The sequence below is a fragment of the Thermobia domestica genome, chromosome 10, assembly GCF_964235325.1.
Source record: "Thermobia domestica chromosome 10, izTheDome1.hap1.1, whole genome shotgun sequence".
NCBI classification, from domain to species: domain Eukaryota; kingdom Metazoa; phylum Arthropoda; class Insecta; order Zygentoma; family Lepismatidae; genus Thermobia; species Thermobia domestica.
In genome coordinates, this window is record NC_137463.1 from 105,407,097 (window position 1) to 105,551,275 (window position 144,179).

Here is a 144,179-nt window from a genome sequence, read left to right on the forward strand (position 1 = left end):
AATGGAATATCAACTTGGACACCTTTACTATCTCTACACTAGAGATAGCGTGGTTTGGAATTAGCGTTTGCCATTGGTTTTCAGTAAAGATTTCATGATCGAGAAAAGCATTTGCTTCCTGGGCTAATAAGACTGAAATTTTCATAAGATATCGACGTATTTTTGAAATGTTATGATGTCAGGTATGTCTGCAAGATATAAACAACGACTAATCGCCATTGGATGAGTAGGCCCTGTCTCTTTGATTTTAAGGAAAACAAAATAAGGGGATTTGTGACTATCATTATGTTTATTCACTATTGGTGGTTCATTGTTAATGTGTACCGTGGTTGATTTCTCAGCAATTATCTTGTATTGTTACTTGTGAAAGTTTTAATTTTCCGTTGTTTCTGGAATATTTTTACTCTGACTATTACCTTTATGTTCTTCTAAGAGTTCCATTGAATCATTGTCATTTTCCGATTCATTTACAGTTTGATTACTGCTAACCATCATGTCGTCCTCTGTAATTTTGAGAATATGCGGTTGTATTTCCATATTAACCGACATTCTGTAACCCTGCACTTTCTTGACAAGAACAGAAATCTAATCTTACATTATAAAAAGGGGGGCAATTTATGCACCAAATATCCTGATAATCGAGCAGTATCACTTTTAGCTGCTCTAACTTAGTACGTGAAATACAAGGTATATAAAATAACCTATCACTAAATTGATAGTGTTTTGTTTTGTTTCAAAGGTGATAACGTTTCTTAGTGTTTTCCTCTTCATTCTAGTTTATTTAAATATTTACAAATAATTCAGTTATGTCTTTAAGAAATGCTAAAATTTTCAAGAATTTTATAAAAGGAGGAACTGTCATAACTGGAAAGAGAAACTTATAAATATTTGAAATGTTAATTAGCATTTGTCTAAACATTTACTACGAATAATCCCTCACGTACTATGTAGAACATGAACACAAACGATGAACGTAAACTATTAGTTGTCGATTAAGAGTATAGTAGGGGTAGTGTAGTACTTTAATCCAGTTATACGAACTTAGTCAAAATATTGTTGTAACACTATTTTATGCGCCTCCAGACAAATTTCACGAGCTTTCAATATTCTCAACTCCGACTTTATAAAAACAGCCAAATAACAATTCAAAAAGCGATAAATTTTTGTATTATTTTATATTAAACTTTATACTTGTCACCAAAGAGTGTTTTAGAAAGTCGGTAAATTCAATTTTTCAAAATATCTTATTTCATTTAATTTAATCTCTAGAATAGTTATAATTATTTTTTCGCTCTCGGGAATTTCAAACTTCAAAAACTCACACTTAAATAAAAAGAATTGAATGTTTTCACAGGTTCCCCAACACTTGTCAGGGTTGTCCTGCCTTACGGGCTACTCTAATGGGAGATTTATGTTATCTTGTATTGTGGAAAGCCAAATAACTCTTCCTTTTTCTTTTGGTCAGATTCAGCTTAATAAGGCTTCATTATACGGAATTATAAATAAAAATCCACGGGAACCTAAAATTTTAACAGTAAGTATGGTTCGTACTATGGGCAAGCTCTGTTATATTTCGCTGTAATAAACATCAACACGCAGTGGCGTATTTAGGATTTTGTTTTTCGGGGGGGGGCTATGCACATTCTCATGAGTTGGTATATATGTACTGTGTCTATGTAGGTATAGTTATTATATATACTATATATAAATTTATCTATTTCGGGGGGCTTGAGGTCGATATCCACCCCCTAAATACGCCACTGTCTATATGTATTGGAAAGTATAATACTGTGTTCTCATTTCTAGGTCCCTTCCAAGGTAAACACGAATTCAACGCAGTTGAATAAAGCATTAAAAATATTTCTGTTAAAAACAATCAGCTTTTAATGTCGAAATATACACTTATATTGTTAAAACAAATTAATGCTCGTTACACAATAGTCAACAATTATTGTAAATAAGTTTCTATGGATAGGAGCAATGCTAACAAGGTTGAAAGAATAGGCGGTAAGGATCAATATTTTTTCTAGTTATGATACTTCTTTATTAATAGTATGTGATAGATTTTCATGCATAAGAAAATATTTTTTAGAATTTCCTATATTCGTATAACCTATAATATGTTAATAGAATTGTGCATAAACCACTCTTTCAAGAACTGTGTAGTTCAAGGTTACTCTAACTTAAGCACAAACTGTCGGATTGTTCAATAAAAATAAAATCAATTTACGTGTATTTGTTAGCTATCATAACATAATACTGAAGAGAATTACATTAACTTGGCAATAATCATTATGTAAAAAGTAAAAGCAGTTCCTATATTACAGTTGAGTTATGCACAACAGCGTCCAATAACGGATCCATAAGGCTCATTTTTAACGGGAGTTCCCCTGATTATATATATCGCTCCCCTTTGCATTACAAGCTGCCTGGGCTACGCAGGCACAATAATACCATACGCTTCAAGTTGCTATTGAAGAAGAAAACTTGACCAACTGAGAGCAATGGGCAGAATCTGTCTAAATGGAGAGTCGTGGTGATGGAAATATATTTAACAGTTTTCTAATTGGTGGCAATAACAGTTTGTTCAGTTTCAACTCAGTTATAATGTAGTTGTTCCCAAAGCGAAGGGCACCTACTTAAGGGACATGAGAAGGTAGCAAGGGAGGCTCAAACTACTGAAAGATTGTACCGTATAGGCTAAGAAAGATGAAAAATAATGATCATGCATCCTGATCTGGAATCGAACCTCAAATTCCATTCACCAGAAGTACACAGTGCTAGAGTAACTAGGAGGATGAGTAGAGCTTGCACTTTTAACACGGGCGCAACATAAAAAAATATAAAAAGAATAGAGTTTAGGTGATAAAACGTGAGGAACTTTGGTTTAATATCAATAATGTGATAATGTATACCTAGTTCTTGAGAATACCTAATTACAGTTACAATAGTATGTGCAGCGACACCGAACATTCATTTTCCGAAAATTATATAGGAACTCGTCACGAGGCAAACCTCAAAGAGTACATATGGCAGTGTGAGCTATCTCAAGTTTGTGTGAAAACCAAGAAATAGGAAATTCAGGTGTTGTAGTTTATGTGAAGAAATCCAAAATGTATAAGTACACTGACATAAGTAAATAAGACATTCGAAGAAACATCATTCGAATGCGAACGGCCAATGTGTGTGACGTAGGTGATAGTGTGAGCATGCAGCAAAACAAGTGGCATCATGTGAGCGGAGTGGGTGTAAAAAGCTGAAGAGAAGAAACAGATAGTTGAGTCTACTCTACTCTCTACACATCTAATGAAATGAACCAATAGTTGTTTCCAAGACTCCGTATAGTGTTAAAATTGGGTGTCCAACAATTATGATGTCATTCATAAACTACGCACCCAAATTTCTGGTCTGCAAGAAAAGGTTTCGAAACAGTTGTCAAGTTGCATCTTGTACTCCCGCAATTTCTTAAACATTTTAGATAACTTGTCAGAAGAAATATTCAATTTTTCTTAGACCTCAAGTACTACCTGGTTACCATATAACATTTTCTTAACCGATTCCTTGAGCCAGTTCGATTCTATGAACACTACAACTAGATTGAACATTTATGGGGGAAATGAGATTTGATGTCCTCTAAGTTTTGAAAAAAATGTAGTCTTATCCGTTCATGTGTAGGAAGAGACTCTTCTGGTGGCTTCGCTACTGGAACGCACAATAGAAACACACACTGGAACATACAGTTGAAAGGTACAATTCTCTTCCAACTCGCAACTGAAGTCCCTCAGGGATCTACCAACTTCAATGTTCAGGGATTGCAATTCAGGGATAGGTATGTGTACAGTCGTTTCAATCTTAGGACACACTTGTTACGATGGACGGTTATCTTGGAAATATAAGCTAACTGTTTGGAGAGGTTCCAAAGCATGCTGAATCATGACCATTTCATAAATAAATATTCATCTTGAAAGTTTTTCAAGTCAAAATATTCCAGAATTCTGACCACTTCTGTAGAAACTTGTAAGGTAATTGTTAAAGTGTGAAACCAAAGCAGAATAGCACTTTCATAAAGATGCAATCGAACTGTATGAAGACTATATCCACCTCATATCAGATATTTTGCTTATATTATAAAATCTAACTCCTAGATCCTCTGAGACAGTTTCAATTTTCTGTTTAATATTTGATGACATTGAGTACATGCCATATAAGTTTTCTATACATTTCTAAACAATGAACCATGTCTAGTGTAACTGCTGACTGCATTATGTACTACCAACTCAAGTTTGTAAATTTAATGGACTCAATAGAAAACACACAGATAAACGCTTAATTCCTTTTGACAGCACCATTTATGTTTCCTTGCATGTTACCTGTCCCATCTGTCTAAATAACAACAAGTCGTTTCTGTAATACTGTTTCAGAAAGTCCGTTGGACTTTCCTATTGTTTCTTGCAGTTCATTAAACCCTAAAAGTATGTTGCGGCATTCCTAATTAAAAACTGTACTTGGGTTTATGTATAGCAGAATAAAGACAGACAGAAGCAGACAGCCAAAAACAATTGCTTAAATAAAATTCACCTACAAGACATACCTCCATGTATCACCAACAAAGTGATAAATTCTGCCCTGCACAATATGCGTTGGATGTCCTAACAGGAAACATATCAACACAAAGAAAATGGCAGAAAGATTAGGCCTAATATGGTTTAATCAACTTTCAACACTGACAGTCGTTACTCTTTGGAAATTAAACTACAGTCGTAAGACGCATGAACGTAACCTACATTTTCAATACACTAGAGAATGAAAACTCGTTTGCCGTATCTGGTGGTGCAAGTGAAAGCTGTGATAAATTCAGTTGTGATACAGCATAACACCCCCCCCCCCCGAATTTTACTGTTGGCATTACACACACTGACAGATGACGTTCAACTGGCATTCGCCATACGCACACCCTGCCATCGGATCGCCGCCACATTGTGTACCGTGATTCCTCACTCCACACAATGTTTTTCCACTGTTCAATCGTCCAATGTTTACTTTCCTTACACCAAGCGAGGCGTCGTTTGGTATTTATCTGCGTGATGTGTGGCTTATGAGCAGCCGCTCGACCATGAAATCCAAGTTTTCTCACCTGACGCCTAACTGTCATAGTACTTGGAGTGGATAATGATGCAGTTCGGAATTCCTGTGTGATGGTCTGGATAGATGTCTGCCTATTACACTTTACGAACCTCTTCAACTGTAGGCGCTCTCTGTCAGTCAACAGACGAGGTCGGCTTGTACGCTTTTGTGCTGTACGTGTTCCTCCACGTTTCCACTTCACTATCACATCAGACACAGTGGACCTAGGGATCTTTAGGAGTGTGGAAATCTCGCGTACAGACTTCTGACGCAAGTGACACCCAATCACCTGACCACGTTCGAAGTCCGTGAGTTCCGCATAGCGCCCAATTCTGCTTTCTCACGACGTCTAATGACTACTAAGGTCACTGATAATGAGTACCTGGCAGTAGGTGGCAGCACAATGTACCAAATATGAAAAACGTATGTTTGGCGGGGTGTCCGGATACTTTTAAACACATAGTGTGCATTTGTATCAGCTCCAGAACTACCAATATCAACATGAACACTTACTATTTCCTGGAACTGCCTCGAACATGTGTAAAATCTCTCCTCTACAAAGAATTTATTTAACCTTAAGAACAAACTCCAAGTTATCCATTCCGAACACAGTTATCCGTTCATTAGATACAGAAATATCATCTGCCTTTAAAAAAAATATCTTTCCTTAAGGTAATTGATCGAACGCCTAACCACGGAATTTAAAGGGAACTACAATACCCTATTCCCTTCTATAGGACATTTTCTTTGTTTTCTTAACAATTTTCCAACAAATTGCCAATTGTTGCATAGATTTAAAACATAATATCTTCCTTCTTTGTTAATAACACATTGAGGTATTTGTAATGAAGGATTCTGGAATTAATCAAAGAAAAACTTGACAGCGGAGTGATATGACAAAAAATCACTAATTTCAACTACTCATTTTGTTTTCGATTCAGATATATCCACGGAGTCGGATATACAGGGTGTTTGATAAAGAACTCCCTAGTTTTAAGTATAAATTTAATTGGGAAATGAATGAAAACTTACATCAATGAGTACATATCATGAAAGAGAATTCCTTCAAGTTTTGTTTAATGTTGGTAGACTTCAACGTGACTTCAACTTGTTGCCCTGCACACGTCGAGACGATATTCCACTTCTCGTCACGTATTCACCAACATTTCAGGTGTAACTGTCCCAACCGCCGCGACGATTCTTTCCCGTAAATGATTGATGTCTCTGATCTTTTTACTGTACACAACATTTATTATGTAGCCCCAAAAGAAAAAGTCCAGTGGTGATAAGTTTGGGCTTCGTTGTGGCCAACGTATTGGGCCAGCTCTGCCTATCCACCTTCCTGGAAAGCGAGTGTCAAGAGCCGCACGCACATGGTAACTGTAATGAGGTGGGGCGCCATCTTGTTGGAAAAACACAAGCCCCTTTTTCGCCTCAATATCGTCCATTTGGGGAAGGACGTACTCTGTCAGCATGTCATAGTAAACGTCCCCGTTTATTGTTTCTTCTACTAAAATGAAAGGACCAATTACACGATCTTCCATCAACCCGCACCAGACATTAAGTTTGGGAGAGTCACGTTGATGGTGAATAACTTCATGTGGATGCTCTGCCCCCCAAATTCTGCGGTTATGACGATTAACTGTTTCACTGACATGAAATGTAGCCTCATCAGAAAAGAGAACCTTTTCTAAAAAAAAAAAAAAAAAAAAAAAAAAAAAAAAAAAAAAAAAACCATCATCATCAATTCTGTGTAGAAAGTCAGCAGCAAACTCATACCTTTCGATTTTATCGGTAGGTTTAATTTCATGTAACAGTTGCGATTTGTAGGCACGCAACTTAAGTCTTTTACGCACAACATCATACATAGTACCTTTAGGCACTCCTAATTGCAGACTACGTCTGGCCAATGACTTCGGGCTTCGAACACAAGAAACACGGAACTGTTCAACATCTTCAGAAGTTCTCGGTCTACCTGGTGATTTTGGTTTTAAAACATTAAGGGTTTCCTTGAAAGACTTTAGCCCATGACGGATAGTTTTTGCTGTAGGTGGTTCACCACCATACTGACGTCTAAAAATACGTTGCACTGTTATAACTGACTCAGTTTTCAAAAGCCAAATAACACACTGCGCTTTCTGTTGAGGAGTACACATTGTTGCTGAGATGCTCTGCACTGCACGCCTGTCTGGACTGAAGTGAGGAAACAGAGAAAAAACAGCACTGGTGCCGTCTCAAGGTCAAGCAGACCGGGCAACTGCAGGGGACCCAAACTTGGAGAGTTGATGAATCAACACCACAAACTAGAATAGTGTATGTCACTTTGTACAGATTCTAGGACACATTAAAATTAAGGAGTTCTTTTTCAAACACACTGTATAACTTTAGACTCGGAGTCATGACTAGTGTTGTAAAATTTCCGGAAATTTTGAACCTGTTGGTAAAAAAAACTTTTTTCCGGAAAATCGGAAAAATTGGGAAAATAACAAAAATCTTTGTGTTAGGTTAATTTTATGGAACCGGTTTTCTTCGAACATGTAAAAAAATGTAAGTTAAGAAATTTCCATACTGCGAATATTTAAAAAAGAAGCATTCAAAAATAAAACTGTTGTAATTATTCTTGGAAATTAATAGTCTGCACTCATTTCCTTTTTGGTCGTTTATTCGTGGTTGTGCATTAATTACAGAACTTTTGCAGTTGCATACACATCTACCACAATGAAGCGTTATGTTGCAACAAATAGAACTCTCAAATGAAACTGAGTTCTTAATGTGCTCTTTGATCTGGTGAAATTTTGACAATTTTAAGCAAATTATTTCTTAAAAGAGAGAGCAGTAGGCAAATTTCACTAATACTCTTGCACTAAACATATATTTACTATTATTTAATAATTTAATATAGACTTTTATATAAACGGTATGTACAAAATGTTGTATGTAAGAAAATATCTGTTTTCTAGCGCGACGAATTATCTATATACATAATAATGAAAGTCTCTTTATTTGTAACTTAACAACTCTTGAACTATCAGATCGATTTCGATAAAATGTTCAACATAGATGAGGTTTGGGACTGGGATGATTTCTATCATTTCACTTCGAAGATGCAACTTGGAGGAACGAAGGGGGAACATACATTGAAAATGACCAATATTTCTATTAGTGTCGAATCCATAGTTTTCGTGATCGCTGAGATGAACAGTGACATTTCCGATACTGTTTAAATTCAAATTCATCCACGCAACTTGGGGCCGGGGAGATATATAAAAATAATCTAAAATGACTGATATTAGTGTGGAATCCATAATGTTTGGGTCGCTAAGATGAAGAGTAACACTTCCGATGACATTTGAGTCCAAATTCAGTGCTGTAACTTGGGGGAGGGTAAGGTATACAACAATGTTCGAAAATAACCAATATTAGTGTCGAATCCATAGTTTTCGCGGTCGCTGGGATAAACAGTGGCACTTTCGATGCTGTTTAAATCCAAATTTATCGCCGCAACTTGGGGGAAGAAAAAGAGGTAGATATATAAAAATGATCGAAAATGGCCGATACTAGCGTCGAATCGGGACCATAGTTTTCGGGGTTGCTGAGATCAACAGTGACACTTCGGTGCCGTTTAAACCCCAATTCAAGCCCACAACTTGGGTAGGAAGAGTATAAAAATGACTGAAAATGGCCGATATCAGTGTTGAATCCATAGTTTTTGGTTGCTGAAATGAACAGTGACATTTCCGATGCTGTTTAAATCCAAATTCATTCTCGCAACTTGGGGGTGGGGAGATATATAAAGGTGATCGAAAATGACCGATATATGACCGCAACTTGGGGAGGGGGAGAGGGAAGATATGTTAAAATGATCGAAAATGACCTATATAAGTTTCTTATCCATAGTTTTCGGGATCACTGGGATGAACAGTGACACTTCCGATGCAGTTTAAATCCCAATTCAGGCCCACAACTTGGGTAGGAAGAGCTATATAAAAATGACTGAAAATGGCCGACATTACGTAGTGTCGAATCCATAGTTTGCAGGGTCACTGAGATGAACAGTGACACTTCCGAAGCCGTTTAAATCCAAATTCAGCCCCCATTAGTACTCCTATAGGAGAAAGGTGGCATATAAAAGTAATTGAAAATTACCGATACTTGTGTCGAATTCATAGTTTTTGGGATCCCTAAGTTCATTGGTGACAGTTTTGGTGCCCTTTATGTCCAAAATGAAACGTATGCTTCTCCTGCGAAGAACGAGTATTTTACTAGTCTTTATTAATATCGAACGGAAGTTTCACATGTTAAATTCTTTGATATATTTTTCGCTGTTCAAATTTACGCACTTGTGCGGTGCATGTGTATATATGTAAATAAGATCATCTCTCTTTTTGGATTGTTTGAAAAGTAATAAAAAGGGAGTTTTACCTGAAATCAGAAAACTAAAAAATAAAAATAAAACCTGTTGCTTTAAGTACTTTTCTGCTAGCGAAATACATTGTGTATATACTGCAGTCACCTTACAACAAATCAGATTAGCATCAGGCGAAGAAATAGTTTTTAAATTATATTTTTCGGTTTTTGCCAATATTTCCGAACAAAAGATTTTTCTAATGGGTTAAAAATTTCCGGAAATTTTACAGAGCACAAGGAAGATAGCTATCTCAAAAAAATATATATTTGATTTTAACATAGCGGTATTAACTAAAATCATTCTGGCCCCGTTATTGTAATACTTCCCTGGCATAAAGCAGGAACTTCATAAGATTACTTAAGATAACTTAAATGCGTCTATCTGAATTAATTTTATTTGAGTATCTTTTGTAGCCATAACTTTATTCTATCACGATGCTAACTTTAAAAGAGTATTGCACATATATTTATTGTTACAAATTTTCCCTATTCTAATACAAGAAACATAAATACATAATAATCTTAACTGTATGCTAGTAAAGATATTTTTTTTTCATTTTAAAAGCATACTGTAGTAAAATATTCGAAAATTTTAATTTTTCTCAAAATTTCCGTTTTTTGAGACTCGGAAAAAACGGTAGAAAACTAGTTTTTTAAATCCAAAATTTCCTTTTTTTTTTTCAGGCCTTCACAACTAGTCGTGACTTTTGAGAAATAACCACGAATAGAAAATCATTTTGAGCAAAACCCACGTAACCGAAAATAATAATAGAGTTCTTGAAAGGAGAAAATAATTTATTACTATTATATTTTTTAATTTTTAAATATTGTTTTGAAACACACAAACACTGCTTAAGCATACTCAGTGACATGATATTAGTACCAAAATAGCGTTACTTTATGTACCATTAGCACCAGACGACGCAAGAGAGACTGGTTATTCCCTTTGAATAATAATATCCGTAGATTTTCACTTGCAAGGAGAAAGTTGATTTTGTTTGCCTACAAACCTATACTAGTATTGTGTATATGTACTATTGAAGAGCATGACATCTTAAAGTCCCAGACAGTACCCCTGAAGTTAAAGAGAGAATAGTAAAAGTGACAGGGTAGTGTTGGTTTAGATACAGTAGAAGCACTAGGTTTTTTCGTAAGATCTTGGACTCTCATATAAGAACTAAGAGGAAACCACATTCAAAGTAAGAATAAATTTTATTTATATAAAGTTGTTCTGTTCATACCCAATTGTTTGGAAACTATATCGTCAAAAGAGTAGCTGCGCCAGGAATATGAAACTGTGTCGTTATCAGAGTGTTGTCATCTTAAAGATGATGGAGGTCGTATTGGTGCTAGTTATATGCTGCAAAAAAATGAGCAGATACTGGGAAGAGAACATCTTTTTTTTTCACGTACGGTTTCTGTACTGTACAACCTAATAACAAAACAGTGTCAGGAAAGAATTTAGCCATCAGAATAAGCACAGCGAAAAGTACAGTAGCCAAACAATCAGAAATGTCATGCAGAAACATTCAACAAAAAAATAAAGTGAAGTGTTTATACAAAGTTTCAGCGAAAGTATCACCTGGATTGCTTCGTAGAATTTTTTGAGTGCCTGGTAAAGAGAATACATCCCAACCTGAAAAGTACATAAACTAACTTTAGCGCTATTCACTGCCAAACACAACTTATTTAGGTTCATGAGCTAATCAGGTGCCACATTATTCAACATAAGATAAACAGTTACAAACTGTAGGAAAGAAACATTAGAAGTGTCAAAGTAAAAGATAGATGTCCCATTCAATATCTCTCGTAACGTACTGTGTGTTACCTCCAGAGAAAAAAAAAAGAAGAAGAAGAAAAGAAATCTAGCTTAAAATCGTGATTGACGTCGACAACGGATACGAGGAGACGTTGGCGGAATGTAAGGTGCTCATGTTACCTACTTCCAGCAGTAAATCATGACACCAATCTATCGAAAATATATCCCTCAGTTGTGCAGGGTCAAGAAACAGGCGTAGATATACATCGACAAAGCATCCATTTATTCTAGGTGCTTTATCATGATATAAAGCACTATGGGTAATCGCTGTTATTCCGTTGCACGACGTTCCTCTTAAAAGCACTGACGTTAGTTAAATTTGTTTTCGCGCATTTGGACTGTTAACACAACGTCTACAACACCGCTGTCACCGCATATGAAAATCTCGAGGGAAGAATAGGATGAAATTCCTATGTCTGCTTACTTTCTTTCAGTGTAAATTACAATGGCGTTCGATAGTCCATAAGGCCGGTCACCCGATAAACACACCGGGGACTAGAGTTAGGCTTTCCAATCAATAAGTATACTTAAAAATCTGTCTGGTATAAACCGAACAATCTTCTGTAAAAGATATATTTCATCACTCAAAATCAATATTAATCATACTTTCAGATTTCCAATCAAATATGCATTCAACAGGAGGAGGACGCCCCCGGGCAACCAACACTAGCCATTAACTAACTTTACACTTGTGGAATTTACATCAATAATATCTAAGAAGTGTAGAACAGAGACCAAACTACATCCAACCACTGGAACACATGGAATTTCGCTCAAGGAGAGGTGTGGACCCGGGGAAGGGGAGGAGGACGCCCCGGGCCACCAACACCAACCATTAACTAACGTTACAGTTGTGGAATTTACATCCATAATATCTAAGAAGTGCAGAACAGAGACCAAACTACATCCAACCAGTAGAACACATGGAATTTCGCTCAAGGAGAGGTGTGGACCCGGGGAAGGGGAGGAGGACGCCCCGGGCCACCAACACCAACCATTAACTAACTTTACAGTTGTGGAATTTATATCCATAATATCTAAGAAGTGCAGAACAGAGACCAAACTACATCCAACCAGTAGAACACATGGAATTTCGCTCAAGGAGAGGTGTGGATCCGTGGAAGGGGAGGAGGACGCCCCGGGCCACCAATACCAACCATTAACTAACTTTATATTTGTGGAATTTACATCAATAATATCTAAGAAGTGTAGAACAGAGACCAAACTACATCCAACCAGTAGAACACATGGAATTTCGCTCAAGGAGAGGTGTGGACCCGGGGAAGGGGAGGAGGACGCCCCGAGCCACCAACACCAGCCATTAACTAACTTTACAATTGTGGAATTTACATCAATAATATCTAAGAAGTGCAGAACAGAGACCAAACTACATCCAACCAGTAGAACACATGGAATTTCGCTCAAGGAGAGGTGTGGACCCGGGGAAGGGGAGGAGGACGCCCCGGGCCACCAACACCAACCATTAACTAACTTTGCATTTGTGGAATTTACATCCATAATATCTAAGAAGTGCAGAACAGAGACCAAACTACAACCAACCAGTAGAACACATGGAATTTCGCTCAAGGAGAGGTGTGGACCCGGGGAAGGGGAGGAGGATGCCCCGGGCCACCAACACCAACCATTAACTAACTTTACATTTGTGGAATTTACATCCATAATATCTAAGAAGTGTAGAACAGAGACCAAACTACATCCAACCAGTAGAACACATGGAATTTCGCTCAAGGAGAGGTGTGGACCCGGGGAAGGGGAGGAGGACGCCCCGGGCCACCAACACCAGCCATTAACTAACTTTATATTTGTGGAATTTACATCAATAATATCTAAGAAGTGTAGAACAGAGACCAAACTACATCCAACCAGTAGAACACATGGAATTTCGCTCAAGGAGAGGTGTGGACCCGGGGAAGGGGAGGAGGACGCCCCGGGCCACCAACACCAACCATTAACTAACTTTGCATTTGTGGAATTTACATCCATAATATCTAAGAAGTGCAGAACAGAGACCAAACTACATCCAACCACTGGAACACATGGAATTTCGAACAAGGAGAGGTGTGGACCCGGGGAAGGGGAGGAGGACGCCCCGGGCCACCAATACCAACCATTAACTAACTTTATATTTGTGGAATTTACATCAATAATATCTAAGAAGTGTAGAACAGAGACCAAACTGCATCCAACCAGTAGAACACATGGAATTTCGCTCAAGGAGAGGTGTGGACCCGGGGAAGGGGAGGAGGACGCCCCGAGCCACCAACACCAGCCATTAACTAACTTTACAATTGTGGAATTTACATCAATAATATCTAAGAAGTGCAGAACAGAGACCAAACTACATCCAACCAGTAGAACACATGGAATTTCGCTCAAGGAGAGGTGTGGACCCGGGGAAGGGGAGGAGGACGCCCCGGGCCACCAACACCAACCATTAACTAACTTTGCATTTGTGGAATTTACATCCATAATATCTAAGAAGTGCAGAACAGAGACCAAACTACAACCAACCAGTAGAACACGGAATTTCGCTCAAGGAGAGGTGTGGACCCGGGGAAGGGGAGGAGGATGCCCCGGGCCACCAACACCAACCATTAACTAACTTTACATTTGTGGAATTTACATCCATAATATCTAAGAAGTGTAGAACAGAGACCAAACTACATCCAACCAGTAGAACACATGGAATTTCGCTCAAGGAGAGGTGTGGACCCGGGGAAGGGGAGGAGGACGCCCCGGGCCACCAACACCAGCCATTAACTAACTTTATATTTGTGGAATTTACATCAATAATATCTAAGAAGTGTAGAACAGAGACCAAACTACATCCAACCAGTAGAACACATGGAATTTCGCTCAAGGAGAGGTGTGGACCCGGGGAAGGGGAGGAGGACGCCCCGGGCCACCAACACCAACCATTAACTAACTTTGCATTTGTGGAATTTACATCCATAATATCTAAGAAGTGCAGAACAGGGACCAAACTACATCCAACCACTGGAACACATGGAATTTCGAACAAGGAGAGGTGTGGACCCGGGGAAGGGGAGGAGGACGCCCCGGGCCACCAATACCAAGCATTAACTAACTTTACATTTGTGGAATTTACATCTTAATATCTAAGAGGTGCAGAACTCAGAGCAATGTACATCCAACTGTTAGAACACGTGGAATTTACCAAAAGAAGTGGTGAGGTTCTTAGAAAGGGAAAGTAAGCTCCCCGAACCACTGATGGTGAAATATGTTTACACAAAGGGGATCAAAATATATGTGGATGCAAGGAAGGAAGAATATATTTTTGTCGACACTACTTTAAAAGTTAAAAGTAGAGAGAAATAAAATTAATACTATTTATTTACTTTTATTATTTTACTTGGTAGAAACTAAGGTTTACAAATTATCTATAGTAAACCTAGTTATTGTAAACAAATGTAAAATATACATGTTGCGAATTGATTGTTTTCATTTGATACTTTGTATTTTTATAAAACGAGAATTGAAAATGATTGGGAAACTGCTAAATAAAACTGCTGCTGTGCTAAATAAAAACTGCTAAATAAAAGAATTCGGATTTTTTTTCTTAAATTTGTTTTTTGATTCCATGTGATTTGACTGATTAAATAAGTGTGAAAAGTAAAATTTTGGAAATGTAGGACAGAATATATATATATATATATATATATATATATATGTAGACACACTTACCTTTTAAAACTAGGTACGCTTCTGAATTACAAAGCTGTGTCCTAAGTTTTGCAATATTTCCAAAGCCCTAACGGCAGGTACGTAAATATGGTATGATCGACTGTAAGTGCAAAGTCAAACTGAACCAAAATATAGTGTGGCAAACGGAATATTTAACGCAGAGGTCACCATTCCATTGAGAGTATCTTGAGTCGTTTTCAATGGCAGCGACCATAAGTGGTATGCAATAGTACAACAGTGGTTCCTATAGGTGAACTGTTAATGTATGAGTTCGAACTCGGGCATAACGCTGCAGCTTCAGTCCAAAACATTTGTCATGCGAAAGGGGAAGGTTCAGTGAATCACAGCACAGCAACTCATTGGTTTCAGAAATTTCGTGCAGGTTGTAAAAACGTCGAAGATTAACAGAAGTCTGGCCGCAACGAGGTAACAGGTTTAGAGGTTATACAAATACGACACACTATTAAGGAAAATCCATCCACCAGCAACCACAATTGTGAAACTAATTCGATATATTCCAGTTCACTGTAGTGCATCATCTACGCAAATGCAGGAAAATCTTCAGAAGCTGAAACATTGTGCCATATGAGTCGATCTCAGCTCAGGCCCAGAGCTAACTAGATGTGTGCCAATAACTGATGCAATATACGCGTGATTTGTATTTCCTGAAACGGATTGTCACTTGTGACGAAAAATGGGTGTTTTCCGAAATCCGATTGTGCAGAAACAGTGGATGGGCAAGGTCCAACTTCTAGAACCTGTCGCTAAACATGACGGCTTCGAGTATAAAATCATGCCCTGTGTGTGTGTGTGGTGAAACTAAGAAGGGTAACTCACTTCGAATTCGTTTCTGACGTCATACCATCATTTCGGACCTTTATTCAGAACATTTGGAGCATATGTATGCTACATTACACTAAAAATATCCCACATTGGCTATTCCCTTCTGCAACAGAAAAACTCAAAACCAGACTCGGTTCGAATGAGACAACAAAAAATTAAGGAAATTGTTGGTATTGAACTGATGCCATTTGACTTTGATCCTTCGAATTACTACCCTTTGCGGTCCATAGCACACTTCCTGAAATCATGTTGCTTCATCAACCAACACGACCTGGAAACAGTAATGACAGTCTCTTTGCCTCTAAGATCAAGACGTGGTATCGACGTGAAATCGAGAAACTGGCAGGAAGGTGGCTGCAGACAGTCCTCAGAAGGGATTATACTTGGAATGTCAATCTGCTTTTGTTGTACTATAATATATATATAGGTACCGAAATATTGCAAAACTTATGGCTCATCCTTGTAGTTCTTTCCCTTTCCTAGTTATAATGTTGGGCTTAGGCAGGCCTTAAGGAAAATTATCATGTGTTAACAATTTCATTTGTATCACTCCTTTTATTTGCTATACAGTTGCAGTAACTATAGCCAGTGGTCGAAGTGAGACGGTATGCGGTGGTATGCCATACCGCCTCTAGTTTTTCAGTGATAAAGGCATACCTTACCGCCTCTGGTTTTAGTGATGAAGACATACCGTCACGGGAGAGTAGATCCTAAATATCTTGTAACAAATTCATTTTTATAGACAGTAATTGACGAATAGCTTTGCACGTAAAAGGATTTTATCTCTTACGTAGAAATAATTTCTAAGTTGACAACACCGATATTTTTGTTATTTTTTCCTACCTTTTGTTTTTAAAATGAGATAGTCTTCAAAGAATTCCATCTAGTTTATATTTTGATGTGCCATATTGAATTGTTTCTTTCGTATGTATGTGTGTGTGTGGTCTTCTTGTCTTAATTCATATAAATGTCTTGTTTTGAGCGTGAGCGGATTTAGGGGTTATCTGCTGTGGGGGCGATCCTTCCAGGAGATTGGAATACCTCTCAGTAGAGTAAGGGTACGGGAACTTTCCCCGCAAGAAATTGTTAATATAAAAACTCGGTTTTAGAGAATTTTTGTGTATAATTCTCTATAATACAACATAAGGATATATATATATATATATATATATATATATATATATATATATATATATATATATATATATATATATATATATATATATATATATATATATATTAGAAAGTTGTTGGCGAGGGATCAATGTCTCTTTATGCCCCTCCCCCGCCGCAACTAAAGACCCTCTCCAGTGGTTTTCAGCCATTATGTAAATAGAAATGCAATATTTTGGGCAACATACCCTCACTGTATTTCAGCATTTAGATAGACGGTATGCCGAGTCAAAATCGTAATAAAACATACCGTCTGTGCTTTTTTTCCCACTTCGAAAATATATTTTAGAGTCTTGGAAACCACAAGGTCAGATGAACAGTCTATTACGCATATGATTCATGAACAGAAAAATCGGTACTTTCCTGATTCTAAACCAGCTTAAGGAACAGTCAGTGCACTATAGAATTCGGGACTTCCCGGACTACCGATTTAGCAGGTCCAAAGCACATGATAGTTTGTAACAGATTATTACACATTAATAATTCATTTTAAATATCAAATAATGATTTCAAGAATGGATATCGATATCGATATATAAGGCCAAATTCGAAGTCCATTTCAACTGGATGATAACCAATTTAAAAATGCGTTGGGGTGTTGTCGTTCTCATCTTTGAAAGTCGCTTAAATAATAAGACAGTGTTTGCAAGAAATAGTCATGCAGGGAGGATTGGATATTGAGAAAGAAATCAGAGGCTACATTCTGGATGATGATATGTTTTGGGTAAGAATTCGAACCATTTTCGATATTCTTCGTCCTATTACAACAAGTATCACTAAATTCGAATTGTCTCCTTTCGGATATACCAAAAGTATTTCATGATATTGAAGAAAAGCTACTGTTATATCTTGCAGCTTCCTCTTTGTCAAGACAAGAGGAGAAAGAAGTAAAAAAAAGGATAATAAAAGAAAGGACCCGTCCGTCTTGTAGCGAATCTTTTAGATCCCCATTTTCAGGGCAATTGCCTTAATGATAATGTCATTGTGCTGGCATTTGACTACGTAAGTAAACAGTCTAAACATCTTGGTCTTGAAGAAGGCACAATTCTGTCTAATCTTGCTGAATACTGAACACTCGGGACTCTGGACAAGTAATGCCATCTATTCTTCAGCTGGGAAGTCTGAACCAGCAATATGGTGACAGGGATTATGTACAAATCAACCAATCTCGAAAATTGAATCTGATCTGCTAAGCGTACCTAACAGCTCTGCCTCTTGCGAACGTGTTTGGTCAATCTTTGGGAACATCCACACTAAGATGCTAAATCGTCTACACAGCGAAAGAGTGACAGCAATAAGATGCAACTTGAAACTTCTGGGAAAGTCGTCAAGCAATGCAAGCCATACTCGTCCTTTCGCATTGACTACTACAACAATTACTACAGAAGAAACAGACGAAGAAAGTAATAGTTGTGTTTCACTTAGTGATGAAAACTAGATCTTTAAATTGCATATTTTTCGTGTAAGAGCTATACCGTGGAAAAGAGAAGGTTATTTATTCAATAATATTTTGCATTATAATTATTTTACTTAGAGTTAGAACTCAAATTTAAGAAACTAGTTGTTGCTAATTGTATTACCTAATTTCTGAAGGTTCTTCTACTGGTGTCGACACTTACCTTTGTCGAACGTTTTCGGGGATACGTTTTTCTACTGCTTCGAAACAAACAGGTTGAAAGGATTGATTTTGTTTCGTAGAAAGAAGAATCCCCGAAAACGCTTGGCAGAGTAGCATCTTTGAACTGTGACAACAACCAGCAAAACAACGTACGATGACGTTACTTTTTCCTCCCCGTATCAAGCAATTTTCGCAATTGTTAATTACAGTATTTACAGACGCTGTGCAAATTAACTATGTTACTATACATGGGCTTCAGAACCACTGTGTAACAAAATAAATTTTTAGTTAAGGTCTTGAAAACATATCTAAATTTTATTTTTATCTATATTATAAAATTGAAAGTACTCTATAGTTGGGACTCTTAATCTCATGAACCACCCGACCGATCTCGATAAAATTTTCAACATAGATAAGTTTCGGCCTGGGAGTGTTTTTATAATTTCATTTTAAGATAGAACTTAGGGGAGGGGGAGATATATAAAAATAAATAATAATTTTTGAACCAAGCGACCAATCTTGATCACATTTTTAACATAAATGAAGTTTGGATCTGAGAATTTTTTTTTATCATTTCAGTTTGACGGAGCAACGTAGGGGAGGAGGAGAAGATATACAAAAGTAACATAAATAAAAATAAAAGTTACTAGGTTTGTGACAATAATTGATGGACTGTATCACACCAACGCTGGTTCGTTCTTTAATAATTCGGTTTAATAATATTGTTAATATTTCTTACAATTCCCGAGTTATAATAAAATGCACATTGAACACTACGATGTTGCAGCTATAGGCTACGCGCTCACTCACACACTGCTGCTATACACAGTTTCAACAAGCACCTACACCTTGCTTCTTTTTCTTCTATAGCTAACAAGTAACATTGAACAAACATCTTTAAACAAAACTAAACAATTTAAATAAACAAGTTAGAACTAAACATAGCCCCCACTCTTGAACGATCTAGTTCAAGATACACACAAAAGATGAATTAGTAATATATTGGAAGAACTGCAAAAATTGAAACAATATGTAAATGGAAAAGTTCTGTTACTCTAAGTGGACCTGTGTGCTTGTTTCCTTGCGACACACGACAATTATTACTAAAGCGCTTACAATATGCAACAATTCGCTCAAGTTTCACCAACGATGAACAATTGTCAATAATGGAGGTATCAACATGAACATGCATAGAAATTATGAGTTTTCTTTCCTCTTGGTTGACTAACTTTGAATCCACTGTATATTCATTACACTCTGGGAGAATGTGGTTTTTGAGCCTCTCTGGGCCTGAGAACCATAAGTGGTGTACAAGTAACGCAGAAGGTAATAAACCTCGAGAACCACAGTCTGCTGGATTATTCTTTGAATCCACTTTGAGCCACTTCACTGATGGCAAAAGAGTTTGAATCTTTGCTACACGATTCGCGACAAACACTTTCCATTTGCTTGAATCCGAATTCAGCCACGATAACACAACAGTAGAGTCAGAATAGGCAATTACATCATGCACTTCCAAACGTAATGAATTTAATATGAGATTCATCATTTTAGCTAATAGCAAGGCACCACAGAGCTCTAATCGGGGCAAGGACACTTGTTTGATTGGAGCAACCTTCGTTTTTCCCATAACAATGTTCACACTCACTTGGCCGTCTTGAGATACAGACCTCATATACACCACTTCACAATAGGCCTTTTCGGAAGAATCACAGAATCCTATTAACTCTCTTCTCGTAGCTTGAGTGATAGTGATATACCTGTTGATTTTGATGTTTTTCAATAAAGAAAGCTCTGAGTAGTAATTCCTCCATTTCCTCAAAATCCATTCAGGAACTGGACTGTCCCATTCTAAATTTAATTTCCAAATTTCTTGCAATAATATTTTTGCAATAATAGTAGTTGGAGAAATCAAACCTAATGGATCGAACATCTTTGCACTTTCTGATAAAATATTACGCTTAGTTACAACTGACTTAACTGACACAAGATTGACATTATATGAAAATACATCATTTGATGGATACCACAGAATTCCTAACGTTTTCACTGAATTACTACTATCAAAGTCTAAACTACTCGTCGCTTGTTTCAAATGAGAGGGTACGGAGTCCAACACGTTGGGACTGTTGGATGCCCATTTTCTCAGTTCAAAACCTCCTTTCTGCAATAATGCACTGAGTTGTTCTTGTAACTGATTTGCTTCACTAACTGAGTTGGCACCACTGATTAAGTCATCAACAAAAAAGTCTTGCATTACTACAGCTGCTGCAAGAGGAAATGATTCTTCTTCATATTTCGCTAATTGTTGCAAACTTTTCACCGCTAAATATGGTGCTGAAGCTGTACCATAAGTTACCGTTACAAGCCTGTAGTCTTTGATCGGAAGATTAGGTTTTTCACGCCACACAATTCGCTGGAAGTCTGTATGTTCTGGTTGGATTCTCCCCTGTCTATACATTTTCTCAATATCAGCAGTTAATGCCACATTATGTTGTCTAAAACGCACAAGTAATGGAATTAAGTCACACTGCAACCTAGGTCCGACAAGTAACTTATCATTCAATGACACATTAGATGAAGTTTTACAACTACCATCAAAACCTACTCTCAGCTTTGTTGTAGAACTGGAATCTTTCAACACTGCGTGATGAGGTAAATAACACACTTCACTGTTTGGTTTCAGTATTTCACTCTCTGGAATAATCTCCATATGCCCAAGTACCTCATACTCATGCATAAAATCTACATATAATTGACGCGTTTTAGGCCTCTTCTTCAACCGACTTTCTACTTGCTTAAGGCGTTTAATTGCCACTTCACGTGACTCACCAAGTCTTGCACTGTTGTCACGAAACGGTAATTGCACATGAAACCTACCTGTCTCATCTCTTTGATGGGTCTTCTCGAAATAAATTTCACACTGTTTTTCTTCTGACGACATTATATTTTGTGTAGGAATATCTTCCAATTCCCAAAACTGTTGCAAAATTCTTTCACTGTTGCACTGGATATGATATGTTGACGCTGTGAATTCTTTACGTCGCACTTCATCGTCGCCAATAGAACCAAACAACACCCATCCTAATTTGGTATTCACTGCTACGGGAGAACCATTAACACCACTACACACACCCGCCAATAGCAATTGAGGGTAAATATCTGCACCCAATAACAGATCGATTCTGCCAGGAACATTAAAATTTGGATCTGCTAATGTTAACTTGTTAACATGCGACCACTGCTTGCTTTTATGAATATACCGTTTTGGTAGCATACCTGTTACCTTTGGCAACACTAACGCTTCTACAGAAAATTCTGATTTAACATCATAACTTGATGTAAACACAATATTAACAACACCTTTTGCCCGAGCAACATTACTGGAACTCAGTCCCGAAACATGTACATAAACCGGCTGTTTTTGTAAACCGAGTCGTTGTATGCAGTTTTCTGACACAAAGCTTTTTTCACTGGCTGAATCTAACAAGGCTCTCACAGGTTGTAAATTACCATATGAATCCTTCACCATCACTACTGCAGTTTGTAATAACACTGCATGTTGCACATTAGTTTCACTTGAAACATGAGTCCCCACTGAAACACCTGAGTTCTGTTTATTTGGAAAATGAAGTAAAGTATGATGACGTTTGCCACACTCACGACACGATGCTGATTTGCAACTGGATAGTTTATGATTAGATTGTAAACAATTAAAGCACAATGCTTTGTTTTTCACTAAAGAATGACGTTCGTCAACTGACAGCGAAAGAAAGTCATCACATTTATGCAAAGGATGTTTTTTGCTTTTGCGCTGGCAACACGACAATTGAGCTGAAGCATGATGCGCTATTGTTGATTTTTTATTACTCTTGTTTGGCTCACTAGGTGGGGTTGATTTTTCATTTGAAGTGCTACTTGCTAATGCGCGACACCTATGATCTATGAATTTCACCAATCGGTCAAATGTTGGTAGTTCACTGTCTGACAATGAAAGTTCCCACTGCCTTTTTGTTTCACTGTCTAGCTTCTCTGTTACATGAAATATAAGCAAAGGATCCCATTCGTTTACTTTTATGTCCAACACTGATAACGATCGCACACACTCAACACTTGTATCCAACAACCGACGTAACGAGCCAGCTGATTCTTGCTGCACTTGACCTTGACTCACAAAGCGCCGCAAGATGGACGTGACTAATTCTCGTTTATTTTGATATCTTAAATTTAACAGGTCCCAAGCTTCTTTATAGTTATCGTCAGTTATTTGTATAGATTGAATAAGTGTTGCTGCTTCACCTTGCAGACTAGTTTTTAAGTACTGAAGTTTTTGTGCACCCGTCAATTTTTCATTATTATGCACTGCTGCGATGAACAAATCACGAAACGAAAGCCAATCATTTAAGTTCCCGCTAAAGCATGGCAACTGCAATTTTGGAAGTCGAATTTCTGTTGTGTTTTTTTGATTATTCACATCACTAGAAGAAGCGTGAGATATTTTACACTGCACATCCACTAATTTCACGTTAAGCTTTGTAAGTCTATCTTCAATAGCAGCAAGCTCTTCTTCTTGCACCAAATAAATTTCTTCTTCGGCACACAAGTTACTGACTAGAAACAAAAGCTCATTTGTTTCACGTGACAATTCACTCACTTTGTTTTTGTAGACCTGAACTACACTAATATCTTCCTGTTCTGTGATATTGTTTATGCAGTTTTCAGCACGAGTGACCTTTCCTTTTAAAACACGCTTTCGGGAATTGTAAGCTTCCATTGTCGCCCACACAGTTTTGTCTTTCTTGTTAACACACAAGCCTTAGCCCGTAGGTCACATAAAACACATAAACACGTATTAACATCTGGGTCGGAGGACCAAATCTTTATGATGGACTGTATCACACAAACGCTGGTTCGTTCTTTAATAATTCGGTTTAATAATATTGTTAATATTTCTTACAATTCCCGAGTTAAATAAAATGCACATTGAACACTACGATGTTGCAGCTATAGGCTACGCGCTCACTCACACACACACTGCTGCTATGCACAGTTTCAACAAGCAACTATACCTTGCTTCTTCTTCTTCTTCTACAGGTAACAAGTTACATTAAACAAACATCTTTAAACAAAACTAAACAATTGAAATATACAAGTTAGGACTAAACAATAATTCTTGAACCACCTAACAGATCTCAATCAAATTTTCAACACAGGTGAGGTTCGGGCCTGGGACGAATTTTATTATTTTACTTTGACGGTATAGCATAGGGGAAGGGGAGAAGGAGATATATGTAAAAATAATAAAAATGAAAGTGACTGTCTTTGAGACTTCATCATTCTTGAACCACCCGACCGATCTCAATCACATTTTCAACATAAATGAGGTTTGGACACCTGGGCTTGGTTTTATCATAGCACTTTCACGGCAGAACTCGAGGGGAGAGGATATATTATTAATATTATTATTATTATTATTATTATTATTATTATTATTATTATTATTATTATTATTATTATTATTATTATTATTATTATTATTATTATTAGGTATTCTGCTTTTCGACAGGTCCTGGGACTAATGAGAATTTTTCTTTTTATTTTAGATTTGGGCCTGGAAATGTTTCTTCCACTTTTGTCGATCTTCAGCTTCCTCTTTTAACTCTCAATATTTTCTCCTATCTTTCAAATCATCGATCAGCTGTGTTCTTCTTCCTATTCTTCGCTTCCCTTCCATCTCTCCTTCTATGGCTGTGTGAAGAAGACAATTTATTCTCAAGATGTGTCCAATCCAATTGGCCGAAGGTGGCTAGAAGTGTCCTCTTCTCTCCTATCCGTTTTGAAACATCTTCGTTTGTTGCTCTCTCTGCCCATTTTATCTTCTCCATCTTCCTCCAACACCACATTTCGAAGCTCTCCAAATATTTCTTCTCTAATTTCCGTAATGTCGAAGTCTTTGAACCATACAGTCCAATGTTCCATATATAGCACTTGACCAACTTTTTCTTAAGTCCAATATTGAGCCTGCTGGTTAAGAGTGGTCTTTTCTTGTTGAATACTTATTTAGCTATGTCAATTCCTGATCTGATCTCTTTGGTGCAGTAAGCGTCCCTCGCCAAAATACTTCCCAGATACTTGAAATTATCGACTTCTTCAAGTTGTCTTTGTTCTACTCTAATTCGTAAAAACGTGTTTCCACGGGATATTCTCATGACTTTCGACTTTTCGATGTTAATTTCCATTCCATACGTTTTCCAGTGTTAACTATTTTGTCAATCATCTCCTGTAGTCCTCCTTCGGTGTTAGATATTATTATAACCGTATCATCTGCATACCTGATCTTGTTAATAATCTGTCCTCCAATCTTGAAGTCTCCAGTTCCCATTAATGCTTCCTTCATTAAACATTCACTGTAAATGTTGAATAATTGGGGTGACAAACTACATCCTTGTCTGACTCCTCGTCCAATCTCCACACTATTGGTTTCTCCTTCATTCAAGCGCATCTTCACTCGTTATCCTACGAACAGGTTTTGAATGAGTCGTGGATATCTCCAGTTGACTCCGATTTCTTTAAGTATTTTCAGAAGTTTCGTCCACTTGACTTGGTCGAAAGCTTTTCGCCAGTCGATGAAGCACAAACACAACTCTTCCTTTACATCAAGAATTCTTTCTGATATAATTCTCATCAATCCAATAGCATCTCTGGTGCTTTTTTCCTTTCCGGAATCCAAATTGATCTCCTTCTAACCTCTCATCTATCTTGATTTCCATCCTCCTGTTCAGTATGAGTGCAATGATGTTTCCAGTGTGGGGAATCAGGCTAATGATTCTGTGATCGCTACACTTCTTTGCTTGATTTTTCTTGGGCAATGCAATCACTGTAACATGAAGAAAATCCTTTGGCCATTCTCCACTCAGGTAGATCTTGTTAATAAATGAGGTCAGCACTTTCATTGCATTGTCTCCTAATTCCTTGAACAAATCTACTGGTATGTCGTCGTCTCCAGTGGCTTTTCTCCTTCGCATGTCTTTGATTGCTTGTACTACTTCACTTTTCAACATACTGAGTCCTTTTTCATCATCATCCACCTCTTCCTCTGCTTCGATCGCAATATTTGTGGGGCGGTTCTTCTGATCATACAGATCGTTTATGTATTCCTCCCAAATTCTAAGGATTCTTTGATGGTCAGTAGTTACATTACCTTGTTGATCTTCGATGCCGAACGTTCGTATACTTTTGTTAGCTCTCCCTCCTAATTTTTGTGCTTTCTGGTACATCGGATCATATCTGCCGCGCCGTTGAAGTTCCATTAATTCTTTACATATCTGCTCCATGTACATTTCTTTGGCTTTGTCCGTTTCTCTTCTCAATTCATTATTCAGCTTTCTGTATTCATTGATGTCCATGTAAAATAAAACTTAATAACTCTTCAACCACTCAATCGATCTCGATTAATTTTTCAAATATATGAGGTTTGGGCCTCGGATGGTTTTTATACTTTTATTTTGACGTTGCAATGTAGGGGAAGGGGACGGGGAAGATATATATGTAAAAAATAAAAAGAAAGTTTCTTTCTTTGTGACTTCTTTACTCTTGAACCACTTGACCGATCTCGATCAAATTTTCAACATAGATGAGGTTCGGACCTGAGATGGTTTCTTCATATCACTTTGACGATGAAACTTAGGGGAGGGGGAGGTGAGAATCATTTATAAATAATAGAAAATGACCGATATTAGTGTCGACTCTATAGTTTTCGGGATCGCTGAGATGAACAGTGACACTTTCGATGTTATTTAAATCCAAATTCAGCTCTGCAACTTGGGGGAGGGGGAGTTGTATAAAAATGATCGAAATTACCAATATCAGTGTCGAATCCATAGTTTTAGGGATCTCAGAGATGAACAATGACACCGGATGCCGTGCCCCGCAACATGGGGGAAGGGAGGAAGGTGCTATATAAAAATAATCGAAAATTACGAATGTGACGAATATTAGTGCCGAATCCATAGTTTTCGGGGTCGCTGTGAAGAACGGTGACACTTTCCATGCCGTTTAAATCTAAATTCAGCCACGCTACATGAGGGAGAAGGAGAGAGAGAAATACAAAAATAATCGAAAATGACCGATATCAGAGAGCGCTTTAATAATAGTAAAAAGTAACTGACTAACGGAATATATTACTATTTTTTCTTAATTTAACCCAGCGAAGCGGATAATTGATGCTAGTTATAAATATATTACAAAATAAAGACAGATCACAAAGATTAACCATCTCAAATGTTAGTAGTACAAAATACATATTCAACATTGCTGTTCCATTTCAAAGAAGTTTCTGTAGAAGTAGCAATTGCGGAAAGAGGAGATGAATTAACAAAATTAGGTATTTTTGAGCGTCCCATACAAAGATTGCACTCTTTTCAGTCTTTTAAAGTAATACGTTGTATTGTAATAAAACAATGATTATTCTTCATTCTTACTCTAGTACGAATGTTCATTGAAGTTTCAGAAGTCAGACATAATAATACACTATTGTCTATAACACACTATTGTCTATGACTGAATGATATCTATATATATAAAAGAGAACGTACAATTCTTTGTCCGCTCATCACGCTAATACGGCTGAACCAATTTCTTTCATTTTTGGGGGGTTATTAGGATTTGGACCCTAGATGGTTTTTATCATATCACTTTAATTTTTAATTACCAGTGTCTTGAGATAATTGACCATTCAAGTGTCCATAACGTACAAATCCTTTGTTATTAGTTCATCATAGGTAAAAATAAACGTATTTATATGCAACCCGCATGACCGTGTCACTCGGCGGGTTAACATAAATGACAGGCGATATACAGCGGAAAATAGCTTGAATCTTCTGTTTAAAATTTTTTAATTGATTTGCTTATTTTTACAGACACTTTTACAATATGCCAGCACCGGGATGACCGCAGCGAAGCGGGGCGGGTTAACATAAATGACAGGCGATATAATGTTAAGATTTACTGCAATCTTCTATGGTTTTTATCATATCACTTGAAAGCGAAAAAGTAAAAATTATCTAAGTAACAAAGTTTATTGCGTTCCGGGGTGACCGCAGCGAAGCGGGGTGAACGCTGCTAGTACGTAATAAACAAAAAGACACAATGTTATTTTTAAGAAGGCTACAATGTCGAAACTTACATTGGTGGTGTGTGTTTGTTCAATAAATACATTATTGCCTTGCCAGTGTGTTGTTTGTTTGAACTTACACACATAACTTACTACAATAAATTATGTATATCATGTAACAGTTTTTTCCTTCTGTTTTTGTATTTTGTAATTCAGAATAAAAATATTGCCTACAATGTATATGAAAGTTGAAACGTAACTGTAAAATTTAAAGAACGTGCAGAACCACTCAAGACGAAGCTCTTGATGTGGAACCTTAAAGCGTATCATATAAATGTAAGTATTTTTCTCATGTTTCATTTTAATTTTATTTTGTTTCAAAAAGAGAGTGTGGGATATTTTGAAGTAAGAATACTACATACAATTCTGTAGTTATTTGTGTATTTTTTAATTTTTTGTGTCGAAAATTTTGATTTCAAATTGTTTTGTTTCAAAAATGTTGTAAAATTTTTAGCTTTAAAATTGCTAATTGTTTTAGTTCTTCAAAAAATTATTGTAAATTTTTAGTTTGAACTATCTTTGATCATTTCTTGAAAAATTTTTACTTTAAAATTTTATGATACTGTTTAGTTAAAAAAAATTGTTTAATTTCCTCTGTGGAATCTAATTGGCTATTTGCTCTTAAAACTTTGTTTAAAATTTTTCAAAAGTTTCAGAAAATATTTATTTAAAATTTTGATTGAGAAAGTTTTCGATTTCTGATAATTTTGTTTATTTTTAGCACATCAAATACACGATGGCTAGAGTTCAAGGACCGTCCTTAAATTTAGGAACAAAATTTGATATGCGTGAATTTAGCATTCAAAACTTTAACTTGAATCCTGATATGTGATTATTAAAAAAAAACTATTGATATAAACCAGTAATGTTACTTTTGTAGTCACAATTTATAGTCTAAGGTTATTGTTGAAAAAGTGTTTCTCGTGCTATCGAACTGGTTAATCATGGGATTTGTAGTCATTATTTATAGTAGAAACTTATTTGTGAAATTTTTGTTTAATGTGATTGGTTGATCAATTAAAACTTTGAACCTTAGAACTGTAGTCACGACTCATAGTCTAAGGTGATTGGAGAAAGACATAGAACTCAACTCAAAATCTGATTTCATGGCTCATAAACTAAGTTCTTTGATTAATTATAGTCATTGAACTGTACCATTGATTCTGAAAAGTAAGATTCACACAAAGATACAAAAAAATTCAGTAAGTAAAAACATTTTCAAACTAAAATGTTGAAGTTCGAGAGATTTAAACCAAAATTTCAAAACAAAACTTTCAATACTTAAGAAATCAATGAATGTGAAACTTTTTAAACAACCGAAAATTTCAGTGAGTACAATAATTTTCAAACAAAAATTTCGTACTATAAATTTCAAACTACTATAAATTTTAAAATTAAAAAAATCAAACAATTTTTGAAATTAAAATTTTCAAGCTATAATAATCAATAAGTGCAAAAAATTTTTTTAAAGTCTTAACCGAAATTTTTCAAACGAGAAGTTCGAAAAAATATTCAAAGAAAAATTTGTGAGGACAAAATTTTCTAATAAATTGCCAGACAAGATTTTTCTGCAACTTCAAAAGTTCAGTTTAAAATGTCAACTACTTTTGTTTAGCAAAACGAACATTTTCAATGAAAAATATTGTAAGAAGGAAACGTTTCATTCGATTTTTAACTATTCGACTTACAAAACAAACAGTTTTAAACTGATCGAATACACCGACAATCTTAAGCTATGATTCGAAATTACAAATTCTAAAGTTTAGAGTGTGAAATTGATGTTGTAAATCAAGTAATTTTAGTAATTACTTATCAGATTTCAAGCCAAAGAACTGGAAGAAGTGGTTCATATTACAATAGGTATCAGAGTTCAAACATACCAAGGTTCTGTATGTTTCAGTTAAATACCTGTTAAACACTCCTATGGACCACATAGGCTTTATTTGGTATGCATGAAATTAATAAAACTCCTTCCTAAATTCATATCTACAAAAATTGGTTCCAAAAATTTGCGAAGAATACCTTGAATAAAGTGCATATTAAACAGTTAACTTTTCGAAAACACAAGGGCCTCTAACAAGACCTCATCTAACACATCATTAGAACCAAGAAAAGTACCTTGAGAACTTATATTTATCAAACATGATTCCTAAATTGCTGTCATTTAGAATGTGCTAAGTGGTAGAATATTGTGTTGAATATCTAAAAACCAATGAAGAACCTTGGCGGTGTAATAAATGTGCTAAATCTCTTAGAAGTAGCATGTTGTTGAAGTCTTCAATCGGAATTTCCAACACTCGTGGATGTAAGAAATTTAACTAAGTAATTGTAAGAAGAAACTGTTAAACAAATCGCAAACTGAAATTGAACGTGAATTGGGAAATTTTCTGTCATTCATCTCTTGACCTGGTTTACTCAAAATTAGATGAACGTTTCGAACATATAAATAAACAGGATGAAAAGATCAGTGAATGTTTAATTGAAATTGAAGTCTTAAAGCAGGAAAATACTGTATAAACCTAAAAAGAGAACTCTGTGACGTAAAAATGGATCTAGACACATTTGAATAAATATAGAGGGCGTAATGTACTTTAAATTTTCGGTATTCTCGAAAGTTCATACCAAAATATCCTTGAAGTTATCAAAAGTGTTGATCGTGCCAAAGGATATTAATGTCAGTGAAGATACGCTAGACATGTGTCACAGAATGAGAAAAGTGTCTCGCCAGAAATCGAAAGGCACTATTTTAAAATTGTGAGTCGTCAGACAAGGAGAAGTTTTTACAAAAGAGGAAAGTGAAAAGAAATCTAAAGGCTGTTCATTCTGCTTATATTTTAAGCGAAACTATATGCTTAAATCACTCTATTACTTCCTACAGAAAGAATATTTTTGGACAAAAAGAAAATAAACCTATAGAAGCATTACGCGTACTTATGAGTTGGTCAAAAACAGGAAATATCAAGTTGAAAGAAGTCACGATGATCGAAATGTTTTAATTCTTCAAATGTTAGATCAATATTACCTCAAACATCGAATAAGGGCGTTGGTCTTTGTACATTTTTAATGTATAATGAGTTCAAAAAACGTTCATGAAATATATATTATTATGATTACAGTAAGGAGCTGGAGTGAAGGAATATATAATTTTATGGTTACATTTCATATTAGATATGAGTAACTATTGATATAGATCAGTTTAGAATTTGTAACGATTTGTGTCCTCTAACACATTTATGGGCCCCTAACTTCTGTGCCTAGCTGCGGGTCTGGATTGTAAAGTGGTTAAATTTGAGCAAAAATTGGAAAATAATCTAAAAGCTACTACATAAAAAATATCAAATTACCCATTCATTTTACAAGCTATTTCCGTTAGAAGTTAATCTTCTATCTTGCAGATCAAAACCATCGATGTGGCAAGTAATGACGTTGTACGAGATTACCCAAGAGAAATGCAAAGTGCTGAAGTATTTTGATTTACCTCAACTTCTCAGCTTTTACACATTATTATCATACTTTGATACATTAAATACAATATACACCAATGATGTTCATGCTTTCACAAATAATTAATGGATGTGGTAAAAATAAAGAAGCAAATTAAATTTCAATTTATTTTATAAAATAATAATACGTATTGTAAATATGTCAAAATACAAAACATAAATTCTATCATTCAGTTTAACAAAATGTTTAGAAAATACTATTACATAAATACTTATAGTTTTGTCTTTTCCACAACCTTTTGCATGTTGCCCTCGAGTTTGTTGTCCACTGGTGTATCTTCCAAAGGATTTTTCCGGAAGGAAAACATCATTGACCTGAAATTAATTTTACAAATAATAATAATAATAATAATAAGATTAATAATAATAATAATAATAATAATAATAATAATAATAATAATAATAATAATAATAATAATAATAATAATAATAATAATAATAATAATAATAATAATAATACTCATGTGCAAAACTTAGGAATTATTGCTAAATTGCTTAAAAGCTCTTGTTGGGAAATGTCTTAAGTATAAGTTAAGTCCAGTACTTCCTGAAATAATATGAATAGATGGGAACAGAAGGTGATAAAAGAAGGTGGAAAAAATCTAATAATGTATTGCAGATACGTGAATGACTGTTTAGGAAAACGGAAAGGAACAAGGACACAACAAGAAAAGTTTGTAAAGAGCATTGAAGATGAAGAGATAAGGATAAGCTTAGAAACAGAAGTAGAAAAGAACAATATGGTAAATTATCTGGACATGAAAATAGACAGAAAAAAAGGAAGACTGGCTACAAGATGGTGTAACAAAGAATGTGCGGCAGGGATATACTGTATAAAAGAAGTGATGTAGGTAAAAGAACAAAAAGGAACATCATAAGAAATATGTAGAGGAGAATAGAAGAAACAGTGAAAAAGAGACAAAGAGAGAAGACGTAGTTTCATATTCTAGTAAAGAAGAATGTGTACAACAAAAAGAAGATAGCAGAATAGAACAGGAAAGAAGGAAAGGAAAGAAGAAAGAGAAAAAGGAAGATGAGGAAAGCAAATGGCACGGGATAGAGAACATTGGAGAGAAGACAGGGATATTGAAGACCTTACTAAGAAAAGGTGGTGTGAACACATACAATAAAGGACAACGTAAAATTCTGGAAGTGAATAAGAAAATGAGAAATAAGAAGAAAGACGTAAATAAAGAAGATGAAGGAGAGTGTATGAAATGAAGTTTAAAAATTTAATATGATATACATCGGAGAAATAAGGAAAACGCTTAAAGAAAGAGTAAAAGAACATAGGGACGATGTGAGATGTAAAAGAAAGAATAACTTTATATACAAACATGTCAAGGAAACAGGACTAAGAAAAATATAATATGTTTCCTGTGTCATATTTGCACCCTATGTAGTAAAATCATGACCAAAAGCTACAAAGAAGCTTGAGATTGTTATATTGTGACTAACGAGAATAAGTGAAGATTGTTGGACTGGCTAATAATAAAGTACAAGAAAGAAAACTTCATAATAAACCACAGGAAAGGAAAACATAATAAACTGCAGAAATGGAAAACTAATAATGAAGTAGGCCTACAGGAAAAGTAACTATAGATGGAAGCAATAATTAATCACGGAATATCAATATGAATGATAATAGTGTAGGTCGAACCAGTAGCGTACCCAGGAATTTATTTCGGGGGGGGTTCAAACTAAATATGAAGCTATTTTATATTAAAATTGCTAAAATTGCCCCTAAAATTAGGCTAAATTTTTAAAAAGTCGAAATTTCGGGGGGGGTCCGGACCCCCGTGTCCCCCCCCTTCCGTACGTCCCTGGGTCGAACTGAAATAGTGAATGGTCAGTTCCTCAATTCCAAATGACTGACACGCTTTATTACATATTAAGGCAGTGCTACCACTTCATTTACCACTGAAAACCTCTGACTACAAATATCTTAATAATCCAATTCATGAATATTTTTAGCCGCATAATATCTCTTCTAATGCCATAGTGCTAATACTTATTTCACAATTCATGGACAGAAGCCATTAGCAGACAAATTACTCAAAGCCATATCCCGGAATCTTCCCACAGACAGAATGAAATACTAACTTACTCCACAGCACGTGCTATTTCTCGTCATGTTTCTAATCCAACAAAGAATAATAAAAAATAGTGTATTAGTTAGACATTTCTCGAGTAGAAACTGTAGTCAGTGCAGAAGACGAGAATATATGGTGTATAGTATGAGTAATTACTGCTTCGAAACAAAGAGGGCATTGGTGACAATGAGGATTCTGAGCAAGGATGTTATAAATAGAGGATCTGCCCATGTGTATTTTCATCCTATTAAATCGGTGAAGCCAAAAACCAACCGAGCATCGGCACGTCTGATTGGCTACTTTCGTTTCCGCCATGATTGTTGGCTCAAAACATTGCGATCCTATTGGGCGGAGTGGGCAGAGTAGGGGTGGCGAAACTGTGACGTATGGCTTCAAGAGTTTGTCGTAAGGGCAGATCCTCTATTTTATAAGATCCTTGATTCTGAGTGACTTACTCTTTCGGTTTATATGGTTACTTCCTGTTTCGCAGAACGCCTTATCAGTGTACAACGTTGCCCAGTTTTCATATTTCTGTTTCGCATAATCGCGTGAAAAGTTTTGGTAGCACCTCAATATTAGAAGTATTTGGCGAAAGAAACAAACCCCAACGTAAATCTAAAGAGGCGTAGCTCGCAAAAGTATAATCGTGATTTACTGCAACAAGAATAAATTACAAACACACAGATATTTTTTTAATTATTTGCATTGAACAATAATAATATGAACCTTAATACATTTAGTATAAAGGTGCGGCTCTTAACATCACCTTGTCTTCATTGGATTGTAATTTCAACTATCCAAGTGAATGCAATGAGATACTGCACTAAAGTACGGAATAAGACCAACCTCGTCACACCTAAACCTACTCGTAAGAACCCGAGTACGAATGTCTGAACGTCTCCACAATCTTTTCCGCAAAGTTAAATTGCCTGCTTCCAGCAGCCGCATTCTCGGACTGTTCTTTCTTCAAAAGTAGAATGAATCTGTGTATATAGGGATGATTTATGTCTACTTCCTATTAAACTTGAAATGTCGGCATTAAACCTCGGCATTGTTAGTGCCTTTTTTTTTTTTTTTTTTTTTTTTTTACTGTTATCAAATTTGCTTGTTATTGTCCTGAAACATTAGTAAAATTGTAACGTAAGGAGACAAATAACAATCCAATAAAAAAAGTAAAATTTCATTTTTTTTTTTTTTTTTTTTTTTTGTGTGTGTGTGTTTACGGATGGAATGTTGTATTTAGCTTGTCAACGGGTATCCGCCAAATATTCTAGGAAACCCGTGTCTCCGAGATGTCGGGTGCATCTTCGTGGAGACTTTCGGATGAAGAAAGTCTTCAAGAGGAACAAGTTAAGTTGCATCTGCTCTCCTAACATATTTCCTTTACCATTATCAGCCTTGTAAAGTGGAGCCAACCCATTATCTTGTAATTTTCCCCATATAGATTGGGTACAATGAAACAAACAGATGCGTAATGTCTCTTGCTGGAATGTTTCTCTTGTATCACTCATGGTGCGAATTACCGGAGGGACAAAAGGGATTTTCCCCCTCAATCCCATTTTGTTTCCCCCCAAAGAAGTCAGCTGAAGTATCCCCACCGGGGATGCTCGCTTTACTCCCCAAACTATGCTTAGTATAAAGGCCAAATTTCACTGATTTTTGTCGTTTTTTGTAATTTTAATCTTCTAGCTGTATTTCGAAATGAGGGATGCGAACTATTCACTTGGTCATTTCTAATTTCCCCACTATTTTCATCGTTGTTTAGTAGAACTATATTATTATGACTACGATTGTTATTTGCAACCATATTCTCAAACCGTTGTCGCCGTTCGTGAATTTGAATTATACTAATTGCGCATAACAAAGTCACATATGGATTTATAAATACTCTCAGCGTTTGACTAAGAAGAAGTATTAAACAAACAACTTCTTCCACCAAACTTGGCGAAGGTCGGACATGTCATTCCAGTATATTCTTTATTAGTATCATAGTATCGCAAATTACCCATTCCCTAGTAATTTGCGTGCATGCAACTCAAAAGTTGCGTTTAATTTGCGGTAATTAGCATAGTAGTCACTGCCTTTTACAGTTTACAGGAATGCACTTTTGAAACTGCACTCAAAACCTTAGATATATTCTCTCGTGGCTATATGTTAACGTACACGCTGGGGATGCGATTCTACTGAGCAGACATGTTAGTGAAGGTGAGTAAGCACATAATTGAAGATTACTTCAGCGTTTACTAATACGACTGGTTCTTACTTCAGCGTTTACTAATACGACTGGTTCTCCATGTCATTGTCTGTATCTGTATAAGCACTTCAACTGGAGCGGGATTTTAAAGTTAACCTTTCATTTTTCCATCTTTCTTTTCGCTGTACAGTTTGCTACCCAATGATGTTGTCTGGAAAACTTCAATGTAATGTTTATACTTTACTTGAATAATGTAGCACATAGTGAATCAACTCATCTGTAACCTAACAGTAAAGTACAGTAATTGTAAGTGTTGACTTATTAAGCTCCGTCACGGAATCCATATTTGAGAGAAAAGCGCAGCTTTGGCAGCGCTATGAAGGGTGCAGCTTTAGCGGGGAGTAGAAGCTAACTCTAACTAACTAACTAACTCTATGGTCTATGGAACCCGGAGGTTCAATGCCGCGTTCACAAAAGCTCTCCACTGACTTCTATCCTTAGCTAACTGCATCCAGTTTCTACTTTGTATTCCACTCTCTGCGAGATCCATCTCAATATTGTCCTCCCATCTGCGCCTAGGTCTTCCTAATGGTCGTTTTCCGATTGGTCTTCCAGTCAAGACTTTGAAAGCGTTTCTACTTTCTTCCATTTTAGCTACATGACCTGCCCACCTAAGCCTCCTAGACTTAACGACCCTAACAATGTTGGGTAAACCATATAAATTATGTAGTTCCTCGTTATGAAGTTTCCGCCATTCTCCATTCCCGTTCCTCTTGGGTCCGAATATTCTTCTCAGGATCTTTTCTCAAATACTTTCAGTCTCTGTTCTTCCCTCAGATTAAGTGACCATGTTTCGCAGCCATACAAAACTACAGGCATGATTATCGTATGTTTTTGGGGTAAGAGGTTTTGAACCGAATAATAACACGAATTCCCTGCTTTTAGTCGACATTTAATTTCTCCGTGAATATGATTTTCCTCTGTTAATATTGATCCTAGATATTTGAAACTATCCACTTTATCAAAAGTATTATTTAATATTTTAACGCATTAACAATTTGCTGTAGTCCGGTCCCGACGCACTTCCATGTATTTAGTTTTCTCTGCATTTACTTCTAAACCCATGTCCCTACAAGCGTTTAATAAGATCTCTGCATTTCTTTCTATTGTTCTTCTATCATCCAATATTAAATTTATATCATCAGCATATGCCTGGTGAATACCGTTCAACTCTAGGCCCTGGTTGCTATTTTTGATTTTCCTTATAGCGTATTCCAGAACGAAGTTAAATAATAATGGCTACAACGCATCTCCTTGTTTCAAGCCATTTTCGACGTGGAAGCTCGTGGACCAAAATTTTCCTACCCGGACTTTACTTTGGGATTCATTTAAACATATCTTAATTAATCTAATTAGCTTTCTCGGTATTCCAAGTTCTGTAAGAACGTTGAATAATGTTTCTCTCCTAACCGAGTCGTACGCCTTTCTAAAATCAATAAATAGTCGATGTACCGGGGTATTATATTCCCGCTTTTTTTCGAGTATTTGGCGAATGGTAAATATTTGGTCGATAGTTGATCGATTTCGTCTAAATCCGCACTGATAATCTCCAATAATTTCATCTGCGTCTGGGATCAGTCTTGCTAATAGAATATTTGAAAGGATTTTATAGGATGTTGACAGAAGAGAAATGCCTCGATAATTATTACAGTCAGTTTTGTCGCCTTTCTTATGAATTGGAACAATGATAGATTCTTTCCACTCTTGTAACAATTATTCCTTGTTTCAAATAAGGAGAATGAGTTTGTGTATCTTGTTCCACAATTTTTCGCCTCCAGCTAAAATTAACTCAGCCGGAATTTCATCTACACCCGGAGATTTGTTTTTCTTTAATTTCTTTATAGCGGTTTCTACTTCTATTCTGTTGGGTTCTGGAATATACGGTTGTGCGGTGTGTATCTCCTTTTCTCCACGCACACTAGTTTTTGGTTGCGTGTTAAGCAAATCGTCAAAGAAATCTTTCCATTTATTTAAGATGCTACCGTGTCAGTGAGAACTGTACCGTCAGATTTCTTTAATATATAAGCACGAGGTTCATAGTCTTTCTTAAATTCGTTGATTCCCTTATACATGTCCCGGATGTTTTTATTTTTACTATTATCTTCAAGTTCCTTAATTTTAGCTTTCAGAAAATCGCGTGTTTTGTTCTAAAAGTTTTGGAAGTTTCTCGCCTGATATCTGCGAAATTTTGTGTAGTTATTTCATTCCGATTTTGTAGCCAGCGTAATTTTGCCTGTTTTCTCTTCTCTGCTAGTTTTATGCATTCCTGGTCGAACCATGGTTTGTTCCTACGTATTTGCGCGTGTCCCAATTTTTTTTTTTTTTTTTTTTTTTTTTTTTTTTTTTTTTTTTTGCTGAAATTTTAATGCTATCTCTAATTTCAATCCAGGTATGCTCAACACTAGTGCACTGCGAATCTTCTAAAGCCGAGAATCTATTCGAAACTTCAATCTGGTATTTCTCTCTTACCTGGCTCTCTTCTAATTTCTTTAAATTGAATCTCTCGTTTTCGGACAATGAATATTACCTTTATTCAATGATAACCTCTCTCGTATTATCGCTGCTACCAGGTAGTGGTCAGTGTCACAATCAGCCCCTCTAAACGACCGGACATCAATTATGCTAGATTGCCTTCTTCTATCTACTAAAACGTGATGAATTTGATTATGTGTTTTCCCGTCTGGTGATGTCCAAGTGTATTTATAAATATTGCGATGTGGGAATTTTGTACTCTTCACGATTAGGTTTTTGGATGTTGCAAAGTTCACGAGTCTAACACCGTTGTCATTACTTTCCTTATGCATACTTTCGTTCCCTATTGGTTTGTAAATATCCTCTCGTTCTACCTTCGCATTGAAATCCCCTAATAGAATTTTCATATGGTATCGCAGGAATTGGTCAAATATCCGTTCCACTTCTTCGTAAAAACTGTCTTTTATATCGTCATCCTTATCTTCAGTCATCCTTATCCTCATGTACATTTAAAACAATAATATCACACCACCGTCCCATAAGAGTAATAAAAGAAAGTCTGTCAGTAACAAATTCAACCCGTTTAATTGGTGGTAATATACGTTTATGAACGAAAAACCCTGTTCCTAACTGGTGATTTTTATTTCCTTCCCCGTAAAAGAACGTAAAATTTCCGAAATTCACATATCAATTTCCATCCCACCTAACTTCCTGAACTCCTACTACGTCCATCCTGTATTTCTCTAACTCACTCGTTACGGATTTTAACGCGCCTGCGCTATAAAGACTCCTAATATTCCATGTTCCGAATCTTATGTCCATTTTCTTTTGCTGATGTCGTGCCAAGTTATCAGTCCTTGTCCGAGGCTTTTGTGAATATTTCTGAACAAGTGCTTTCTTTTACAGGATGAGGTTGTTAGCCCAACCCAAACCCCCAAGCTGGAGGACCACTCCTAGTCGGCTGTCCGCGACTGCTTATTCAGTATATTCGCAGCTATCCTCTATATCTAGAGGCCTTCTCCTTGATCCGCAACCTGAGGACGCGCCATGCCGTGGTGACAGGAACCCACGTTACATGGGGGAGTAGAAGCGCAAGCTCGAAATTTGAATTGAGAGCTTTTAAATATTTGGCCTTCGATTTGACCTTGATGCCAGCAACAATCCATTTGTCGTATGATAGGCTAATACCTAGATTTTTTAAAGCAAAAAAGTAAGTCCGGTTTAATTGTACTAAAAATTTTAGTGGTTTTTCAAAATACTGAAGTAGGTTTTCCTTTGTAAGCTTGTGTAATAACGCGAAGTGGAAGATTTCAATATGAGTGGAAAAATTAACATATGCTTGTGATCATGGCTATCGTTCGGGCCAAATTATTAAGTAAGTAAACCTTAGAGAGCTACGGACACAATAGTGAGTACAACATTTAAACACGTTCAGGAAGGTTAGGCGTGGTGTGTGCATGTCAGACAATATACACGTACATAGTTATTGTCTAGATTGATTGAATTAATAAATCTCTTATTTATTATAGATGTCATATTTGTGTGGGGGGTAAGGCATTATTGTATCATTTTGAACTATTGCATCTTCAGACTTTACGTCCCGTTGGTTTATTTTTTATCCCACTCAATACATCTAGGTAGATTATCTAATTCGCACACTGGTATCGTTTATTACTCCTTGAAAGTTGTCATAAATTCTTGCGCACGAAACTGGAAGCAATAATCTTCAGTTTTTTCTTGATTTGCTGAAGTATTGCTGTATCCAATTACTGACTTTTGCTTTGCAATATGCAGAAGAGGAGCGGAAAAATGTCCGAAATACTTTCCGTGCAATATATGTAATTATGAAAATAGACGTGGACAAATTTTAAACGCTCTATCCATTACTTTATAGACATTTCCTTTCAATTTACGGTGTGCTGATATACCAACCATCTTGACTTTCTCAATCATTTATGAAATAATTCGTTTGGTACTTGTAATTTGTATATTTGATTACAATATTAAGATCGAAACAATTTCTCAACATATAATACAAATATCAGCGCACTTCTGTTGCAGAACAGGCTTTCCACAAACTTACGTACAAAATAAAATCTGTCATTCTGCGAAACAGGAATATATATATATATATATATATATATATATATATATATATATATATATATATATATATATATATATATATATATATATTTCATATACACAATTGTTATCCATTACTACTCACCTTTGCCGAAACTAAATCTGCACCAAAATTATGTAAAATTACTTACAAAATAAGGAAAAATACTGTGCATTGGATTCCAGAAGTAACAAAAAATATAGTTGCAGGGAAACTTTTGATGGTAGCGTTGTATATTTGGCTGTACATAGGAACGGACGCCAATGAAATTCCAGATTCTGCAGATTGTATCAAGGCAAAGACTTTTCCTGTAACAGAAGAATATGAATCTATACATATACTCAATCTGATTTTTTTTTAATATGACCAAAATAGATAGATACGGTAGTGGTGTTTTCAACGTAGGAATATACATACGAGACCATATGATATTTGTATGGAAATTATGTTAATATCGATACCTATTATCCTTTCATGTTACTTCAAAACAACCTAAGCAAACCCCTGGCTAAAGTACACTGATTTGCTGCTAAGTTACTGATGAAAGTATTCCTACACAAAGTAATTCATCACTAGAAGTAAAACTTTCCTATAAAATAACCATATAAAATTAAGAATCAATAATGAGGAACAAAGAAGAAATTGAGTAATTAAAACGAACTTAATGCAATAGCAGAAGTTTTGCCTGTAAGCATGAGAAGTAATGTACTTCTTTGTTGTATAACTGAATGTATAGGTATTTCTTTCTTTTCTGTTTTCACGTGTGCTTGGTAAAATAAAAACAAGGAAAATCTTAACGTGCTTATGAAAAACAGTTGTGTTTTTAAAAAATAATCTCTATAACTATTGATTACCCAGGAAGTGTTAAGAAAGAAAAGTTGGGAGTGATGTGTCATTAGCCAATCACGTTTTTTAATAGCGGAAGGATACAAATAGTTTTGTTTACAGCAGTTTAGAAGGAAGAGAGAACTGAGAGTAGTAGGCTACTTATCAATTGCTTGAATTATCTTATAAGAAAACAGTGTTTTATATCAAAAGAAAATTGTGTAATGTACCCTTACTGGTAATTCAATTTTTTGTTTGGAAAAGTCCAACATTTTTTGCATGTACTGTACTATGTGATTTATCAAAATATAGCTTAGGTCCATGTAATATATTCATTAGTTCCTTATTCAACTCAAAATTAATGTGGAAGCTTTGAATAATTGAATAGAAATTATATTTTGGGTAATAATATATTTATTTATATATTATTTTAATTTAAACCCTGTATATGGGCATTTCAAATGGATCAGTATTGAAATTATCATCTTAATGCCATACGAAAACATAGGCCCGCAATTGGACAGAAATTCTGGAAGTTATCCACCAATCTGATTTTTGGCAGAATAATTTAGACCCCCTTTGTCCCTCTGAGATGCCCATATCCTCCCAAGATCCGGTTTATCCAGTTCTTGCTATTTTTCATTCGTTTTATAATTTTCCGCCACTAAAACCCTTTGTTCTAATTGGGACTGTCTCCGACCCTATCATATTAAGGCGCGTTTTTTGTCATTCCCTACTTGGAACCAGTGAGATGCTCGACCTCGTTAACTTGGCCCTTGACAAATTTGGAATTTTTACGGGAGAAACTGCAAAACTAAGGTAAAACCAGTTTTAATAAAAAAAATAATCCATAGGGAGCAGAAAGAGTCCCAAGAAAATAGGATTTTTATATTAAACAAGTTAGAAACTCAGTGAGATAATAGACTTCAACTAAATCGACGCCATGTTCATGAACGTAAACAGTAATGGACAGCATTCATCTAGTGTGTGATTTTCAAAACAGTTTTGAAGATTAGTGTTTTTCTTTGATAACCCCACCTTCTAAATTTTCTGTTAGGGTCGATACGCCTGTCCTTATATAGCTTTGTTCGTGCATCTTGTAAATGTGATTTTTTTGTGTTAACACGGCGGTAGTTGTAGGTTTGTCTATAGTCAAATTAAATTTCATAATGTCAGAGTAAGTCAGAACAGGGACTCTTACTTCCAAAATTGATCACTGCTTCCAACAAAATGGGACGAACGAATTTTCGTAAGGGTCCTTTCCCCTCAGAAAAGGGACCTATCTCTCTTTTCGTTACTAGTGATTGAAAACATGATTTAGTTTGTAGAAGGGCTACTTGACTCTGATTATTTCGTTTCCCCTTCTCAGTTCATAGAGCCGACTGTAGATATGGTGAAATTCAATAATCCTGTTCGATTCATATATAGTTGAGTGGTGTGATAATATGCATTAGTATGTGTAGTTATGTGTATTAGTATTTGCTTTCTTGGGTATGTGGAATGTAATGTGCATGTAGATTTTAGGAGTAAGGTGTGAGTGAAAGTATAATATATTTGTCGATGGACAGTGTATTGTTGTTTGTATATTTAACTCTTTGGTCCGTCATAATAAGTGCTTTACTCCATAATGAAAATTTTATAGTAATTCCGTACCGTAATTACATAGTACATGACCAATAGTTAAAACGATAACAGTAGTGCAAAGAATATTTAATTGTGCACAGGTTATTTTCATTTACTAGCGCCACCGCGTCCGAGTTAAGTATTATCCGCTGCTAGTTTTCTATTAACCAAATACCTAGTGATCTGGTCAATACGAAAATAAATCCTTTTTTCTGTGAATAATAGGCCCATAAGAATGGATTTCTGGATGAATCACATCGTAAACTACCTTTCTGGAAAAGCATGATCATTTACATAATCTAGTAGTAAAAATATTAATAATAATAAACTTCGCGTTTCCACTTAACTCGAAGTTTTAACTATATGGTATTATTTTTGTTGTCAGGCTACATTTACGAAACCTCTGTATCCGTTGCTTCTGTGAGCAATTGCATTGTTGACTCTTTCTGATATATAGTTGCATCCTATTCAGAACATTGAATTATCATTACGTACAAAATAAACTCGCAGCCGTGAAGTGAAATATCCTGCAGTTTGTTATGAAAGAAATTCAGTCAGTTCATATAAAATGACACGTGTTAGTCAATGTAGTATGATAATTTGCTGATTTTTAAATATAGTTATTCAGACTGCTTTGAACAGTGTCGGGCTAATTGAGAAAATATAGTGTCTGAAAATAAATCGATGTCGTAGAGAAAAGTAAATATATAAACGAATAAGGGAGTAATGATAATATTTTTAATATATAAATGTGTATAGTAGAGAGTATGAATAAATAGTAGGACGCCCAGGTGTATATGTGCTCTGTGCTAAAGTTTGCTACGAGGTATTGATTACATACGAGGCCTGTCTAAAAAGTATCCGACCTTAATTTTTTCCACGCAAAGTAGTGATTCTCAGGCAGCGCCACCGTGCACGGTGGAAGGAGGAACCTTAATGCGCATGCTTGAATTTTTTCACCGCGTTCGCGTATGCCAGTCGTGAGCTGGTGGTCGCGAAGTGAGGTGCTGTTGGTAGTGTTCGTCGGATTTTGTGCTTCTCGCAAGATGACTGAACGAATTGAGCAAAGATACTGCATCAAATTCTGTCAAAGGCTGGGTGATTCTCAAAGCCAAACAATTCGTAAGATTCAGCAGGTGTTTGAAGAAGATGCGATGGGTGTAACACAAAATAAACAATGGTTCAACCGATTCAAAGATGGCCGCACATCAGTCGAGAGTGAGCAGCGTAGCGGCAGACCCCAAACTGATCGGAATGCAGCTGTTGTTGAGCGGGTGCGAAATGTGGTGATGGCAGATCGCCGTTTGACAGTGCGGGAGATTGCAGATGTTGGAGTGAGTAAAGATTTTGCACATGCAATTTTGCGTGACGATTTGAACATGAACAAAATGACAACAAAAAGGCACAAAACAGGAACAAACAGGAACAAAAAGACACCCCCGTTTTGACGTTGCACAGGACCTTCTGGACACCACCAACACTGATCCTGGGTATCTGAATTCCGTGATAACTGGAGATGAGTCATGGGTGTACTGGTACGACCCAGAAACAAAACAACAATTGTCTCAATGGAAGCATCCCGATTCTCCAAGGCCGAAGAAAGCGCGGCAGGTGCGAAGCAAAATCAAGGTGTTGCTGACTGTTTTCTTCGATGCCTGTGGAATTGTGCATCACGAGTACGCACCGGAAGGACAAACAATGACAAAGGAGTACTATCAAGATGTTCTTAGGCGACTCCGTGACGCAGTCCGGCGCAAAAGACCAGACATGTGGACAGCGAAGAACTGGCACGTCCATCATGACAACGCCCCAGCACATTCATCCCAATTGATCCACACGTTCTTAGCCAAACATGGAATTACAACCGTTCGCCAACCTCCCTACTCTCCCGACCTGGCTCCTTGTGACTTCTGGTTGTTTACAAAATTGAAGACGCCTCTGAAGGGATCCCGTTTTGAGAGTAGAGAAGACATAATGCGGAACACGACGACGGAGCTGAACAACATTCCAAAAGAAGACTTCCAGCGGTGTTTCCAGCAGTGGAAGGATTGGTGGGCTAAGTGTGTGGAAGCACAAGGGGCCTACTTTGAAGGGGATTAGGGTCCCAAATCTGTCAGGTATTCGCAACTATTTTTCTGGCCAAAGGTCGGATACTTTTTAGACAGCCCTCGTATATATAATGACAATTTTAATGCATTGATTATCACGTTAGAATTTTATGTGAGGGTAGTGTGATACGTAAAAATGATGGATGGTATTTTCACTTGGTGGTTCGACATTCCATAGTAAATATACCAATCAATTGATCAACGGGTCTGGCAATATAAACAACAGCCATATAGCAAATGATCCCGGATATTTCGCAGTTAATTACGTAACAGAATAGCTGTTTGCCGAATTGGTACAGTTTAAATATATGCGTTTGGCTTGCATTTATGACAATACTCTGCAACTTTGAAATTTTTTCCACGTCACCTGACCAAACCAAGTTCATTATTGTTCGTAGAGGTGACAAAGTGGATAGGATCAAATAATCTAGCAAACCTATCACAGTACAATCTCGTAATACTGTACCAAGGCGTCTAAACCCCAATACTCATGAATTTTCACTTCTTTTATTTCTAGTATATAGTGTTTGAAATTAGTTGACGCCTCAAGGTTGGCACCCTTGCGGATTGGTAGCTACTAGTAAGATTTGGCAGACAACTTACTAGTACGAAATCTATTTTCTATCACTTTTTTATTTGGCAAGTCACTGATAGGATTTCTACTGTCTCGTCGACTTTAGTCTAGTTTTCCATACTTTCCCCAGAACTCTTAGTTTCTGTAGGTTTCGGATATTTTTTTTAATTTAGAAATCCTAAATTAAGAAATCACACTGACTTCCCGGTAGTGCCGGAGTCTCCAAGGTCTCAGCCGGATACAGCGCGAAGTGAAATTTTCATAAAGTCATTGTCTTTGTGGAAATCTCGCTCTGGACACAGACTAGCTGTGGGTTTGGAGATATTTATTTTAGGCTACGCATTTTAGTAGTCCACTTTTTTCGGCATAAAAAGTATATTTGGCTGTAGATTGTCGTATGTCTAAATTCGGTTACTTATCTTTGTAGTTTTAGTGTCCTGGCTTATTCCTTTGGCGCGCCGCTCTTTCTTTCTCTTCCTTATCTATTCCTCTACACTCTTCTTCGAGATATTTGTAAATTTTTCTTCAACTCTCCCCCCTCGAGTTTTGAACTTTACAAACATCGACCACTTAACATATAGCACTTGAATCTGAATTACCAACTGAGATGTCGCGAGACACAATTCGTGGAGGTATTGGTTGATGTTAAATCTCAAGGGACCGTTTTCCATCACATTTTGACCCACTGTAGTTGTGAGCGATGGTTCGGTATACTATTACGTTTTACTTCGTTCCTTTCATTATTGTACGTTTAGCGTTTCTCGGTTATTTCTAGTTTCTTTTCCATTAGGTATTATAAATGTGAATGTTGTTGTAGTTGTCTGGGCCCAAAAGTAGTATTAACATTTCAGAGTCATATATTTTTACAGATTATGTGTTTTACGCGCCTGCCTCGCACATTAAATGTCTACTGTTTCAAAAAGAATACTTGACAATATGAAATTTATCGTTATGCGCGGGTAATTATTTAGATTTGTGATATGTCGGACTTTTCTTATTATGTAAAGTGTTGCAACCCAAGAAGAAAATTATTTGTCGGGGTCGTTTATTCGAAAGTTTAAATATTTATTGAGTATATGTATTGAAATATGAATGTGTGAAATTTAAATATGATATTAAAGTGAAATGTATAATATTGAATTTAGTAAATAAATATACGTGAAGGATCTCAGTACTTACCCCGTACGGTCGTTGGTTGCCATAATTCGAAACATCCGACAAGTATAATATGTAGATTTTAAGTTACCGCCGCATGTTAATTTCCTTGAAGGTCTGAAACATTATTAAATAATACCTGTAATTGTTAACCTTTTCTGTCATTATCCAAATTACATGTAGCACGGAATTAAGGCAGGTCCTACTCGTAACCCTAATTTATCAACAAATTTACTTCGAAGCTTCTAAACCAGAATTCCTTCTGCAAAATTACATCTCAATTCCCTCCCTCATATACGAATCCTCAAAACTGTGCTTTGCTACCTCAGTAATTGTGATCTCGATTTAAAAAAAAGGAAAAAATCTCTTCTTGACCTGAAAAATTCTCATGTCCTCACAAGTGGCATAACTAAAACTACCAAAGTATGTGTGTTTAAAAGTATAAGGCGATAGTGATTTAAACCTGGTCAAGGAATTAGTTAATAATTGGAATAACCAGAGAAGTAAAGTAGTCGCAGTGATAGTAGAAATAAAACTTTGCTCTTGTAATATTCTTAAAGTGAGAAAGGTATTCATAAGTACATCTACGGACAGAATAAGTGTCGGTTACTTCTAGTAACCTAATCTGATGCGTATAAACAAAAATAAAGTAAAAGTGAAATATATGGACATCGTAAAAGGGTGATTTGATATTTTATGTGATATTAACCTCATTTTGAACTACGAGATAGGACTCGTAAATTTACTCAAAATTTTCATATATGAGATAAACACTCATTCAAATCCTCATATAAAGTTTTTTCTTTTCTTTTTATTTATTCATGATTTTGTAAACTACAAATTTATTTAATTCGTATCATATTTTCCAAAAGTTAATAGAATATATATATATAATTTTCTTTTATCTTTCTGTTCATATACATATATATAAATATATATATCATCAAAATGTTATTGTTCAATTTCATATGTGGATTGATACATTCACATGTATTTTGAGTGCATGTTCATAACAATTTCTGTCTAATTCTAAAATAGATGTAATAAAGTTCACCAAATTGTAGTTAGATAGTTTCCTTTTTAAAAAATTATTATTACCCATGCCAATACGCTGTCCTGTATGTATGTGAGTGTGCGCGAATGAGTGACAAATTTATTTTTAAGTGGTAGCATTAATATTCATTTACTATGATAGTATTTGTAATGTATGTGTAATAATATACAGCGTATTATATGCATTAGTGCATGGTGGAGGTTATGAAAGATAAACAACCCTAAATTACTCTAAATTGTTTCTGAGAGAAAAGCCAAAATAACAGGATGAGCCAGAATAACAGGATGAGTCAGAATAACAGGATGAGCTAAAGTGTGAAAGTAGAGAAATGCCATTACAGCGACCCGGGTTCGAATCCTGTCGTGGCATTTATTTTTTCTTTATTGGAAGGTATTGTTTACGTGATTGATATTGTAATCTGTTATTCCTTCATTATTATTATTATTATTATTATTATTATTATTATTATTATTATTATTATTATTATTATTATTATTATTAATGCAAAGTCTAGATGTTGATACATATTTTCTATTTTATGAATTTTCTGATTGGATTTCAAGTCTTTTTGTTGTACGATCAACACACTCCACTGTAGAGGGTTTCGGGGAGGGAAATATCATCCTGTTGCTTTTTATTTGTTTACTTGCACGCTACTCCAAGCTTGGATACTATATTTCACCCTTCTATATGTATGGAAAGTACCCTGAAATTTTGATAATCATAAGAGAGTAAGTGAATAAGTGATCAAATCAATGAGCTTTGCGTACTAACAACATTTAAAGTATCAGGTTGTCGGAAAAGTCATTTTGTATTTCGGTAAGATATGACAAATGATGATTTGTGGATATACTGGAGTTATTTGGATCATGCAATAGTTATGTCATAAATAGCTAAGATGTTGAGCCTTTTGTGTATTAATATTGCTCTTTGTTTGGTTTCACAGATTTGACCAGAGATGGCGTGGGTCAATGAAAACTTGACACACGACCCACTGACACACCACCCATAGGTCCGGCTCGCCCATATAGACAACCTAGGCGGCTACCTAGGGTGGAAACATTTAGGGGCTGAATGGCAAGCATTTTTACGTGGGATTCATCAACATTAGCCAAAACGTACGAGCGCCAGCGCCCTACATTTTTAGGAAGAGGAGGTTAATGAAAAGTAGTATCATTCAAGATCGATTATGGCTCACCTAATGGGTCTGTGGAACATCTATCTGACCCTAGTACGTTTCCGTGTTCCACTGTCCATTCTGACTAACGAAGATCTGCATTATCTGAATATCTAGACTCCGGATGCTCGCAGAAACGTCACTGACCTAAAGTTTCTACAAAGGAAGTCAATGGAAACTTAAGGTCAGGAACCCTACTTCAAGCATTATCCCTTCACATTCCTACCCGTGTAGCACCAAATATACCTCTTCCACCTTTCCCGCTGTCGTGGCCGGTGGCAGGAGGCGATCAAAACTTTTGCGGCCACTTATGAGTGAGTCCCACTACAGGTCATGAACATAAAAAGAGATTATCAGCGACGCTATCTTTACCATAGATTGCCTGAATCAAACTGAAAGTGTAGTTAATAAATGACCATGCGAAGATCTCTAGAATATCATTTACTTCAAGAGTCGCCTGACGTTTAAAATGCAATGGATATGAACAGTCCCTTGGCTCAACAATTAAATCTTTAATATAAAGAGGAGGTCCGTCCTGTTCGAACAACGGCCGACCAATTATGCTGTCGGCTGAGTGGTCTGATCAAGAGAGGGAACAGGATACTTTGAGGGCTTACTTATGACAATGACAAAAACAACTAATCACAAAGGTCATAGCACGGGCTTAACGAGATTATAATGGAGCCTTGATTTAATAGTGTCCCGCAGGTAAATGTCAGCACATTGGGGCAGTGGCGGCTCCGAAAGGTTCACTAGTTACCATGAAGCCCACAATAACAAGGAGATCAATTAGAGCACCAAAGCAATTAACAACTAGGACTCGTGCAAAGAGATAAATGTTTGTAGCGGGGCGACAATTCAACAATTAGGCACTTGTTACACAACAAGGGATTAAGTCAAAGCTAATACAATGTAAAACAATATTATTAGCGCAATTAATGGACCTCAAATATGTAAGTTCGCAAGACAGGGTCAGGTTTGGCTATACTTAATCAATCAAAAGAAATATTCGTTTCATTAGAGACTTAGATAATTTAGTCTAGTAACAATTTAATCAATAAAACAATAAAATGGAAGAGATAGTTATCGGTAACAACCTTAGTTGTACAGTCACTTTATAAAAACACAAACATTAAAATCAGCTATTGGGTGCACAGAAGTATACGGGATTCTGAGTCGATGCGAGGAATCAAGACGCACAAGGAGGGTCACAAAAATAATTTAAATCACTCACTTCGCAATTAAACATCTGCGGAGATTCAAGAGTTCCAAGTGGCCTCTTGAGGTATCGTCGAGCCGGATAGCAGTCCAAGTTGAAAATGGCGTGGCAAAAGAGATGTTCACTGTGACCAAGAATTCCCAGGATGCGTCTGGATTGGTTCAAGCGGTAAAACCAAGATGCTATCACTTCCTTCGGAGATAGTAGTCCTTTCTCCTGTCGGAATTCCCACGGGCGAATGCCGAGATGGAACTGGAGTCGCAGGGCACACAGGATGGTAATGATCCACTCAACTTCTCGAATAACAAATGGTGAAACACACAATCCTTGGTAGGCGTGACTGGAGTAGTTATTCACGTAGAAACAAAATAACAAGATAGATGTTCGTAATAATTGACTTCGACAAACGGCTTCTTCGGAGGTATTTTATGAGAGAATATTAGAGTAGGTGAGGTAGTAATTTTAGAACTTTAGCCAGGTAATTAGAAGTAGTATGAGTTGTATTGAATGTTGCTTGTGTACAGCACAGAGGAGTTGATAAGTAATAAGATGTTTTATACAAGAGAGGTAACGTTAGACGACTCCTAAGTCCAGTCGCGTATGCATCAAATTGGAAGGATCAGAATGTGACCAATCTTAAAAAGAGAAATAAGGGCTGTTTAATGAAAGATAGAAATGTAACTACCTGCTTGTTGTATTAGCAAACTTGCTAGAATCAAAGTTCAGCGCAGTATCAGAATTCTTGCTGTATGGCACACACACATTGAATATCGAGATGGTCTTTTATAGGAGAACGGAGATGACGAAGTTCTCCACAAACACAGTGTAATAACACAGTCCAATAATTCACTAAGTTCTTCTCTCTGTGACTCTGACAAAGTTGGAGAAGAAACGCAAAGTCCAGCGGCCGAAGAGCAGAAGCCTGAGCCTGAGCCTGAGCCTGAGAAGGAGCGGGCCGGAGCCCCCTCGGAGGGGCGACAAGCAGCAAGTTGTCTCTCCTGAAGTTACGTAGTATTTTCCCCTGAGGCCAACGAGCGCAGGGCTTGTCCCTCGGTGTCATGGCAGTAATTCCTCCGAAAGGCAACGAGCGCGGTGCTTGTTCCTCGGTGTCAACGCAGTAATTCTCCCAGAAAACAGACTGGTAGAGCTGTTATGTATTCAGGGCATTTTCCCACACGCCACTCACGTGGGCGTGTACTAAGGAGGTTTCTCTCCAAAGGGAGGACACTCGTGTGCAATAAAATTAGTCATTGCATTTAGATTGGATGCCAAATATTTAAACGACTATTTGGAGTGTTATCAAAACTGTTCAAGCATGCGCGTTATTGTGAACAGTATAAGGTTTTAGCGTCATCTAGTATATAATATCCAAATTAAATGTTAAAGGTTAATTTGATAACACAGGGAAAATCAGGCGTTATCATGATATTATAGGTTTTACAATAGTTTCACAATGATTTAAGGGATACAAGTGTTCACTAAAAGCGTATTTTATACGGTGTCAAAATAGACATCTGTAGCATCTTGAGATGTCAAATTTGGCGCCTAAAATTTAGTTATACGGTATGTCTAGAACGTTTTAAAAACATCTGGTCTTAAACAGAGAACAATAAAAGTATTGAGAATGTAAGACTCTCAGATAAGACACAAGAGTTGGATATTCCCTTGCACATGCAGCGACTCAAAGGTTATAGGTTACCAATTCAGATCTCTTTCGACAAGATCTAAAGAGGGAAGAAAAAGATATGAGAAGACATTGTTTTCCTCTTGCGAGACAAACAGCTAACATCAGATTTTCGCTCTGACTGTTACTCCACAGAAAGAACAAAAATATAAAGAAACAAATTTAAACACTGAATAAAACCTGCATTAATTAGATGACAATAAAGTAATTGAATGATTTTTAACTACTGATTATGATTTTATAGCAATGAGAAAAGCAAAAAGTAGATACGGTAGAGGGGGTTACGGGTCGGCACGCTACACCGCCCTAGTTATGTCGATTGTTCAAAGGTCCTTCTTTCACAGAGTACCAAGTTTATATAATCAGATAACAAGTGACGTGGACACATTTTTAAGCTACTTATTGTCAGCTTTGACAGAATAATTACACAAATTCAAAATAACTAAAAAATGAATTAAGAAACTTTATCTTTGCTTTGTCTTAACCATCTTTTGCTTTATATTTAAAATCGACAACGACATGGTTTACATTACAATAATATTTTAATTTCCTGTTGCCCTGTGATTATATTTAAAAATTTTCATTCCAAATGCCACAGCAATAAAAATGTTTTTAAAACATAATTGGCTTATAGATTGTTTATTAGTACCATAGAGAGAGGCATTCAGAGTTTTAGATTACTAAATACTTAAACAAATGATAACAATGTGATGATATGGTAAAAATATCAGGGGTGACAAGGCTTCACTTTGGTTTGGATTTGAGGAAGAAGGAGATTATGGGGGCGCTGACATGCTTTTCGTTTAGAGACGCTCCTGACCACGCACCGTGCCCCCTCTGACCCACAATGACCCACCACCTACCGTGACCCACTGTGACCCACCATCCACCATGAACCACTCACCCACCAAATCACATCGTTATCAACTCTGACACATGATCCACAGCCTCTTCTCTACCGACTAAAGGGTAATAAAATCAGGTTGGTAAATTCTAACTAATCGGAGTTAGAATTTCTATGGTCAATCGCTCAAACACCGCCCTGTTACAATAACGGTGGATCTTACCTCTGCGATATAAAATGGTAAAGTGTTTGTCATGGGTAAAATTACGATGAATTTCAATTAAATTGTCATGGTCTAATTATTTCCTTGTTGAATTATCGATACTTTTCAGTGGAAAAACGGATGAAATTTGAAAGTCCCAAATCAAGGTAAGTACACCAACCTACAAAAGTTATTATTACAAATTTTATGTCTATTTTTCTCACAACTTTATAGATTGATTACCCTGTGCTCTAAGCGCTCCATATAATAAACAAGCCTCAGCAATTGTTATAGTAGGAAATGTATGGTAAACATATATGGATATGTGATGCGAAGCACTGTGCTTTTTGTTTCTCAACTAATATCGATCGTTTTCGATTATTTCTACAAACTAGCTCACTATCAACTTACCATATATAGAAAGTGCTGCTCCTCTACATAAAGGAGAATTTTTAAAAATGCTAGGATCCGTTTTGTTCATTTTCAGTAAAGAGTTAATATACTGAATTTTAGCTCCGTAAGTTTAACGACTTGTGAGATATTCAATTTTTTCGTAAAAATTCGGATCCCCACTATCCCTTAGGATATTATTATAATTAACGCAATATGATATTATCGTAGTTTGGATTAAGGCCTAACTATATAGCAAAAGTCATTTCATTTAACTGCAATTTGGGGGTGATGATTAGGCACATATACAGTAGTTACGTTCAATTTTTTCATATAATAATTTATATATTACAGTGATTCAAAAATGTATTTTTCCTGTAGTTAGCTCCTCTAAAACTCACAGGCTGTGTGTCTCGAAAACCAAACGTCCTATTGCTATTATTACAATTACAAATATCAGTATCCAAAAATGTCTCAAATTCTTTTTTCACTTACAGGTACTCATCTCAGGTAAGTAAACAGAAACAAATAAAAAAGGGAATTGGTAAAACGTAAACAAATTGACCAGTATTCAGAAGCATTTTTTTAAATCACGCTCGACGCTACTCATAGGAGCCAAATACGAGGTTCTGGTTAGTTGGAGTTATCCGTTTCTCGCCACGTAGCACAAATATAGCAAAAATGAAGTGTCTGTTACTAGCGGTCTTCGTGGCCGAAAGTACTAGCGCAATTGGCTAGTAATTATGGTTGCTTTTTGTGTGGGTTCAAACCCGAGCCAAGGATAGTTTTTAATTTTTATATTTTATTTTTTGAATTTTCAAAACACTTTTTTCATTAAAATAAGATGAAAAATACTCAAAAAAGTGATTACGTTACGTGTGCAGCTTTGCTATACGAACCCACAGTATAAGTAGTAGTAGTATGAGTAGTAGTAGGAGGAGGAGGAGCGGGTTAGAAGGCCCGCAGGGCTTGTTTTGTTCCAGCTTGACTGCAATGATACAAATTTAACCTCAACGGCTTTATCAATTTTGTTCTTCAATTCCAGCAAAGTGACATTTTTCATCTATTACTACTATAACACACAATCCATATACAAGAAGGTTTGGACAATAGCAAGCTACAACCAATCAGAAACGTGTTTTTAGTTCCTATGGCGAGGGTGGAGAGTGAAAAAATATGCTGTCTACAATGCAATGAGTAGAGAGTAGGTCTGTGGATCAGAGTGGGTCGCAGTGCGTCAACTGCTGTTGACCCACGACCCACTGACCCACTTAGGAAACTCGATCCATTTGACTCACTCATCCACTTCAACTCTGGATTTGACAACACATAAAAGAAGGAAAACTAAAAATTACATGTTCACCATATTTTATTGTATTACTTCAGGCAAGAGAAGAACGCGCGAATAGTGATTTTGATTTTTACTGTCTTCAATGTTTCTGTGTTTTGTACCTGTTCTTAAAGATTTACTGAAAAGAACTGTAAAAATGAGTAAAATGCGTAAAAATGGGAAAGAAAGTACCGAGGAAGATTCGTTAAATTAGTTAACTTTAAAAAAATAATCCAGTGCCCTGAAACACCAGATTCCAATCAATATGAGTATCTGTCCAATGCCGTGTCGTAAAAACTCAGAGCCCGAGGTGAGAGCATACGGCAGCGCCTCCGTACATATAAATTGTCAACTTAAAGTTAAATTCTCTGGACTATTCTTTCTGCATAATACTTTACTATTTTATCATGACTGAAATCAGAAAGTTTCAGCATTATTACACGCAAATCGTAAAAGCGTGTAATTACTGAATTCGCTGCACATTCTGTTTTTACCTTCGCCCAGAACAGTGATGTCTTAGAGTAGTGGCTTATGCGTTAGTTTCATAATGTTGGAGTCACCGGTTCGATTCCAGCTGTAGCAATTAAGGAATTTTTTATAATTTGCAATATTGATACTTCTGATGTATACAAACATGAAAAATATTCAATTTCTCTGGGTCTAAGAGTTGAGACGACTTCCTTCACAGTCGAAATGCCAACAATACAAAATTACGTCATCCGTATCAACCTTCATTCGTAACTGTATGGGAACGTAACGTATTTGGACAAAAATTGATTAATACATAAGGGCTAAACACGTCCTTACTGCTGTAGCATGGGCCAAAAATGAGTTCCAAGGAATTGTTCCTAGCTGTGCACAAATTGCAAATAGTGATCGAACTTACAGCTTTAGTCACGGAAATTATCCTATTTAAGATGTCAACTCATCTTTCTACCTAGAAGAATGGCAAAACAAAATGCCCAGGCCCATTGGAGATATTAGACAGTGAAACATGCTAAATTGGCATAATTCCCCAACTTTACGATTTTTTAGGCCTTTAGGAGCAACTATAGGTCTGTAAATTTTTGTGTATTAACTTATCTCCCCGGACTACATATACACACAAAGTCAGACCTCTAGGTCAGTTGTTTCCTCTTCCTAAAAATGTCTTCAATGTCCAAAAATGTTGCTACTGTAGAACCTGATTCCACCCCTTCAAGTGGTTTTAGGCAAAAATGTTAAGAGATGAAAGTTCTAGCTCTGCACGAGTTGGATATGACCAGGTATTTTCAATTTGGTAGGACAAACACATCATGAGATATTCAAAACAATGTAAACGCCTAAGATGGAAAAAAATGCAAAATGACGGCAGCCGCTGTGTTGCCATGGAATGTTGTAAAAAATAATTAATTGTGGTTTTGAAGTACCCTGATATAGGATAAACGTGCATGAAAAAACTTTTTAGATGGTCGAGCGGCACATGCTTAATCACTTAGAATGATTGTGTTGAGTTGAGTTTAACGTCCCTTTCAGCAGCGAGGCTATATGAGACGGGACCTACTGATTAACGTGGAATCCGAATCACATGAGCTCCTGCCGGGAATTGAACCCTGGTCTCCCACACCAAAGGGTATACCTTCAGAATCATTATGTCATTTCATATTCACATTACTTATTTCGACTAGTTGAAATACTCGTTCTTCGTACGGGAAGAATATGTAATGGAAAATACTTGAAAGATATATTTGAAACCGTTTACTCCTTAGGGAGCTCCCACATGGTTATATGGTTACTCTATGCATCTTTGGAGCAGTTCAGGTTCGGTTCGCGGCAAGAGTTCACGTAATTCGGATCCCATAATAAGTTGAAGGTCCACGTCTAACATACCTTGCTGCTGAAACGGACTCCAAACTCAAATCCAATTCAATGCAATTTATTTTGGCACATATATCAAATCGCTTTCTTCCACCTTAGGATACGTGTTTTAATGTTCAAATAAAAATATGAAAATGTCCTCTCTTTCCTTAAAATTATGCGCCATCGGATGCATCAGATTTTCGGTTTACACTCTTCTATTCGGTTTTCTCATGTTACCACTCAGTTTTTGGAGCCTCGAATTTATGGCAATCGAATTTTTAAAGAGTTCCTTTTTAATCAACTTCAAAGAAAAGGAGATTGTCAGCTGCATGTATGTATGTAGATATGTTGGAGATTATATTGAGAATTGTTGGTCTTATTCCGATGCGGTTTTCATTAACCGAATATGTTATTCCCAAAAATGGTTCTTACATATAAAATATTTGAAAGTAATAATAATTAATTAATTATAAAAAATAGCTAGGATGGAAGAAAGTAGAAACGCTTTCAAAGTCTTGACTGGAAGACCAATCACAAAACGATTATTAGGAAGACCTATTAGCAGATGGGAGGATAATATTAACATGAATCTTACAGAGATAGAAATACAAAGTAGAAAGAAACTGGATCCAGTTGGCTAAGGATAGAAGTCAATGGAGAGCTTTTGTGAATGCGGCATTGAACCTCCAAGTTCCATAAGCCATAGAGTTAGTTAGTTTTTCCAACAATTGGTAAGAAAAAAAAGTTATCCTAAAATATGTATCAACCAGATAACCAACAATGCAAAGAGAGTTGCGTATAATCAAGGGGCTTTTGATAATTATATTATTGCCTATAAACTGCAGAAATTTATTCACAGGTCTGTGCAGTATCTGCGCCTTTATCGAAACCAAAATGTAATATCTAGCGCAGTTTTGCGGAAATCTCAATCATCTTCATGGCGCAATATTATACATCTAGTTATAAGAATTCAACACTTTTTGCACAACCACTAGCTTAAACTTTCAGCTGTTAAATGACATTAGGTCATACACACTGGAACTGCGACTTCGGACACTAGTGACATCTCGTGCGCAAACGATTCGTTAATTTTAAGACTACTTGATATTTTGACACGGTTTTCATTAATGCAATGAGGTATATGCAAGGGAGATTGTTACCTATAATAAAAAAGTATTTCAATAATTTTGATAATTTATTATTACGCGTTTCTTCATGCATGTTTTGCAGGGAGCCCCTTTCTGTAGGAAGTTAGTATGTTACCCTTAGTTTTTACGTTTAACTAAACTATTAGGATAACGAAAAAGTGGAAAGATTAAGAAAAACTTAAAAGAGAAATAACTGACTTACTAAAAAGTAGAAAATAAAAACCTTTAAGAGAAAAATATCAAATGTCAAAGAAACACTAAAACACAGAAAATAATAAAAGCGATAAAAAGCAAAAACCAATGATAATAAAGCCTTTAAAAACAGAAAATAATTGATTAGTATTATCTATACAAGAATTTTGAAGTCATATCAAGCTAAACATATTAATGCCTCATAAAATCACCATCAGATTAATTTTGTATTAGATATTAATTTAATTGTATCGTTAAGTGTACAATAGAGAAAAGTAAAGAGTCCGAAGTGCCATTCTAGCCTTCCTGGTGGTCACATGCTAATCAATACAAATATTTTCTATTAACAGAACAGGCATAACATATTCTCTACTCTTACTGGTTCTTCTAATACAATTTTCTCCGAATTTTTTAGCTTAGTGCTTCACCGCCAATTACAAGTGTATTTGTTTTAATGTAAACTGCAAAAGTATGAAATCTAAAGAACAACTTTAATGACGTAGCTTCTTAGCTATATATGTTTTGCAATCTATGTTCAGTAGAAAGTATTTGTTGGACTTATTTAGAGAATCGTCTACTGGACATTTCCTCACGTTCTGTTAGCACACTGCATAGGGAAGTTCTGCGACATTTTACTACAAATATCTTACCTCGATCTTCCACAGTCGTAACTTTCGAAGTCATTGACTTAAGAGAAACTCTAGTGAAACAGAGGAAACCTGCCATAGCTGCTCCTATTCAAGAATAAATAAATGAAAATAAATAATAAAAACAGTACCAAGATATGATATTAAATAATTTTAAATTATTTATTTATCATTAAAATAAATTTTATATAAAGAAAACTAAATTTGCTATAGCAATCACAATTATTATACACTAACATAACAGTTATACACGACTCCATATAAGTTTTAAAAAATGGAAAATTTCAACTTAATGAATTTATATTTAGCCTATTTAATTAAAAATAATAAATTCGGAAATTTTAATTTTTATAAAATATTAAAAAACATTCTTAGACAAAAGTCAAACTAAACTTCGGAAATAAAAAATGACTTGAAAATTCTTGTATAGATAATACTAATAAATTATTTCATGTTTTTAAGCGCTTTATTATCATTAGTTTATGTTTTTTTAGCGCTTTTATTATTTTCTGTGTTTTAGTGTTATTTTGACATTTGATATTTTTCTTTTAAAAGTTTTTATTTTCTACTTTTTAGTAGGTTAGTTATTTCTCTTTTAAGTTTTCCTTAATCTTTCTACTTTTTCGTTACCCCACTAGTTTAATTAGACGCCAAAACTAAAGGCAGGATACTAACTTCCTATAAAAAGGGACTCCCAACAAAACAAGCATCAAAAAATGCGTTATAATTAATTATCAAAATTATTGAGATCTTTTTTTTAAATTATAGGCAAGAACCTGCAAAGTTTTCTTAAAATAAATATTAATATTTAATTCTAATTAGGAGTGGGCACGAGTGAGTTGAGCGAGTTTTCACTGAAACTCGACTCAACTCGAAACAGACATATTTGAGCTGGACTCGAGTTTGGGTCGAGTTTCGAGTCGAGTCGAGCCAAATCGAGCTAAATCCTGTGTGTAGTTTCAAGTACTCCCTTCAAGTGTCCTACATAGACTATATAATTAATAATGATATTACTACTACTACCATATCTTATTTAAATTATTATTATTATTATTATTATTATTATTATTATTATTATTATTATTATTATTATTATTATTATTATTATTATTATTATTATTATTATTATTTCAACACTGTGTACAACCATGAAAGATAGGTGGTTTGTATCTCAATACTAAAACTAGTTGGTTGCCGATCTCGATCGTGGAGAGGTCTTCGGAAATAAAGTACATCGTTCACCTGGTTCTGGGTTTGAGTTCCGGAGAAGCAAGTATTCAGGCTTGAGTCAAATATTGTTAAAAGTTATAGGGCGCCTGCCAAACATGTTCAAAACTGCTCAGCCCGGCTTTAGAGTTGTCAACGCCTCGAACGCCTCGAACAATTGTCAGCCATCAATTGAGCCGAGTGGATGGCTGATCCCAATCGAGCCGGCTCAAGCCATCGGCTCAAATGAGCCGAACAATTGGCTCATTCTGACCGAGCCGGCTCGAACTGTTTAACCGTGCAGGTCTCAGGCTTGATGATAAGAATTACAGTATATAGTTATATTGGTACTCACAACATTTGAGACTGTTTTGTTATAAAACTGCATTGTCGTCTCGTTATAGAGACAAGACGAGATGTGAGTAGTGTCCCCTATCGTGAGCAACACTAAAAGTATTCCACATTACTGCTTACATTTCTCATGGCTTTCGCTTTCCACCATAATCAGGCCTAATTTCAAAGCGAGTTGAAACGAGCTGAACGAGTGAGCCATTTATCAAACTCGACTCTACTCGAAATTCGAGTTCAAAAACAATGACTCGGCTCGGAACTCGACTCGAGAAAATTACCTTTGACTTGACTCGAAACTCGAGTCGAATTCGAGTCGAGTTTTAGCTCGATTCGTGACCATCTCTAGTTCTAATTTTATTTAACATCAAAACTAACTTATGATTATATTTTTTTAAAATTAACTTTAAATGTCGATTTCAATATTTTAAAATTTATTATTTTAAGTTCTTTTCTTTAAAATCTAAAATTCATAAAATGTATTGATTATTTTATTTTTCCGTTCTCAAAGTTCTGAAAAAAATTACGGCCCCAAATTGAAAATAACATATAGCATGGCAGAGGTTTGGATGGACATAATTATTATTTATTCCATGTGACGCTAAAGGCAAAGAAACCAAATAACCTATTCCTCCGCTGTTTACCAATACAAGAAGGAATAGCAATTTGTTAATCATTTCAGGAAGGGAAACAAATTCAAAATACAGTCATGTCAAATCTACATTTCTAGCCGTTATTGCTCTTCTTATTAACCAGTATAAATAGTAGTTACTACTAGTAAAACTATTTAACTTCTCATTTTTATAAGAAGTGACTTTTGGATTGCATATTATGGTGAAGTTATCGAATAAATAGACAGTATACTCTATCAATTTCCAACTGTGTCATCGTTTGTCACTCTAACATTATTCCACAATCCCCACTACCAATTAAGTTACAAATGTTTACTTAAATTCACAATTATACTTAAAGATGGTTACTTGTTCACTGACGAACAGAATTAAGTTGAGGTTAGAGTTATAAGAAATGATAGTTCTTTCCTACAGGAGAATTGTATCAGATTTTTTTTCACTGTACGCCTGATAGCTGAACAATCAACATGACAGTACAGATATGTCCCAAAACATTACATGCCAAGTTATTCCTCCATTTTAAGCAAGAAAGAATTTAGTAGTTTAGCATCACTTAGAGAAACACGAGATAGATAGGCAGAACTTTCATTTACGTTAAGTTCTAACAGATAGGAATTAATGTAAAGAAAAAGGTCGGAGTGGGAGAGGATGACTTTTTAAAAATAATCAGAGAAGCTAATTAAATAGTAACTACTGTAATTAGAGCGAATTAAACATATTAACATATTTTCTCGCACTTGCCGCGGGACTCTGTGGGTTTTTAGTTTTAAATACTACTTTATTGTGAATCTTAAAAGAATTCCAAAATTTTGCCGCCCCTAAATTCTGCCGCCCTGTGCTCGAGCACAGAATAGCACTACGGGCCTGAAGTAGTCAAGTCGCGTGTTCAGATACTCATAGTGTGTCAGCAGCTGTGTACTTTTTTTCTTTTGTTTTGTATTGACTTTGAAGAACCAATAAATGCCTTTGCATGGAGTCAGAAATTTCCGTAACTCCCTGACGTCGATATAGAAATGACCCCTGCATTATTATTCCAATGTATAATGTTAAGATTTATATTGTTTTTTTCCTGAACAGCCACAACTCCGTTACACCACAGCGGCCAGCCCACAACTGGTTCCGAATCTGGCATAATATCACGGCTAACGTTTGAAATATACACAAAAATATCTTTGGCATGTTATTGATAATAACGTTTATGGAAGCAAAGATAGGTTTCATGAGTTCCTGACTACGCTGTGTATAAGTGTTGAGAGCCTTATAGAACGGTTTTGTCCGTCTACCTGTCGATAGGTATCAGAACGAAGACAGTAGTAAGTGATATCGATATGCGGTTTTCTACAGTTGATTCAGCATCCTAAGAATAGGTTCCATCTTCTCTGTTAACTCCATATTCAAGTCATATGGGGTTTAAATTAGCCATTTCCGGTTTCAACGTTTAACGCTTTAGATGAAAATGGCCACATATAGGGAAAAGCGGTTCTCTACAAATTATTCAGCTTGTAAATGCAACATACTGTATCATGGCCATGCTCAACACTCTACCAAAATTGAAAGCGGTTCAAAGTTACTATTATTTCCGGTTTGAACTTTTATTGTCATAAAACGAAAACAGTGACAGCAGGAAGCGGTTTCTGGAAACGATTCAGAGACAAAAGAGAACATACCATGACTATCTACAATACTCTACCGCAACCGACTGTACTAAAAATTTACTATTACTTCTGATTTCAATAGTCTACTGGTTCCTACGTTCATCGCTATAGACCGGAAATGGTAACAGATAGCAAGAAACGGTTTTTGGCAAACTATTGTTCCTTTCAACACAACACCGCTATACACATAATTCTATCGGAACCGGAAAAGTTCAAATTTACTAGTACTTATGGTTTCAATACTGATTTACTTAAAGCAAACACCGTCTGATGATGTTGATGCTTGTGTATAAAGGGGTGATATGTTTATGTACTTTATTTACAAATCACGCATATCACATCCACAGCTAATGAACTGTATGATTAAACCCATATTACTGATTCACCCAGATATCATGAAGGAACGAGAAATAAGACTTGACGGAATATTTTAGATGTTATTTGCTTCAATTCTTATTCAAAAGTACATGCGTTAATATGATAAATATAACATGCTTTGTTCATATGTTAATATAATGATTGATATAATACTTAAAGGTTAGTACAATGAATTACTTATCTTAACTTCTTTCCACAGTAATTGTTGCTTCCTTGCTGCTAAACCACATGGTTGCTTGTTACACCATCATACTTTGTCTTCGATCACACATAAACTGAGTAGCACTCTAAAACACCGTTAAGAACATGTAAATCTTGTATATTAATGAATATGAGTATTTCTCTAAAACCTATGAATAAATACGCTTTTCTAAACTATGAATGAATATCCTTGACTAGATGCACTTCGCAGCACATTGTCGAATGCACAGACACAACTTGAATAGCACACTGAAGGCACTGTTGCCAGCCAATACAAACACAACTCACTAAAACTCACCAGAAAAATCACTAAAAGAATCACAAAGAATTCACTAAACCACTAAACTATATACAAAAAAATCAAACTAATATGAATAAAAATAATGCACATATGCAAGCTTATCTATCCTCCCCCTCCTTGATTGGACACAATCAATTAATATTCTAGGGACAAAGGAATTAATTTAGCAACACTGCGCCGGAAAATGCCACTTTTACACTTCACAGTTGCCACTCGCACTAAATTATCACTGCCCGGATGAACTTCTTCAATCACATCTAACTTCCACACTTGAGGAGGAACATTGTCTTCTTTTAACAATACGACCATGCCCGGTTGTAGATTAGGCTGAGCTGATTTCCATTTTCTTCTTTGTTGTAACTGGTTGAGGTAATCCCTTGACCAACGTTTCCAAATATGCTGCTTCATTTGTTGAATCCGTTGCCATCTGCCTAGTCTGCTGATAGGTACGTCCAGTAGATCTGGTTCCGGAAGGCTGAGAAGTGTAGCTCCCATCAAAAAATGTCCTGGACTGAGATACATTGGATCTGTGGGATCGTTGGAAATGGCTGTCAGTGGTCTTGAATTTAGAATGGCTTCAATTTGAATAAGTAACGTGTTCAACTCTTCGTATGTCAGACTTGCTGTTCCTGCTACACACCGTAGGTGGTACTTCATGGATTTTATTGAACTTTCCCATGACCCCATGTGAGGAGATCTGGCAGGAATGGATTTCAATTCTAAACTTTCTCGAGCTGAGTATTCCAGGATGTCCTTTCGGTTAGTCTTGGATTCAAAAAATTGTTGCAATTCTCGATTGGCGCCAACAAAGTTTGAACCATTGTCGCTACAGATAGATAAGCATTTTCCTCGCCTAGCAACAAATCTCTTCAATGCTGCGATGAAGGCTTGAGAACTTAAGTCTGAAACTATTTCTATGTGAACTGCTCTAGTGGCTAAACAGATGAACAACGCTGCATAGACTTTCATTTGAATTTTGCTGCGAATCGTGGGCTTGACATAAAAGAATCCTGCATAGTCAACTCCCACGTGTACAAATGGTCTTGCTTCATTTACTCTCTCCTTGGGTAAGTGTCCCATTAACTGTGATGAACTTGTTGATCTCCACTTGAAACAAACCAAACAATTGTGTACTATTGCCTTGACCATCTTCTTAGCTCTTGGAATCCAATATCTGGTACGCAAAGATGCAATAAGAAGCTGTGGTCCTGCATGAAGCAACCTTTTATGTTCTTCTTTGACTATCAGATGGGTGAAATGATGACCTGCAGGTAGGATGAATTGGTGCTTGTTGTCGTACTCCAAGTTTGAATGTTCCAATCTTCGTCCTACTCTTAGCATTCCTTCCGTGTCCAGAAATGGAAAAAGATCCTTGATTGGGCTCTTTGTTGAAACTTCCATTTGTTGCTGCAAGTTCAATATTTCTTCATGATAGGTAGTATGCTGTACTATCTTGATACATCTGTGTAACGCTAAACGAAGTTCCGAAGCGTCAAGACTATCAGTTTTTCTTTCTGATTTCTTGGAAAGACAATTATGTTTGAATCGCAAACAATATGCTACTACTCTCAACATTTTGTTTAACGATGAATACCTTTTCATAAAGCTTGTTTCATGAATTGCCACTAAACTTATCATGGCCTTCTCTTCTGGAATACTAGCTGGCTCATTTTGTTCTTGACATGGCCATTCTGCTGTGTGAAGAAACTCTAGACCATGCCACCATTCTCGAGACTGAATAAGAGTGTTGGGATCCGCTCCTCGACTAACTATGTCTGCCGCATTTTCTTTACTAGGCACGTGGTGCCATTGATTGATTGGTGTGATTCTCTGAATTTGAGCCACCCTGTTGGATACAAATGTCTTCCAACGATTGGGAGGTGATTTGATCCATGACAAAACTATAGTCGAGTCTGTCCACAGGTGTATACCACTGACCTCTATATTCAATATGGATAGTGTTTTGTCTATTAGCTTCGAAAGTAACAGTGCTCCACATAATTCCAATCTAGGCAAAGTTTGCTTCTTCAGTGGTGCACCTTCGACTTTGAACAAAGTAAATTGACTTCAATGTTTCCTTGATCGTCTGTAGTCCTGATATACACTACTGCTCCAAAATTTTCTTCACTTGCATCACAAAAACCATGTAACTGAATTTCCTTAACGTTCTCCGAAGACATTACGTTTCTTGTAATTTGTATCTTCGCCATCGCAGGTAACCAAGGCATTAATTGATTCCACTCAACTTGTAGGACTGTGTCTAATGGATCATTCCAATCCATTCCTGTCTTCCAAAACTTCTGTAAGAAATTCTTGTATTTGATTAGGGATGCGCACGAGTCGAGACATGTCTCGAATCTCGACTCGACTCGACTCGAATTCGAGTCGAGATTCGAGTCGAGACACACTTTGTAAAATTCGAGACGAGTCGAGACACGAGTCGAGTCGAGACAGCTCATAAAAATTTCGACTCGACTCGAATGTCTCGAAAATTTTTCTAAAATTTTTAATATTATTATGAAGAAATTATTCACTCAGGAACAGCCTTGAAACCAATTCCAGCATTTATTACTTTAGAAAGGTACAGAACGTATAAATTTAATAGTTAATCTTCCGAGATCAAGATCTAATTTTCAGCTCAATTCAGTTAATTAGAACTAGTAATTAATGTCGTGATATTTGATTGTACTTCAAATATAATAATAATAATAATAATAATAATAATAATAATAATAATAATAATAATAATAATAATAATAATAATAATTGATTATCTAGTTTGTATAAAACTATTATCCGTAGCCTATATCTAGTCTGTATAAGAACATTGCAATAAAGTGAACATCATAAATTCTCTGAATGAGCAATTGGCAGTCTATAGTAATTTAGCATAGTTATAACTATTGTGTTTTTATTTCCATGAACGATATAGGGCTACATAACTTCTGGACAGGGCCAGATTTAAGGGGGTGCAAAGGTGCACGCTACCCCCCTTTATTGTAAATATACCTGTCTAAAATGAGAAGCTAGCAGCGAAAATACCGCGACATTGGTGTGTCGTGAATAGGCCACTGATGTACCGCGAGGATATCAAAACAAAATTATTAATTCTATAGCAATCAAATTGCAAAACGTAGGGGAAAATGTATATTTGTATTGCACATTACTATGAACATCTACTATGAATCTACAATTTTAAGTTTCATGCCGTGTTACTTTTCTGTACATTTCTAATGTTGAAAAAAGTATTTGTTATTGTTATGACCATTATTGCTTCTTTATCGTTACAGACTATTTCGTAACTTGAAAATTTAAAATATCATTCAATCCTTTCGATAAATTATTCACATTTGTGTTTTAAAAGTAAAATAGATTTATTTGTTCGTTCGTTATTTAATGATCTTAATTCTTAATAAAAGGTTGGATACAGTTTTCGAAAGAGTAAGCGTATTTTTAATAACCTGAGTCCAACATTTCATTGCAGTTGTTTTCTCCTTTTAAATTAGAATGAAAAATAAGCATAGTGATTTACCACGAGGAAAATCCAGTGATCGAGCTTTCTTCTCTGTGCGAAGGAGATCAGTAATCAAAGAAAAAAATACCAGTGTGTTTTATATTTACAAATAATAATATCTATAAGTGTGCCGCGAGAATCCATGTTACACCCATAGTGTGCTGCAAGTTGAAAAAGGTTGGGAAACGCTGGTTTAGAGGAAAGAATAATTGGTACACTCCCTCCTCCCTGCTCTCTCTCTGCCTAGTATATTTTCTTTATTTTATTGTCTCCGAAACACCATTCCAGACAAATGCTTTTCGGTAGAAAAGTTAGAAACAAACCATCCCGCTCTTGGACAAAGTGGGCAACATGCGGTAGTCAGGTCAATGAACCTGCTTTGGAAATTGTCGTGCAATTTAGGTTACTGAGAGGGTGTAGTTTCTTCAACTAAGCCGCCTTCTACTATGGCTCGTGCCATAAATAAGTCATCGTCTGATCATATGGGAAACACCGCTAGTTGTCCTTGCCTGACATCTGTTTCATATTCATATAGCAAATGTTTTTTTTTATATATATATATATAGACGGTGTTGTATCTATCCAGAGAAATATCATCCGCCCCTGTTCCCATTTGAACTCACTTGTCAGCATTGTATTTTGCCGTGACTTTTTTTTTTTTTTTTTGAATTTGCCCTTTTCCCCCTTGTCCAGCCTTGCTGTTTCCCGAACTTCCACCCCTTATATTTCCTGAGCCTATTGCTATGAGCAGCTAATTTTTTGGGAATGCTCATCTCTGTTACAGCTCTTTCAATTGGCATAGGCCACACCTTTCACTGCAGCTATCATTTTCGGAAGGTTCCCTTGTGAGATCTGAACGAGACAATAGTGTTCGCATTGGATATGTTATAACTAGACGAATCCCGAAGTTATACGTGTTACCGGGCGGGATATCGTGAGTTACAACATATTCAACGAACTTAAAAAGTTCGTTACTGAATTCTCTATGTCTGTGTGTCTATCTGTCCGTCTGTCTGTTATTTGCATTTTTTTTCAATTTTGTACACTGCATTAGATAGAGCATCAAAAACTATTAGACAAAATGATTAAATTTTTCGCGTCAATCTAACCGTTCGCAAGATAGTAGCCAAAAAATGACCGATTTACAGAAATTTAAGCAGCCATATCTCGGGAACCGTAAGTCATAGAGAGATCATATTGGTGTTGATCAATATCTAAAAGGATGGTAAACATTTTGGTACCAAATAGTAACCGGTAGTCACTGTCCAACTGGCCAGTGGTTTGGCCAATGGCCAGTTGGCCAGTGGCCACCAATTAATATCAGGACAAAAATGTTTAACATTCTATTAAGGATTGATTACCACCAATATCATATCTCTATGGCTTACCGTTCCCGTGATATTGGCCAAAAACATGGCCAATTTCTAGATATTTAAAAAGCCATAGCTAGGAAATTACCTGCTAGAATAGTTTGAACCGAGTCATTTGTTCGGAAACGATTGGGTAAATGTAAAACTCGGTGAACATGTATCCCATCATTTTCAAGGCCACACTTTTTTGGGGTAAAAAGTTTGCCTCAGGGTTCCCCGCAGGGCCCCAGACGGGATCCAACTAAAAAGTTTCAAATGGCAAGGGGGGTTAAGTAGCACATCGTTTGAAATCTGTTGTAAAATGAAGGAAAATGGAGCAAGTCTCGACTCTCTACGACAACCCTGTGCAAAATGGCGGCGGGTCAAAATGAAAACAAAAACTTAATTGAAAAGTCCACGGCCACCCGTATAAATCGAAAATGGTGAGACAAATGTAAAAACAAGAAAGGACGTGTGGCATTACGAGATCGAGCTGAAGAGAATTTCACAGTAAATATCAAGCTCAAGCTCGAATTAGTGAGAAACTTGACTAGTGTGATCCTCATTGAGATTAGCGAACGCGAGCTCCATTGAGGATAGAGTGCATGAGCCCGAGTGAGTCACGGTTGCAAAATTACAAATTTTACTTCTTTCTTTCTTTCTTTCTTTTCTTTTCTTTTCTTTTTTTTTCCTACTCCAATGCGTAAGGTTTATGAACAGCAGAAGTGCTTGCTAGAAAGACCTTAATTAGCATTGCTTGAATTATCCATAGACTAGGAACTGCTTAGATATCTAATGCAACTTACGTTCGCATTTTAACAATTCAGGTTGTAATTAAAACCTTGAATACTGAGCAGATGAGCACGCAGAATGTTTTGTTGGGGTGTATTTCTAATACGCAATTAATTCTTCGTAAACAAATACAACTCTATAGTATCTGAAGCGGCTTGAGTTGGATTCGATGAAAACGTGAACATGTATTCGAACTGCGCAATGTATTGTTAATTATCATGAACTGGAACAATTAGAAAAAAAAATGGAAGCGCGACTGATAAGCACCAAACATCAAAATTTCACAAAGCATGGTCAAAGCTCACACCTCAAAGACCAGGAAAAAAGATTGCCCCATTAACTAACCGTTGTCTTGTCCAAGTCAGTTGCTTCTTTTCATTGTGAAATTTCCTGCAAGTTAATCAGAATGTTGAAAATTTCCTACATTTTAAATTTATTTAGTATGTACTGATCAGTCAGAACATTATGACTACCAACCTACTATCGATATAATTTCCGTCCAGGCGATATCTGTGTCACCTGCCGACGAATGCCTGCTAGTCAGTCACGCGTACGGTGCATGTAGTATCAGTGAGAGTGCTGGCCGTGTGTACCGCATACTCGGCAGGAGAATTTCGGAAACTGCAGGACTTGTCGGATGTTCGAGGAGTGCTGTGGTGAGTGTCTTCAACAAGTCGCGAAACCAAGGGAAAACGACGTCCAAACGTCGAGGGGTTGGGCGCCCCCACCTCATTACAGATGTTGGACGTCATAGGCTGGGCAGACTGGTAAAACAAGACAGGCAGCGAACTGTGGCAGAACTAACATCATACTTTATTACAGGGCAAAGTACAAGTGCGTTTGAACACACAGTGCACCGAACACCCCTAACGATGGGCCTCCGAAGCCCATGTCCCATCTATGTGCGAATGTTAACACCACGACATCGGCAACTACGACTGAAATGAACACATGACCATCGTCATTAAACCTTGGCACAGTGGCAGAGCGTTGCATTGTCTGATGAATCCCGATACCTTCTTCATCATGACGATGGGAGGGTGCGAATTCGTCGTGTTTCAAGAGAACAGTTCTTTGACACCTGTACTGCGGGACGGAGACAAGCTGGCGGTGGCTTAATTATGCTCCGGAAAACATTCACGTGAGCATCTATGTGTCTAGTGAAGCTCGAGCAAGGCACCATGACGGCCAAGGCGTATCACACACTGCTTGCAGACGACGACCATGTTCCCCAACGGTAGTGGCATTTTTCGAAAAGATAATGCACCATATCACAAGGCCAGGATTGTGATGGAGTGGTTCGAGGAACACAAGGACAAGTTCCAAGTGATGTGCTGGCCGCCCAACTCGCCTGATCTGAACCTAATCGAACACAAATGGGATGTGATTGAACATGACTTCAGAGCGCATCGCCCCTCTTCCCGGAATTTACGGGAATTAAATGACCTGTGTGCAAGGGCACCGATCCTGGGGGGCCGAGGGGCCCGGGCACCCCCAAAGCTCATCTGAACCCCCGCATTGTATTTATGAATATACAATATTTGGCAAAATTTGAATACAATTTGTCTTAAAATCCTCATATATATGCCTTCTGCATCTGAATGCCCTCCCACATTTACAGAAAAATAGGCGCCCTTGCCTATGTGTACCAATCAACTCTCTCCAGTGACCTTTCAAGGATCATTGCGTCCATGCCAAGACGCGTCGCCATTGTTATCCGTGCCATAGTTGGACACACTGACAATAAGGTAGGTAGTCATAATATTCTGGCTGATGTGTGCGTATATTTTAACTCGTATATTTTGTCTCGACTCGAATTTCGAGACGTCTCGACTCGAATTCGAGCCGAGTCGAGACAGAGACTGTCGAGTCGAGACACGAGTCGAGACAGAAACATATTTTCGAGTCGAGACACGAGTCGAGACAAACATATTTTCGAGTCGAGACACGAGTCGAGACAACATTTTCTCGAGACGAGTCGAGACAGGCTTAAATCTCGACTCGACTCGACTCGAATGCATCCCTATATTTGATGACGATTGGAGCAATTAGACCTAATGGATCGAAGATAGATGACAATATACTGACGACTTGTCTTTTTGTCATTGCAACATTACTTTCTACTGCAGTTCCATGTTTACAAATTTTGTTCGAAATTACAAGTTTGTCTGTTAATGGAATCCATGCTATTCCTAAAGTCTTAACACCATCTTGCTGACCAAGTATGATTGGTTGTTGTTTTTCCCTGAAGTCTTCGGGAACTCCTTGAAGTACTTCTTTGTTAGAACTCCATTTACAAAGCTTGAAACCTGCTCTGTTTAAAATATTAATAAGATCCTTCTGTAGTTCTATGGCTTTGACACGTTTGGTACTGATTTTAACACATCATCAATGTAGAAATTGTGCTTTATTACTTCTGCTGCTTGTGGAAATTCCTTGGAATTTTCCTCCGCTATTTGCTTCAGACATCTTGTTGCCAAGAAGGACGCTGACGAAGTCCCGTATGTCACTATTTGTAACTCATACGTCTGGATCGGTTCTTCTACTGATTTTCTCCAAAGGATGCGTTGTAAACACTTGTCCTCATAATGAATTAATATTTGGCGATACATTTTCTCTAAGTCTGCTGTAAATGCAACTGGATACAACCGAAACCTTAAAATAATGGAGTACAAGTCATCTTGAACAATTGGCCCAACTTGAAAAATGTCATTCAATGATTTGCCATTAGACGTTTTTGCACTTGCATCAAAAACAACTCTTAATTTAGTTGTTGTACTGTCCATCTTGAATACAGGATGATGTGGAAGATAACAACTGCTGCTGCTGTTCACGTCTTCTTCTGTAACTTTTTGCATGTGACCCAAACTTAAATACTCATCCACGAAGGCGGCATATTGTTTATGAAACTGAGGATTTTGTAGCAATTTTTTCAAGCTGCTTAAATCTTTGTAGTGCCATGTTGTAAGACTCTCCTAAAGCTGCATTTTCTTCCTTCTTTGGTAATTTGACAATAAATCTTCCGTCTCCATTTCTGGTTGTATTTTGTAAAAAATGCTTCTCACAATTTTCTTCTTTCAGTGTGTAAATCTTAGTCTCAAGATCTTCGAGTTCCCAGAATTTTCTCAATTGTGTATCCAAGTCTGTCTCCATCTGAGCAAAACATGAAATTACCGACTGGTTGGCTTCTTCGGGTATTGAAGGCATATTTCCGACGACAACGTATCCTAGCTTCGTTTCCTTCAAAACTGGATAATGTCCTTTTCTAGTCTTCTGGCCTGGCTCGAGGAGACTGTAGAATAACCCCGCACCTATAAGCATGTCTACTGACGACAAGCGATGAAAATTTGGATCGGCTAAGCAAATATCCTTTGGCAAGTTCCAATTACTGTAATCAATAACCTTAGAAGGTATGCAACCTGTAATGTTTGTTAATACTAAACAATCGGCCACTGCATTAAAATCACATGTTCTTAAATAAATATGAACTTCAACACTGTACTGAGCTTCGGAGGTTACAGAATTGATACCTCTAATGGGAACACGATTTTTCGTTTTCTTGAGACCTAATCTATGAACTAAAGCTTCGCTTACAAAATTCGATTGTGACGCTGCATCTAATAACACTCTGCATTGTTGAAAACGACCTTTAGTTTCTGTTACGTTAACTAACGCTGTTGCTAATAAGACTTGCTGACCATAATTAATCTTAAATGAGCAAAAAGAGTCCTGTGGTTGAATTTTAATCTGATTCTGTTCCTTAACTTTAGGTACGTTAGTAGTATTGCTATTTATTTTGCTTGAACTTGTTTTGTTAGTAGCCTCCTGAGCAGTATCTTCATGCAACAGTGTATTATGTTTAAAATTACACTTCTTACAAGTACTTGATTTGCATGCCTTTACTTGATGTTTATTACCTAAGCAATTAAAACAATTTATTTTGCTTCACGAGCTCCTTTCTTTGATTAATGTTAGCACTCAGAAATTCTGGGCAGCGAAAAACAGCATGCGTTTCTTTGCTACGGCAAATATTACATGCATTTGGAAGCATAGTAACAAACGAATTCACTTGACTGTTATTCTTTCTTTTTACTTTGGAATCTACACTTTTGTTGTCATAAGTACTTTCAGATTGAGTAGGACGAATGTTTTCTAACATTTGACAACGACCTTCTAAAAATGAAAATAATTCCGATAACGATGGAAAGGAGTCACTACTTTGTTCAGCTTCCCATTCCCTTTTGCTTGTCGAATCAAGTTTTTCTACTAAATGTTGTGTTAGTAGTACATCATGCAAAGGTTTGTCCAAATTCAATGCTTCAAGGGCTTGAAAATTACTACGTGCAGTATTTACAAATTGTCTAATGTCTTTAGCGTTTTCTTTTGTTACTGGCTTGATATTGAACAACCCTCGTATATACGTCGAAGTTATCAACCGTTTGTTTTCGTAGCGTTCAACAAGAAGCTTCAATGCAATTTCGTAATTTACTTCTACCCTTGGCAGATTTGCTATTAATGTAAACGCTTCTCCCTTGAGCGATGTGCGCAAATATTGAAATTTACAAATTGTACTTAATGATTCGTTATTGTGAATAAGGGAAATGAAAATGTCCTTAAAGGGCGACCACTCCTCGTATTTACCGCAAAATATGGGCAAAGAAATTTTAAGCAACTGTACTGAATTGCTAGAATTTGTAGCTTTGTTATTTGCTGTCCCTGAATCCGTTTTTTGTTCAAAACTATCAATAAATTCTTGTAACTTAACCTTTGAATCATAATACAGTTCCTGGAATGTAATTCTGTGCGTTTCTTGTTTACCCGTCTCATCCAAGAGCTCTATTTCTGACTGTATCTCATCAAACTTAATAAAAACCCCTTCAAGTGCAACTAACCTCGTTTTTGCTTCGTGTATGCTAGGTTTATTTTCATTCTGTAGTTTTTGAAGAAATGTCTGTATTCTTGTTGCCTGACTTTTGACCGAAGCACGTTTCTTAATTAATTGACCCAACCACTTCTGCCATTGTTTCAGTCCTTCTTTTTAACTACTCAAACCGCTAACAATATATTTTTCTTTTCACTTCTGAGTGACCTACAAACGTGTAACCTTGAATTCAGCTGGGTTGAATGAACACACACCACTGTACTTATATGAACAGTTCTGTCCTGCCTATGACAGCAGCACCCACACAAACACCCACACGAGAACAAACAATTCAAAGTCACGTTTCTCGTTCTGATATCCAGCCCGGAGGACCAAAAAAATGATGATGTTGATTCTTATGTATAAAGGGGTGATATGTTTATGTACTTTATTTACAAATCACGCATATCACATCCACAGCTAATGAACTGTATGATTAAACCAATATTACTGATTCACCCAGATATCATGAAGGAACGAGAAATAAGACTTGACGGAATATTTTAGATGTTATTTGCTTCAATTCTTATTCAAAAGTACATGCGTTAATATGATAAATATAACATGCTTTGTTCATATGTTAATATAATGATTGATATAATACTTAAAGGTTAGTACAATGAATTACTTATCTTAACTTCTTTCCGCAGTAATTGTTGCTTCCTTGCTGCTAAACCACATGGTTGCTTGTTACACCATCATACTTTGTCTTCGATCACACATAAACTGAGTAGCACTCTAAAACACCGTTAAGAACATGTAAATCTTGTATATTAATGAACATGAGTGTTTCTCTAAAACCTATGAATAAATATGCTTTTCTAAACTATGAATGAATATCCTTGACTAGTTGCACTTCGCAGCACATTGTCGAATGCACAGACACAACTTGAATAGCACACTGAAGGCACTGTTGCCAGCCAATACAAACACAACTCACTAAAACTCACCGGAAAAATCACTAAAAGAATCACAAAGAATTCACTAAACCACTAAACTATATACAAAAAAATCTAACTAATATGAATAAAAATAATGCACATATGCAAGCTTATCCACCGTCAAACATATCAAGAAATGACTCATTACAACCGATTCAGCGTCTCAGAAATAGATTCCTTCTTCTCTGTTGAAGCTTTGTTCAAAGCAGAGGTTCACAGCAGCCGTTGAGTTGCTTCATGGTCTGGCTCCGAAGAATATAATCATATTCTGATGGAATTTATATGGAACCACCGGAGACGTATATTTGCCCAAAAAACAAAAAAAAAAAAAATGGTTCACCTATGTTGAAGTTATGGATGAACATAATCACAACAAACACACACACACACATACTTTTTTTGCTTTGAAGACGTTTAAAAAATTGAGTATACTATATGGATCTGAAATCCACATGAATTAAAAACGTTAAAACGAGTGATGTGAATCTTAGAAATTTCTTTTTTTTTTTTTTTCATACAAACTGAATTTAATTTAAATGTTGATTTTCTTAACGTATGGAAAATGACGACCCTTTAGCCTTTGAAAGTAGAACTTTCAATGATTTCTTTATAAAATTCATCGATAAATCGATAGATTGTGTGTATTTGAAATTCTATAATAATGTCATAGTTTTACAACTTAAAACCTGTGCCCGTAACGATGGTTTAACCTTCTGTTACAAAGTGTGTATAAAATTTCTCTCGAAGTCTGTTATTGGTATAAGAGATGTGACAAGTATATTAACATAATTTAAAAAAAAAAACATTTACAATAGGACAAATACGACTATACTTGATTTGATTATTTGAAATTTTTAAAAAAGTCAATATAATCCTAAAACTATAATATCATTCAATATTTATTCTTATTTGATATCATCATTCCCTTAATTTCGTTCTATTTATAAAATATTTTAACGTTTAGAGTAGTTTATAATATAGGATAGTATGCTACAAAACATTAGTATTTGTATTTATTGGTGTACTCATTTTTCTTACGTTTGATTAAAAACTGGATATTTCCTTCTTGTTCCCCGAAACTAATAAGTAAGTAAATTTTTTGAAAAACAATCTTGATAGATATACACATCCCTCTTCAACGAAATGACTTATCCTGATATTTTCACAAAATTTGTATCTGTATCTTGCCCTGTATCTGTAATAGCTAAAATATTAATACTTTAATTTGGTGCAAAGCAATATTAAGCAAGTATGATATTGGAAACGTTTTAAAATTTGAACGCCGAAAGTAAAGACAGGAACCAAACATTGTTTAAAACATAATAAATTACGTGTGGCAGCAGTAATTTGTAGTTTCTGATAAATCAGGTGTTTTATCGATTATTCCAGAACTACTGTGATTAAATATCAGATCCAACCAGGGCTTCTTAACCGGAAAAGAACACTTTAATGGAAGTCTAATGCTTATATTTTACTCAACAAAAATTGCACTTTGTGTAACCTAGTCATTTACATAATCAACTCCAAACGGTTGAAGTGGATGAAAAAAATAATAATATTCAATGCAATATTATTTCACAGAAGAAGATATGAGAACACATTGAAAACTTACCCATATCATAGTCGAGGTCTCAAACCACTTAACCTAACAGCAATCCTTAAATTATTTAAGAAATTTTGGAGCAAAGCAACTTCAAGAAACAAAGTTAAGTGAATTCTATTTTGTTCCCTGATAAATTCAGACCATAGTGCCTTCTGATTTAATCTCTAAATATGTTATAGAAGTAATTTCACTCCATGGCCTGTTTTTTTTTTTTTTTTTTTCCTACTTTATTTCGAACGAAAATCGCATCACATAGATCACTTTAGTATTTATAACTTATACAAAACAGATGCAAATAAGCATTTCTAGGCCAATTCCTAGTTTCACCCTTCTAGGGTACATCACGTAAATCAGGGCGCAAAATTTCCGGTCGACAGGTCGCCATTGGCGACTAGAAATTTAGAGCTGGCGACCAGTGTTCAGTAGGAATGATTGTCTAAACTCACAGGGCTGCGCAGTGTCTGCATGAAAATAATTGTCACTGAGTGAGAGAAAACACGGAATTTGAAGTCTTCATAACAAACATGGAATGTGAAATCTTCACACCGTTTTAAATTGCCCCTCTTTTCCACTCTCAATCGAAATGGTTTGTCTCATAATTTGTATGTGAGAGTTGCTGGCGACCAGTGGTCGAAGTGAGACGGTATGCGGTGGTATGCCATACCGCCTCTACTTTTTAGTGATGAATGCATATTGCCTCTGGTTTCTCAGTGATGAGTGCATACTGCCTCTGGTTTCTCAGTAATGAAGGCATACCGTCACTGGAGAATAGATGCTAAATACCTTTAATAAATCCATTTTTGTGCAAAGTAGCCCTAATTGACGAATAACTTTGTACGTAAAAAGATTTTATTTCTTATTTAGAAATAATTTCTAAGTTGACAATGACAACACTTTTGTGATCTTTCTCTTACCTTTTGTTTTTAAAATGAGGTGTTCTCAAAGAAGTTCATCTAGTTAATATTTTGATGTGCCATATTGAGTTGTTTCTTTCTTATGTATGTGTGTGTCTTGCCTGAATGCATATAAATGTCGTGTTTTGAGTATTGGCGGAATTAGAGGTAGTCTGCTGAGAAGGGCGGATTTAGAGGTAGTCTGTTGAGAAGTACGGATCTTCCGGGGGTTTGGAAAACCTCTCAGTCGAGTGGAAGGTTCAGGAGATTCGCCACAGGAAATTGTTAATATAAAAACTCGGTTTTTGAGCATATTCTTGTATAGTTCTCTATAATACAACATAAGGGGATATTTTTTTTAGATTTTTTTTGGTGAGAAATCAAAGTCCCTCCACCCCTTACCCCCAGGTAACTACAGAGAAGCTCTCCAATGGTCTTCAATCACTATGTAAATATAAATACTATCTTTGGGGGAGCATACCCTCACTGTATTTCAAGATTTACATAGCCGGTATGTAGAGTGAAAATCGTAATAAAACATACCGCCTCTGCTTTTTTCCACTTCGAACACTGCTGGTGATCATGATTTTTGGATTGGCGAGTGTGTCTACTTTGAAATTTTGCGCCCTGACATAAATACATACACATCATCAGCAAGTACATAATTTTTCGAAAGATGTATTACCTTGTATAAAGTGTAATATATATATATATATATATATATATATATATATATATATATATATATATATATATAGTACATACCAATGAATAGTGTTGGAGTTTCTGATGCTAGAGCATAGCATAGACGTGAGATGATAAGAGTCGATGGACCGCAAAGACCAAGATGAGTGTCTGGTACATGCAGAACTTTCGACAATACTGGAATAGCCATCAGAGACGCTGAAAAAAATTACAATAGATTTACAGTTATGTTCAACGAAATTACAACATTTACCTCAAATTTAAAACCTCTTTCTCTGTAGCCTGGTATTACAAATTTAAAAATAACTTTTCATGAAGTACTTCAAAATAATGGAAGAATATTGCCTTTGTTTACTGTAATCCTCCTTATGACTGAGAATGTCCGGCGTTTGTCTGTCGGGATTGCGTGTACTATACAAATTATCAAATTCGAAAACTAGGTTTATCTAAAATAGCTAGGTCGGATACTGGTAAGTCAGTAAAGCAGTTGATAGCTGGCCAATTCTTTCAACAAATTAGGGAACTGCAGTAAAGGAATATCTTAAGAATTAGAAATAGAGATACAATACTATCTTTAGAGATAAAAGAACCAAATATTAATGCCTTCTTATAGACTTGTAGAACTTCTTAGAATGTTGGTATTCAAGGTTATGAAGATATGTATTCAAGATTTTTTGAAACATGGCTGCACTTCGTACATAAACAAGAAAGCGGCTTACCGGAATTCAAGCCTAAATGCTCAACTGGTCCGGCTTTTCAAGTATTTATTAAAAATGGGTAAAGAATTGAAGGTGAATTATTTTTTCTCAAAAATAAATGAGCAGAAATCCTATTTTTCGTATAATTTATTTATAGACATGAATAATTAAAAATTATTCTAACATAAATTTTACAGACCATATAATTTAGTTTATCGAATGATCTTTGAAAAGAAGAAAATAATAGTTTCCCCATTCATTTACCTACTTCAAATGTTAATAAAGTTCACAATAATAACGATAGTAACAAATAGTGTTATAACGATATCGTTATATATACTTTTTAACCAACCCTCGTATTTCCAATGCCAATTCTTGGAAATAACGCCTAGCTAGTCGATATTCGCAGAAGAACGAAGCAATGGAATTTTTCTACCCAGAAGATGCCTCTTTCCTCAAGACATTTCAGCACCTCTCCCCGGACCGTATTTGGGAAGGTATTTGTTCGTTCACTCACTCACACCCACGCAAAGCTGAAGTTCTGAGCAACGGCAGTGGGTCATACGTCATAATGTGCATTTTTGCAAATAATTATTAATTACTTACACTATTATGTGCGTCAATATGATTAATGTACTCTCAATCAAGTGATAATTAATCAATTATTTCTTATTATCGAAGCAGTTATATAAAAACTAATGTTTTGTGCGAACTATTGTTTATTCCACTAGTATATTCATACGCTCTGAAAGGAACCAAGAAAAGTGACACACAAAAGAGGCGCGTAGAGTGCTCTCCTAAACACAAACGGAATAACACGTATTTGTCTGATTGTTCGAATACTACAACTATATGTGTTAACTATAGGAATATAAATTCCTAGAAAAGTTCATAGATTTTAATAATTAGTGCATATATAAAATGCATGTAACAAATTGTCAATAAATTAAAGGATTTGTAAATAAATTGTCCTTTTGCGACGTTGTGTACCTTGGAAAATGGGATGAGCATCCAAGGACCCCTTTGGAGAAAACAATTCATCACATGGCCAGCAAAAGAAGAATACAGGTTCTCTCTTCAAGAAATATACTGTCTTTCGGTAAACTATCGAAATCATAATATTCGTGCGTACTTCTTAGTGTTGTTTTCGTGCGTGTCGAAATCGTGCTCCAGGGCCATCATCGTTATTTTTTAATCAGAATATATAGTGTTTGTGCTGTATCAGTGTGTTCCTAATTTCTTAAAAGTCAAAATATATGCACTAAAAATATTTATTGCGTATGCTATTTTTTAATCAAGTGATAATACGTTAATAGTGTTATTGAGCATATTTTCTAGCGTTATTCTTTTATGATTTGAAAGAATAAGTATTAACATGTAGGATATACATGATTTAATATTTTATTAGGTTGTAGATAAAGTACATTGAAAGTGGTGCAGTGCAAAGGTAATTTCTTTCTAACTCGGCAACCATCCGTTTTCAGCAATGTCAGTTATTCCCCACACAAGTGTTCTTTTTGAAATTATCGATGAGAAACATATTATTAAAATAGCTGTAAGATGTTTGACTCGCCAGTGACGGTGGGCACAAGGTTCAGCCCTTTTGTGGTTATTCAATGTACCCGAACCTGATAACCGTAAGTGTGGATTATTCCTTATAATAATTGGTGTTCGATCTTATTATTACTTGACCATTCCTTATCGGAAGTTAAGAACGAACCCAGGATCACGATATATATGGCTATTCCCAAACAGAGGAAGATAAGGAACGAAACCCTACTGTTATAGTGTCAGATTAAGACCATATTTTAATTACCACTAAGATACACATAAGTTATTCTCAAAGTCTAGTAATACTTACCATGTACCTATCATGCATTGCAAAAATGGCTGTGTTAATTTAACACACTCGCCCTTGGGTTACCCTAGTAGTACTGTATTTTGACACATGTCTTAAATTTTCAATTAAGAGTGAAATGTTTGATAAGATCATGATTTTGACTACAAAATCCGAATGAAATAACTACACAAAAATTCGTAGACATCAGGCTGGAAACTTCTAAAAATTTAAGAGTAAAGAAATGCGATTTTCTGAAAGCTAAAATTAAGGAACTTGAAGATAATAGTAAAAACAAAAACATTCGGGACATGTAAAAGGGGTCAACGAATTTAAGAAAGGCTATCAACCGCGTGCTTATATATTAAAGAAAGCCCACGGAACGATTCTCACTGACACAGATAGCATCGTAGAGAGATACAAATATTTCTTTGACGAATTGCTTAACACGCACCTAAAAACTAATGTGCGTGGAAAAAGGGAAATGTACACCGAAGAACCGCATATTCCATAACCTAACCGAATGGAAGTGGAAATCGCTATAAAGAAATTAAAGTAACACAAATCTCCGGGTGTAGACGAAATTTCGGCTGAGTTAATTTTAGCTGGAGGTGAAAAATTGTGAAACGACATACACAAACTTATTCTCCTTATCTAGAACAAGGAGGAATTGCCAGAAGAGTCGAAAGAATCAATCAATGTTCCAATTCACAAGACAGGCGACAAAGCAGATTGTAATAATTATCAAGGAATTTCTCTTCTGTCAACATCCTATAAAATCCTTTCGAACATTCTATTAGCAAGATTGACCCCATACGCAGATGAAATTATTGGAGATTATCATTGCGGATTTAGACGAAATCGGTAAACTATCGACCAGATATTTACCATTCGACAAATACTCGAATAAAAGTGGGAATGCAATACCCCGGTACATCAACTATTTATTGATTTTGGAAAGGCGTACGACTCGGTTAGGAGAGAAACATTGTACAACATTCTTACAGAATTTGGAATACCGAAAAAGCTAATTAGATTAATTAAGATATGTTTAAATGAATCTCAAAGTAAAGTTTGGGTAGGAAAATTATCGCAAACGAGCTTTCACGTCGAAAATGGTCTGAAACAAGGAGATGGGTTTTCCCCATTGTTATTCAACTTTGTCCTGGAGTATGCTGTAAGGAAAATCAAAGATAGCAACCAGGGCCTAGAGTTGAATGGTATTCACCAGGTTATGCCGATGATGTAAATTTAATAGGTGATGATAGGAGAACAATAGCAAGAAATGCTGAGGCCTTATTAAACGCTTGTAGGGACATGGGCTTAGAAGTAAATGCAGAGAAAATTAAATACATGGAAGTTCGTCGGGATTGTAGTACGGCAAATGATGGATGCATTAAAATATCGAATAATACTTTTGATAAAGTGGATACTTTTAAATATTTAGGATCAATATTAACAGACGAAAATCATATTCATGAAAAAATTAAACGTCGACTAAAACCAGGGAATTCGTGTTATTATTCAGTTAAAAATCTTTTGTCGTCGCAAATTCTGTCGAGGAATTTGAAGCTTAAGATATATAAAACGATAATCATGCCTGTTCTCTATGGTTGCGAAACATGGTCGCTAACTCTGAGGGAAGAACGTAGACTGAAAGTATTTGAGAACAAGATCCTAAAATGAATATTCGGAGCCAAGAGGAACTACATAATTTATACGGTTTACCAAACATTGTTAGGATCATCAAGTCTAGGAGGCTTAGGTGGGCAGGTCATATAGCCAGAATGGAAGAAAAGAACGCTTTCCAAGTCTTAACTGGAAGACCAATCGGAAAACGAACATTGGGAAGACCTAGTGCAGATGGGAGGACAATATTAAGATGGATCTTGCAGAAATAGAAATACAAAGTAGAAACAATAGTATGCAGTTGGCTAAGGATAGAAGTCAGTGGAGAGCTTTTGTGAACGCGACATTGAATCTCCGGGTTCCACAGGCCATAGAGTTAGTTAGTTAGAATTATATTTGATAAAGTCACTCGAATGTGACCTTAAGAGTATAATTTGATTTCCAGGGTGAGAAACAGCAGATATAACGTAATTTTAAACTTGGTATGCAATCAGGTGACTTTTTGTTTTGGCAAAGACAGATATCTAATGTAGAATCGCCTATTTAGTAATTCATACGGTTATCATATCAATAAATATTTTTTTCGCTTTAAACTTATTAATTTCAGCAATTTGTGAAATAATAAATGTAAATACAAGACAAAAATACATAAAAAGTATTCGAGCTTTACATTGGAAGAATATATTTCAAATAGGAGAAGAAATATATTTCAAGCTATAACTATTCAGTAAAAAGTTATGACACTAAATTGCAAAATTACAATTAAATTACGTACAATTCTTTTTCTCATTAAGATTAATAAACATAGTTTCAATTTTCTACGAAATAGGACCTATGAATTGTAGAATGTTTATGTTGAAATTGTCATTATTGCTTTCATTCAGAGGAATAATAAAATAAAAATTATTAACATAATAGTATTACTGTATGTATATTTTGTATTTTTCTGAATTTTATAAAGTGCCAAAGCTATACTCCTTTCCTGAGGACTTACATTATATTATTATTATTATTATTAAACTTATCTATGCGATATAAACACAAGTAATACTAGGTTCACAAATGTATTTACGTAAGATTATAAATGTTATGTTGAATCTTCAATTTATTGGTTAATTTGAACATTTTGATTTATTGTTATGTCTCTGAAAATAAAGTATGAGTTTCAAATTCAATGGCTCAATGTGTTGTTTAGAGGAAGAAGGTAATATTTGAATTAAAACTAGTATCTTTAAAAAAATGATTTCACCTCTCAAGATAATATTAAATGTTGCCTCCTAGATTTTTCTCCTTCGGAGTCACTTAACTGAACTTATTAATATTATACTGTTAATGTTTTAAGTATAAAATAAATCATACCAAAGGCAGATATACCGGTCTGAACCACCATAAGATTACTGTATTCCTCTGTTCCCCAAGCAAATTTTCGCTGGAAGTACAAATACGTCATCGAACTTTCATCTGAAAAAAATACAGACATTTATAGTTTATACAATAGAAGACATTTAATAATTATATAACTACTTACTACTTGAAATTACGCTAAAATACACAATAATACTAATGAATGATGCTAGGGCATAAGAAGAAATTATACTACTGGAACTACTCCATGTTGTTTTACGAATTAAGAAAATGAAGTAACAATTGTAATTCCTTCTTCTTCTTCTGAGCTTTTTTCCCAGTTAGCTGCGGTCGAGTTTTCGGATCACTGTCCCCACCTTCTTTTACCTTTTCTGGTATTGGCAACGATGGAAAATGCAAGAGGAAGAAGAGGAAGAAGAAAATGATATAGATGAACAATGACGCCATTATGTACTAATATACTTTCAATTGGTGGTGAAAATTACATATATTTTTAAATATATTGATTTAAAATACTATTCTTTGCCTAAGGATTGCAATTTCCTATAGTGATTTGTTATAAAATTAAAATATATTAATAATACATAAACGAACTGGAGTGATAGTTATATCTTAAATGTTTGATGATATAAAGGAAATTACTGATTCTTTTGATAATGAACATTGTAAATTTATTCCGGAATTTAAGAATATACTTTACCAACATACAAAAGTGTTCTCAAAAGTTCGAGGGTGCTGTAAGAATTTCATGTATGCGATTGATGTGGATACAAATCAACCAATTGTAACCAATCCTTATATCATACCGTATAAATTCAGGGATGAAGTGAGGAAACAAATTTGTGATATGTTGCAAAATGGGATAATCAGACCATCACAAAGTATATATCTTAATCCCATTCATGTTGTACCAAAGAAGGATGGAAAACAAGCGAGAATAGTCCTGGATTTGAGAAAATTAAACAAACATATACAGTTAGAACAAGTAAGGTATCCTCATATTGATGAAATTCTCAGTTCTCTACAAGGCAATACCATATTTGGGAATTTGGACCTCGTCTCGGCTTATAATCAGCTATTATTAGAAGGGAATTCTAGACATTATACAGCTTTTTGTTTCGAAGGACAGTTGTACGAGTTCCACCGAGTTGTTTTTGGATTAATTAATGGAAGCGCTGCTTTGGCAGATTGCTTAAATCAAGTATTAGGGCAAGATCTTCGCTCCAATGTAGTTTTTTATGCGGATGATATTTTAATAATGGGAAAGAATCCTGAAGAATACTTGAAAAGTTTGAACACTGTTTTAGAACGTCTTGAAAGCGCAGGAATTACGGTTAATTTAGAGAAGTCAAAATGTTTTAAGACTTCTATTGAGTTCCTTGGATATAATATTAGTGCACGGGGTATGTGCTTTAGTGAAGCAAAAATTCAAGCAATAAAAGATTTACCTCCACCTTCAAATTTAAAAGAAAGTCGACAAGTTTTGGGTTTGTTTAATTGGTTCCGGAGATCGATACCTCGGTTTGCCAAAATTTCTGAACCATTATTTTTAATCACAAGAAAAGGAGTTCCTTGACAATGGACTGATGCTCAAGAACGAAGTTTTAATAACTTGAAAACCAGTATTATAAAAAATATTCAGTTGATCTATCCCGATTTTGATCGTACTTTTTACGTTCAATGTGATGGATCGTTATCCGGAATTTCAGGGATACTTTGGCAACCTAATGCACCCGTTGAGAACCCCGCAGTGATACATTGTATTAGCCGAACTCTGAAGAATGCGGAAAAGGGATATACAACAACGGAAATTGAACTGCTAGCTGTATCTTTTGCACTTCAAAGTTCGCTCCATATCTTATTGGCCGTCATTTTATAGTATTGACTGATCATAATTCATTACGGCATCTTAAAAGAGTACAAGGTTATAATAGTCGTCTACTGAGGTGGTCATTAGAACTGTAATCCTTTGATTTTGAAATACAGCATATCAAAGGCGTTCATAACATACCTGTGGATACGTTATCAAGGTTATTTCCAAGTTTTGAACATAGGGTACTTTCTATAAATTCATTTAAAGTTCTTCAGGATGAAATAAATGAAACATCGTTGCAAGAACTGAAAGAAGGACAAGGAAATTATGAAGAGTTTGCGAAAATCATAAAACACTTAATAGAGTGCCCGAAAATTTGTGACTGTCCACGTAACTCGAATTCGTTATATCAAATTTCAAATGATGTACTAGTGATTAGTGACTTTAAATATAAAAATAGAACAAATATGTATACCACCAAAGCTACTACCTCGCATATTAAAAGCATACCACGATGACTTTGGGCATTTTGGATATCAGAAGGTATATTCGTTACTTAGGAAAACTTTTTATTGGAAATATCTACGGCCTCAAATCAAGAATTACATTAACGACTGTGAGAAGTGTATGAAAATCAAGCACAATTATTAGGCCATATGAATAACGCTAATATCAAAGTTTATTTCGTCACGCCATATCATCCTAGTAGCTCAATAGTTGAAAATATTCATCGTAATCTTGGAATGATGTCCAGACATTACTGTAAAACAGTCACTCTGACTGGGTTAAGTACGTAACTGAAATTACATATTTCTTAAATTATTCTGTTTCTGATACCTTGGGTGTTGCACCAGCAAACATACATAATGGCGTCATTGTTCATCTATATCATTTTCTTCTTCCTCTTCTTCCTCTTGCATTTTCCATCGTTGCCGATAGCAGAAATTATACAATACCATTCGTTGTACTCGTTGTACATATATCGTTGTATACTGGTCCCACCGTTATCGTTCCTTGTATCACTTCATTTCTAATTCTGTCCTTCCGCGTCGCTCCACACATCCACCGAATCATCTTTATCTTCGCCACATGCAATTTCTGTTCCTCTGTCTTCGCCGTCTAACATTCCGCTATGTATAATATAACAGGCTTTATTATTGTTTCGTAAACTTTTCCTTTAAGGCGTATTGGTATTCTACAGTCACACAATACTCCTGCCACTTCTCTCCATTTTTTCCAACCACTGCTAACTCTGCTGTTTAAACCTATTCCTGGATTCTCCTGTGGTATAGATTCCAAGTATTTTAAATTTCCCCGTTATTATCAACTTTCTTTGTCCAGTCACATTTTTATAGTATCCATCACATTTTTCCTGAAAAGACTATGAATATTCTGTCTTAGTTATATTAATACTAATCCCCTTGCTCTCCAGTGATCCTCCCGAGGTATCATTGTCTTGCAGTTCTCCCTTGATTTCACTCACCAGCACGATGTCTCCTTAAACAGCATATTCCAAGGTGCAACTCTTGGATACCCGTTATAAGATAGTCCATCACAATAGCAAAAATGTATGGGCTAAAACTAGATTACTAATGAAATCCTACTTTAACTGTAAACTCTCCTGTTATTCGGTACACGCGCCTCACTTTGGCCCTACATCCATCATACATATCCTAAATCATACAGATGTGGTGTTAGAACTACATTACTTCTGTCCTACCAAAAAAGATACCGTGGCACTCTATCATACGCTTTCTCTAGGTCGATAAAAGCCATATGGAGATCCTCTTGGTATTCTTTGTACTTTTCCATTAGTATCCTAAGTGCAAATATGCTACCCGTTGTCCACTGTCCTGGCACGAAACCATATAGGTTCTCTGTTATTTCGGTTTCTTCTCTGGATCTTGCTTCTATCACTCTCTTCCAGAGTTTCGTTACATGGTTCATAAGTTTTCTTCCCCTGTAGTTGCCACATTATTGCATATCCTCTTTGTTTTTAAAAACCGGAACAACGTAGCTGCTCTCTACTGTTTTTGGCTTATTCTTGTTTCTACTGGTAATTTCCTATTCCAATGTCAAATAAACCACTGCACTCCTTCTTTAGCTAAACTTTTCGATGCTGCGAAAGGGATATTATCCGGTCCTGATCCCTTAACACTTTTCATATCTTTCAGGACATTTTCTACCTCTATCATAGTCACAGGCCGAACCAGTTTTTGATTCATGAATAGATCTTTGCAAGTTTCCCTCGATTCTCTTCATTGAGAAAGTTTCTAGAAATACTCCTCCCGCCGCCTTTTTATCTTTCCTTTACTTTCGGAACCTTGTTAGTTCCATCCTTGATACTTTGCAGATGCGAAATATCTTTATTTTGCCTATCTTTGCTTTCCAAAGTTTATATATCATCTTTACTCCCAGTAATACTGACTGGCGCGCTGCTAGCTAGCTGATTCAGCAACTTTTTTCAATGTCCCGAGTTCAATAATTTAGGAGTTTGGCCCGGGGTTAATAACCTACGGGTTTGGCCTTGGATCAATAACCTAGGAGTACATAGTACTCGTGTATCACCGTTTATAAATTTTGGCGGAGGGAACTTAACCCATCTTGAAACTTGCCAAAATAAAAACTTGGTATGGTAATGTAGGACCGGAATATGTAACTCTGTAATTTTTAAGGGTCCATCTCGTTCAATTTTATTTGTAAAGATTGCCAAAACTGTAAATTTCGGAGGCTTTGACCTATTGTATCTCTTTGATGAGAGTTTATTACTTTACATTGTCATATGGGAAACTACATAGTTTCATTCCCCTTTCACGAGGCATAAGCACATTGATGTACCCTCTTAAATTTCGGAAGGGGTACATAAGATCACCTCTTAAATTTGGAAATTGTCAAAAAATGAAATTTGTTAAATGAACCCAAATATATACTACTGTAAATTTGGGTAGTCCATCTTATTCCCTTTTATGAGTAAATTGCCAAAAACTAAAAATCTGGAGATTTTTGATCTAATTCTTTTCCTTTGATGATTGTTTATCACATTATATGATTATATATATTTGACTATAGGAGTATATTCCCTTTCATAAGATATGGGTACATTGAGATATTAATCCAAATATTTTGGAGGGATACATTGGCCCACCTCTTAAGTATGAGAATTATCAAGAAATAAAAATTGATACGTAAATGTTCTCCAGGTTCTGAATATATACTTCTGTAAATTTGAGTGTTCCTGCTCATCCCCTAATGTGGGTAGAAATTGTCAAATATTAATGTGGCCACGTGGTCAGTTGAGTTGATTTTAGTTTAGCGTCCCGTTCAGCAGCGAGGCTATATGAGGCGTGGACCTACTGATTAACGTGGAACTCGAACCACATGAGCTTCCGCCGGGAATCGAACCCGGGTCTTCCACGCCAAAGGCGCGTACACTAACCGCTTAGCCACGAAGGAGCTCTACGTGATCAGTTATTGATCTAATTTATCTTCTTTGATAGTCCTTTAAAACATTATGTGGTTACATGGTTGAGTATGAGGTCCATTCTCCGAGAGTAATTGGATGAATATCAAGGAAATGACCTGGATGCATCTTATATCTATGACACAAAAAATAAGTTGTTAGTTGTAAGTATGAGTTGTTAACATTTAGAGATACCACTGATAAATTTCAAATATTCATATTATGATTTTGTTTTGTGATACTATAACACATAGGTGATAAAGAATGCACCCTACTATACTGCAAACAGTTAATCAGTGATTGGACATTTTTTTAAAAATGAATTTTGAAAAAAAAATATCTTGAAGTGTTTAATCAGTGAACAAACAATGTCTAAAATTCATCCTAAAAGAAGTTAATAAGAACTGCCGTAAGAGTGTTGGAAATGTACCTGAATTTCTGATATGTCCAGTGATGTATGGGCTTGTAAATCTGTAAAGCGTCTTGATGCTGTTCAAAAGTCATTTCAAGCCGGTATATTCATTGGATACATCAGAAGATAACGTTTATGTTCACGTTCCATTTTCCAATACCCTTAAGGAAGTTCCTATCAACCAGTTTTAGGATACATTCTAGAGACTTTTTGTTCACTGGGAGACAATTTTGGACATGTTAATCAATGACCAAAAGTTGCATCTGAAAGATGACAAAGAATATTCAAATATTAGTTTACACTGAGAAAAAAATGTAGGTGACATACTTAAAAAGGTAGGTTACATGCGTAATTCCTATAGTTTTTGGACTTAGACGTATAACTGAAAACTCATGTTTTATAATATTTTCCGTATAAGTGTTCCATCTATAAGTACTTTCCGTATGAAACAATATAGGCGGTCAGGATCTCACATACAAATGGACGTATATAACATATAGCTGAGGAATGTAACATAAGTATATGCATGTGATATACGGAAAACTGTTAGATGTCAGACATCCTGCATCGACATGATGTAACATCTAAGGGCAGTGCGTATGTAGTATATGGATAACGTATGCTCCATACTGATTTCTGAAGTAAGCAACAGGATTCCGTACATTTGCACAATATACCGCTGTCTGGAGAACGGATTTTTCTCAGTGTAGTTTTTGCAGTGTATATATTAATATTAAAATGGACTACGTCCCATATTTTGGTTTCCCATCGGAAATTTCTTACTCTGGACAGTTTTCACCTGCATCGGAAGGTCCTAATTATGGTGCTATACAGGTACCCCAATCTAAAACATCTCTTCCCTAACACGCTGTAGAAATTTAAGCTTGATCTACGTATATTTCAGGAGACTGAAAAACACCAGTTTCTGAGATTTATCGTTTCCTTTTTTTAAGAATTCATCAAAGTAGTATTATCATCACGTATTTTGTTGCACTACACAAACTAGGAATGAACTCTCTAAGAGATTAATTGATTTAGATTATAGTTACCGAGAGTGGAACTGTTGAGCAAAGACACAATGAGAAGTATGATAATATACATCCTTTTGTTTCCTTTTCGTTTCCGGAAAGTTATCCTAAAGGAGTCGAAAAGGATGTCCCAGCAACCAGTCCTCTCACCTCCAAGACTTTCTCCCTCGTGGTTTCTGGTGGAACGTTTTATATTTTTCACACCGAACACTGTGTAAAACACTCCTACTATACTCACAATGAAACTAACAAAGAAGCAAATTATGTAACTTCTTCCTGAGGCTGTGAAAATATAAGACCCTAGAGAGACGCCTAGAGGAAAGGTAATCACAAGAGAACTTTCTAATATTGCTATTCTCATTGTCCGATCTGATGGTGTTGATACGGCCGATATGTAGCTGTACATAGCCATGAACATACTGATATCATACCCGACTATCACACGGGGTAAAGTTGCACAGAGAAGTATGTATTCAATTGGCCAGTGAATGTAATAAGCATTTAATATATTGGCCGCAAAATAAACTGCTTTACCAATCATACCCACTACCATTGCTGTCTTTGGTCCGTGGTGATCTGTCCAAATGGCCAATAAGAACCCTGTTATTACAGGAAGCACTTGACTAATAAGATTATTAAACATTAGAAAATTAGACACTTTCTTTTGAATTTGAATTTCTTGTTCTGAATATGTCTCATTGTTCAAATTGTCACAAATTTCAGTGTTATTGCTTCTGAAAGTAGCTAGGCACACTTTCTCTATATAAAACTGACGTTCGATGACAAATGTCAATGTATAAGAAAGTAGGTAGAAAAACATCACTGGCTCCACAGTCACATTACTTATAACATATATTGCACTAGGAATGCACTCGCTGAAAGAAGGTAGTCGAAGAGACTTCTTTCCTTTAGCAGCAACAAAATTGTCTTCGCCATAGTTAGGAGGATGACCATCTTGTCCATTTGGCGTTTTTCCATCCCCCATTTTGGAATTGTCGATCTGTAAACAAGGTGGAGAAAAAGTCAGATTAATATTTATAAACATAATTACTATAAATACAACCATAAATACAGAAAAAACTAGATAAAATATGTTTATAATACATAAATTTCACAACAGAAATATGAAGAATACCCTAACCCTCACGGGCAAATTGCCACGATCAGGGACGTGTCGATGACAGAGATAGGCGTCGACTGGGCCGCACCATAACAGCCAATAGACGTTCCACAGTGTGTCAAATCGCGCAGGAACTCAATGCAGGACAACAATGCCGCGGTAGAAGCTATACAATCCACAACCACCTATTCGCCATGCGGTACAAAAGCCATCGACCCACGCGAGTATCCCTTTTAACCGCACAACACAGGAAACAATGTCTATCATTGCCAAAGGAACACCGCCACTGGCCGGTAGAAATGTAGAAAAAGGTTGCCTGCACAGACGAGTCACTTTTCACATTGGTACTTGCCAATGGACAGGTATGGGGCCATTCCAATTGCACAAGGCTATGGATCCATCGTGCCAGCAGGGAACTGTGCAGGACGGTAGTAATGGTATTCTCATGTGGGACATGTTTACTTGAACAGAAATGGGCCTCCTAACACGTCAGACACAAGTGAACGCTACTGCGATCTTTTGTATTATCACGTTCTGTCACTTGCTCGGCTGCAACATCCGGATTTGGACCTCATCTTTGAGCAGGACAATAACAGCAGACTGGTTTGATGAGCACTCCTCTGACCTGGCAACACTTCTTTGGCCATCACGGTCACCGGACCTCAATCCCGTCGAACATATCTGGGACGGCATAGAACGACGCCTTCGAACATATCTCTTCCGACCAACCTGCGTGTTCTATGGGAGAATGGCAGCAGATGTGGAGTGAGATGCCACAACAATACTGCAGGCGCTTCGAGGAGTCCATGCTGCGGCAGGTAGCCGCCGTTATCAGAGCGATAGGTGGTGCTACACGGTATTAGGTAGATGTCTCTAATTCAACTGGTGATCAGTGTATATATCGTTTACTTTCATTCACACTTCGTTATATCTAGCCCTAAGTTCGATTTTGATGTACTAAGGGATTACTTTAACGTAATTCACTAGTTAACTGTTCAAAATGATATAACATAGAATACGATATATGCGAATTTATGTATTTTGTGTAAATACTTTATTATTTACCTTCTGAATTTTTACAAAATATCTGATTTTTAAACGAATATACATTCATTTATAATGGCGTACCCTTTATACCTAGGCATTCTAAACTAACCATAAAAACATAGATACTTATGCCTGGCCCAAACTAAATAACATAAATAGGCAGATCTGGTCATAAAAAAGTGATATCATAATATGATAACAAAATACATATTATGTTACGGACCATTGTCCATAGTGACATATACATACAGTATTGTCGTTATAAGTTGCCCAACAACTGCTTTCACAAAAACATTTTCTTTATTTAATGGACGTGACTCATATTACGAATAATTATGTATGACATAAATTATTCAAAATGGTTGCGAGGACGAAGAAGAAAACCGTAAACGTAGGAATCAAAGATGACAACACTTCTCTTTATATAAATGTCAGAAAATTCATACGCACACACAACGACTTTCCTGAAAGATTACAGGAAATATAATACACTATGTTATTTATTACTTGGCATAAATGTCTAATACACCGCGTAAAGCTTTCCTCATAGCAAAAAATTAGAAAAACTAATACAAATCCTTAGTATCAAACAATGGATATTTATGATATTCTTTCAATTCAATGTGCACACTTAAAACTACAGTATAGCGTATCTATCTGATACGCAGGATTTTGGGGTAATTGTGATACCTTTCTTAGCAAATGAAAGGTTTCTCTAAACCAGTGACGAATAAAATAGTTATTAATATTAGTACAGTGCGTTCAATTTAAAAGCGGGAGGTAAAGTATATTTGAGTCTTGTTTTTGTTGTTGTAGTTACGTTATGACTATTGTTACAGGAGAAGTTGATTGCAGCTGAAGGGTGGGAAGCGGATAGATCAAGGATATAATTTACAACATAAGCTTTAAGAGTTTACTTGTATATTTTGTATATTGTATATTTATGCTCCATAACGCTTTTAAATTGAATACACTGTATTTCAATGGCTTGCGTTCAAAACCGCTCAACATCATCTCTGTGTCAAATCGGTCACTTCAGGCCTGTGTTAACAGCAACAACTTATCCTTGTGGCTGAAATAACACGCTAAAATTGTAGTCACCTTGTGACACTGGCCTGTCTTAAAATTGTTTTAATGCTATTGCTTTCTTGCTGTGCAGGTTGTGAAGTTGAAACGAAGGAATTAATCCTGAAAACAGACTTCTCAAACGTTAAATATAATATAGGCTAGTAATTGTTTTCCTTCGGTTATGCCAGTGGTTCTCAACCTAATTCCTTTCACGACCCCTATTTCATCGCATCCTCTTGCCAGCGACCCATTTACAATTTCTGTTTTGTAATAAGCTTGTATGTGATTTTTAATATACCTATTGCGGAGATTTCAGGGTATCCATCTATTTCTATAATAGTAGAATCCATTTCTTGTATAGAGTGGGTACAGTAACTTCCCTAAAAGTGAATGGATTAAAACCAAACTTGATCAGTTTATTCATATTACAAATATCGAATCCGATCAGTCATGCTGTTTCAAAATGGAGGCCGTTTGAAAATTTTAAAACTTCATAACTCCCTTAATTTTGGGTCATATGATAAAAAATAAAGTGATTTCTAATTTTGGTTTTAAAAAACTTGGACAGTTGTTAAAAAAGTTATTGACTGCTTTAAATGACTTGATAATGTGCCTCACGAATATTGAACCAGACATTGCCGCACTAGTGAAATCACACTATGCTCAGGTATCTCATTAGCTTTCAATATTAAGGGGGCAGACTACTCAATATTTTTCAAAAGCTAACAATTTTTCTTTTGCCAGTTTTTCGTAAATGAAAGGAGATAATGAAATGTGACTTACCTCAATAATAGATAATGTTATTCTACACCCGAAAATACGAATCGGAAGAGTTTTCAATGTTGCCATCCATAGAAATTACACTGTGACCAGAATTTGAATTACCAAAAAATCTAGATTATGGCAGCGACTAGAAAAATGAACTCAACGGCAATTGATGACTTATCATGCTGTCTGAGCTCCTTGTTAATTACTTTTTAAATAATATTTGTATTTTAATTCTACTGATAATTAAAACTTATTTATTTTGTACTCTTTATTACAAAACAAATACAAACATCATTTTAATTCTACTGATAATTAAAACTTATTTATTTTGTACTCTTTATTACAAAATAAATACAAACATTATTTAAAAAGTAGTTAACAAGGAACACAGACAGTATAATAAGTCATCAATTGCCGTTGAGTTCATTTTTCTAGTCGCTGCTATAACCTAGATTTTTGGGTAATTCAAATTCTGGTCACACTGTAATTTCTATGGATGGCGACACTGAAAATTCTTCCGATTCATATTTTTGGGTGTAGAATAACATTATCTATTTCTGAGGTAAGTCACATTTCATTATCTCTTTTTCACTTACGAAAAACTGGCAAGAGAAATATTATTAGCTTTTGAAAAATATTTAGTAATCTGCCCCCTTAATTGTATTTCAATATGCGGGCCTTGTTGCATTTGTATTTTTCTGGTATTTCAATATGCAGTTCTCATTAGTTTCATATCGTATCTCTTTCATTTTAATTGATTTTTAAACAACTTTGCGCCTGTTGAAAATGTTTAGTAGACCTATGTTTTGTCGTTATTTTTCTTAACAGTGTATAAAAATTAAAATATGCCTATATACAGGAGGAGTGTATATATATATATACGAGGGGCAGTCAACGAGTTTCCGAAATGTTGTAGTTCTGGCGTTTGTGATGCAATCACAACGAATCTTGGACAATACAATCCCTAGGTTGCGTATATGAACATGTCTTAACGAACGGAAGAGTGTGTAGTGATCAGTTGGAGCAATTTCACAGATCGATCAACGCGTAAACATCAAGTTCACGTGCAAATTGGGGAAAATCTGATTCAGAGAGTTTTAAAGCCTTGAAAACAGTTTAGCATCATCGGATGTTTGGCTCTTGCCAAAGCTAAAAATGGGCTTTTTCCGTTTCGCCAACGTAAAAGAGATCAAAATCAACACGACGTCTGAACTTTGGAAGATACCAAAAGAGGACTTTCGTCGGTGTTTCCACCAATCATAAGAGGGATGGAGCAAGTGTGTGTGTGTGTGTTCCGAAGGTGCCAACTTCAAAAGCGATTAAGTAAATGTGTACTTATATTGTGATAATAAAGAGCTACAACAGAATTCCGCGAACTTTTTTACTTCATATATATTGAAGTCAATAACTGAACAAAAATTGTATAGGTGAGTGTAATTTTGGAGAATATCAAGAAAAAGTTTTTTTTTGGAAACTTAAAAATTGACGTTATACGATAACCACATCACTTATTAATATGAAACTGGTCCTGAAAATAGCCTTATCAACTTCTCCGTTTCGACACTAGTAACATGACAGTACACAGTATAGTTAATGAGATATAACACAAAACTCTGATTAACCCTTGGGAGACACACTGAAGTGTTTAGCACCCCGAAATACGTATTTTCGTTTATTTGTTACTTGTTTATTTTAGCGAAACTTAATTTTTTATTCCTTTGTAAATTCAGTTGCTATCTTTGCCTGCAACCACTGATGTTCAACATTGTTCGTCGTGCTTTCACGGAGTGAAGAGTTTCTGTTTTTCAGCTCCTGTTTGTGACACCCCAGAATTGGCATTTATCAAGTGTGTCTCCTAAGGGCAGGGGCGTAGCCACGGGGGGGGCATCGGGGCCAGGCCCCCCCAAATGATTTCCTGCCCCCCCCAAATGACCAGTTTTTAAAACATCATTGTAAGATTACCTCTCTTCAGTCACTTAAAAATAACAAAGTTTACATATAATTAATAATTAACGGTAAAATAGTATGGAAAAATACTATTTTACCATACCAATCGAAAAATAGTATGGTATCTCCTCCTTATACCAATCGGAAACCAGTATGGTTTAATTTTATTTTATTACAGCAGATTACACAGTTTACTGCGATTTATATTTTACACTTTGAAGGCAAACGTTTCAACAAGGTACTATAAATACCACCATAAAACAATGGTACTAAATTGGTTTGTAAGTACGCCTGCATTGCATTTTTTACATGCTGTAACTAGTATTTTAAAAAAATATATCAGATGAAAAATTTGGTGAAAAACGTTTTTCAGTATGGATTTGAATTAATCGGTAATTTTCAATTATTTTTACATGTCACCATGCCCCTTAGGAGTACTAATGGGGACTGAATTTGGATTTAAACGGCATCGGAAGTGGCACTGTTCATATCAGCCAATCCGAAAACTATGATTCGACATTAATATTGGTCATTTTCGATCATTTTTGTATATCTTCCCCTTCTCTTCAAAGTGCACCTTCAAAGTGAAGCTATAAAAACCATCCCAGGCCCAAACCTCATCTACGTTGAAAATTAAATCGAAATCAGTCGGGTTGCTCAAGAGTTGTTACAAATGTAGTCATTTTATTTCATATATATATATATATATAATATAGGGTGAACGGTAACTACGTGGACAAATTTGGGCGGATGATAGTACATCTAACAAGAAGCAAAAATAGTCGTAGTGAACAGGGGGAAATTCCGTCCCGTTCAGAGAGTCGAAAGCGTGAGAACATGAACTTCAGGGGCCAACAGCTTAAAAACAATACATCATAGAGAGTGCGGTTAAAACATCACTTAGAAAGTCACACCTACTCTTGAAAAATGCATGTTTGGAAATGCAGCTATGCGTGCGCACGGGATTCCCCAAAGGAACGGAGGGATTCCCAGACATGCTGTAAAGGAAAGAAGTGTTACACGTTGTTAATCCCGTGCGCACACGTAGCTGCGTTTTCAAATATGCATTTTTAAATAGAGTAGGTATGACTTTCTAAGTGACGTTTTTACCCGCATTCTCTACGATGTATTGTTTTTAAGCTGTTGGCCTCTGAAGTTCATGTTCCCACGCTTCTGTCATTCCTCTCCACGACACTCTGTCATTCCTAAACGGGACGGAATTTCCCCCATGTTCACTAGGACTTTTTTGCTTTTTTTAAGATGTACTATCACCCGTCCAAGTTCGTCTACTTAGTTACCGTTCACCCTGTATATATAGATAGATAAATAAATAATTACATTATTTTTGAAAATTGCGAACTATAGCCTATATATATTGAAACATACAGAAGTTATTCGAAGACGTACTAGACACCAGCATGACTAGTGAAGAACCCTGTGTGTATTACAATACAATAAAACTCCGTTTTGCGGCTATCACAGCATTGCATTTACGTCACACCCTTTTCTAGAGTTAGTTGTTAGTGATCGTAACCACCGCTTTAAAATTCCTTCGCGTTCCCACTTGTATCGCTATTTCTGACAATATTATTTAAAACTTCTGATTCGAATCATTACCCACTCTTTTCTTCGAAGAAGTTTCGCATGTGAAACAGAAGAAACTTTTTTTCGTGAAATATTTTCCGCGACGGAACAATGCACGATTTGCAGACCTAAAGATATTAAAAACCTAATTCGTAGGAAATTAATGTCGTACTACTTTATTATTATTATTTTTGGATTTGAATATATCTGAAGAAATCGAGTTTATTCGCATTGTAGCACTGATTTAGGAAAAGAAAAAGAATTTGTAAAGTGGTAACCTGAAGGTCCGAAGTCGAAAGAAGATGCTCGAAACCTTGTTTACAAACGACATGTCCCTGCTCATTCACGTGTGCAGCCACCTCGAATCTGTGGTCGACGAGGAACAGTACTCTGCATCGTTAACACTGGCGAACTTCAAATGCACGAAGCATCCTGGATCTCGGAAGAAGAGGTCGATGTTATTTCTTTAAATCCTGTTTTAACTGCATCCTCCGCAATACTTTCTCCTTGCCAATCACCAGTGACTTAAAATGATGGGTGCGATCTCCTTGGGGAAACGACAGTAGTTTGAAGTATTATGATTGGTTAATTAAACAACCTTATGGGGATAAAAGATTATTACGAGTTTACCATTTTCTAATACTTTGATTTGTTGGCGAAAAACGTTACAAATATATTTACAATAATATAAGAATTTTGTAATAAAAAGTTCTACCATTAAAAATAGTTTTTTTATTGTAATAAATCCTTAAATAATGAAAATAATTAAAAAAACAAAGATTAAAAATTATTACGTAACAAAGGGGAGGGGTTAGGCCTTGCGTTACGAAGTGTGACAAGCAGGAGGGAGGGGGGTAAAAATTGGTCAAAAAATAGCGTTACGTAATATGTGGACGGCCCCTAGCAAAGGAAATGAGACATAGATGTTAATAAAATATTTTTTTAAAGTCACGAATAATAAATAATTATTTTTGTCAGGAAATCTTAAATAAAATAACTGAAATTTCAAAGAAAATCAGCCTTATGTAGATAGGTTCTGTGTACAAGGTCTTAAACTAAAATAGTTATGCACAAATTATAACGTTTGGTCCGGGACAGTAATTATTGGTTAAACATAATAAAAACTACCTGGAATATAATTTATGGACAAAAAGCAAATAATAATAATAATAATAATAATAATAATAATAATAATAATAATAATAATAATAATAATAATAATAATAATAATGTAGAAACCAGTGTTTTTTAGTTTCCCAGAAACCAAAATTTGCCGTTTTTTCAGGCCTTAAAAACACTAGTTGCAACATAATTTCTTTTGGCTTTGTAGCTGCCCCCCCCCTCAAAAACGACGGGCCCCCTGCCTAAGGGCTAATTCTAAAACGCTATTTTTTTAAAAAAAAAAATACTATAAAGTTATCCCAAGACTACACATACCAATCGATGAACTGAACAGAATTAGATACTTGTGAGTAAATTCTCATGTGTAATTTCCGAGAAAAAACATTATCTAGAGTATGCCATTGTTGGCAATCCAATAATAATTCGAAGTTTTCTTTATTCTGTTGGAACAGGTTGTCTACTTATTTATTTATTTAGTGTATATGTATGTGTATGTTAAATGCCACATTCTATCTATTCTTTGCTTTCTAACGATCACACGTATAAGCCTACATCTAACAGTGACACATATGCTTCTAACGGTGACACACATACTACTAACACTGGTGCACAATTTTCAAATAGTAATGCGCATAGTACTTGTGAACTCTACAATAATATTAACGTGTATTTTTAACAGTGTCCAAAGATGAGGCTTATACCGTATAAATTGATAGTTCTTATTGCACTGAACAAAATCACATGAGTGATAGTAAATCGTCATGCATACTTTTCGAGGAAATCGACAAAAAATAATTTTTATAACGATAAAAAATATATCATTCGTTCTTAATAATAACAGGATCCGTAACATGCCAACATGGCATCCACGGCCTTAAACCCGCAGCATATTAGGGATGACTTCCCTCGACGAACACATTATCTGGGAAGGAAGGAAGCGGCCTGGGACCTGTATGTTACGTACCATCCCGGAATTTGCGTGGTGTCAGTGAGGAAAACTCAAGGTAACCCTGACTTAGGCCTAAAAAAAAATACTATTACATCTTGTCAACGAGAGTGCCCGCCAGAAATTGAAGCTGGGATATCTCGCATCAAAGGCGAGAACATTAGCGACTACGATACGCAGGGCAGTCTCTAATAAGGTGAAGCTAATACGGAAACATATTTCATTAAGCCTTTCAGTACGAACTATGGTTAATGATTTTTAATAACCTAAAATTATCATTAACTGTTAAACTTTAAATTTAAACTCCTTTCAATTAATGTTCTGCCAGCATTTTAAAACTTACCTTAAATATTTGGTGATCATTCAACATTTAAATTAGTGGAGACTTCAATTAGTTAAAAATCATCGACGTTATCTTATTATTTCTCTTTTCTAAGATACTTTTTCATTGCTTAAAAGTAAAATCGACTCAACTGAACTGTGAAATACACCTGAATTGAGTATAAATTGCTTACAGTGTTCTTTATTCTACCACCAATAGTTATTTCCACATAAGAACAAAACATCATAAATCATATTTCAAGCTCCGTATGTTGGCACTCAAACACTGAAATACATCAAGCTACTATGAACACACACAGTAGTATCTGTCCTGTGAAACAAAGAGTTTACATCACTAAGGAAAATATTATAATTTTCCATACAAGAGAAGTATGACAAAAAGACAATTTATTTAGTCATAAAATATTACTTCTTCAGTACATATAAGTAAGTAAAATTTGCAACTTTCGTTGCCAACCGCTGATGTAATTTCACCTTCTTAAAATTCTATAATTTATTAGAAAATCAATCAATGTGCTTGCTTTTCGTTGTCAGCTTGGTAACTTGGTATTTTGCCTGCTCTGCAATAACAGAGCCAATCTTTTCAGAGAAGCTTAAGGCCGAAGATTATATTTAGTAAACTAATACAAAATACATATAGCCTCCAGAATTATGAATTCTAAGTACAATTGAATCGGTAAGTAAAACAAAGAAGAAAATTCCGTAATATATTACTTTTGGAAAACGAAAAATAAAACTACTTACTGGGAATTCCGTTGCCTACACAAAAGTATTTGTATGGAACCTTGCACCTTATGTTAAGACTTTTCATCTCCCAAAACACCAATAATAATAATAATAATAATAATAATAATAATAATAATAATAATAATAATAATAATAATAATAATAATAATAGTAATAGTAATAGTAATAATAATAATAATAACGAAATTTGATATTTACTTATACAAAAATTGCTCTCGCAGAATGTTCCCGTTTATTTTTGGAATATTCTTTCGCCACCCAACGATTGGATTATAATTTCAGAAGAGTTGATCTATAATAGTTGCAGTTAGATATGCATGTCGTATTTTAATAGATCAGAAGTTCTAAACTGGCAGTCTTTAAGATAAGCATAACTAATGTTTATATTTTTGCTATTAAACTAGAAATATTTACTGTTAGCAGGGGTGTCCATCCCTTTCTTGGTCCATGAGGAGATTACAATTGTTATGGTCATTTGGGACAATACCGACACACCGTGCACTTTAGGATTTGCACTACTACAAGATTGTAACGAATTATTGAAGAAACGAATTATAGCCCATGGTTAAGTTTACTATTTCAACTATTTAACAGATGCAATAAATGTTATACAAAAGCAATATGTGGCTATAGAACTACAATTGAAATGAACAACGGAGAAGTGTCGGACTTTCCCAACTCTATGGGGAAAGACTGACAGGTTGTTGGGGTAATACCGACATCAACAGTAAAACCTTACGTACACTGAGAAAAATCCATTATCCGGACAGCGGTATATTGTACAAATACAAGATTCGTTATGTTTACTAAGGAAATCTGTACGGAGCGTACTTTATCATATGCTACACAGGTATTGCCTTTTACCCGCTTAGATATTACATCATGTCGCTGCAGGATGTCATGATATCTAACAATCTTCTGTATTTTACTTACGTATACGTATGTTTAAATACTTCAGCTATATGTTATATACGTCCATCTGTGTGTGAGGTCCTGACCTCCTATAGACACCTCTTTCTTGCACCATAGATGACGTCATGAAACAACAGTCGTTTGCTTGCGAGTTGGTTTATAAACGAGGTTGTTTACAACGGAAAAGAAGAGTGAAGGAAACAAAAGCCTGGGGTAAGTGCAATAGTAAACTATCACTTTAGTTAAATATTCCATTAATTATATAGGTAATAGTTAAGAACAGCATACTTCTCATTTTCCCGTGCACGAGGATACATCTTATGTTGCACTACCTAAACACCCTACGTACAAGGGCGAAGAACTCAGTCTATTACGTACTTTTTTAACATCTAGATAGTCAATGAATAATTCCTGAAAGTATGGCGTTTCTCGTCCTTCCCTAAATGGGAAGTACGGCTCCTTAAACTATAACCATTATATATTCCTTTAGTATAAACTTGCTTTACTATAGTACCTAAACAAGTAATGTGATTATGACTACAATTCTTACTATTGTAACTCGTTAATGGTTGAGGAGAAAGGAATGGGTTAATCTGAATTTTGAGAAATCTTTGAATATTAATGTTTTGTAACTTTTTACATTTCAATGTACTCAAAATGAATGTTATGTGTTTATTCATTCCTTTTTATATGTGACGGTTTATTACTTGATGGAGATTTACTACAGGACTGCTTAACATAATTGCTAAGAAACGTTTTCAGCGCGAACATTTTCTTTGTGTAGTGAATGAGATTTAGGATTTAGATTTCTGGGCTTTCGGCATCAATGACCTTGTTAGCCCCGTCACATGTGAGTTATGACGTCCCTCAGGATGAGCACACTATCCGGGGAAAGGGAAGGAAGCAAACGGCCTGGGACCTATATGTGGGGTACCACCGCGATTTGCCTGGTGTGAAATGAGGAAAGACCAGAAAGCCTCATTCAGGATGGCTGGACTTAAAGTTTTTGATACTTTTTCGACCGAGTGCCCCTACCGGAATCGAACCTGGGTCCGCTCGTACCGAAGGCGAGAGCGTTAGCTACTACGCTACGCGGAGCCACTTGTGTCTAGAAAATTTATTTTTACTAGGATATTTGCAACAAAATTTATTTCATTTCTTTGTTTCTTTTTCTTTTTCTTTTTGTTTTTTAACAATAAAACAAAACATATTTTACAGCCTCACTGAAATTTAAAAACAGCAGTCAGTTCTTTTTGTTTTGTTTTGTTTTGCTTGTTATGTTCTCTAGTTAACTAATGTTTGAGTTACTGAGAATTAAAACATTATTATTATTGTTTCATAATTTTGGAACCAAAAATTAGATGTTTTTCTTTTTCCTTGTGTTGACGTCACTGTGGCAAGTTGGGGTGTTTGTATCGTACCTTGGGATTAATTTGGTTACTAGCACTTAGTTTCAAGGTCATAAGTTGCAGACCGCTTGAAACAGCTATTACACAGCTTGAGGAGTTAGGAGTGTCAGGCGTTTGACTTGCAGTTTTCGTTACAGCGTCTGAATTGCAGTATTGGATTGCGTCCAGCTTCTATCGCTGGTAAAAAACTTATATCGCTTTCGTAATATGGTAAGAAATACAATGTAACAGTTAGGTATAGTATATATGACTAGTTTAATCAGTCGGAAATTACTCTGTTTCCTTGTCTTATTCTTTCGATTATGTTTAAGTACTGTGACTTCATAGTATTGTTTCACTATTTCTAGAAGGAATTAAGTATTAACGAAGTAAAGAATAAGCAGAAGCCCACTTTGATTGACGTTTACTATTTCTCATACTTCATTGAGAATGTTTTGATCCCCATTGCGCAAACTTCTAGTATATGTATGTATATATATTATATGTGTGTGTGTGTGTGTTTCTTTTCTGTTGTTGTTGTTGCTTACACTGCTTTAGAGATGAGCTCCTTCATGGCTAAGTGGTTACCGTACGCGCCTTTGGTGTGGGAGAACCCGCGTTCGATTCCCGGCGGGAGTGGTTCGGAGTCCATGTTAATCAGTAAGTCCACGTCTCATACAGCCTCGTTGCAGAAAAGGATATTCAAATCGCGCAAATTTTTACTTTGACTCCAACTGTGACTTCTGTTAAGAATTATACTATAAGTACAAGGGCCACAATGTTACTATACGATGTTAAGAATTATACTATAAGTACAAGGGCAACATTGTTACTATACGAAGTTAAGAATTATACTATAAGTACAAGGGGCCACAATGTTACTAAACCTATAAGAACCGATTAAAGTCACAGTTGGAGTCAAAGTAAAGACTTGCCTTAAATCAACTCAGCACTGCTTTACAGATGGAGTTGTTTTGATTCAGGGTTCGAATGAAGCTTTTTAAGGGAAGCAGGCACGTAGCCGAGGGGTGGGTCCAGACCCACCCCCCCTTTGGATCCAGAAATGAAAAATATTAAGGAAAGATGAAACAGATGAATCAGCCTCAAAAATATAAAGCTACAAGAAACGTTTGGTTACTCTTTCTTACGAGGAGCTTTGTGTGGAGGAAACGGGGGGGGGGAGTTAAGTTGGATATTATTGTAACGGAACATTCCGAATTCCATCTAGCTCCATGTTAACCCTATACAGCGGCGCAAATCTGTCTTCAACATTGAGAGGGACGCGTAAGACAGTTCTCATAATTTTTTTTAAAGATGTTCAAAATATTTATCAAGTTGAAAAACAATGCTGCGGAGGATCAGGGGAGTAGGGTTGTCTTCAAAATTGTGAGGCGGGCAGATTGAAGGCTTATTCTGGGGTGGGGACATCATTTCATCTTACTTTCCTTTGTGGCAATCGGACACAAATCATCACATTTCTCCCCCAAAAACGCATTTCAAATCGGATTATTGAGGGGAGTCCCCCCCAGTTCTAAGATTGGAGGGGACATGTCCTCATCCCCCCGGGATTTGCGCCGGTAACCCTATGGACTAAAATGACGATCGATAAACCGGTTCTTTCAGATAGCCTGTCAGTTAGAACTTAAGCAATGCTCAGAATTACCAATATTATGAACCATTTTGAATTTCTCGGCAACACTAATCCATTTTATAGGATGTCTTTACTCCCGAAAGAGATCTCGTTGCTATCCTTGACGGCATTAAACTAAGATAAGAGAAATAGAAAGAAGACGAGAAGAACCGAGTTCGAATGACCTCGGAAGACTATGTCTATGTTAATACTTTTTTCTATTCTTTTACGCAAGATTTCTTCATAATTCTTTAATTAAAATACTCACTAACATATCCTCATTTTATTGTCCTAACAAATCAATATGGATATGTTGTCAGTAAAATAGTTTAGATTGATCGATCCCCTGTGTAATGCCCCGCGTTCTGCGAGGACATTACAAAAGTTAAATATTGTTTAATTTATTGACGAACAGGGTCTAATTCTGCACCATAAAATTTCAACATACAAAAAAGAGAAAGTAAATAAAAATAGATGTTATAAATTATTCTTTTGTTAAAAAAACAAACTAAAAAAAGTGACATAATTTGTTAAACTGTTAAGTACTAGTTTTCAAATAATAAATTGTGGAATTGAAAACATCTGGAGGATTTTTTCAAATATATAACGATTTGAAGTGAAAAGTAAAACTATAATTATACCTAAAGTTTATTTAGAATATTATTTAAGCAAGATGGAAATTGAAGGCATGAAGTGCTAATAGTTGAACCCACTCCGGGTTCTCACTAATGAAATCAGATGTCTTGTAATATGATCTAAATTCTGGTTGGTATTTTTCTAAATTTTAAGTAAATGATGACCCATTATCTGTCTCAAAATCAGCAGATGCTATTGCAAGTCTCACCAATTTCTCTATGTAAGATGTTGCTGACAAGATTAATGATGATGGTGAAGATGTTTTAAGTCGACTAGAAGATATACACATATTTCATATGTAGTGCCATCTTGGGGATCTTGTGCTGGAGCTGTTTTCTTTTAATTGCTTGAGTATGTTGAGGTATGTTTATTTATGAGTAGAATAACGCAACGAAGTGAATTGAAAAGATGAAATATTTTATTTATGTTACCGAAGATCGTTATAAAATAATGAATATTGTGTGATAAATAATAATTCTATAGATATAAAATAATGAAATAATGAAAAATAATAATAAAAGTCTACGAAAACGAATATAATGCATAAGCATAATGTTTACTAAACAACATACTAATCAGCTCTCTTCCCTAATAATTACAGGATGAGCGTTACAAACTACGTCAACAAATACAATATATATTACATCACAATCGAAATGCTAAATAAAATAAACAGTGCAGTTAGAATTGTGTTTCAAACCTAGCGACTTACTTATCTATTCACTAATAAATTTAATACCACCACTAGTAAAAGTAAGAATTACTGAAGAACATCTTACTTATTATATTACTTCAGTTAATTATCTTGAACTGTACATTACCGGAACTCCTGTTTATGAACAAGTCAAAGATAGAAAAGAGAAAAATATTGTGCACAGATAATGTGATATTTGTTTATGTGAATATTTATGTTTTGTATATATGTATGTCCTTATTTACCAATTTTATTTCAGGTCCAATCTATAATAATATATGTTGTATTCTGATTAATGTTTTGATAATCTAATTAATATGTGTTCTTTCTGAATGTAACTATGGCAATTGTTCGATTCCTTGGGGTACAGGCTCCCTACATTAAGAACTTGGTTGCGTTACTGTTGCTTGGAGCTATGCTCTAAGCTGGCGACTCGGGCCATTCAAAGTCGCCTAGCATGGTTTTCTTTGAATTCTGCGTTGGACGACTTTAATGCTAAAATCTATTTCCGTTGCGCATTAACATCTGAAGGAAGAGCAGTACAAATTTGGCGACATCCAGCATCAGGATATATAAAGTTGAGTCTCTCTTGCTGCAGTATAAGAAGTTTGTCATACTAACTTGAGGAGCATGAATCTTGGCAGTTATTTACCAGAAGGCGCCAGAGGTAAATTCTTCCAAGAAGAATCATGGAAGGTCGAAAATAATCTGTATCTTGTGTTGAGAGAGATTCGACTGCAGAATGTTTGGAGTCTTGGACCTGGGGAATTGATGTGTCTAAATTTGTTTTAGTGGTCTTTTAGGAAACAAATAAACTTCTACTAAGTTATGAAATTTAGTTGACATCGGATCCTAATGTTAGTGGGAACCCAAATGGGTTATTTGATGATTTTAATAATGTCACGTATAGTGAATAAGAGAAAGGACTCTGTCAATGATAGTGATGAACAATGTGAATTGGTAAACAATCAATGAGAGAAATTTGAATGAGGAAGAAGGAGGAACGTCAATAACAAATAGTGTTAAATCGAATTTAAGAATAGAAGATAAATTAGATTTAATTTTGAGAGAACTGTTCCTATTAAAAGGTGACATTAAGAATTTCACAGTATCTGCACGAGATGTGAGAGAAGAACATGCCGAGACTCTGAAAGAATTTAGAGAAATTACAAACCAATCGATTGTGAGGTTAAAGGGAGAAACTCCTAAAGAATGTCCAGGAAAACGAGGAATAGATATTCTAAAATATGGTGGGATTGACATCGGGAAAGCTAATAAAGTTGAAGAAACCCAGAATAAAAGAAACGGAAGTCAAAGAAAACGAAATTGAAGGTCGTGAGAAAGAAGATAAAAAAGAAATTAAAGAAGTGGAAATCGAAGAATGTGGTAAAGAAGATGAAACAGAAAATTGTCATGAATCCACATCTGTGACTGAAAATGAATTTGAAATAAATAAAACATGTCAAATACTGGGAAAGCAATGTGTAGTGCAAGAAAATATCGTGTCAAATAAAGAAGTGGAACAGAGAGATCGCGACACTGGAACTGCAGAAATGAAATGTACAGATGTCTTCCCCAAACTTCAACTAAGGAGAAATACTATGATTCGGTTGGGTTGGAAGAGAAAAAGAAAGAAATATAAGGTGAAACTGCCAAATGCAAGGCATTCCAATCGTGGAAGACGACAGAGCTCAAAAAGAAAACAACACTGTTTACACTGGAAAGAAGTGAGGAAGAAATGTATAAGAAAGATGACTGATGGAAGAAAAACCATATGGAGACGACAATCGAATAATGAAATTGTAGATATCCAGAAATGTTGGAAAGAAGTAAAAGAGAAACGTATGGATGAGCATATGAATCTTCCCAAACGGATGGAAGGTCGACTCACGACAAAAGCTCTAAAGAAATATCAAGACCATCGGAAAACTAAAAGAAAGAAACAAAACTGGATGATCATGAAATCAATGGGACGCATATATCTGCAGTTTGTTAGAAGCAAGAAATGCAAAAAGAAAATGCTAAACAAGAAGAAGGAATCCTTTAGAGACACAGGATAAAGATAATTGGAAACTCTTATATTTGAACTTATATTGTAATATATTTATTGTTAGAGTTTCATCTGATTTTGGAGTTTATTCATCGTTACTATTGAGAATTTTGTTAATCGAACCACCAATTGATTATTAAAGTTATTTATTGGCTATTACCATGTTAGAAATTAGTAAAACAACAAATTTTAAGTTTTGAAAATAATTATGTAAATTCAGGAAAAATTAATTGGACCTTATATAGTCACCAAAGTCAACAGAAATTGTGCGTTGTAAAATGTTAATATTTAGGTTAAGTTATATTCAAAATTTTATCTTAAGATAAAATTTTTAAGGCTCCACCGGTAAACTGTAATGCCCCGCGTTCTGCGAGGACATTACAAAAGTTAAATATTGTTTAATTTATTGACGAACAGGGTCTAATTCTGCACCATAAAATTTCAACATACAAAAAAGAGAAAGGAAATAAAAATAGATGTTATAAATTATTCTTTTGTTAAAAAAACAAACTAAAAAAAGTGACATAATTTGTTAAACTGTTAAGTACTAGTACTAAAATCTATTTCCGTTGCGCATTAACATCTGAAGGAAGAGCAGTACACCTGGTGTTGTAACCACAGTATTTCAAGTCACGCACCCCCTTCCATTACGAAATCCTGGCTAAACGAATGAATATATGCTACCAGTAAAATAGTTTAGAATGATCGAACCCAAACGAAGCAGGTAATTAACACTAGTACTAGGTATGTGTAGACTAAATGAGGTGATTTGCTTCGTGACCCTTCGAACAATGTACGAAGCGGATGCAAGCAGTTAGTACATGGAGTTAGCTTACCTAAATTTAGATTTCGCTTTCCGAAATCTTAATGGATGTATTAAGTGATTTCGTTACTTACACTCTCAATCTCTAAATACAAGGATTCAAAACACATTTTCGATTCCAAACTATGATTCTGCTAGACAAAGAAAGCATAGTCCAGTGTATGTTTTACTTCATTTTCATATACGTGCTTGTAGGTTTTCTCGGGGACTTGGTTTCCTCCCACTTTCTCATTCCACCAAACATCCCATAACCATTAACTTGCTTTAATCACCGTCTCCCTTAGCCTAACAGCATAATCGTGGGACATTAAACTCAAAGACTTTATTTTTATTTTCAGGTACGGTAATTACTTTTCTCTCCCTTATTTATTTTTAATTTAATTTCTCTTTCAATTTCCCTCTTTTAGGAACATCAACATAATTTGCAATTCTTTCTCATTATAATAACACTATTAAAAGTCCCATATGCAGCTTACCACGTTGTAACCCAGCGGAAACGGATGAACAACGAATATTGTCGAAAATATGTATTGCTTACAGCGGCGTATCGAGCATTACAAGATTGCGAGGGGGATGAAACTTGAAATTGCCAAGTCTTGGTTTCTTTTTTTAAAAATTGTCAAGTCTTGATAAAAAAAAATTGCCAAGTGTTTCGAAAATCTTACAAACCCTGTGGAAAACTATTACAGGAACCTTATTTTCATATTCGTTCCATTCCATGCCCTGTCTGAGACACGAATAACATCAGCCCTTGTTCCGCTCTCGAGTCCAATTTAACATCTAACCTCAGGATCATTATCATCACCCACGATGTACAACTGTTAATTTGATAACTCATGGCTATGTTAGGTAACCTCCGCCAGCTAATCTTCACGAGAACCTTTAAAGTTACAATCAGTTGTAGAAATGCATTTAAAAACGTAAAATAAGGTAGGTTATATTTACTGTTTGTGATGTAGGAGTGCCTAATTTACATATTAAACATTCAATTGAGGGGTTCAGTGAGGACCAGGCTAACCTACATCCAGGTCAAGATTGAGATTTTGACGGAACAGCATACCAATGTCATTAATTGACCTTTGCCTCAACCACTTGTCGGTGTAGCTTGTCCTGAGTTAGGGGCGGATCCAGGGAGGGTCTATCGCCCCCAAGAAGAGGAAACTTTGTGTATTTTAATATAAAATAAAATCCACCCAGAGTTGAATCTCTTAAAAGTAGCGATAGCTTGTAAGTAGTGGCATTACAACCCACCGCCCCCCAGTAGTCCATCCTGGATCCACCCCTGTTGTACTGTATACTAAGCCAAACTATGAATATCAGACGTATCCTTTGGAACGTGCTGTTTTCATTTGTTTCCTTTTCTTTCAGAAAGTTAAAATTGTCAGTTAGCCTAGTCTCTCGCTAAACTGTCAATTGTGACAAAACACACCAATAATTGTTGATGCCAACTAAAACATACATATCCAAAGCCTACAAAATATATCACATTATTTGTTTTTTTTTTTAATTGCTTGCAATGTTTTTCTTCGTGCCAAGCATCCGAATGTCATCTTGAATTCTGACCTTCTCATTTCACTACAATTCTTTGAAGTGTAAAACTGCACAGCTTTTTTTTTTTTTTTTTTTGTTTTTTCCTCTCTCTCGCTCTCTTCAGTCTCCCCCACTTTGATTTCATGATTTCGCACTCTGATGAAAAGTATTAAACACCAAAACGGAAAAGTACTAATATATAACCTCTCTTTTAGTAGCCCCTCCAACCACGCGCCCGGGGCACGTGCCTTGCTTGCTCGCCCATAGCTCTGTGAGCTATATAAGTAACATACAATGCGCGCGCATATGTAAACTTGGTGCCAGCTTTGATTCTCGCTGAGAGAGTATACATATAATGTTGGTTCGAATTCCATCAAACCATAGGCTCATTTTTGTGTAACCTTGGTAGTGAAGAAGACAGTAGACTTCAACAAATATTCCTGTCGGGCCTCGATGGCTCAGTGGTAGAGCGTTCACCTCTGGTGTTTGGGGTCTTTGATTTGATCCCAGCTCGCGCCAAGTAAACTTTGTGGTGGACAAACACCGTGTGAGTGGGTTTTCTCTGGGTTCTCCCGTTTCCTCCCACTTTCTTCATTCCACCATTTCATTCATTATATCATCATCAGCGTCTCCTTTAGCCTAGCCGGTATATCCGTCGCACGTAAAACTCAGATTTCAACAAATATTCCCTTTTCAGCAAGACATTAGCTTAAATTGGAAACAACGATCTAGATCACATACTTCCAACTTCATTATTGATACAACTATTATATACAGGATGCATCAGAAGTCCCTTGTCATCCTTTCTGAAAACTACAGGGATGTAGTTTCATTGAATGCGAGATAAGAGATACACATTAGGCCCAGAGGGATACTTTCGGATTACATCACGCGGACGGTCGCCATCTTAGATTCGAAATTGTAATACGGATGATAAGTGGGTAGTGTGATACATGGCCATGCACTAAAATGTTCTGAGGATGTCAAATGTGCAATCAGATATCATTTAACTTATTCTGGTGAAATGTTATTGGCAGTGAACCAAGTGAGACTATATGCAGTGGTATGTCATACCCTTCTGTTTTTTTTTTTTTTTTTTTTTTTTCAGTGATAGAGACATACCGTTTCTGGTTTTTTAGTGATCAAGATATACCTTCAGGGAAGAATAAATGCTAAATACCTTTAATAAATCCATTTTTATATATTGACAAAGATTTTATTTCTCATGTAGAAGTAACTTCTAAGTTGACAATACTGACATTTTTTTACCTTTTTCTACCTTTTGTTTGTAAAATGAGGTGTTTTCAAAGAAGTTCATTAGTTTATATTTTGATGTGCCATATTGAATTGTTTCTTTCGTATGTTGGTATGTGTCGTCTTGTCTGAAGTCTTATAAGCGTCGTGGTTTGAGCGTGGGCGGATTTAGGGGATTGCAGTGGGGGCGAATCTTACGGGAGTTTGAAATACCCCTCATTCGAGTGTGTGGTCCAGGAGTTTTCCCGCTGGAAATTATTAATATTAAAAGTCGGTTTTTGAGCACTTTCGTGTATAATTCTCTGATACAAGGTAAGGGGCTATTTTTATTTATTTTTTTTTTTCAGAAAGTTGTTCACGATGGATGGATCAGTCTCTCCATTTTTTCTCCGTAACTAAAGAGGCTTTCCAGTGGTTTTCAGACATTATGTAAATAGAAATGCAATCTTGTAGGCTTCACACTTCACTGCATTTGAACATTTAGATAGCCGATATGTCGAGTCAAAATCGTAATAAAACGCACCGCCTCTGATTGTTCCCACTTCGAACACATTTCCCTGTTATAGTCAGGGGTAAAAGCGAGGGGGAACGCGGGGGACACAGTTCCTCACCTCGAGAAACATGTACGGCGTCTCCCAGACTCTAAAATGGTACAATGGGCAAAGATAGGCAGGAGGAACGGCGTGGAGTGATGTCGCTACCTACCGTCCCCCCACCTTTTCAGGTCCACTTTTACCCCTGGTTATAGTATATGTTCCACATGTTCCTACTGAGCAATAAACATTTGCAGAAGCTTCTTCCAATTAATGTGGACACAAAGCAGGATATAGGGTCAAATTCGTGCACAGACGATGGCGATACTTTGTTCTAGATGATAAAAATTATGAATATTTACTGCACAAACCATAGGCTTAACATGTCCACAAAGCTAGAAATTGAACAGCGTTAGGTCCGGTGATCGGGCAGCAATTCAACTGCCTCTCGTCGATCAACCCATGTTTTAAGGAATTGTTCAAGTAGTGACGCACCACGAATCCATAATGAAGAAAGCGCCATGGTGTTGAAAAAACTGCGAGAATGTACCATCCTCGGGCATCGCAACTCGCAATATCTATCCCTGTACGAGCGTGAGGTATTATTCCGTAGTTAATTTTATGGAATGAAAAGTGACTGATTAGACGTATTCCTCATTTATCTGCCAACACCATAATTAATTTTCTTTGCGCTGGTCATGTTGGAGGGGTCTTGCACGCGGGGTTGTCAGGTGACCAATTGTGCATGTTCTGCCTATTAACCTTCCCATTTACGTAGAGGTCAGCTTCATCTGAAAAGAGTATTTGCATAAAAATGTTAGAGTTTAACCATAATTACTCGATAACTCGGTCATAAAACTGCACTTGGCGACCAAGATCGTTCTCGTGGAGATGTTGCTTCATTTGCACCTTGTACGGATGCACTTATACACGCGCAGACCCTATGACTCAACCCACATTGCATTAATAAATGACGTGTGCTCCTTTGGGGCCACATCGAGAAGGAAGTCAGCACTGCCGTAGGCGTTGCTTCATCTGTAGCTGTCTACGATCGTCCGCTACGACGTATGTCCACGAATGTGCCCGTCTCCTCAAATTTAGTTAATTACTGTGACACTGCAACATGTAACACAGTCACAATGTGGATGATTCTGTTTGCAATCGGTAACCACTGCACAGGCACTCCTCCCGCCCCACAGTTTGAATATTTCGATACATTCCTCACGTTCTAACGGTATGGTTTTACATGGACTGCAACTGATTATTGTACCCCATTATTGCTGGAGAAGAAAACCGATGTCCGAATCTTCATTTGGAGAAACCAAAGTTCTATTGGAATGCTGAGGATTGCAATTCTTAATTTCTAGACTTCAAGGTGCGTAAATTATATCTAGGTATATTCTGTGTTTAATGTTATAATTACTATTACTATTATTGGGTTTAGAATCAATCAAGTACTTCATGATATTTTAGAGGGATCAAGATGGCTGCCAGATAGATAAATATTTGAGCGTCAGGCCCTTATTTCTTTTCAATTTTATATTTAATCAATGTCTATTTTTCCCCCTCATTATTCCACCAAATCGTATTCCAAGATCATCAATTTTCAATACTCATTTGTGACTGTCAGCATACACAGCATAACCGTAGGACGTAAAACAAAGATTTATTTTTATTTTTCGTATTCATGTCTTTTCTTCATAGCTGTGAAAAATAACGCCTTCAACATCATAAATTTGTATGCTACTTGCCTGCATTCGAGCACAGTAATCAACTATTTGGAAGAGCGTTCACCTCTGGTGCTTGGGGTCCCGGGTTCGATCCCAGTCCTCGCCAAGTGAACTTTGTGGTGGACAAACACCGTGTGTTCTCGGGGTTGTCCCGTTTCCTCCCACTTTCTTCATTCCACCATTTCATTCATTACTCATCATCACCGTCTCCTTTAGCATACCCGGCAAAATCGTGGAACGTAAAACTCAAAGATTTCATTTCATATAAACTTTGGTGCAAAGTAACCCCATAGATGAAGATATTTTGCACCACATACAAAAAAGCATGTTCAACATACTAACATAATGTTTGTCTGCAATGTTTTCTCTCCTGTATTTATACATTTCACTTTTTACACAAAACTGCATGCAGTCTACAAATATTGATGTTGGAATTATGGTACCGGTATCAGTACTTAGTATGAATTATCGATATTTGTAAAGAAAATTATGTATTTTCTGGTACCGAAATAGGAGCCACATTCTGATAGTTTAGCATGACCCACAAAAATGGCAACTGAAAAACAGAAAAAATCTCCGTGAACAGATTTGCCTTGGCTGCTCTTTATATCCAAGAATATCATCTCAACCGTAATCAGTGGAAGATTTACGGGATTTGGGGCTTTCAGGCTGAAACCCACCCAAATTGCAGGATTTCTTTTTTAAAAAATCTAATTTAGTCATTCCTATGCGTATGCCCGTCAAGCCCTTCAAAAAAAAGTCTAGTGATTTCTAAATAAACGAAGTATTTCTGTGTGAAGTCCCTCTCAAACTATTCTTCTGAATCCGCCGCTGTTCGTAATTTATTTTCCAACAAGAAATCCATTTCGACATCTATCTAAAGAGGAAATTTTCCTAAAGTTAGACGGGAGGAGGTGCCAGTAGTAAGAATTTCCCATTTAAGGGATTACGTTGACCCGGTGCAAAGTAACCACGATTTGAGGCTCAAAACAGCCTTCTCCCAGTGTTATTTTTTCTATGACTTTACAATGTTTCACACTTCAGTTTCAACTATTGCTTGGAAGTCCCATCATACACAGTAGAATTCTACGAAACCGACTTAACTTTGACGGAAATTCTTGTAGGTGATATCTTCCAAATTTTGTCTGCATTTACAGTGAGTGCTTTCCATACCTCTACAACAACAAACCCTTCAGGTGATTAGAACTGATGTTAACCGCCAACATTATAGCCAAAATTCAGTTAGATGTTCTATCTTACGGTGGCAGTTGAAACTTTCTCTTTACAGTTCATGGGTTTACCGACGGAAGACTGTGTAACTTTTTTCGTATTTTGTGCGAAGTTAACCCTGAAGTGCAAAGTATGAATCTTAAGGTACTTACAGATTACCTAGGTAGTTAGCAATTTTCACATTCTTTTTTAAGGTGGTAACAGTTTGAGCCAAGGGATGTGCGATATTTCGATCGAACGATTAATATTTTCAAATATCAAACTATCGATATCGAAATTTTTGACCGATATATCGATGTTTTTGATATTGCTGGATTTTTTATATTTCGAACAAGTTTCAGTAGTATTTCAATATCGATTATCTATTTCAAAATTTGGATATCACCAGTGGCGTATTTACGATTTTCTTTCGGGGGGGGGCTTTGCTAACTTTCGGGGAGGGCTTTGCCTGAAAATGTGAAAATTCTGCAAGATATTTCATATACTTTACTATAGTAAGTAAGATTTCGGGGGGGGCTTAAGCCCGGAAGCCCCCCCCCTAAATACGCCACTGGATATCACAAAGCCCTATCGAAACCCCTCCGAAATGAAGTTTTTGTCTATGGCCTGATTAGGGTTGCGCACGGCACGAGACTAGACAGAATTTTTGTTACGAAATTCGAGACGAGACATAGCTCTTCCAATAGAAACAGATACAGATTTCGAGAGGAGACAACTTTCGCGACATCTTTGCGAGAGGTGACAGTCTCAAATCATTTCTCGTGCGCACCCCTAGCCCATATCGTGCGTTATCAAAAAGCATGTTAATGAGAAATAACAACATGTAAATACAATATAGGTAGTTAAAAACATTTTTGTTTTCATTCTTCAGTAATGCATTATTATTAACCTCAGTATTTTATAGTCCATTCTTAATCTTAAGGTGATGTATAATTAAGTTTTGAATTCGGTTAACTTATTTTGTTTCTCAAATTGTTTTAAAAATGTATGTACAAACATGTTTATTTTCATTCTTGAGTGCTTAAAGTCACTATAGTTATTAAACATAGTATTTAATATTGTACTCTTAACGTTAAAATAATATACAGTTAACTTTTGAATTCAGTTAACATTTTTCTTACTGAAATTGCTTTAAAAAAGTATGTAAAAACGTATTTATTTTCTTTCTTGAGTGCCAAAAGTGATGCATAGTTATTAACATTAGTACTTTATACTCTATTCTTAATTTTAAACTGATAAACAGTGCGTTTCTGAATAAATTATGTCAAGTTATTTGAGTGACGAACACTGGTAGAAAATTCTGACTACTACTGGAACATTTAGATTTTAAGCTGACGACTACTGGTGCAATGATTTTAAAATATTGTTTTTCCTTCAACGGCTACTCCTTTTTGAATTCTGACTACATGGTCATTATAGGAAGGATCAGTGAGTCTTTCCAACTATGGTACAGCTCCGACAGATTCACGATGCTCAGAGAAGAGACAAAATAGTATGTTTTCAACCTTAAAGTGAGAATCACTGGCGTTTTTACCCTGCTATGCAAAAGTAAGTGGGTACTCCAATGGGGTTCCAATGCGGTACCTAATTTCTGCATTTTAGATATATGGAAATGCATGTGTCTAAAATGTAAAGAACTGATATTTGTTTACTGAAAACTGCAACTCGGTAAGCCTTACGGATACCGAGATATGGGAAAATAAAGAGCGACACGATATGTATGTGGGGCTTGGGGCTTGCATACTTGAAGGTACAATTTGGAAAATGAATTAAAATATGACTAAGGCTTTCAAGATATTGTCAAATAAAGGGAGGACCAATACAAGTATGGGATTTTCGTGTTAGATGATAAAATTTCCGAAACCGGTCATGGAAAGTTAATAAGCACCAGTAGCAATTCCATCTTCAAGTAATTAGATATTTCCATGGGGTGTTAGAACATCTTACAGTCTACTAAGATTAAATTTTAAAAGCTTTTGAAAATATAACTTGAGATTTGTAAAGAGTATTAGAAATATGTAAGTATAAATATGTTTACCCAAAACTTCCAGCCAGTACATCTAACATATAGAGAAACACCGTAAAATAAAAGAGTATGAGATGTTGAAACTTCGGAAAAATTATTGGTCCCAACAAAATTAAATAATATGGTACTTCTATGGGTTAAGTGAGTACCTCATTACAATTTCGATGGAAAGATTAGTTCTAGGTTTTCTTCAGGCAGTTCCAAAGGTTCATCGAGCTGTGTAAGAGAGTGAAAATTCCCTGTGAATATCTAATATAGTAACCAAAATATAACGAGTCATATGTTTTATGACGTAAAAATAGAGATCTTTTATTGTACTTCTAGGTCTTTGCTATAAGAAAGAAATTCAAAAACCTACTGTATATACCTTAATAGACAATTAAATCAGTGAGGACACAGTAACTTCGTGGTGGGGTGTTTACCTAGTACCGTATGTTTTGCAGAAACTACACTGGAGTATTCTCTTAATCCACAGAGATACGATCACACTTAACTGCCCATTTAATTTTAAAATGAAATTAAGGCAAATGAATGTTGATGATAGAATTGATGGAGTGCAAAGGTGGGAGGAAACGGGAGTACCCCGAGAATACCCACGAATACGATGTCGACTACAAACTGACTTGGCCGCGGATCGAACCAGGGACCCAATACACCAAAGGTACGCACCCTACCACTAAGCCACCGTGTCTGCACCCATTTAATTGTCTATTAAGGTATATACGGTAATTTTCTGAAATTTCTTCTTCTTACAGCAAAGACTCAACAGTACAAATCCATGTGGGTCTCCATTTTTACGACGTCATAAAATACATAATTACTTATATCTCGGTTGCTATATTAGATATTGACAAAGAATTTTCATTCTTTTTGTACGCTAGGAATTATCACGCTTGGATTTACCCGAAGAAAACTTCGAGCTGAATTAATCTTTCGATCGGAATTGCCCTGACGAGTGTGAGGTACTCACTTCACCCATATAAGTACCATCTTATTTAACTTTTATTAAGATCAAAAGTTGTTTTATGAAATTTCAAGATCTAATACTCTTTTATTTCACGGTGTCTCTCTAGCTGTAAGATGTACTGGCTGGAAGTTTTGGGTAACTCTATTCTCTTTTCTAATACTCTTTACAAATGTCAAATTATATTTTCCAAAGCTTTTAAAACTTAATCTTTTTAGACCCATGATGTTCTAAAACCCCATGGAAATACCCAGTTACTTTAGGATGAAATTGCTACTGGTGCTTATTCAGATTTCATGACCGGTTTCGGAAATTTTACGACCTAACACCAAAACCCCATAACTGTGTGGGGTCCTCCCTTTATTTGACAATATCTTGATAGCCATTAGTCATATTTTCATTAATTTTCTAAACTGTACTGTCAAGTATGGAAGCCCCACATACCTATGGTGTTCCTATTTATTTCACCATATTTCGATAACTGTTAAACGTACCGACTTGCGGTTTCGGTAAACACACACCTGTAACGTTCTTTATAAGTTTATTAAGATATATTTTAGAATGTTTAGAAATGGGAGGTCTGTGAATGCCATAGTACCCGAAAACCCCCATAAGGACGTGTGTGTGGTGTATTGAATTGAAACTACTTTTGAGGTTGTTGTTAGCTCTCAGTAATTACGTTTTCGAAACTGCACAATCTGGTACGCAAACCTCACACTTCTATGGTGTTGTTCTTTATTTTCCCATACCTCGGTATCCATACGGCTTACCAAGTTGCGGTTTTCTGTACTAAACAGATATCAGTTCTTTACATTTTAGAGACATATATTTCCACATATCTAAAAATGCAAACATTAGGTACCCCATAGTACCTCGAACGCCATTGGGTACCCACTTACTTTTGCATAGTAATACATTTCGAGTTGTTCAGCATCAATAAACACTTTTTTTTTAATTAATCGTTTTTCTACCAGAAACCCAAAAGTCCATACCTGACTGAAAAGATTTTGTCCATTTAATTTTTAAAAAAATTTTAAATATTTTAAAATGTAACATTTTAAATATTTTTTGGATTTTTGTTTCAGGTATTTCATGCATCAAAACAAAACCAGGATTCTGCATGAAAGACAGCGAAAAGAAGCAGTGTAATTTGTGGCTAAAAGCACGTCCTTTCTGAAGACAGACCCGATTATATTTACATTCTTTTGTACAAATTTGTAACCTTAATAAATATACTGCTCCACAAATTATTTCTTTCTTCCATAAATCAGAATAAATGTATGTCTGTTTAAAGAAAATGTTTGTTAGCGGTAAGTCCTTTCAACTCTTTTTCTCTGTAAATAAGAACATTATACCTTGCAACATTTTTTTATCATTGTGCAATTCCGATTGGATAAAGTATCTGCACGAAGCACTATTATTTCAGACATACATTAGGTCTAATAACTAATGTATTGTTCTGTGAATAAGGCAATGGTATAGTGAACATGTTTTAACATAAAATCTGTAACTCAGCTTTTCAGTAGTCAACTTTATTGAGAATCCGAAGAAAGAAAGAAAAAATGTTGGACTTAACAACGAATTTCAAAATTATTTTTGTTCGAATTCTGGACTAATCCAAATTATCCAGAGAAATCATTTATGTTGCTCTCTACAGATGTATCCTTTATCCAAATCGTATGAAAAGGAGACTTCATACATCGCTATATTTTGTATGAACTATGTTTCGTATTTATTTAATCACTTTGTACCTTTCTCTAGTGTTGACAAGGCCGCAAGTGTCAATCGAATAATTTAGTGTTTCACTCATGTAACCTTGTGACTAACGTACGTCCTGTCGGTATATATATGTTACTGGGTTCGATTAGCGACAAACAATGTTTAGCGTTAAACAAATACAAAAATCTACACGCAATGAGATACGATGATCTTTGCCTCATAGACAATACCAAGCAACTAACGGTACTGCGTGTGGTTGAGTTTAGAGGAACTGTACCAAAAGTGGGCCCCCATTTTGTTTTTTCCATATATCTAAGAAAATATCGATCAGAAAAAAATGCTATTCAGGCTGAAAATAATATGATATGTAATTGCTTTGCTTGTTTCTTCCCATCACAATCAAGAAAAAAATAGGTTGAGAAAAAATGGATTTTCATATGGACTGCATTTTCGGCATTTGAAAAAAATGTTCCAAAACCGGGCCCCTTTAAATTTAGATAAATTACACAAAGCGAAAACCTGTATTTCTTTAAATGAGTTACGTATTTAAGCTAAAAACAACGTCCTAAACACTTGGAATTGAAATAAAATGAAATATGAATGTTTAAAAGACTTTATTGGAAGACATTGAAACAAATTCCGAAAATTAAAGAACACACTAAAATTGAACTTAAATATTTCACATTCTAGTGGCCAAACTGCAATCTGAAAGTCCTTTTCTTAACTCCAGCACAACCTTTCAAATAGATTAAACTTATAAACTTAAAATGTGTAAACTTAAATATTCCACATTTTACTAGCGGAAATAGCAAATCAAAATGTCTTTTTTTTTTTCTTTTTTAAGTTCCAAGACAATCTTTCATATAGACTAAACTTGAAGACTGAATTTTTTTTTCAAAACTGAAATATTCAATATTCTACTGGTAGAAATAAGAAATCTAAACATCTCTGTTTCTCCAACCTACTTATTTGGCATTTAAAAAAAAAAATCCTCAAACTTCAGAACCGAAACTTCCAAATTAAACGTGGTAAATGAAATGTTTCATAAAGTTGAGATTTCTACTGGCAAAAGTCACAAATATAATTGACTTTGTCAGTCTTTTCATAATCTACATGGGCCCACTAAGAGCACATGACACAATGGATCCAGAGTTCAACTCTTGTATCACTCGAAAAATTTTCAGTGCAGAACATGCATGTGGCATCGTCATCCATGGACGATGTTTTCCCAGGTGGAACGTTTAAAGTTGAGAATATTGTTGATGCTTCCTTATATCAGAGATTGAGACACAATCAGAATCGTCTTCCTTGGCTCTTCCTTTCACCTTCAGCTGTGTCTTTTACTTTCCTGGATCATAGGATCTTGATTATGACTTGACACTACCATGCCCTCGACCACGATATTGTGTTATTAGTTTCGGCTTTGTTCTGGGCATTTTGGTCCTCTCGAAAATTGTAAATAAATTGCACGAATTATGAGAATTTGGTATGAAACATATCTTTTACTTTTTGCACAACATAGTAGGGGCTCGCTTTAGGATTGGCAAGGGGGCCCACTTTACGACCATACATATTTTTACTTTCGCTGCAAATAATTTGTCAATCCTACGTCTAAATTACTAGGTAATTACATAGAACATACCTCTTACCATTAAGATTAAATAAATAAATAGTTGGCTCACTTACCTCTTTACTAGCTATGGAAAACAATGCTTGCCCGTCGGAGCTTCAAAACTTTCCACTGCATGAAAACTCATCAGATGTTGATTGCAGAACAAAGGATTAAATTATCAACACAGGAACTAGCGCTGCATACAACAGTAACAGTAAACTACAATTCAGGTTATTTCTAGCATTCTACGCCAATACCCTGAGCAGCAATTGAGGGGGCCCGCTTTATGGACCCGGGCCCGGGTTTGGTACAGTTCCTCTACTAGTGGTATTATCTGGCTATAATCAGTGTTCCGAGAGCTATACTTCTTTTTGTACTCTGAATTGCAAACTTTGATATAACCGTTTTAAATTATTGTATATCTATCTATCTATCTATCTGTCTATCTATATATACATATACATATATATATATATATATATATATATATATATATATATATATATATATATATATATATATATATATATATATATATAATCATATAAAATTGTAAACTAGAAACTTCCGAGTAGTTCTGAGAATCATCGCTCTTTCTTTAAATAATGTATCAGACTATTACACTGCTCGTTACTTAAAATGTTGAACTAAGAAGGATACATCCAGGAAAGTCCAAATTTGCAGAATGTATAGAGCAGGGAAGGATAAATATGTTTGGTCGATAGCTGCACAGTTTCTCATACCTGTGAACTCAGCCAGCTACAGTTGATGAGCTGTGGCATTGGATCGTAAGACGCATGGCTTACCATACCAGAAGAGAACATCCTCTCGATGTCTCGCTGTGTTACAGTCGTTCTGGTTGTCAAGGTTGGGTCAGTTCTGCTCCTTTGTCACCACGTTGTCACACAGCGAAAACAGCGGTAAGTTTAACCCTTAACGTACCAAGCCTAAGTCGTCAAAGTTGTTTACCAAGCTGGAGTCTTCTGGAGACCCCAAGTATTATTTTAATTTCTCAACATAGTATTGCAGAGGGTTACTCCAGCTATTATTTTTTGGATGTCTATAAGCATACTTAAGTTAAATGAACATTGTTGACATCAAATATTATGTATATTTGAGCACTATTCAGTTCTTCATACAATTTTATATTTTTGTGTTCGTAAATCTGAAACACAGGTTTAACAATGGAGTTTTTACATTTTCAAGTGTGTTTTTATTTTTTGTATTTTTTAAAGAAACGAGTCGTTGATCTAATCATGTAGTTAATATCTCAAAGGGTTGCAAGATACATATAAAAATTGAGAATAAATTGATTCTTATGATTGCGGCAGTATCACTAAATATCACTCTCTGGGGTCCCTAGAGTATGGTATGTATTGGTATGTTAAGGGTTAAGCATATTCGACACTTACTATTAGATATCGGCTTGGGAACTTTGGCGTAGCTACCCTGTCTCCCTGAAGTTGCATTTTTAATGGCGAGTACTGTGTAGGAATCATCTTGTGAGGGAACACGTTTTCAGCTGACACCATGTTTTTAATTAAAGCGTCATTTAAAAAATAACTTATCTGTTAATTAAAATGTGCAGAGAAGTTATTTCTGGAAAATCTTATTCACGCCTCTTGTGGTAACAACTTCTGCATTTTGGAAGAGGATATTAAGGAAAAGAATGAGGTAAAGTCGTCTTTATATAGTACACACGGAAAAGAAAGTATTTGACAGTTGACAAATTTTCTTTTGCCAATAGCTCGGGAACAAATGAATTTATTTGGATCTTTTTGTTGTTATTCTTCGAATAGTTATAACTTGACAACCTGCCAAAGTCGGTACTCTAATAGGTTAATTTATTGTTGAGTTTTTAGGAAAACAAATTTTGTCAACTGAAGAATATTTAATTTCGTGACTGTACAAGCAATGGATGATAACGGCTTAATAAATGACTGTACGTAAGTTTGTTTGAGTTTGAACATAGGATTGTACATGGCTGTGCATTTTGCATTATTATTGAAGTGCTGCAACTAAGTTATTGCAAAAGGTATAAAAAATTCTTACAGTAATATTGTCACATATTGATTTACTCTGTATGAAAACTAAAATAGTTTAACATATGGTTAACCTCCTTTGTGCCAATAATTTTAAAATTAACGCTTGTGCCACTTTTCAACCTTGGCTTTGCAGTAGCTTTCCAAAGAATTAGCAGGAAGTCCAAACTTACACCCTGCAGGTAAATACATTTCTCTGGACAGTTTCACTGCTCCAAACTAAGATTGAAAAGTGTAGTATTTTTAATTTTATTATTATTGGCACAAAAGATCAACCATATTTTAAGCTATTTTTGTTTCCATACAGAGAAAAACAAAATATGTGACAACATTACAGTAAGAATGTATCATGCATTTCTCAGTATGTTGCAGCACTTCAATAACGGTGCACTATACGTACAATCTAGATCCTGAATATGTCCAATCCATATATTACAACAAGGCAATACGTATGCAATACAGGTAAAATCCGTATATTTCATACGGACAATCTATAAGATACATACATCCAATCCAAACATTGCATATGGCCAGCCTGTACGCGACATACGTATAATCTATATGCTGCATGCACACAGTCTGTAAGCTGCATATGTGCACTCTGTATGGTGCATACGGATATTCTGTATGCTGTATCGGGACAAGCTGTGTGCGACATAAGGAAAATCTGTATAATACATACGTACATGACGCATACTGTATCTAGTCGTACGTACGGGGCACAAGTACAATATAGATGCTGCCTCGGGGTTGAACGCAAGAAACTCACGTACAGAACGTATATTGCATACTTCTTGAAATTATGCTCCGTCCTGATAGTCAGTGAGTGTCGTCATTATTAACCCACATGCTACATACGATCGTGACGTCACAAAGCTAGATATTACCTCCGTATATACTTGTTACTGCAGATGACGTCACACGAATGACGTCATTGCACTTATGCAGACAGTATGTATAATACATACTTTTTCAGCTATACGTTTGCTGCAGGATGTTATATACGGTTGTACGTTAAGTCCGGAAACTACAGGAATTACGAATGTAACCTACGTTTTTAAGTATGCCACCTACATTTTTTTTTCTCAGTGTACTATGATAATGTCACTAATAATTCCACAACGCATACTACTGTTCGTAAAGTAGTTCATGTGCTCTAAACAAACACAGGAATCTATAAATTTAGGAATGTAGAATACCTTTATTTACATCTCCGGAAAATATTTAAAAATGTTACTGAGTTACAAACGAGGGTAAGAATAATCACAAAATTTGTTCAGTTACAAGAAATATATAAAACAAGAATTAATTTTAAAACATAATATGCTAACAAGTAACACTTCACATCGTTGCTGCCGGTCTGACGCTAAACTATACATTTTCGGAAAGCACTAGTCCTAAATAGGATAACTACACAGTGCGACGGTCAGACGTTGCCGCGTTCAGGACTTATGGAGCGTCAAACATTAACATGGGGTTTATGAGAGTTACAGGAAACGAAGAAGAACACAAGGTTTGTGACGTTTGAATCGACGTTGTCTGATTGAGCACTTGTTTGCGTAAGTTAAAGGGTACAATCAATGTGCAAATCGTCGAACAGAGCATGAGAGATGCAAAGAGTGCGCTCACAGTGTGCACACTTGACGAACGGTAGTTCGCCGCACGTGAAGCACACGTCACCTTCGTCGAGGGAGTCAAAGCAGTACTCGTGCGGAGAGATCCACATTCCCGGCTCCTCGTCCAGATAGCCAGCCTTGTGGAAAGCGTACCGGATCAGGTTCTTGAATCGGGGTGCGCTGAACTGGTAGAGTGAAAACGACTGTAGTGCCAGGAATCGATCGCGATGCCAGATATCCATGACACTGTCCATGGCCAGTGTGTCGGTCACAAAGCGTACAAAGGACTTGTACTGACGGAAGAAATGCACATCTAAAGGCTGAATCTTTCCAGTGCAACCACCAGGAATCAGTCTCTTGTGCAACGCAACGTCGGCAGGCTTCAGTGCGTTCGATAGATTGTCGTCCTTGTTCAGAGTCCACGAGTCCAATAGCAAAACGATCTTCTTCCGATCATCAGGCATGCTTGGCCAGAACACTTGCTCGTAGAAGTCCTTAAGGTCGTCCCTGTTCATGTTGGACGTTTTGCCAGCAAATGATTTGATGTTCGGTGGATCTGCAGGCTTGTTTCCCGGAAACTTTCCACTTGGTTCCGACACCAGTACATACATCGGCCGCAGAATCTCTCCGGCCATGGTGATCACGGGCATGATCATGTAGCTGTGGGTTGTTGCGCTCATGGATCCCACAACCGCTCGCACGACTGTTGTTCCTTTGGTACGGAGAGTGCGAGTACTCTGCAACAACTTCTTGAAGCTACTCTGATCTGCATTGGCAACCTGCGTTGGTGGGATGCTTTCGCTTGCAATGAGCTCGCGAGTCGCTAATACGAAAGCATCAGCCTGCTGCTGCAAGTCCAACTCTTTCAGTTGCCAGGTCCTGCCGACCCTGTGGGTGATTGCACGGTCCACGATGTTGTTGCGCTTCTTGAATCTGTACACCCACGACGGTGATGCCTTGAACTTGAGACTCTTGTTAGGGTCCAGTTCATTAGCTGTTTGCCTAGCCCAAATTCGCAACGTTCGATCGTGAATGATAGCAGTGTGCTGTTTCTCCGCGAACATGCCCCGAACTGCCTCATTGATCTCTGCCATCAGCGTCTTCTTGTCATCTTTGCCTTGTGTTGCCCCAAAGTGACGTAGCACGCCAATGTTCCGAATATACCTGAACTGATTCTGCAGAGTCGAGTGGGTAGCACGACCGGTCTTTGTGTTCCAAGGCCTACCTGTTTTTGGATTTACCGTCCAGTAGGCATAGGCTTTTGCCTTGTACTCGCGCCACTGCTCTGGTGTCATTTTGGAGTCTTCTGGAGGCTGATCCTGGAACTTCGGCTTCTTCACAGGAGAGGGCAGGTATTCTGACGCTGATGAGCCAGATGCGGAAGACGTATGAGACTGCTGCGATGACGAAGGCATCTCTGCATCCTCCTGCTCTTGGTCTTCCTCGTCTCCAAAATCCATGTCTCCGTCCCCCTGGTCACCATCACTGTCACCGAAGCCGAGCGTACGAATCTCTTCAACGACTTCCATCCCGCTGGTCAAAAGAGACTTGATGTGTGCCACCATCCTTTGCTCTTCCAAATTTGGATTGCGCTCATTTGTCCCGATCTCGGCCACCAGAGCCCAAACGACCACTTTCGGATCTATCTTACAACGCATACCTAAAAAACACAAAAACAACACAAATGTTAGCACAGAGTACAAATGCAAGACGAATTAGCATGAAATAATACGACTGCTACAACACACATGTTAGCACAGAGTTCAAATGCAAGACGAATTAGCATGAAATAATACGACTGCTATGGTTACTCTCATAAACCCCATGTTAATGTTTGACGCTCCATAAGTCCTGAACGCGGCAACGTCTGACCGTCGCACTGTGTAGTTATCCTATTTAGGACTAGTGCTTTCCGAAAATGTATAGTTTAGCGTCAGACCGGCAGCAACGATGTGAAGTGTTACTTGTAAGTGTGAGCTAGTGCAAAGAGCACAAAAATTCTGTACTTCATGAAAAAGTGTTTGTTAATTTATGTTAATCGTATGTTATCAAAAGTATGGTTATAGATTAAAATATTAGTGTTAGCTTCATGTATAGGAAAACACAAACATTATACTCACATTTGTCTAAGATTTCACACTGTTCACGCACAAAGAAGGGATCGTCTGTATGAAGAACACAGTCCTCGTTAAACCGCAAAAATGTTTTGTACATTGAACCCAATCAGCGGAATTGATTTTGCTATAAAACCAAGCACGGCAGATAGCACAATAATTTTCTTTTTGAGTTTTCTCATTTTTCTTACTGTGTTTTGCAACATTTTTTATGCATCTGTACATTCTTTTATGTGTCACTACCTTTTGATTTTTCTATTTTACTATTTTTCTGTGCAGATGTTAAAAGTTTGGCACTATTGTCCTTCGCTTTACATAACCACATCTTACTTTCTTGGTAAAACCAATACGCGTCTAATATAATTAACTTTTCTTCTAATGCGTGTTGGTTTACTTCAGCAAGCGTATGATCACCAGAATGTTTCTTGCAGTTAACTTTGAATAACCTGTCACGTAATGTATCCGAGAGACTTCAAAAGCTCTTCAAGCAGTAGCAAGTATCATTGCATTCTTTTCGGCCTCTATGGCCACTGACATTTTGTACTGTCATCATCCGTCCCCCTATGTTTTCAGATCCACTTTTACCCCTGCATCTAACATACCCGGCAACACTCCTTCCACATTATCCACTTCATCAGTAGATACTGTTTGGAGCTCATTTTGTAACTGCATGTAAAATTTCAAAAATTGATGGTGGTCTATTTTCTCAAAAATAAGAATTTTCATCACGTTGCTAGTAATTGCCAAATAATTATAAATAATAAATTGTAAAAGCGTCGAAAAATTGTCACTTTTGCGTATATTTCGTAGAATATCGAGACTTGTTGCAAATTTCGCTAATTTGACGGAATTTCGCGTTTAATCGCAAGCGTTGTGTGGCCTAACAAATATATATTTTAGGTACACAACATTTTCATACAAGACTGATTCATTTCGCGTATTCGCATGTCACCAAAAAATTGTGTCTCTACTGATAGTCATTCAATAAATCAATTAGGATACATAACGTATGAAATGAGCTGAGACGATTCAAATAATGATAAAACATATTGTACTGAATTCAATTTCAATTTCTTTGTGAAGATGGTCCAACCAAATGTATCTCTAAATGAGAAATAGTATAATGTTACATTACTGAAAATTACCTATGTTGATTAGCCTATGTTGCATTGTAATTATAATTTTCCTGTAATCAAGTAAGAACGATTTTTTCTTGCCTGGGTCAAACCTATTTGTTGGAATATATATATATATATTTTTTATTTTTGGAAGAAACATTCATTTTTCGTTTATTTGAAAAGTTTTTTTCGAAAAACTTGATCGCTTTTCTTTTTCCATAACTGTCATCCTGTAAAGATTTTTGGTTTGTTTCCGAAAATATGTTTTGACTTTAGGATTTGTTTTTCTTCTCTTAGTACTTCTTTCTGTTCTGGACTTTACAAGTCATTTCTTCTGGGTTTATGATTCTCATTTCAGAAAAGAACCTAATCTAGAAAAATAATCGCCAAAACCGAGACTTTTAGAAGCAATCTTCATAGGGAAAATGAAGAGAAAAAATGCTAAAATAAGATTTAAAAAAAAAAGATGAAATAAATGTTATTTTCCTCAACTACTTTTGCTATTGCCCTTTCATATAACTGGAATCAACTTAAATGTAATTGAATACATAAATTATGTATCTATCTATAATATTGTATAGAATATATTCCTGTATCAGGATGGAAAAAATATAAAGCTGTTACTTAAGGCTAATTATCTTTTAAGTTGTAAAATGTAAGTGGCTTTGTATTTAAAGATAAAACATCTTTGTATTAATAGACGCTAAAATTCATTTCCACAATCATAGAGTCCAGTGGAGCAAATTTCATATTTACACGGAGCACTCTGTAAATGTTCGGATTCTTTTGAATAGTTAACCTCAGGCTTTCCTTCGATAAAGCAAGTGGATAGTCCACCTCTCTTTTTTTAAGTGTTGTTGTTCCAAGGTTTTAATGGAAGCCTCTACATATTTGTAACCATAAATGGAATATAGTTCTGTCTACAAACCATGAATTTTCTCTGGATGAGGAAGCTGATGCACCTTGGAAGTTGCACCTGCGTCGTTTGGATCTAGAGAAAGCACAATCTTCTTGAATTTTTACACAACATACAGCACACCCAATTCACGGTCGTGGGGAAATTTTAAATAAAAATTTAAAAAAGTAATAGTAAAAGAAGGGGAAAAGGAATTAGAGTCAGGTTAAGGGAATAAAGAGCCCAAAAAGGAAATAAAAGGTGCAGGAAAATTATTTCTGTTCCTAATTAGAAGCACTATTTTATATCTGTTTGCTTCGGAGAGCTCATTTTGCTTTCAAAACAAATGCCATCTAAAAATCGAGATCTAATTATTGCATAGTGTAAAGGTTCTAGTAGTTGATACAAGCAAAGAGCAAGAAGAAATGACACTTTTACAATGTGCATATTTTCTACCTTTCAATAAATCTCTGTCATTCGACTGTTGTTTACGTTAAAATGTATCTTCACAACATTAGTTGCCACAATCAGATTAAAATATTACTGCTACTACTACTACTACTACTACTAATAATAATAATAATAATAATAATAATAATAATAATAATAATAATAATTAGTAGTAGTAGTAGTAGTAGTAGTAGTAGTAGTAGTAGTAGTAGTAGTAGTAGTAGTAGTATAAACTCTTAACTAATAATTATCTGCTTTACAAAATCCAAGTAATTTTAAAGCCTCATTATACATTTTTCTACACTAGGATTCAAAAGTTAATTTACTGTCCAACATCACTCCGAGTCTTTTACAACGTCACATTGTTTTAAACTATTTCTGCTTAATTGGTAATTATAGCAGAGTGTATTATTTTTCCTCGAGAAAGACACAGCACAACATTAGCTTACATTACCCAAACTGTATTTGTATACCTTTGATAGATCTGAATTTAAGTGGTTACGATCAGTATTTGTTTTTATGTCCTTAAGTAGTTTAATGTCGCCTGCAGAAAGTACAGCAAACACTTGAAATATTTAATAACATTAGGCAAATTGTTAATAAATATTTTAAAATATAAAAGCTCAAGATTGGAACTTTCCGGTACCCCTGAATTTACTCTATACATACCGTATATGAATTTGTATGTCTATATGCTACAAATTGTTGTGATTACTCAAATACGAAGAAATCAGTCGAAGAAAATTATTACAAAGCCCAACTTTAGACATTTCATAAAATAAAATATCCTGATTCAGAGTATCGAAAGCTTCTGAAAAGTCTAAGGAGACTGCATCAATCGAATTACCATTATTAGAATAATTAAATATATCCTGCACAAAATATTTAAATCTGTTATAACACGGATTTTCCTGAAAGAAAGTAATATTGATTAATTTATGGTTTAACGAGACTATAATATAAATTCTTCTGTACAGGTAAGAAAATAGAAACAGGTAGATAATATTTTTATCTTCATCAGGTTGCCAGATTTGTAAATTGACAAACTGATGAATTCTGATGAACTTCCAACACTTGGGATATATTTGTGCTTTTAATATGTATTATAAATACGCCATAATGGAGTTTCCAATATTGAACAACTTAAAAATATATGCTGGTAAGAAGTCAGGTCCACTAGATTTAGAAAACTTTGACTTTTAACATCCTTGTTATATTCTAACTCAGTGATTGAACATATTGGAAGAGATTGAGAAGCTCTCATGCCAGGTTAATTAATTTTTGTATATGTAGAAGGGAAGGGAGCATAAATACTTTTCAAGTAATCTGCAATGGGATTAGATGTAGATTCATTCGACCTCAGTACTTTATTTCTAATTGTCAAACTTCTTGTCTGAACGACTTACAATTTTAGTATAATGTCTCTTGATTTCTGCTAGGGCACTTTTTCCATTCTATGACACATGTCTATCATATCTTCACTGGCAATATCCGAGGTGCAACTTACAGTTTCGACAACTCCAAGGATATTTTCGTTTGAAGTTTTGAGAATATCGAAAATTGAAAGTGAATTTCGTGTTCCGTGATTCAAGTGTGTTTGATCCCTTTTTATATCAGAGAGTTTTCTTTTTAGGTTTACATTTTCCTGCTTTAAACCCCCCAATGTCAATTAATTATTCACTGATTTTTCATATTTTCCATAAGTAGAAGCTTTGCTTTGTTATAATTAAATACAAACTAATTATTTTCTGAGCAAAACTATATATTTTCATTCTCTTAGCTGTTGTATGTATATACGATTCTACAGTTATCCTGTATCACATAGTGTCTGATGAAGCCAAAGAGTTAGTTGGTGAAACTGTAACACGTGTTGAATTTTAATGAAAATATATAGTTTTGCTCAGGAAAAAATTAGTTTGATTTTTCATCCTGATTGTTTTATATGTTCAAAACTTACATCTAATTTTGAGTGAACGACGTCAAGAGATTTCACCAATTCACCTTCAATCTCAGTCTATGATTTGGTTAACAATTTCTTCTTTTAATTTCATAGTTAAATTTAATATACCTACTAGTGTTGATGATACCGATTCAACACTTGACTCCAATTGCATGCTACTTCTACGAGATTTACCACATTTATTACAATGGAATTATTACAATGCCAAGATTCTGTATTGGATACTAGATATTCAAGACCATATTGCACCAACTTAGCACATTCTAAATGACAGAAATTTAAGAACCAAATTTCATAAATATAAATTCCAAAAGCGCTTTTCTTGGTTGTAATCGTGTTATATGAAATCTTATTAATTAAGGTCTCCTTATGAATTGGAAAAGTTAACTGGTTCATATGTACTTGGTTCTAGGTACCCCTCCCAAAATTTTTAGAACGAAATTTTATATATAATAACTTTAAGCATCTCAAATGAAGTCTTATGTGGCCAATAGGAGTATTTTACCTTTATTTAACTTGATAATATTGAACTTGTCCCATATCCGGTATATAGTTCTGTTTCTGACTCTTCGAATTACTACCTTTTTCAGTCCATGGCGCACTTCCTGAAACGACGTTGCTTCGCCAAACAATACGAGGTGGAAGCAGCAGTGATAGACTTATTTGCCTCTAAGGGCAAGATGTGGTATTGACGTGAAATCGAGGAACTACAAGAAGATGGCTGCAGACATTCCACCACGAGGTACTATACTCTGAATGTCAACACGCTTTTGTTGTGTACCGGAATACTGCAAGACTTATGACTAATACTTGTAGTTCTTTCCCTTTCCTAGTATATCGTAGAACTTAGGCAAACCTACCCTTCTCGCAAGAAAAAATCATATGATAAGAATTTCACTTTCATCACACCTTTTTAGTTGTTGTTCTTTAGCAAAATCAGAATATACCTAGGCATACAGTTGTGGAGTTTATAATTGCTATTATTGATAATATTATTTATAGTTCTCTTTAATTATACTACTGTTAAATGTTTGACAACTTACTGCGTCAAATCTAGTGCAGTAACTAGTATCAAACTGAAATTGATTATCGGATTAAATTTAATCACTAAATAATATTAACATCATGTACACTATGATGTTTACCTCTTCTAAATACTAAACTAAACAAAACTCTCTGCATGAAGCAATTTGATTGGCTGCTTACTTCGAAATGTTTTCCGAAAATGTTTTCTAAATGTTTTCGAAAAATTATTTAAAACTTTTAGATGAAAATATTTTCTATCACCTAAAATGTTTGTTTTAAATTTCCTATGTGAATGGTCTTGTTAAGAAAAATTCTTTTAAAATCTTGAGTTTGAAATTTTTTATTAATTTTTCTTACAAGATTTTCAACATTTGTTTAATGTTTTAGTTTGAAATTTCTTCCGCTCACTTTCAAAATCTTTGTTTTGAAAATTTTTATTTCAAAATGTTTTGTTTTAATTTTTAAAACTTTGCTGTTTTTATAATTTTCAAAAAAAAGTTGTAAATTGTTTGTTTATAATTTTTTCGATTACTGTTAGACAATATTTGTTATAAAATGTTAATCAAATTCTTTTGCTTAAAAATATATTAAAATTTGTTTAAAATGTTTGGTTTATTTTTTAAAACTTACAAATTTTATTAACAATTGGTAATTTGAGAAGTTTTTCTGACCACTGAAAATTTTTGTTGAAAATTTTGCACTCATCGATTGATATGCAACAAAAGCAATTTCAAACTTTCAACTTTAGTCACAACTCATAGACTAAGGTCATTGATGGACAGTTATCATCCGTGCATTTTGATTGACTGATCACTTTCAAACATTTGTTTAAACTTCTCCACAATTTTAAAAAATGTTTAATATTTTGTTTGAAAAAGTTTTCGATAACTGAAAATTTTTGTTTATTTTTTAGCATATCACGTACATAATGATTTAAGTTCAAGGCTCCCCCCTTACTTTAGTAATAAAATTTGATAGATATGAATTTAGCACTCAAAACTCTGATTTGAATCCAGATATGTATAATTATTATAACCTATTGATATAAAACAGTAATTTCACACATCTAACCTTTAGATTTCCAGTCACAGTCCATAATCTAAGGTCATTGGTGAAAAAGTATTCTTGCAATCAGATTGGTTATTCAATTATAATTTTGAACAATAGGATTTGCATTCATGACTTATAGTGGTCACGACTCATAATCTAAGGTCAGTGGAAGAAATTTATTTTTCACGAAATCTGATTTCGCGACCTATTAACTAAGTTCATTGGTTGAACTTACTCATTGAACTGTACCATTGATACTGAATAATAAGCTTCACAGAAAGATATACAAAATTCAGTGATACCAAAGATTATGAAATTAAAAATTTTCAAGGTAAAGATATTCAAACTAAAATTTTAAAACAAAATTTTTCGAACTTAAGAAATCAGTGAGTGCGAAAATTTTCAAACAAATGGAAATTTCGGCAGTAATTTTCAACAAGAAATTTTCGTGGTTTAATTTGAAATTGAAATTTTAGAACAAAATATTTCAAGGAAAATTTTTAAATGTAAAACTTATTGCAAAAAAAATAAGATCAGTATGTGCGAAGATTTTCAAACGAAAAGCTTTAACAAAAAATTTTCAAGCGAGAATTATGAAAAAATTATCCAAAAAATTGTGAACAGAAAATCTGCAAACAAAAATGACCAAACAAAATTTTTCTATAACTGCTAAAGAATTAGTTTAAAATGTTAACTACATTTTTAGCAAAATAAACATTATCAAGATATATTGGTGAAATCTCTTGACGTCGTTCGCGCAAAGTTAGATGAGTTTCGAACATATAAAAAAAGAATCAAAAAGAAATGAATATTTAATTGACATTGGGTTGTATCATGATGTACTTGTCATACGAAAGAACACATACCTATATACCAACCCATAGGATTATATAATGGTATAAGGTCTCATTATAAAAGATAAATTAGGTCAATAAGCTATCTCTAGCAATACATATTGATATTTTTGGCAATTTTTACCCATAGAAGGGACAAGTAGGACCAACCAAATTTAGAGAACATCTATAAAATTTTGTTTCTTGACAATTCTTAAAATTAAATGTTGTGCCAATGTTCCCCTTGCGAAATTTAAAAGGAATGCATCCACGTACCCAAGTCTTATGAAACAGAATGGTCCCCTGTACTCAATTATTTAACCATATAACGTGATAAAGCCACTTCAAAAAGGATAAAATAGGCCAAAAATGTCCAAATTTGAATTTTGGGCAATTTTTTTATTCATAAAAGGGAACAAAATGAATCCACCAAAGTTACTGAGGTACATCTCATGATTCTGTACTACCATAGCACATTTTTAGTTTTGGTAATTTCCAAAATTTAAGAAATGGTCTTATGTACTCCTCCCGAAATTTAAGGAGTGGGTCAACATATTCATTGTCAATATATAGAGAGGACGTTCCTCTGTATCTCTGACTATGGCCTGAAGCTAAAGACGCAAAGCAGAGAAGTTAGCCCGCCAAGTCAATATTATTTCATGCATCCAGTAAGAGTGTAAGTCTTTGTACATTTTTAATGTATAACAATTTTTAAAAACGTTTATGAAATATATATTACTATTACTATTCTTACATTAGGGAGATAGAGTGATGGAATATAATGATAATTATGATTACAACTCATTGTAGACCTAAGTAACTATTGATATAGAGAAGTTTAAATTTGTAACGATTTGTATCCCCTAACACATTTATGAGCCCCCTAACTTCTGTGCCTAGCTGCAGGTCTAGATTGTAAAGTGGTCACTTGCCCATTCGTTGCATAAGATGTTTCCTTTAGAAGTTAATTTCCTACCTTACAGATCAAAACCATCGATGTGGCAAGTAATGACGTTGTACGAGATTACCCAAGAGAAATGCAAAGTGCTGAAGTATTTTGATTTACCTCAACTTCTCAGCTTTTACACATTATTATCATACTTTGATACATTAAATACAATATACACCAATGATGTTCATGTTTTCACAATTAATTAATGGATGTGGTAAAAATAAAGAAGCAAACTAAATTTCAATTTATTTTATAAGATAATAATACATATTGTAAATATGTCAAAATACAAAATATAAATTGTATCATTCAGTTTAACAAAATATTTAGAAAATACTATGACACAAACACTTATAGTCTTGTCTTTTCCGCAACTTTTTGCATGTTGCCCTCGAGCTTGTTGTCCACTGGTGTATCTTCCAAAGGATTCTTTCGGAAGGAAAACATCATTGACCTGAAATTAATTTTACAAATAATAATAATACCCTCATATGCTACACTTAGGAATAATGCTAAATTGCTTAAAAACTCTTGTTGAAGAAAAGTAATAAATAGATTGAATTCATCGCAATACGAGTTCTTGACTGTGACTGTTCATGGTTCCTGATGTTTTTGCTTGGCGACGCTGAATGCACTCAACGACATCGACTATGTAGCTACATTTGTTTCAATACTACAGCACTTACGTTCGACTTCGAGAAAATACATACAGTGTACACACAGCCATTTTATAGATCTAATTGCTAGTACGTGTGTGAGAGAAAAGCGGAAAGAAACCATATTGATAATATCATGCGTGGAAGAATCATGGAACGACAACAGAAAAGTCAGATTCAGTTGAAAGTCGTGTGTATCATGGTCCGCGACTTCTTGGACAACTTATATATATAAATATTTATTTCTAGATGTGATTAGAAAATAAATTGGAAGAACGTTTTTTTAATTATTGTTATATCTTTAGGATTAATTGTACGAGTTTAATATTTTGTCAAAAGGGTAATATATGAGAAGTGGTCTCATAAAATTGCATGTAACATTATTATTTTTGATTTTTTGTACATTTTGTCATTAATATTAAGTTATTTTAGTCAAGAAATGTGTATTTTGTAATTTCTAATGGTTTCTGTGCTGTTTTCATGGGAATATTGATGCAGGGAATCTTCATAAAGAAACTCCTAAATTAAATATCGTAATTTCTTCAAAATCTTTTAAGTTTCGAAATTCAGCCATGATGTATTCATGGACAAACTCTTTGTTTCGGTAGAAATTATTTTTCATTGGAGGATAAAAGTCTCAATTAGGTCTAGATTTACTTCAGATTTTTATCATTGGAGCGGCATCTTTTTACCTGTAGATATTTAGCTCTTCCTCTTATTGTGACTTCATTCTCAAACCAATTAGCATTCTCCTCTTTGGTATTATTTGTCTTTTACCTGGAAACGTATTGCAAGCTAGATGTCATTTTTTTTCCTCCTTTAAAAGGTATATAGAGTTGAGAAAATTGTGAACGAAGTCAGAAAATTTGTGAATCTTGTTAGTAGTCGTCTAAATCTAAATAAGTATTTGGTTTTGAATGAAACGCTCAACAGACAGTGAAGCCGAGGGCTCGCGAAATTATCATCAAAGGAGACATCAGGAACCCGCCATTATGGATCTTTCCATAGCTGTAGTGGTAAAGTATTAGTTTTTGTGGACACCAAAATAGGATTTCCGTCGTAGGATATCGAGGTGTAAGTTATCTTATTTCGTTCAACAAATATTTGAAGCAAACCTATGGATTTATCTATCTATCTATCTATCTATCTATCTATCTATCTATCTATCTATATCTATCTATCTATATATATATATATATATAGGGTCTATATATATATATATATATATATAGCTTTCGAGTTATCGTCTGGAGACGCAAATTGCACTATGTGACAACGTCGCAAATGAATAACCATATATTAGGTCTGCCAATCTATCTAATAGTTATATTAATTCTTTCCAGATGGCAGCTAAAGTCGATATTAATTAACGCTACCAACATTTATTAAAATAGCTATCGATTTAACTGCTTATTGTATTCGTAGAGTAATGCTAATTGCTGCAAGTTAATCTGCGACGTTGCTACATTGTGAAATTTTGATTCCCCATAGCGGCTGAAAGAGGCTCTGGAGGGCATTTCATCAAATAACATTTTCGCTTTATTTTAACCTATAGAATAGTGCTCTGTGGTCCGTGGGCGCCATTTTTAGAACACCCGATATATATATATATATATATATATATATATATATATATGACGGAACCAGGATATGATCAAGGGAGGGGCTAAAGTGTTCGATCCACCATTGATTCTCAACATGAATTCATCTGGCGAGAGCCTAGAACAGGATTCACTCAATCTAATATTACTGAACTTGACCAAAACAAGGGTGTAGGAATCATGGGGTGGAGTTAAATTATTCTGAAGTCTCTCATGTCCCTAAACATCTTTCCTCTAGGTAAAATCACATGTGTACGATTCTTTGGAATAATACCCTACACTAATATTTTTGTTTGTTTCGGGGTGTAGTAGACTCTGATTTCATTCTAAGGGATGATAATGCAGTCCCTATTGAGCTACCATAGTAGATGAGTACCCAAAGACTTAGGATATTGGACAGTTTGATTGGCCCAGTCGATCATCAAACTTAGGGCATAAACCCATTAGAACATGCGTGGGACATGCTTAGTAGGCGAATTACATGTCGTTATATAGCTTCTAAATCCATTGTTGATCTCAGAATGCAGTGACTTAAGAATAATTATTATTAAGAATTAAGAATAAGAAGAAGAAATGTTAATAAAACAAAACAATTGATAACGTATCTTATGAAGGTAATGTTACATTCCCTAAACTGTTACACAACTATTATTAGTTTATATTTGATGTTTTGGTCATACATCAATACCAAACAGTTCATATCATACGTATTTGTTTATAAAGTTATGAATAACTTTTGGTGTATTACTCTTCACTGCTAGATCTAAGAGTCCTCATAAACATTGAGATTTTCCTAAGTGGATTGCTTTTTCGCATCAATGAACGTATTACATAAGGGTATTTCATAGTCATTTTTCCTTTCTATAACTTATCTTGTCACCTGCTGAATGTAAACAGTTGCGCTTTATCAACTTCAAAATCTAGCCTCTTTTATTCTTTGATGAAAGCCATAACTGTTTCCTAAGCATTACGATCATTGAGCTCTTTTTTATTCAACAGTAACAGCAAGCATCATAGCCTTATAATAATTTAAAGAATTTTTAACAAGTTTTTGTTTCAGTACGAGTGTCGGCTGATATGATTACAGCCTAAAGCACTAAAAAGCGAAAAGCTGAACTTATACAGTTACGATTCGTGCACAAATTTTGTCGAGGTTCCCAGCGTGTGCGCTTTTTTATTTATCCTATCTATTCTTTACAAATCACCAAATCTTCCGCTATTTGACACAATCTTACTCTTCACTCGGCCAGAAATAAATTTCAGACATTGACGATACTTTCTTCAGTGACCACCGCCACAGGGCAACCTGAGCGGGGGTTATCTTCATAGCTCTTTCATTCTTGTTGAAACAAGTGGTCACTTTCTGACCAGCGTGTACGAAAGCCCAGAATTATTTAGAGCTGACAACATGTCTCCAAAAATTTCTTCAGGCGATTTTCCTTTGTTCAGAAGGTATTTTCTTACGCTGTGATACTCAAAAATGTGAGAATTTTCGGATTTGGCTATAATGTGATGTTTGTTCTACACAGATAATAGTGTAATGATATTATTGAAATAAGGTGGTATTTATATTAGAGGCTTCATTGAGTGTCATCATTAATTTATTGCAAGAATCATTGCTAAGTACCTCAGACTGCGAACTTATCAGCTGCTCCACGTATATCCTCAAGACTGTTGTATTGCTAATGAGTTAGTTTTCTCGGCAGAGTGAGAAAAAGTGTGCAGACTTATTTAGCTGAGTCAATTAAAACACTGTTTTAAACATTTTAATTTCGTATGAATTTTACTTTTACATGCAGTAGTAGAGCATTTTCACTGAGCGACACACTTATTTTAGGAATCCCACTATATGATACCTTAAATATTAAGCGTTTTGACAAAATCGCCTCCAAATTTTAAAAACTCCGTATTGCTCCATTGTTAATTTTCTACTTATACAAGATACATTTTTCAATACAGGGTGATTCTTTATAAGGTTTACAAATTCAATTCAATTTACAGTTATAATTCTTTATTGAACCATATGCAGACTTGGTTTACATGTCATTATACTGTAAAACACGCCAAGTTTGCTCACGTAGTGAGTAATTGTGGGGTTGACCACACGTGGCGCCACCGGTCAGTCATTGAAAATTGAGATCTTTCACTGGTGCGGAAAGAGTTAAGTGCGTGTTTTGGTTTGAAGAAACGAAGTCAGCAACAAGTGTACAGCATAAATTTCGCACACAATACAGCAAGGAACTACCCAGCAGACCAACAGTGTGCAAATGACACCAGACATTTGTTCAAACAAGTTGTTCTATGCGACACAAAGGCTCCATGGCGCTTACCCGTGACTGACGATGTGGTGGAAGCAGTTAGGGAGAATTTGTCCGCAGTCCTCGAAAATCTACACGATGTGCATCACAAGAAACTCGTATCCCTCACACCACTGTTTGGCGTGTATTGCGTAGACGTTTGTCCATGAAGCCATACAGACTGTCCTTGGTTCAAGCACTGAGTGAAGCGGATAAACATAGCCGACAGCAATTCTGTGTTACCATGTTGGATCGCATTAGTGGTGATGAGTCATTCTTGAACAATGTGATATTCAGTGACGAATCAACTTTTCACCTTTGCGGCCGAGTCAACACACACAATTGTCTTATTTGGGGCACGGAAAATCCACATGCGCACGTGAAGCTGGTTCGTAACAGCCCCAAAGTGAAGGTGTTTTGCGCTGTTTCCAGAGCAAAGGTGTGTAGACCATTCTTCTTTCCTGAGAGCACCATCACCGGCATCGTCTATCTCGATATGCTCCAGAACTTTCTTGTTCCACAGTTAGATGAAGATGACCACGATGGCCGTTTATGGTGACAACAAGATAGCGCTCCATCGCACTACCTGATAGACGTAAGGAAATATCAGCGTTTTCCAGATAAGTGGATAGGTCGTGGTGGACCAATTGCCTGACCGCCACGGTCTCCAGATTACACGCTACTTGACTTCTTTCTATGGGGATTTGTGAAAGATAAGGTGTGCACCCCTCCTCTACCTAATAATGTTGATGAACTGAAACATCGATCACAACAGCCATCATGGACGCTACCCCCGAAATGCTGTCTACTGTTTGGCAAGAAATCGACTTTCGTTGGGATGTGTCCAAATACCCGCAGGTGCACACATTGAGTGATAATGGATCTGTCACAAAAACCTTGAAATGTGTAGTATAATGATATATAAACCAAGTCTGTATGTGGTTCCAATAAAGAATTATAACTGATTGAAGTTGTAAACGCTATAAAGAATCACCCTGTATTTATTTCTTAACTACTAATGAATTAGGGGGCCCGAAGAAAGCAATTTTTTTCAACTCCCTTCTCAGTATTAATATTATATGTAACTCAAACTTCCAGGTTAATGTGGAATTTGAACCACACGAGCTCTTACCACGAACTGAATTGGTTCCGGATCTCCCGCGTCTAAGTCGCGAACGATAGTCATAGGCAGACGAAAAGAAGTAAGGATTAGGGAGTGAAAGCCTAGGAACGAGCACTATTTGGGATCAGCGTTGCTTACGGTAGATCCAAGAAAATAGCGTTTCTTGAAAATGTACTACGCATTGGCTCGCACAGCCTTTCTTGAGGAAGAGCATATGTGTTCGAGTTTGTGTAGTCGTACACTGCCCACACAGGTTACAGTAGAGGTATTTCTTTTCTTATTATTACTATTATTTAAAAAAAAAAAAAGATTTCATTGGGCAATAATGTTCAGTTCAGTAAGAATATACGTTCTTGTTACTTTTTTTCTTTTGTGTATTATTTATATTTATAAACTAATTTGTAAAGCCCTATGTTGTTTGTTCGTAAACTGAGAAGAAAACTTATTTAAAATGCCGCGAAATGACCATGAGAAAGTGATATCCGGGATGAAAGATGGAAAGGCTACTAGGATAGATAATAGTTCAAATAAGTTTATTAGGAAGACAATTATTTTTAAGAAAAAAGGAAGAAAAAATCATTATCTTTCTGATTCTGAATCATTATGTCAATATGAGATGAAAATGACAAAAGTTCCTTAAAGGCAATAGTGATATTTCAGACTGAGAAAATAAATACTAGCACTTAACATACGCAGCAAAAATTATGCTTCAGATGTTAGAAGGAAGAAATTAGGGAGTTACGGAGGAAAACACTGAAAGTTCGGGAGATGTACGGGCACAAGAATGCTATTGGCTAATGAATAATAATGTATGAAAGATTTAAAGCAAAATACAAGGAAATATGGGTGTACTTTCTGACTGAAAAAGATGTTGATCAAATGAACTTGAAAATGTTGATGGATGCTAAAGATTTGCTTGAGACGAAAGAATTGTAGGTTCATGAAAGAAACTTACACATGAACCAAAGTAACTGGAAAGATGATTCAAAAGGAATGTTGCTTCCTAAAAATATTATTTAATATTTGTTTACAATACACAGTGGGGAATACTCTGCATAGAGAAGATTATTTTCAGGAGGATAAAAGAATTAGGACTATGCTGTTTGTAAATGATATTGCTCTTGTTGAAGAATCTGAACTGAAAATTGGAAAGCTACGAAAAATGAGATCAAATCAAACATTTTAATAAAACAAGTAATGACGATTGAAACGAAATTGTTTATTAGAAAGTAGAAGCAAGGGACTAATTTCCTTTAGCTATTATTGGTGAAGATATAAAGTGCGAATCTGAAATAAAAGCAAGGATAGGAATGGCGAAAGGAGTATTTAGTCAAAATATACACATATATTGTGTCTCTTTAGAATGAGTGAGTGAGTAGGGGAATCAATGGGGAGCACAGAATTGAGGCTATACGTCCCCATCTTTAAACAAGGAGTTAAGAAAAAGATCATAATATGTTCTGTGTGTCATATTTGCACTTTATGTAGTAAAATCATAATCAAAAACTACAAAAAATCTTGAGATTTTTGTATTGTGACTAACGAGAATAGGCGAAGTTTGCTGGGCTCAGCTAATAATAAAGTGCAGGAAAGGAAAACTAATAATAAAGTGCAGAAACATAAATGCGAATATAGAAGAAAACAATAATATTGGAGGTTGTACTGATGACAGAATATCAATATCAATTACGATAATGTAGGTCGAAGTAATAATCATGAATGGTCTATTCCTAAACTCCAAATGATTGATAACCTTTATTTCACAATAAAGCAGTACTTTGCTACCACCTCATTTATCTCTGAAAACCTTTGACTACAAATACCTTAATATTCCGGTTCATGAATATTATCAGCCACATAATATATTTTCTAATGCCATAGTACTAATTCTTAGTTTACAATTCAGGGACAAAAGCCATTAACACCACAAACGACTCAAAACCATATTTCGGAATCCTTCCACAGACAGAACGAAACACTGACATAATTAATCAACGAACTTGCTTCTCAGCACGTGCTATTTCTCGTCTTACTTCTGATCCTACGCGATAAATTTAAAAAATTACACTGGTTAGATATTTCTTGAGAAGAAATTGTATTCAGTGAAGAAGATGAGAATTGTTTGATGGTGTAGTACAGGTATATACACTTGACTGTTATTCATGATTACCCATTTTCACAGAAAGTAACTCTGCACCAAATTGTATGAAATTACTTACAAAATAAGGGAAAATACTATGCACTGGATTCCAGAAGAAACAAAAAATATAGCTGCAGGGAAACTTCTGATGGTAGCGTTGTATATTTGACTGTACATTGGACTGGACGCCAACGAAACTGCAGATTCTGCAGATTGTAGCAAGGCAAAGACTTTTCCTGTAACAGAAGAATATGATTGTATACATCTAGTCATTCTTATTTTTTGAATATGACAAAAACAGAAACATACGGTAGTGGTTTTCCAACATAAGGAATATGCATATGTTCCAAAGATCATATGATGTTTGTATGAAAGTTGTGTTAATACCGGTACCTATTATCTGTTTCATGTTATTTCAAAACAACCATAAACAAAGCCGTGACTAAAGCACACTGATTTGCTGCTGAATTACTGATGGATGTATTCTTACACAAAGTAGTTCATCACTACAAGTGTAATTTTCAATAAAATAACCATATAAAACTAACAATCAATAATGGGAGACAATTACAAAGCAGAGATTCTTTAATTATAGTGCATTTAATGCAATAATAGAAGTATTGCGTGTAAGCGTGAGAAATAATGGGCTTCTTTGTTGAACAACTTAACTGTATAGGCATGTATTTCTTCTTTTCTGCTTCCGCGTTTGTTTGGTAAAGTAAAAAACAAGGAAAATCATTATGTACTTAAAACTTTTGCTAAATAAGTTAATCGCTAAACTACTGATTGACCAGGAAATGGTAGAAAAGAAAGAAAAGTTGAAAGTGGTGTATCATTAGTCAATCACATTTTTGAACAGCGGA

The 144,179-nt window shown here is 35.6% G+C and overlaps 4 protein-coding genes across 7 annotated transcripts in view; all 4 read right to left on the reverse strand.

Annotated features, from left to right (window-relative positions):
* Window positions 1–372: 372 nt before the first annotated feature.
* On the reverse strand, window positions 373–23,484 carry LOC145661572 (uncharacterized). The gene is made up of 3 exons (XM_081726890.1): window positions 19,827–23,484; window positions 18,292–18,471; window positions 373–503 (listed from the first exon to the last, which is right to left on the reverse strand). The coding sequence occupies exons 1-3, from the start codon at window positions 23,482–23,484 to the stop codon at window positions 373–375; spliced, it is 3,969 nt and encodes a 1,322-aa protein (XP_081583016.1).
* Window positions 23,485–31,514: 8,030 nt separating this feature from the next.
* On the reverse strand, window positions 31,515–83,543 carry LOC145662624 (lysosomal proton-coupled steroid conjugate and bile acid symporter SLC46A3-like). The gene is made up of 5 exons (XM_081728363.1): window positions 83,303–83,543; window positions 77,840–77,977; window positions 58,344–58,427; window positions 40,481–40,637; window positions 31,515–31,700 (listed from the first exon to the last, which is right to left on the reverse strand). The coding sequence occupies exons 1-5, from the start codon at window positions 83,421–83,423 to the stop codon at window positions 31,598–31,600; spliced, it is 603 nt and encodes a 200-aa protein (XP_081584489.1). The 5' UTR covers window positions 83,424–83,543; the 3' UTR covers window positions 31,515–31,597.
* A 6,467-nt stretch (window positions 83,544–90,010) lies between these two features.
* On the reverse strand, window positions 90,011–91,006 carry LOC145661573 (lysosomal proton-coupled steroid conjugate and bile acid symporter SLC46A3-like). The gene has a single exon (XM_081726891.1). It carries the CDS (start codon window positions 91,004–91,006, stop codon window positions 90,011–90,013), a length of 996 nt encoding a protein of 331 aa, XP_081583017.1.
* Window positions 91,007–135,806: 44,800 nt separating this feature from the next.
* Window positions 135,807–144,179, reverse strand: part of LOC145662625 (lysosomal proton-coupled steroid conjugate and bile acid symporter SLC46A3-like) — a 122,700-nt gene continuing 114,327 nt past the window's right edge. For all 4 annotated transcript variants that reach the window (XM_081728364.1, XM_081728366.1, XM_081728365.1 and 1 more), the window contains exons 6-7: window positions 143,396–143,552; window positions 135,807–135,953 (exon numbers count right to left, since the gene is read on the reverse strand). In XM_081728364.1, the coding sequence (XP_081584490.1) occupies window positions 135,851–135,953; window positions 143,396–143,552 (260 nt within the window). In that variant the 3' untranslated portion in view covers window positions 135,807–135,850. The remainder of the gene's footprint in view (window positions 135,954–143,395; window positions 143,553–144,179) is intronic.

Coding starts and splice junctions, on each gene's coding strand:
- LOC145661572 (XM_081726890.1), bottom strand. CDS start 23,484: ATGGAAGCTTACAATTCCCGAAAGCGTGTTTTAAAAGGAAAGGTCACT. Junction 18,472..19,826: donor TGAGCGAATTGTTGCATATT/GTAAGCGCTTTA, acceptor TTTCTTCTGTAG/TAATTGTTGTAGTAGTCAAT. Junction 504..18,291: donor GCAAGAGGCAGAGCTGTTAG/GTACGCTTAGCA, acceptor TCAAAATTACAG/AGGACGACATGATGGTTAGC.
- LOC145662624 (XM_081728363.1), bottom strand. CDS start 83,423: ATGTCTGTATTTTTTTCAGATGAAAGTTCGATGACGTATTTGTACTTC. Junction 77,978..83,302: donor GACCGGTATATCTGCCTTTG/GTATGATTTATT, acceptor AATTTTTTTCAG/CGTCTCTGATGGCTATTCCA. Junction 40,638..58,343: donor TACGACTGTGGAAGATCGAG/GTAAGATATTTG, acceptor CTTCTGTTACAG/GAAAAGTCTTTGCCTTGATA.
- LOC145661573 (XM_081726891.1), bottom strand. CDS start 91,006: ATGGGGGATGGAAAAACGCCAAATGGACAAGATGGTCATCCTCCTAAC.